This window comes from Hemicordylus capensis, chromosome 1 (assembly GCF_027244095.1).
Source record: "Hemicordylus capensis ecotype Gifberg chromosome 1, rHemCap1.1.pri, whole genome shotgun sequence".
Lineage (NCBI taxonomy): Eukaryota > Metazoa > Chordata > Lepidosauria > Squamata > Cordylidae > Hemicordylus > Hemicordylus capensis.
The window spans coordinates 143,030,406-143,174,584 of NC_069657.1; the positions used below are offsets into that span (position 1 = coordinate 143,030,406).

The window sequence follows — 144,179 nt, forward strand, 5'->3', positions numbered from 1 at the left end:
CACTCTCTCTCTCTCTCTCTCTCACTCACACACACACACACTCTCTCTCTCTCTCTCGTACTCAGAGCAAGTTTCTCCCGATGCAGCTAGAGGGGTGGTCAGAAAGGAACTGAAGGCAACGACACTCCAACCGCCCTTCCCAACGGGCACACAGGAGTGTGGGGCAAACAGAGCAAGAGCATCACACTGAGATTCAGAGTCCTATCAGGCTGGCTACTGTGCAGGCGCAGACCCAGTTGTGTGAATACAGCCGGGACCATGTCAAGGATCTACTGATGCTGGATGCCCACACAAGAGGAAGTATGCCAACCAACCAGCCATGAGAAAATAGAGCATGTTGTTCTCTACCTACCGAAACCTTTCCTGAGCATGCAATGACATCTCTGTCTAATTAGTCAAAGTGCAGTACCAAGCATTCCAGTTTGCTTGTGGCATGATCAAGTGAGTCTGTTGTGGCATAAGCAACAACAGCACCCTAGGAGAATCAATTGTCCCAAGAAGGGTTATTAAAATTTTTATACATACACACACAGAATATTACTTATAATAAAGTGTCAGCTCCTGAGTGGTTTATCCTATACAGTATAATTGTGTTAGGATTAATGAAAATGTTTTTTAAAACCAATAAAAATGTGTATATATTTTATTGTTTTTATATTTCAAATATATCAAAATATATTTGATATTTCAAATATCAGTACATGTAAAAGTGTATTCATTTTTCTTTATATTGAATGTGGAGGGAGGGCAAAGTCATACATCGCCTAGGGTGCCAATGTCTGCTTCATCTATGGGAGGTTATTTCTAAATATGGTGACTCCCTACTTTACGCGCAGCAGCGATATAGGAAGATGCTGAAAGGCATCATCTCATACTACGTGAGAGATGGCAATGGTAAACCTCTCCTGTATTCTACCAAAGACATCTACAGGGCTCTGTGGTTGCCAGGAGTTGACACTGATTTGACGACACACTTTACTACTTTATGGAGAAGCACTCTTAGAAGTGTTTAGTAACACATCTCAGTTCACAGCACCAATGAAAAGCAACTGTGTCTGGGTCTGCATTACACTGGCACAGAATACAGAGGTGCATTACCTTTCAAAAGCCACCGTCACCCCATGCACATGTTACTCCACACCCCGTGGAGAAGACACAACTTTCAGTGCATGCACAAAAATGCTTGAAAACACTAAACTATTAGTTAAGGTAATCCATCAACTTAAAGATAAAAATGTGCATTCTGATTTTAGTGGCCTTCTGGTCAATATTTGTAGACAAAATACCAAGGATGAAAACAAAAACCTCCAAAAAGGAGACTAAGTTTGACTGTTGTATTAAATACTCCAGCTCTTTTAGGTGCCTCGGGGCAAAAACATGTTGCACTGCAGCTACATATAATATTCATTGGTAGCTGTGCCTCTGCTACTAAAACCTCTCAAGAGACAACAAGCTAACTGAAACTTAGCCCTTGCCCCATCTGGGAGTGTCCCCCAAAACTTCTCTTCAAGCTACTCCCTCCCCCCACTCTGGAGCTGCAGATCCACACTGAAGGTTCCAGTACCACCAAATATGCAACAGGTAAGTAATCAAGACCAAGGATTTCTGTGTGGCGGCCCTGTATCTTTGGAACTCCCTGCACAGGGAAGCTCATCATGGACTCACTGCTGTCATTTTTAAGAATGACAAATACTGTCCTGTTCATTACAATGTCTACCCTGGCTGATATGATCTGGTAGTGAAAACCTAATATAAGTCTATAGCCAATGTTGATACATATGATTATATGCCATCAATTGTTGCTATCTAAACATGTCCTTGGAATTTCAAGAAAGATTTTATGCCACATCATGCCTCTCTGATTGCTAAAGAAAGCACAGCAGAGCTCCCATGTTATTCCAACAAGGCTTCTTTTAGAGTTTTCAGTGGTCTTGTTGTGTTCTTGCAAAAGGACCTACATGCTTGACCATTAGAACAGATGATACCTCTTGTGATCATCATCTTACATGATTGGCACTTGGCCCTGGACAGGGAGACAGAACAGCAGAAAGTTGTAGCTGGGAAGGAGGAAAAAAAGGAGATGCTCACCCCATCATTGATTTGCAGAATTTTTACATATCACACACAACTGAAGGGATCTTTAATTCACAAATACCTCCCAGAAACAGGCCGTGGATTCCACTCCCACACAGCTACTCTACTACCCTCACATTTAGGAAGTTGTATTCCCACCTTCCTGTTTCCCAGGATTACACTGAAATTGCATGTCATCATCCTGAATGACCTAGCCTGGATAAGACAATCAAAGGTTTTTAAACACCTAGCTGAGCAGAGAAGGTAATCGCATCTTCCACAAAGTTTTTATAGACAAATTTATGGAGGACAGGTCTATCAATGGCTACTAGTCTGGTGACTATAGGCCACCTCCAGCCTCAGAGGCATGACACAAGTTACAGGGGAGCAACAGCAGGAGAGCATGGCTTCTCCTCTTGCTTCTCCCAGAGGTATCTGGTGGGCAACTATGTGAAACAGGATGCTGGAACAGATAGGGCTTGGGCCTGATCCAGCAGGGCTGTTCTTATGTTCTCTTGTTTTCACGTGTGTAGAGAGAAGGTTCAAAGACAGCTGAGATACAAGTATTTTAAACAGAACATTATTCTCTGGTTGCTTACCGATTAGCTACATTCTAATAGCATGACAAATGTAAGGCTGATTGCCAAACTGTAATCCTACAGAATTGTCTCCAGAACTTTTTAGAAAGTTATGTCATTGGTGGATATGGATTGCTAACTAAATGGTTCTTCAGTTTGTTAGTAAAGGGGATTCACCCATGGACTTTTGTTTCTATTCAGACCACATCCTTTGAATATACAGACTGAATCAGAAGCAATGAACTCCTTCCCTTAATTCTCTAGTCCAGAGTTTCTCAACCACCGGTCCGGGGACCGCTGCCGGTCCCCGAAGGGTTGAGCGCCGGTCCCTGACTGGGAGTCAAACCCCCCCCCCCCAACAACTGCAATCAAGGCACTCACTTCCTCAATTTTGCACATGTTACGGAAGAGGAAGAGTATCACCTTCTTGTCCCTTGCCTCCACGTGCTGCTGTGATCTTCCTACAGCTATTTTATTCCCTATCTTTACAGCTTCAAACTGTATGCGGTGTGGAAGGTATGCCACCTGAAGGGCTGCCACTTGAAGGGCTGCTGGTTCTTGCATGCTCATTGTTTGCAGCCAAAGGTTGATTGATTGAAACCCAGCTGCCTATTGTGGTCGAGGCGCCTTGAGAGGGAACGCTGTTTCCCTCTTGCATCGGTGGGGTGTTGTGGTCCCTCTGCCCCCTGTAACCCCCTGGTCTGCACCGCCGGTGGAGGACGGCGGTCCCCTTTATGACCTCGCCGGGTGCGGGGGACAATCTCTGGCTGGGATCATGCCGCGGTGAGGGCTAAGCAGAGGAGGGAGGGAGGAGGGCCGCCTTGGCTCACCTCGCAGGTATGTGCGGGCAGCATGTGGGACCACGTGAGCTGCGTGGCCCCAAAGGCAGGCTGGTGTGATTGGCTCCCGCAGGGGAGTTGGGAGGGGGGCACAGAAGTGCACATTGTGAGAGAGGATGGGGAACACTTGCTACACTCTGGTGCGCAAGCACAGTGGCGGCAGCTCTTGGACCCAGGCGACCTTCCGAGTGCAGTCCGGTGCACCATTGCCTCACCCACCCTGAACAGTGCCTCGTCTCCCCAGTGAGGAAAATGAGGCATCTACCACTACAACGCCCCACACCCTCCGCCATCTCAGAATCACCCCCTTTCTTTTAATGCCAGGTCTCCACCGCTCTTCTTCACATTTTCTTTCACCATTAAAAAAACCCCATTCCCAGCACCTGCCATGTAACGAATTTAACGAGTTTTGGAGGAGCTGCACGGGTTTCATTAGGTCCACCTCACAAAGTGCACATCTAAGAGCAGGAGCCAGATCAAGTCAGGTGATCATGACCAAGCAGCATTGACACAAATGAGAGATGACTAAATTAATTTCAGTGGGTGGTCGTGACTAACGTTGTCTGGATCCTGCCCTGCGACTACACAACTCCTGCTAAAACTCCACCTCCATCATGAGAGGGTTAAACTGTAGATTTCCGGCTCTACTGAGCTTGCCCTGCTCTCCTCTCCTCACCTCCTTTTTGCTTTGCTTGACATCCAGCCTGATGAAGCATTTTGGGGGATTCAAAAGCTTGCTTGTGCGTTGTTTTCATTGCCCCCATGTAGCTTTTGAATTTTTCTAATGGCCCAACATCCCCTCTCCATTGAGTAATCACAAGCACCTCCACCCCCACCCCACACATACTGAAGACATACTGGAGACAAATTTGTTCACCCAGGCTTTTAGATTCAGGGGTTCTCAACCTTGGGTATCCAGACGTTGGTGGACTTCTACTCCCATAATCCCCAGCCATAATGGCCAAATGCCATTGTGGTTGGGGGTTATGGGAGTTTAACTGAGGGACCCAAGGTTGAGAACCCCTAATATTCCATGTTTGCAAAAGATTCCAAATTTAATTATTTTAATGCTTATATTATTTTAATTGTAAACTGCCCAGAGATGCAAGTTTTGGGCAGTATAGAAGTCTGATAGATAGATAGATAGATAGATTTGAAACCCCTTTACTAACTGCCGGTCCGGGAAACTGCGCATGAAGAATGTAGCGGTCCTTGAAACTCTGCACGAAGAATTTAGCGGTCCTTGACTCCAAAAAGGTTGAGAAACACTGCTCTAGTCTATGGTTTCTCCAGCAACATGGAATCAAAAGGTTGCTGTCACCCAAGCCATCTGAGAATCACTACTATAAGTTAGCTTTCCAGTCCATGAAAGCTCAAATGTATTGTAAATTAAGGCTTGCTGTCTTAGTCAGTTACTAACATACCACTTGACTCTGTTACAACAGACCAATATGGCTACTTGTTTGGTTATCTTTCCAGTGTAATAATGCAACCTCCCTGGAGCTGTATGTGCGTGTGTGCAGCAGCCATTTGCTGGTGTAGTGTAGTGCTGAGTCTCCGCTGGAATCAGAACTTTCCTGATTCAAATATTGTCTCTGTTATGAACTCACTAGAATCTGGTCTTGGACAAGCTCCTCCTCAGCCTCTGCTCCCCAGCTGCAATAAGAGGTAAAGAGTGCCATCAAGTTGATTTAGACTCCTGGCACCCACAGAGCCCTGTGGTTTTCTTTTGGTAGAATACAGGAGTGGTTTACCATTGCCTCTTCCACCGCAGTCTGAGATTATGCCTTTCAGCATCTTCCTGCCTGATATAGTACCAGTGGGGATTCGAACCAGTAACCTTCTGCTGTTAGTCAAGCATTTCCCTGCTGCACCACTTAAGGTGACCCAGCTGCAATATGGGGAGAATAATTCTTATCTTACAGAGTTGTTGTAGAGATAGCATGCGGAGCACTTTGACACTCAAACACACTATACAAATGCCAAGTATTATCGTTAATGGGTAGGAGCAACCAAATGCATCTTCCCTATCCAATTGATGTACTCCCTCCTAGTAGAGTAGCTGTAAGGCCCAACCACATAGTTACTTCACTCATATAAACTCTCCAGAAGCAGGGGATGGCACTACTATGGGTGCATCAGGAGGGGGTCTGTGCTCTTCTATACTCCACTGTAGGTATGCAGTAATGAGCTTCCTTTGCACTTGTGCATTCTCCACTGTTAGCATACAACCGGACAAGACTGATTTATTCTCTTTATTATGTCTTACTCAGCTTTTAAAAAAATACAAGATAGAAAACAGAGCATCCCTTTTTATTATTTTATTTACTTTTTGTATACACAACTCTTTATCAACATGGATTTATCACTGCCCCTCCCCCTTGTACCCTACCCCAAATCTCCACCATCACTTTGTGGAAAATTTTGTATGCAACAAGGCTTTTAAGCAATCAAAGACTTGTCAACTCAAGCATCCCTTCACTTAAACACTAAAAAATAGGGGTGTGCCACAATGCAACACAGCTCTGTTGCCACCCAGTGGCTACTACTTCAGGTAGTTCTGCTAAGTATTGCAAATCCTCACCCCATCTGGTAGGATTCACAATGCTAGTGCAGTTTGCCCCAGCTCTTCACTATCACCTTGGAAAGCTTCTCCGAGGATTTAACAATTCTCCCCTTTTTTTCTCCCCACTGAAAAGGCTTCAGCATTGTGCCATTGATTAGGAACTGTTTAAAGTGACAAACCATTTATCATGCATTAAATATGCTAGTCTCTGCAAAACTCCTGAGCTTCATGTTCTCATCAATTCTATTCTATCACTGGTCAGATAAAATGCTGAAAAGAGAATCCCTACTCATCTGACTAGGAAGTAAGTCAATGTCAGTTCCTGAAGGGGAGATGCATACCACCCCAAAACATTAACAGGAAGGGAATCCAATGCTTACAAAGCCAAAATGAGTGTACAGATAGGACAAGATTATGAGATTGCATCTGGAGTGGGTCAATGTCAAAATTAGTTACTGTAAACTATCCCATATTAAAAAGGGAAGGAGATTAAGTAGCCTCAGCTCCCAGCACCATGCTTCCTTCCCATGGGAAAAAAGCTTCCTAGAAGAAAACACAAATAGTTTATTGCAACGACTATAATAATTGATTGAAGCAAAACTGCATGCCTACAATGGGAGCAACATGAAGGGGAAGCATCAGGAACGTTCTATGTCAGGAACAAATAGTTCAGTTCATAAATCCAGGGTAGAAGTTGCAACAGTTTTATCTGCCTGAGAGTGCAAGGGGCTGTTGTCATTAAACACAAGACAAGGTTACTTTAACAAAAACAAAAAACTCACACACATGCACACACAAAAATGCCCCCCTCAAAAAAAGATCAACAGAGCTGTCTAGGAAAGGCAGCCAAGAGACCAGTAGGTAACCCAACAATGGGAACAGACTTCAGGTAGTTTGCCTACTACCTACAACATATGTTTCCTGAAAACTCACAAGCCTCTACAATGCTGGGCCGTGGGGGAGGGGGGGGTGAGTGAGTGAGGGAGATCCATATTATGAATGGTTTTTCATGGTAGAGCAGTAGAATACAGCCAAGATAGAGAGCAGTCTCCTCAGTAGTGCATAGAACCAGCCTTCAACTGCAAACACCTTTCTAGCCACCAATCATAAACTGTGACCCATGTCAGGCCTGCACACCATGCAGCATTTAGGCTGCAGGCAGAATACCAGCCATGTATTGCAGCCTGCCAGATTGCTGACCAGGTTGCAGAAAAGGGAGGATAGGGGTGGGTGAAAATTACTAGTAGGCTGCAAAAGGTTGCCTCATTTTAGTGCTTTGTGTAATACCCTATTGATGCTTAGCTTCCAACTAAGTAAAGGAGCTGCATCTAGACTTCTCGCTAGATAAGCAGTGTTGTAAAAAGGAGTGGCTAGGAATGAGAGCTGATAATGCTAGCTAGCATTACAGTAGGATTCACAACTTTGTGAAGCAGAGCCCTAGACTACAAGACTTTTGTTTTGTCCTTCAGTATAAGCACCTTACTAACACAAGTTGGCAACATGAAATAGTTTAATTATAATCATGCTAAAGAGAATTCCTTAACTCAGTCCTTGGTCATGTGAAACCCTAGGCCACTAAAAAGCAAACTAAATCACAAGGATAGTGTGCCACCTCAAGCTCTCAGACAGCAGCCAAGAGTTCCCACAAATAATATCCTAAGTAAATCTTTAGGAGATCATCATTGCTCTTCTGAATTCCGTACAAAACATCTACACATCTTGTGCTCTGGTGATATCCAAGCCACTTAGGTTCACAGAAGTGAAAAAATGTGCAGCTAAGTGAGAGAAGATTGAATGCATGGCTGAGGAGAGCTGGAGTTGTTGCCACCACCCAGTGTCAGTTTACCTCTAAGTAGGTTTTAAAGACTGGCTCAAAGGGCTAAGAGGCAGAGTGTGTCAGAGGACTGTCAAGCTATTTAGCAGTTGTTAAACCTCCGCAGGATTGGGCTTGCCTGCTCTTAATGGCATTAGCCCATCAAGGCCAGAGGGAACGGCAAAGCTAACAATGCAATGAAGTGAGCAGAAGGTTAGGAAGTTGGGGAAGGAATTAATGACTGCAGCAGGTCAAAGCTTTGAAGCAACCATCACTTCTGCATCAGACTTCTCTCTCCAAACAAGAAAAAAATGCTGAAGAAAACAGGCTTCCTCAGTATTCACTAGGATCTATACTGCTAGCAGTAGCAGTGAGGGACAGTTCCTAAACACAGTTTGCCAAAGAAGCTGCTTGTGTTTTATACCCCTTACAAAATATTTCAGTTCTGAAAGAAAAGTCTTCCCTAGACAGCAACTAAAACAGACCTTTACAAAAAAAAAAAATCAAATAAATAAGGAATTTGTTATCCCAACTTAAACACAAGGACACGTTCAAAGTGCATTTTTTTAAACCAGCCTAGCACCCATTCTCACTGCCCCTGCCACACAGGACTTTTGCAGCCAGAGCAATTATACAAAAGGATGGCACCCCTCATTTATTTTTTTAAAAAAGGGGGGGTGCAACAAGAGTGCCAATAACCTCTCTTTCCTTAAGAGAGGCAGAAGGGAAAGATGAGAGAGAGGGAATACATGGTGTCTTCCAGCTCATCCTGCTGAGGGGTCCTAAAGTGCCAAGCTATACTCCCAAGCCCTAGAAGGAAAAATAAGAGCCTACAAGGGTCAGAATTCAATAATGCATAGAACAGGATGATGCGACTGAAGGAGTAAAAGAGGGTTCTGAGAATGAGATACTGGTCCAGAGCACAAACACCTTCAAGCTTGCAATGTGGTCAAGAAGCAAGAAGTTTGCTTACTTTGGGGAGGCAGGGAGAGGGATAGGCTCTGGCTGCTTCCCATCACTGCATCGCAGGAATTCCTTTGCTTTGTCAGTCTGTGTAAAGGCAACATTCCTCTCCAAGAAGGGACTGTGAAAGAATTTGCAGTGATCCACTCTGGGAAGGGGGTGAGATGGGGCAGAGGGGGAGCAGGCCCTTTAGTTATCTGACTAGTAATTTTAATTTGTTTAGCTTTTCTATGTTGAATAAGGTTTCCCCCCCTCTCGTTTATTCTTTTAAATACAAGTTTGAGTTGCCTCAACACCTATGTGCTCTTTTTCTGCTAAGGTCCTGTAGAATCAGAATCTTCAATTAGAACTTCAGTGGTGGCTCCAAGGATCTCCGTGTTCATGACCAGCCCTTCTGTACTCTCGCCAGTATCACTGCCAACAAAGATCTTTCCATCTGCCATCAGATTGACCCGGTCACCCCCACTACAATATGCCTTCGGCATCCCATCAGGGTTCAGCAGTAGACACTCTCCAGGAGCAGTGTTTCCAAGGGGATCAGGAAGAAGAGGAAGGCCCTGGCCATCAGTGGGTGGGACAATGGATTCTGGATTGGTGCCCAGGATGTCAGTGCTGGTGATGAGGGCACCTGCATTGGCTGCCAATGCTTCAGCAATAAGCACCTCTGGGTGACTCTTGGCCTTATGTGCTACAATGCTGTCCTTTTTCTCAAACTTTTTTCCACAGATATTGCATGAGAACTGGTAAAAGGTATCTGCATCATGTTTTTTCATGTGCCAGTTCAATGAGGCCTTCTGCCGGCAGGTGAACCCACAGATCTCACATCTAGAGGAAATATGGGGCAGGGTGGAAACAGAAGGATAGTATAGTTATTTATTTATCATGTTTCTATACCACCTGATATGTGTATCTCTAGGCAGTTATCAGGATAACATTTGTGATTTACAGATGAAATTGACCAGAATATAAAGATGACACAGCTGGCCTGATCCCACACAACAAGCAGCAGTAAGACAATTACACTACTCACTGTAATGGCTTCTCGCCTGTGTGGATCATTCGGTGAACTGCCAGATTGTGGGAACTCTTGAAAGCACGCGCACAGTATTCGCAGATATAATCCCTTTGATCTGTAAGGCAGCACACAATATTTCAGATAAAGACTTGTTCCTAAATCATATCCATATTTATTGCTCTGGAAACTTCCTTGTGACCCCATTCTCAACACCCTTAAGTTTTGAAATATTCTTCTTTGAAGATTGAGGTAGTTTTCAGCAGTAGCTGGGGAATATTTCTCAGCCACATATACAAATGGACAGAAAAGTAGGTGAAGTGCCAACACTCCCATTCAAGCTATCCCCACAAAATTTATACATTTCGAATCCCCACCCCCACCGCCCATCCTGAAGGTGTGGTAGGGTAATCACACATATTACCTATTTTAAATTGATTAGTAGGCCACAACCCTCCATATCATTATGCAAGCAGACATGAAACAAGTATATATTGAAACATATTCCTTTAGAAGTCTTGCCCTAGGTGACACTGCCTATTGAAGACAAAGTTCGAGTTATACCAAACACAAGGCAAAGAAAAATAATAGGGGCCATTGAACAAGAGAGGTAGAGGGAAATCAAGAACCTGAGGTTTTACATCCTTGGTATAAATATAAACAAAACATTGATAATGCATTAGAAATTATATACTACCAATGTCTGAAGAAAATAGGGATGACCAGCAACTTTAGCAGAGATTAAATTATAGGTTTGGATCTACTATTTCAGTAGTATTCATGTCAGTTGCAAAGCTCAGATTGTTGCATAATGGTGTCCCTTTATACTGTGAAGATCAGAAACAATCAATGTTTCTTATCCTGGGCTATGAAAAAGACACACACTATAGCAGAATGTCTTATGAATTTATGCTCTCTTCCATATACAATTAATTAAAACAACTCTTCCAAAAATCTCTAGCACAGATGGTAAAAAAGCAAAATTTAACTGTTTGCTGCAGGAAATGTTTGAGATTTGGCAAATGTCAGCATTCAGATGTGAACACCAAAATTCTAGACCAATTTTGTGGATGTTTCTGTATCCCGACATACACAAAACGTGATTGCAGATGCCAATATTCACATAAGAATGCCAACATCTTCCAGATTTTAGACATTCACTGTAATATATGAAAGTAGCTGAAACACACACTACTAAGTATGAAGATCCACATTTTGTTCATTAAACATTGGGATGTATGGACAGGCAGTCTAGAACATTTTTGAGGGCTGCAGATCAGTTTGCAAAACTGTTTAGCTTGCAGGTATAACTCCGAATCTCTACTGAGAGCCAGCGTAGTGTAGTGGTTAGAGTGCTGGACGAGGACCGGGGAGACCCGAGTTCAAATCCCCATTCAGCCATGAAACTAGCTGGGTGACTGGGCCAGTCACTTCTCTCTCAGCCTAACCTACTTCACAGGGTTGTTGTGAAAGAGAAACTCAAGTATGCAGTACACTGCTCTGGGCTCCTTGGAGGAAGAGCGGGATATAAATGTAATAATAATAATAATAATACTGAAGAATTTATCATGAGAAAGATGTAGAAAAGTCCAAATGACCCTCGTAGAAAGAGGCTACCTGGCTGGAAACAGCAGAATATAAGGAACTGGTCTTAAAGGTAAAGTAACAGGTAAAGTTACATGAGTTTACTATGCCAGTTTGTGCTGTTGTCCTGTGAAGACTATAATCTTACCAAAAATGACTGCTACCTGCATAATGTTCCAGAATGCCAACAAAAAAGCCTAAATAACCAAGGAGTAGAAAAGCAGTTGAAAAACAGTAGGAGTAGATAAACTTCAAAACCTTGTGAGATTGCTCCTCCTTCTAAGTAGGAATTTTTTAAAGTTAAACTCCAAAGCTATATTGTGTTCTAAATATTTGGCATTGAAAACTGCAGCCCATACCATATTTCAAATTGCACTTTCCTTTGATGGAAACCTTATAAATCCACTCTTTGCTTTCAACAAAACGCCAAGATGCTATACAAGGGGTGATCCTGATAACAAATCCCTAGTCCTATCATCCTAAATCATCTTGGAGGAGATCTGAACGAGCATTTAAAGGAAAATAGCGTCACTCAAATCAACCCAATTTCATACACAACTCTTCATAGATGTTTTATTGCCCTAAAGAACTGAAATTGCTACAATATACAGAAGTGTCCATCCACTGTGCTCTTTCATACCTGGATTAAAGAAAGACTTGTATCCAAGAAGAACGTATGCATTTTTCTCCTATATCCTTTACTAAGTGGGGCTTTTGGAACTTAATCTATATTACCTGTATGGTGTTTGGCATGCCGCAAAAGCTGCTTCTGGAGCCGGAAGAGTCGCCCACAAGAAGGATGGGGACATACATATTTCTTTTTCAGCAAATGCTGATACTTGATATGATGCTGAAAACAAGACAAATTAAAAGGTTTATAGATAAAATATTGATAAAACAGATGTACTGATAACATCAAACCTAGAGCTTTGCACATTAGTCAATCTTATGTTTCCAAGGATATTATTTATACACTGCTTTTCAACAAAATGTTCTTAAAATGGTTTACATAAAACAGAAGGTCTAAGAAAACCCTGCTAACTTGGCAAAGAGGCACCTTTTACCGTGGTGATTCTCTTTATTTAGCAGGGGGAGAGTAACTGGCCCTGTCCACCCCCAGCACAGTACTTCCAGTGACTGTTGCTGGTGTTTATCTTATGTTTCTTTTAGATTGTGAGCCCTTTGGGGACAGGGATCCATCTGATTTATTTATTATTTCTCTATGTAAACCGCCCTGAGCCATTTTTGGAAGGGTGGTATAGAAATTGAATTATTATTATTATTATTATTATTATTATTAAAATGGTTCCTTGTCCCTGAAGAGCCCACAACTCACACATTCTCACACAACACCAGTAACAGCCATTGGAAACTGGTATGCTGGGCAATATGGAGTATCGTTAAGTACTGCATGCTACCCAGCATAGCATCTTTCCAATAGTCATCACTGGAGATAGTGAAGCTATTCACATGAGCAGAAAACAGGGTGAGCTTCTTAAAGCAGACAGAATCCTATTTTTATCTCATAGCAAACAGATGAGTACATGCTGCAGACTCGGCAGGGAGTGTGAGCAACAGACGACTAACTTTTTAAGTTTCACCAGCCACAGGTAGCAATGTTGGTCCTCCAGCCCCGCCGCTGGCAACAGCAGCTCCATGAGTGGACAGGGCAAACATGTGACCCAAGGAGACCACTCAGAGGGCTCCAAGCTGCAGTCCCGCTTTGTTGCTCCCTGATTGGTAGCCTCAGTTAACCCTTTCCTGGCAACTGCAGCACTGTCAAAGGCACTGAACTCCGTCCCCATGCCCATAACTCCCTGCTCAAAACAAGGCAGGAGAAAGAAAAGAGCAGCTGCAGCAAAGGAAAAGCCAATATGAACACACACAAACCTCAACACACACCCCAGATCCAGGAGGGACACAGCAGATGCCCCCTGGAGCAGCTGCCAGATGCCTGCACAACTAGCCCAGGCACTAAGCTGGTGGCAAGGGCGATGAGATGTGTCTCCTACCACCCCTGTCCAGTTGCTCCCCTGATCACAGTGGATGTAGACAAGCAGGCAATGGGCAGTGTGCACCTGCCCTCCTTGCCACATGTGCCACCACCCGCTTCACTCTTGCTGTGGCAGCCCCCATAGCTCCATCCCACCATACAACAGCATGGCTTGGGAAGGCAGAAGGAGGAACCTGCCCCGCCCCCTCACTGCCGCCGTAGTCAAGTGGCGACTCTGCTTCCACATCAATCTGCCACTGCCAATCTCTGGCAGCCTCCCAAATAACAGGGAAGTCAATCTGCAACCCCTTTTGGTCCTCTGCGCATGCACAGAGGCCACTCACATTACCAGGCGAGTGGGTGTAGGAGCTGCTCTGCCCGCCACTGAGCCTCCTGCGGCCATCACAAGCCCCCCGTTGCTGCTGCCATTGCCACCATGAGGCTGAAACACTTTGCAAGTATCCCAGGCACCGTGTGCGCACCGCTTTCCCCACCACCACCAGGGCAGTGGTGGGCAGACCAGGAGCGGCTGCTGGGCTGACCCTCCGCCTCCATGACTCTTGCATGGACAGTCTGTCAGTCCAGCGGTCACTCCTGTTCCACTCCCCCGCCACCACGGGAGCCTGCTCCAGCCTCCCCCTCCTCGCCGCACACATGGTGGCTAGAATACTTGCAAAGACCAGCAGTTTGGCTTCGCGGCAGGTGGATGATGCTGAACATCTGTCCACCCACCCCGTCCACTGGCCATATGCTACGGCCTTGCATGTTTGAGGGCCCCACACGCTCCCCGTATGGAGCGCATTTCTGCATCTCCTCGCAGAGTGCGAAGGGCTCCCTCTCGCGCAGCTGCGAGGTGTGGGGGCAGGAGCATGCCCAGGAAGGAGAGCCCCATCCTCCAGTGGGGTGCCGCAGTGGCCGGTTCTGTTGCCACCGCCATGGCCCAGCTTGGAAGCGAGCACAACAGCGGGCTGAACCTCTGGGAGTCTCTGGAGGTGGATGTGCAGCGGGCCCGTTGCGCTTCCGAGAAGGGGCTCCCCTGCCTGCAGGAAGGTCGGCCGGCCATCCCACCCGCTCCCTGCCTGTTGGAGACGTTGTCGGACCCACCCGGAGCAGCCGCCGTCTGCTTGGGAAGGAGGAGCGCGCTGGCAAGGAATACTCTTTGCTGTGTGCACTGGCCTTGCTACCTCTGGCAGGGGATCACTGGCGGGGCCCTGCTAATGGAAGCCGTTCTCCCCATGGCAGCTTCTCTCTCCTTTGATGCTGCCATCCTGCTGCAGGCGTCTTCTTACCATATAGTGGACAAGCGTGCACTCCCCCCGCCCCCCCCCGCCACTGACACCAGGAAGGGGAGAGCAGCAGCCGCATCACTTGTGCAGTTTCCACCTGGAAAGGGCAAGGGTGCTGTTGCCCTTGCCTTGGCAGTTGACTGGGGAGACCTGAGTTCAAATCCCCATTCAGCCATGAGACTTGCTGGGTGACTCTGGGTCAGTCACTTCACTCTCAGCGTGACCTACTTCACAGGGTTGTTGTGAGGAGGAACTTGAGTATGTATTACACTGCTCTGGGCTCCTTGGAGGAAGAGAGGGATATCTATCTATCTATATTATTAATTCTCCAAGACAGGCCATGTGTAGGGACATGGTAGAAAGGAGGCGATTGGTTGGCAGAGGGGGAGAGAGCTCCAGAGCAGCAGGGAGTTTTGCGGGGTGGCTGGAAAGCAGTTTGACAGTTGGCTCAGGGGCGCCGTGAAGCTGCAGGGAGCTTGGAGGCTGGGGGCGGATTTGGGAGCTGGACAGTTGGCTCTGGGGCCGCGGGCGGCAGGCAGAGCTGTGCTGTGAGGCGGCAGGGAGCTCGGAGGCTGTCAAGCGAGCGGGCGACAGTCGCTGGCAGTGGCAGGGGGCAAGGACTGCGAGACAGAGATAGAAAGACGGAGGGCAGTGAGAGCGAGCGAGAGAGTTGCAGGGGTGGGATGCCACAGGTTCAGTGCAAGACTGCACAGATGCTCTGTGCAGGGTCAGCCAAGCTGGATAGACCAATGGTCTGACTCAGTGGAAGGCAGCTTCCTATGTTCATATTTTCCCTTGGGCTCATTTGCAAGGTACCTGCCACTTTAAGGAAGCTCAGTGCCGTTTGCTGGACAGGCTTTCCCCAAGCAAACTTCTGCTTGCTTTGCAGCCCACTCTGGTATGCAGGCCCTATGGTAGCTCCGAATATGCAGCCTTCCACAGCGTTCTATAGCTTCACACGAGTACTGGGAGAGGTTACCAGGTTCAGCAACCTCTCCTGCTTGCTGAACCTGGTTTTAGAGGAGGGGCTGGGAACTGGGTGACCCTTTTTTGACAGAGTCCTGTTTGAGAGCTTGCCGAGGTCTCACACAGGAGTGCTAACCCCGCCTTCAGACCTCAAGCCCTGTTTTTGCTGGTCGTGAGAATAGCTTCAGTATCTGGTTAAAGCAGCATTCATTATGCAGGTCTGACTGACAGATTACTAGGACTTTGAGAAGAAGCAAAGACATAAGGATCCTCCTGAAGTTTCTCAGTATTTATGCTTTCCCTCAGATTGTTAGCTTTACTGAAGGAATGAACTGTTTCCTTCAAACAAAGCTAAAAAACACCCCCCCAAAACAAAAAAACCCATACTACACACATCCCAAAATCTCTTGGCATTCTTCTGAGTAGCAAAGCCCTTTGGTTTCTTCAAAGGGGCTAACTACACATTATGACTATCACATGCAAGTATTCTAAAACTACCTCTTTAAAAAATGCTGTTTTGAGAAAAGGAAGTTTAGTGCAGTGAAATGGCAGAAGAAGAGGGCGATTTAACCCATTCCCCATGCCAAATGATTCTCTACTAGGAGAGAGTGCAATTTAGAACAAGGAATGGATTAAATCATCCTCTCCTTCCCCTGCTCTGTCTCTGCTCTAAATTCCCCGCTCTCAGTGTAGCTTTGTTTTCACAATGGGGCACTGTTACATGCATTAGCCCCAAATGTCTAGTTAGCCCCACAGCAGGAAGTGGGTGTCAGGTGTTGTTATTGTTTACATTTATATCCTGCTCTTCCTGCAAGGAGCCCAGAGCAGTGTACTACATACTTACGTTTCTCCTCAAAACAATCCTGTGAAGTAGATTAGGCTGAGAGAGAAGTGACTGGCCCAGAGTCACCCAGCAAGTCTCATGGCTGAATGGGGATTTGAACTCAGGTCTCCCCGGTCCTAGTCCAGCACTCTAACCACTAGACTACATTGGCTCTCATAAAAATTACACTTTCAAAGTCATACTCTGCTACAGTAGGCATAATACAGCAGTAACTTTTGTAGTTCTTGTTTTAGGTTTTGTGCAAACCACCTTAAGATTGTTTTAATGAAAGGCAGCATAGAAATTTAACAATCAATCAAATGTCAAGTGCTCCGTGAGAGAGATCAAGGGGAGGGAATGAAATAAATACAAAGAAACCTATACTATAAACAGTAGCAGTGTATTACCCCAATCGATATAAACTGACAACAGTTACTCTCACCTGCAGATAACGAGGATGTGCAAGAACCGTGCCACATCCTTCCATCTCACAGCGTACATATTGTATTGGGGGCTTCTTCCTAAGAAAAAGCATCGGAGAGGAACAGGTAGAGGAGATAGGAGACAACTGACTAATGTTAATGTTAACTAATGCAGCATAGTGGGGTTTTTTAATGAACACATTGACAAGAATTACTTTTCTGCATAAAAGAAGATTACTTTGTTTGTTGTTTTCTATTACCAGTATTTTTAAAATAAGCTTCAAATGGGTGATCTAGAGTCTACACTGACTAAAATCTATCACAGAAGGAGCTTTATAATGTTTGTACTGTTTTCTTAGACAACATAACTTCACTCTCTTTAGGGTAGGATTTTAATGTGGTTTGTGATGCAGTTATTTCATCTGTTGGCCACTCTCAGAAGCAACTATTTGGAACACAAAGTATCTGGAAATTAAAACTGTATACATGATACTGTGTCATCCCTTTTAAAGGGATGGTTTACAGTTGAGACTGCAATGTTTTGTTTAGGTTTCTGACCTTTGCCCAACATAGCATGGTTGCTTTAAACATGGAGGACACTGTACAGCTTTCTAAAAGTTCTATGATTATTTGAACTGGCTACTAAGGAGTATGTAATGTAGGAACACAGACACACAGCTGTATGACCTTGGTTCCCTTTGTCTCTTGTCTTCTCCCTCCCCACCTTTTTACTTCATTTGTTGATTGAAATTACTACCAGAGTGTGTGTAATTAAAGTTGTGAACAATATAAGCAGGTGATCCACAGAAGATGGAGGAACACTGAGGCTGGCGTTTGACACTGAAATGTACGTTTGTTTTCACTATGTTTTTAACATTTTAAACAACGTTTTAACAAGGTATTGTCATCTGCTTTTACATAATAAATTTCAAGTCTTAAAAGAGTACTTGGGAGTCTCCTTAAATATGTGTATTGCATCACCAGCTTATCAGTTTTGCTGGCAGTAAATAGAAAGAGCACCACCTCCTTCCGTTTTTTATATGTGAAGCTAAAAGCACTGGGTCTATCTAAACAATATTTTTGGAGAACCAATTTTTAGTTAACTAGAATTATCCTAAATCACAACATCAAGTAAGATGCAGAAAACAAAAAGCAACTTGCCTCCTTTTGGGAAGTCGTGGGCTCTTGTCATCTTTTCTCCTCCTTCCCCTCCTAGAACACCACCAAGATAAAATGAAAAACTGAAGACAAAAGAAGAAACAGGAAAGCACAACTCCACATGGCATGCTATCTAATGGAAAATAAGCATTTACATGTCAAAGTCTCAGCGAAGGTATGAGTCATTTCTGTACATTGTGATCTAAGTCAGTAAGTGCATCTCCACTAATCAGACCTGCACAGAACTGGTTTCAACATAAGTCAGAATTCAACAAAGCAAATGTGCAGCTCTCAGACTTTAGAGGCCAGCTAGTAGATTGAGCTTTCCTCTTCTGGTGGGAATTTATTTTCTGGTGGGAAAGGAGAGCTGGTCTTGTGGTAGCAAGCATGACTTGTCCCCTTAGCTAAGCAGGGTCTGCCCTGGTTGCATATGGAAGGGAGACTAGAAGTGTGAGCACTGCAAGATACTCCCCTCAGGGGATGAAGCCGCTCTGGGAAGAACAGAAGGTCTCAAGTTCCCTCCCTGGCTTCTCCAAGATAGGGCTGAGAGAGATTCCTGCCTGCAACCTTGGAGAAGCCACTGCCAGTCTGTGAAGACAAAACTGAACTAGATGGACCTATGGTCTGACTCAGTATATGGCAGCTCCCTATGTACTATTCATTAAATGTCTCCAAGGATCCAGAAATTTTGGCTTCATTAATAAGCAAGCAATTATTTGTGGTCACCACTGACCCCTTCCCGAAGTCTTAGGGCAAGTGCACAGAACTCAAGAATAAAAAAGGCATTTCCCCTTGTACTGGGCTCTTGCAGAAGACATGAGCAATGCCTTGCTGCTGCCACCGACTGTACAAACCCCCTGAAAAGATTTTCCATGGAAAGAGGAATAGTTTTTCGCCTTTCCTACAAAAATTGTAGCAAGCAGAAGAAGCCACCCTTTCTTTCCTGCCCCAAGTTCTCCATGAAGGGAAAAAAAGGGGGTGGGGTTCTCCCACAAGCTGGTCTTGTATCGGAAACATAGGGGTGCTTGAATGAGGCAACTAAACTAATGGAACCCTGGATGTCCTTATAAGACGACTAAAGCAGCCAAATGTTCAAAACAGTGGTGTGAGTGGATGTTATGGAGCAGTTAAAGGGTATTGTTACTATAGAGGGTAGTCAGGTCCAGTGATAAAACATTTTAGCAGTGTATGTTAAATATGATCCAGCACATCTACTCAGATGAAGAGAGCAGCCAAATCCAGGACCTCTCCTTCCCCTGAACCCGATCCATCAAAAGGTGATCAGTGCTGTCAAAGCTGACAGTGCTGACCATTTCCTGAGTGCTAAGTGTGCAGTTCCCAATGCATTGTTGGGGACTATATGTACAGCCATGAATACTAAATGAGGTGATCTAGTGCTAATCTACTACAGAGCAACCCTTTTGCCCAGGTGAATTATGATCAAGCAGGGGATGCAGATAGACACCTGCCTCTGCACATGTGTTTCCCTCACTGGATCAAGGCAATAGTTTTCCAAAGGGGATCTCCTTGATGGTGTTATGGCAAGAAATGCATTAGGGTTTTGCCAAGTTAACTCAAGACATAGCAGACTGAATATAGTTTAGCTGTTGGCTGCTATATAACTAGAAGTTACAATCTTCTGTTCAAGACTGGCTGTGACAATACATCTCTTGTTCTCTTTAATTCTACTTGCTATGTAACTCTGAAACCTAAAGTTTCTAAACCTGAAAGAACAATGGGATTCAAATTGTATAATTCTTAACTCAAACATTTCAAAACAAAAACAGATTTCAAATGTAGTTAATTATTTTGGTAATGCAAAGACAGACAGACACCACTCTTGCTTTCTTAACTGATTATAACTTAGAGGGGAAATGATACAGGAGCACTATGTTTTCATATGGCTTCAAAATTTAGAATTTGCATTTTGTTTTGTTTCTGTACATGTACCCACACACACACAGCACAGAACATAGTATTCCAGTAATTTCTGCTTTGTACATTTCTAGGTACCTTCATCTAGGTAACCCAAGACTGGACTGTGGGTAGGGCCACGGGCAATCTCAAGCATGGCCACGGGCAATCTCTGTTGAAAACGCAAAAGCCAAAAGGGAAGAGTGGTCTGCTAAAAAGTTGATGTATAGTATAGTTTATTACCAATCTAGTAGCAGAAGTAGTAGGTGCAATGCTATGTATAAAGTCATCAAATTACTTTCATTACTTCATAATTTGTCAACATTGCAGTTACAGTTCAGATATTTACTTAGGTTTGCAAATCTACAGAAACACCTAATTGCCAACTTCACAGCAATAGTATGTGGGACTAAAAATTCCCCTTGACTTTCAGATTTAGCCTATAGCACCATCATGGCCTTTAGTTTCACCTGGAGTCTTGACCACACCAAGTGTAACATGAATATACACTAAGGCAGAGAATCTTACTCACTTTCTGGGTGGCTCTTCATCTTCCCGAAACTCGCTTTCTTCTTTTACTTCCACTTCCACTTTAATCTCTTTCTGTTTCTCTTTTTCTTCTTTTCCCTTTCCTGATTTTTTCCTTTGCTTCGGAACTTCCCTGCATATAGGTACATTTACAAACTTAGGACAATCTTTTCTTTCTAGATGAGCTCTGTAGTTTAATTGAATCTGGACTATTCTTCAACATGATCCTTAAAATATTTCAGCTTTTCATGTTTTCCATCCCTGTAATCAGTGCACATACACGCCTTATATCCCCTTTCCGCCAGTTCAATTGTCACAGTAATGGAAACTTAATACAGGGGAAAACTGGTTTGAGTTCTTATAGATGTCCTCTTTGCTCTCAACAGATCAGATTGAGAGCACACAATTTTTTACTGTTTGAAAAAACAAAATTTAGTACCTGTCTAAGTGGGGTTTATAAGTTTCATCTCTTGGATCATCTTTGAAAGGAACCTCTTCTTCACTGATGAGCATTTCCTCTTCATCGCTGTTGATGGGGTGGGGTGGGGGGAGCAAAGTGGTAATGGAATGGTTTATTTTGTCTGGGAATATATTACATGTACAAAAGGAGGACAGTATAAACATCATTCATTTCTTCTGCATATTATGCTGAATATGGTACGGTGGCTGATATCCCAATGAAGCACCAGTGCAACGAGAGAAACACCAGTGCTTCTGAAGAGTTCCACTGCCCCAGTGCTAGTGTATGGGAGAATTTCAACCACCTCCCCTTCCCTGGAAGCCCTGTTACCCGAAAGTATGTCCCAGAGAGCTGCATAACTCTCAGGGACATGTTTTCAGGTGATACCACTTCCTGGGGAAGAAAAGGTAATTGAAATTTGCCTCCACTGCTGAACTAGCAGTAGAGCCGAATTAGTTGAACTTATCAGAAGCACCAGTGCTTTTCCTATTGCACTGGCTCTTTGTTAGTCAAGATCACAGCTAGTGTAGATGCTGAACAAAGGGCAGTATGCAGAAAAGACTCACTACGAAGGACAGAACCACCTCTTTTAGAACATATGACAGAGGGCATGGAGCAGTTGTTCAACTAATCCAATTATAGGAATGGCCATAATGAACATTGCTGCAATTTAAGTGGAACTAACATGATCTAAAGACTTATCTATTTTCCTAGAATAACTAGATGACATATTTCCTATGTTTGTTATCAATCTATAAACATTTCAGAGAATAATAAACTGAAGCCTCAGAAAAGAAAGCAAACATGTGAAAGGTCTCCTCTCTAGCTTGTCGCCCTACCAGATCAAGAAGTGGATACATTTTCCTTTATATGGTCAAGACAGACAACAGCAGTAGGATTTAAAGCCCCAGTGCCTCAAATCACTATGACTAGTTCATTATTCATTTCATTTCATTTTTAATGTAATTTATATACTGCCCTTCCAAAAATGGCTCAGGGCAGTTTACAAAAACAAACAAACAACAATTAAAATCCAAATGAAATCAATTAAACAATTAAATCATTTAAACATTAAAATCATTAAGACCAACATTAAAATTTAAAGCCATAGATCTAATTAAAAGCCTGGGTGAATAAATGTGTCTTCAGTGCCTTTTAAAAAGTTGCCAGAGATGGGGAGGCTCTTATTTCAACAGGGAGCGCATTCCAAAGTCTAGGGGCAGCAACGGAGAAGGCCCATTCCAGAATAATCGCCAAACGAGTTGGCGGCAGCTGCAGGTGAACCTCTCTGGATTATCTTAACAGGTGGAGGGCTCATGGTGAAGATGACATTCTCTTAAATACCTAGGGCCTAAGCTGTTTAGAGCTTTATAGGTAATGACCAGCACTTTGTATTTTGCCCGGAAACATACTGGCAACCAGTGTAGCTCTTTCAACACAGGAGTAATATGGTCTCTCCTAGATAACTCAGAGACCAACCTGGCTGCCACATTCTGGACTAACTGCAGTTTCCGGACTACGTACAAAGGCAGCCCCACATTCAGCGCACTGTAGTAATCCAGCCTAGAGGTTACCAGCATATGTACCACAGTTTTGAGGTGGTTCATCTCAAGAAATGGATGCAGCTGGCATATCAGCTGAAGCTGGCCACTGCCTCAACCTGGGACACTAGGGAGAGGTTCAGATCCAGAAGGACCCCCAGACTGTGTACCTGTTGCCACTGCTAGTGCCATCATCAAACCCAAGGAGAAAGAGACATCCTGGATACCCCACCATGAGACAGATTGCAGCAACAAAAATATTAGTTTTGGCCCATGGGAATAAGATTTGTCAGGTGCAGAACACAGATTTTGAACACTTATGTTGCTAACATGAGGAAAGACCCATCACCTTTGTGAGTAGAAGAAAACTTGCACAAGATAACATATCCACTTCATCCTCCCCATAACATCACTCTGCCCACCCCGACTCCTATCTTTAAATAGAATGTTGAATCTAGAATTCTCCTAGATCAAAAGAATTCCTAAACTGGAATAATGCTTAAATGTCTCACGTGGACCCTGTATATTAAGATTTAGCCTCTAATTCATCCAACGCGACTAATCAACTAATAGTGGGCATTTGTTACATCTATATTCTTTCCATTCGCCAAGTCTTTCAGAATGACATTTAAGACTCAAAGACACCCACTTTCAACCAGGATTTTCTCTATCATACCAGTCCTCCAACCACTATATATTAGGTAGGGAAATACACTCCAATCAAAGCTCCTTACCTAATTCCAGATGGAGACGGATGGTCTTCTGTGACCTCTAAAAAAAACAAAGACAAAGATATTTTCAGATCAGCATAAGTTCTCGTGATGATCAGTCTGCATCTTAGTATTCAGAGTTATCTCTTTCATGGTAACCCAATAAAATGGGATGTGTGCCACTCTAATACACATTTGCATTTCAACTATTAAACTGTACTTGCACCAGATCACTGTTGCACACAGCTATCTGAGATCATCCTATTTTCAGTAAGAGAACTTTAGAATATAATGCTGAAGATACACAATTTGCAATTTGAAACTCTCCCTTCTACTACACAGTAATTTTATGCAGACTCACTAATAGTCCCAATGGTTTCACTTTTTAGTGATTTAAAGAAGCACATACCAAATTCTAGCTGGTCTGTGTTTGGTTCTGACTTGCAGATGAGCTGGAGGGACCCAGTCTTGGACCTAGAGCTCCGTGAATTCTCTGTGTCGCACTGGCGAACAACAGCAGCTGCCCTGTTGCTGCGCCAGCCCCGACTGGGCCTGGCTGTGCTAACTGGGGTTCCAGCAGCAATAATATTGGATACTTCTTCCTCTTCAGTCTCTTCTTTGGGATCTGTGATATAAGCATATGTAACATAATACATGGATCAAAGAGGAAAATGGAGAATTTGCATATCAGACTAGGTCCCAATGGGTTCCCATCCCCACACCAGTTATTTCTGCAGGGCTGCTGCTAATCTCTCTCTCACAGTAGTTCAATGTTTTTCCACCTGAAAGTTAAACCTGGAGCTTTAAGCCTTGATGAGACATCCATTTGAGTCACTCAGGGTAGTTGCTCCTTTTCTTATCCAGGCAAACAATTAGAAGGAGAATTTGCAAATTCTCCTTCTACTTGTTTGTCTGGATAAGAACAGAAATTTCTTATCAGAAATGGAAAAACACTGAACTACTGTGAGAGAGATTAACAAGAGTCCTGTAGAAATAGCTGGTGTGGGGATAGGAACCCACTGGGACCCAGTCAGACAGAAATAAAATGGAATATAAACTTGTATGCAGAAGGTGTTTGACTAAGGCCTAGGTTAAGGCCTTCCTGAAGTAACTCCAATATTACAAGGATAGAAGTAGACATAGGCAGGAGTGCCTTAGTTTGACTCCAGCAGGCAAAACTATTCCCCTGAAAGACCCTGATGGCAGAGTCCTTCCTAACTCCTTAATGGCATAACCTAGCTCCCATCCCGGCAGTCCTGCCTTTTCAGCTCCAAGCAGAGAGTAGGAGGAGATCTCGCTTGGGACACTAATGCCCATTACTGCAGGAGCAAATTTGTGAGAGCATCTGGAAGCAGTGAGGATAACGCAAGCTCACTGTGAGTGTATCTTGATCAGTACTCTCATTAATAGGAGGGGAAGTGGGGAGAATGAATAAAAGAGGTTCTTTAACATAGCACTGATGGCATGCAAGAAGTCTTAAGTGAATGGCTGCTCAGCTGGAGACTTGTTCAAGTTGGTTCTGTTTCCCCAGGGTTAAGGTCCATTGACTCAGAATGTATGCATGTACGTTGTCCTCTCTATTTTCATGAGTCTCTGCTTGGCCTGAGCTAGCAAGCACAGAAAAGACAAGAAAGCTCTCTTGTGAAACCTCCCAGAACTCCAGCAAATACCTAAGATGAAGCGTCTCCTGCACTCAAAGATCCAAAACAGTGAGGTCTCAACTCAACCAAAGTATTGTAGACACACACCCCAATCTGGGTCAGTAGTGTAATTGGAGGCCAACATAAATTGGAATTCTTAATACTTCGCCCTCTTGGTACATTACTAGTCCTGCAGCATTTACTCCAGCTCCAGTAAGTACCAACTTGGTAGCTAGTGAATCAGTTAATATTTGGCGTTAAAAGAGACCTCTTGGTGGCCACTATGACAGCCACGGCCCTGCCCAGGAATTGTAGGGTATCCATTAGGCCATCAGTGAGGACAGAAGACTTGTTATATGGCTCACCAATGGTCTTTGCAGCAGACTCAGAAAGTTTTTCTCTGAAGGCACTTCAAAAGAAACTCTCAAGACAAGAGAAAGGATGGTGCCATCTTGGAGACCATGGTGTTACATACATTGTTCTCCTTAATGAAATACAAACTCTTCTGTCAGTCTGATCCCTAGGTAAGGTGTGTCAGGGGACAGCAAGAAGAGATGGTTTTCCTGACGAGTAATGCCATTGCTTCATCAACACTGGGGGTCATAAATAAACTGCACTCCATGCTGAAGAAGTAAATCTTGTTAAGCAACTTGGGATAGGCTGGCTGAAGGGATATGGCCAGGGCCCAACCAGACAGAAGTGAGAATGCCTCAGAACACTGGAAACAGGGAAATACTGCTCTGGAGCCTTGGAGGGCAAGGTAGGCGTGTGCACATGCGCGCACACACTAGGAGGGTCCTGGGAAGTGTTATAATTTTTTTCATCTGTGTGCAGAATGAATTTTGTTCTGGGCAGCAGTATCAAGGCAGTGTGTGCACACATGCATTCAGAATGGGGCTTCGTGATTCAACCTGAGCGGGATCCAAAATTAACTGAGCAGACATCAAAAAACATGTGAGTATGCACACATGTGCACGCCTTAGAGGGAACACTGGTCCTGGGTTAGTTTGGGAGCTGGAGCACCTCGAGTAACCTGGAAGATGTAGTTCAGGAACACTGATGTTGGAAAATATATTATGGAGCTTTCCCATCTACTTCCTTAGAAGTGCAGAGTTCCTCTGTTGTTTGTGCTTCCCACAATGATGAGAATCAGACCTAGCCTGACCTGATGGTCTCTTAGATTACTCTGGACAATCTAGGGAGAATTGCAGCATGCTTGTCTGCCAGAAATTCAGGAACATGAGAAAGGCTAGGGGAGGGCATCTTGATCTGTGATGGGAATGAAGGTTGCAGCTTAGTCTTTTCAGTGGGGAGTGTTGCAAGCTGAACTTAAGAGCACCAGATCTTAAGTGTGGCTAGGTGTCACAGAGGGGATAGGGCCCTTTAAACTAGGTCTTGTTCTCATTACCATGAATATTGGAAGTGTTTCTCTCTATGATCAGTCTGGTGAAAAGACAAGAGAACTGCCAAGAACGAGAGCAAAGAGACCACTGCGCAACTACCTGCAATGAGAACAATAAAGACCCAAACAGGAGCCAAGTAGAGCCCCTGCTTCCATGAAGATGTGGGCTTGATACCAGCTTGCTTTCTCACCACAAGAAGGTCTTTCTAAAGAATGCTCACACACCCCACACCTAGCACCAAGAGGAAGGAAACCCAGAACTCCATCAGGGCTAATTGCAGTCAAGGGTGACAGACAGCAGGAAGCACAGCAGCAATGGACAGGGGATGGAAGGGAGCATGTGGGCCTCCATAGAAGAATACCTTAAACCTGATTTCAGCCCTAGACATTATGCCCAAAGCACAATTCATCCTCCTAGATCTTCTCAGACAGATGGGGGAGGGAGATCTCCTGCACCTCAGGGAGGGCTGCAAGGCCAAGGGAATAAGGCACAACTCACTCTCCTTGGTGGGCTTCTTGCTCACACCTTGATTTATGGGCAGGAGGAGAGGGAGTCAAATTGTAGCTATGAAGCTAGATCAGTGTCCTCAACAAAAGCAGGCTGACCAGCCTGCTGCTATTCACTCCTTCTTGCCTGGTCAGACAGACGAAACCAGTCAGAATCATTTTTTCTGCTCAGGACATGAACCTGTATCCTTCTGAAGACGTAGGCAGGAGAAAGACTGGCTTCAGAGAGGAAGTGTGAGGAGTCTCCTATTCCAGTCTCCAGCCAAGTCTTTCTTCAGAGAATGCTGCCTCCTAATGGATGTCAAGCAGGGGGACCACAGGAGGCTGACAAGTAGAGAAAGCTTCTTCTGCTCTTACAATCATACAGCTGACCTGGAATCAGAGGTCAGACAATCTCCTTTCCCCTGGAAAAACCATATCATTCATCCATTGGGCTCACACAGGTCAGTCCTATGCTATTCAAACAAGAAGCTAAGAGCTGCTGTACTAGAGAAAGGTGCCCACAGAACAGGATAATTTGCAAAATGAGCTCTTAATTAGAAATATTTAAGTGGCTTTCTGGATTCATTTTGATTTTAAAAAATAAAATAAATTTGTTAAATAAAACAACAGCTTCTGCTTAATAACTCTTTCTGTTCCAGTCACCTTTTTTTATTTAGCAAATTTATTGACCTCCTGACTTCCTTAGACTCGAGACGGTTTACATAAGTTAAAACAACAATGAAGACCGGGGAGGGGCGGGGGGACACACACAGTAAAAACTAAAAGCCTGGCAAAATAAATAAGTTTTCAAAAGCTTTTTAAAGGACAGAAGAGAGGGGGCATTACAGATCTCAGGAGGCAAGGTGTTCCATTTTAGAGACTGCTTTGCACCTGTTCTGGCACGAGTTATGCTTCTGAACACAGATGACCAAAATTGGACATGGTGTACAGAAATAATCTCAACAGTTGTACAAGACTCCTAATATCCCCCTATTTCTTCCACAAATACCTAACCTAATAATCCAATCTCTGAATAGCCTCCATCTTCCTATCTCCCATAACCTAAACCATGAGTCTGAATGTGAAATTAAAGGAAATCAATAAATATTAACATGCAGTAGATTTGCAGTGTGATTTAGCTAATATATAGCAGTTCTTATCTCACTACTAAACAACTTTAGCAATTACTAAAGACAAAAAGCCTCACACACAAAGCTTCTATTTATATATTTTTTCCTTATAAAAGAAATTCATTCATCTCTTCCCCACCCCACCAAAAATATTTGGCACCCCAGGAGAATTCCAATTTTGCTCCATTGCTATATTAACTTACTACAATGTATGAACACAAATATACTCTGGTAATAATTTCTGAATAAGTATGACCTGCAACTCTTATATCCAAGTTCAAAAAAACCCAAACAAAATACCATTGTTTGCAAGCTTGCTGATGAATATGACCTGCAAATTTTATATCCCATTTAAAAACAAAATAATCTTGTTTGCAAGCTTGCTGAAAAGCAAAAAAACAGAGGGAACAGAATCTGCAGCCCATGTTAAACAGTACAACACAGAATTACCAAGCTCTCTGAGTTTAGTTTGGAAAACCACTTAATAAAAGGAAGTACTATACTATTTCATTACTACCCAGTCCCCTCATGGTTTAGCCCCCTCAACTGCTGGTATTCAATTGTTTGGCAGAGGAGTTTTTGTTTTGTCAAGCAGTTGATATTAGGTGATTATTTTCCTTGCACGTAATTGTTTATGTTGTTCGCAGTTTTAATGTAATTTGAATTGGTCTTATTTTGTAGGCTGGTTGGGGAAACTTAAACAGTCAAAGTACGAGGTATAAATTAATAAATAGGTTTGGCTATCCTGAAAACAGATCTCCCATATCCTTAATAACCAGAGATGAGTTTTCCAGAAAAAAATTGAATCAAACTTTCCCCATGCCAATTGCGTCTTTTGCAAAAAATTTGCATTAATTTTTCCTACTGCCACCCCTCCCCAAAAAATACTATACAGATTTTCCTGATGCCCTGAACAGACTGTGATAGTTACCTATTTATTCAGTAAAACACACCTTCACTTATTAATTTCCCCTCACTGTATCTCAGTTTCTCAAGTAGCCCAATTTGAAACTTTAAAAGTAGAAGATTTTCCACAGAAAAAATTAAGTATTGGAAATATTTCAATCCCACGTCTCTGTTAAGAACATGATATAGAGGCAATAAGCAAGAAAAAATGTATACTGGGAAAAGAGTATTTTAAAATGTAAACAGAATATTGCAAGGGGGGGGGGGGGAGAAGATATGCCAAGCTGACTAAATTCTTTACATCAGTTTTCACTGATGATTCTGAAAAAGGTATCTGCACCTGATGTATGTCAAATAAAGGTGACAAGTATATGAAGCTTAAACACAACAACAACAACAACAACAACAACAACAACAACAACAACAACAACAACAACAGGCAAATAAAGTAATGTCAACAGAACCAGATGGCACACACCTCTATCCCATGAAACTGGCAGTTGGAGACAAACATAAGGAGATGCTTTACACAATGCCAAATTAACTCATGGAATTTGTTGTTACAGGATGTATTAATTTAGATGACTGGAGGAGTGGGAGAAAGAAGGTTCCTAGAAGGTACACTAATCAGCTGCTACTACCCATCACAGTTAAAAGCAAGATCAGCAGTACATTTTTGACTCCCCAGTGTTAGGGACAAACCAGAGCTATCACCACCATGTATTGGCAGTTACTGTTTTCAGCAGCAACTCTAATCCACAAGCTGGACTTAGACATTTAGCCTGGTCTAACAAAGCAATTCTTATGTTTTATAAGAAATCTTACCTTTTACTGTAGCTTTATCTAGATACCTGAAATAAAAATAAAACACATTGTGAATTTCTGTTGGGGGGGGGGACGACATCCAGAGGATACGTGTTTCAGCAAAACAACTTTTTTTCTTTATCATAATCTCACTATAAGACAAGCATATATATCAGACCACAAGTGTTGATGCTACAGGTTCAGGAAAAATTAAGCATCTTCATCTTCAAAAGAACAATTAATATGGCTACACACATTAATAAAATCATCCAGGTGTCAGTGGAGCCCTTTCAGTTCTTACACATACCCCACTCCCCACACAACCCCTGCTAACTGAGCAAAGAGGAACATTTTTAAAGTAGTGATTTTCTTTATTGAGCAGGGAAAGAGAGCAACTGGCCCTATCCAACCACAACACAGCATCCCTTCAGTGGCTGTTTGCTGGTATCTGCCTTATGTTTCTTTTTAGATTGTGAGCCCTTTGGGGACAGGGATCCATTTTACGCATTATTTCTTCTATGTAATCTGCTTTGAGAACTTTTGTTGAAAAGCGGCATATAAATATTCGTGATAGCAGTTCATAATAGAAACTGAGCCCGTATCAGTCAGGGTCTTGAGACTTCAATTCTCATGATCTCATTTTTTAAAACCTAGGCTTCAACTGGCAATAAATTATAACACGCTAAATTGCTTGTGTCCCATATACTTGCAAATGTACACAGCTCCCAGATCTAACTCACCCACAATTTTAAATATAATCCTCTCTAATAAAACGTTTGGTGTCCGTCCGTGGACGGGCACCAAGCGTGTGTTCGTGCCTCCCTGCCCTGTTCTGGGCCTGCGCGAAGCGCAGGAGCAGAACAGAGCAAGGGAGACACGCTCGCCGGTACCCGGCGGACATCCTGGGCGGCCAGAAGCGGCTGCTCAGAAGAAGCTGGGAAGAGGCGGCGAGGGAAACGGCGGGGCCAGAAGCGGCCGCCGCGAAGATAGGAAAGAGGCGGAGGGGAAAGAGGCGGCGGGGGAAGCCGGCCGAGGTGGTGGCGGAGCCGCCGCCGAGGCCTGGCGTCGCCGCTAAAGCCGGCCAGGGGGAAAACTTTGGGGCCCGACTTCCCCACACTAGAGCCCGACATCCCCGCACCCCCCCCCATGAACAAGGGCCAACATGGCCCAGGAAAATGCCACCGCGGCCGCGGCCGCCAACCGCCCTCCCAGTAGCCCGATCCCGCCTTCCCCGCTCCCCCACACATGAACAAGGGCCAACATGGCCCAGGAAAATGCCTCTGCGGCCGCCGCCGCCAACCGCCCACCCAGCTGCCCGAGACCTCCTTACCCAAAGAAGAACCAACCCCGACGACCGAGGAAAAAGGAGCTCACAAAAAGAGCTCCTCTCTCGGCAAAGACACTGCCCAGACTGCCGCTGGGCGTCCTTTACGCCCAATGCAACAGTCCGGGAAGAGGCTTGCCCGAGAAATGAGCTCTGCTTGCGAGCTCCTTTCTCCGTCGCGTTCAAAACAGTGAGTAAAGTTGCCAGGTTGGGGGTGGGGAGCGCAAGACTCTTCTGGGCAGGGGAGAGGGGGAAGGGCAAGTGGGGGAGGGCAAGAGGGAGGGTTGGAGGGGGGAGGGCAAGAAGGAATGGGGCAGGGAGGAGGGCAAGAACGAGTGGGGCAGGGGGGAAGAGGGAGGGCCAAGAGGGAGTGGGTCAGGGTGGAGGGGGAGGGCAAGAGGGAGTGGGGCAGGAGGAGGGGAAAGGGCAAGAGGGAGTTAGGCAGGGGGAGGGGGAAGGGAAGGGCAAGAGGGAGTAGGGTGGCAGGAGGGACTGGGGCAGGAGGCTGACAGGAAGGGGAGGGTGTGAGCGGGGTGGGAGGGGGAGGAAGAGAGGCCAGAGTGTGGGGCAGGAGGGAGGGTGGGGCAGGAGAGACAAACAAACACACACACACACACACACACACAAAGATGAAGAACACATAAAGGGGGGTAAAAAGGCTAGCGCCCGTTGTTATAACGGGCTTAAAAATACTAGTGATTCATATCTTATGAGAAAAATTGGTCCTGAATCTCATTTGCTCTAGTGGCAGCCCTGCCTACATGTGAGCACTGCAAGATATTCCCCTTAGGACAGGGTTAGTCAACCTTGGCTTTCCAGCTGTTGATGAACTACAGCTCCCAGTATCCTCTGACACAATTTATTGTGGCTGGGAATGCTGGGAGATGCAGTTCAGCAATAGCTGGAGAGCTAAAGTTGACTACCGCTGGCTCAGGGGGTGAGGCCATAGCTTAGTGGAAGAGCAGCTGCATGCTTCCAAGCAGAAGGTCCCAGGTTCACTCCCTGGCATCTCCAGGAGGAACTAGAAGAGACTCCTGACTGAAACCTTGGAGGGCCACTGCTAGTAAATAATGACAATACTAAGCTAGATGGACCAGTGGTCTGACTCAGTATAAGGCAGTGCCCTATGTTAAACTGTTTAGGAGCCTGGAATCCTAAAGTAATAATCTGATTAGTGCAAGACTCACTGAATGCTGTGGGACTGCCAACCAAATAAGCATGCACAAAGCTTCCAATGTGCTTCAAATTGATAACTGCCTCACCTGCTCTCAATACATCACAGCAAAGCTATTTTTGAAGTTGGGTAATGTCCAGCAGTTACATAATTTTCCTGAGCAGTATTCATATCAATTTAATGCAACAGCATACAAAACAGGGTTTCATTTAAAACAGGGTTTCATTTAAAAATACAAGAATGCATAATATAACGTGACAATTGGCCAAGGAACAAGACCACACTTATAAAGACAGGAATATTCAGTTTGACAGAACTCCATAGAAACAGTTTGTCTGTGAACACCAGGAGTTCGGGGACAAATATCAGAGCAAGACTGTTGCTTTTCAGGCTCCTGCGGGAACAAGAACAGTGGGCTGGACGGGGCCTTAGTGAGATTCGTGTGGGCAATTGTCATGCGGCCATCTATCACCCTGCTGGCAGCAGCATCATCTCAGCGCGGCGTGGCCTGCGTGACACGGGAAGGAAGGAAGGGAGGGAGAGAGGACATCCCACCCCGCTCCCGCCTCAACCCTTCAGCGCGCGCAATAGGGTGGTGGATACTCACGAGCCGCGCGGGGTCGCCTTCCTGCAGGCAGCGCCAGGCGGAGTGGCAGTTGGCGGTTGTGCAGTCTCAGCTCCGGGTGCGGGCGGCAGCTCTCCACCTTCCTGGCTCTGTCGCGCTCCGGGGCTGCTGCGGCGACGGCGGGGATACTCGGCCTTCCTTCGGCGAGAGGCTGCAGCGGCGGCGGCGGCTGCAGCTGCAGCAGCCGCGGCCCGGCCCCGCTCCCGGCCCCCCCGGAGAACGCGGCTGCCGCCAGACTCCTCCCCTTGCTCGGCGGCGGCTGTGGGAGGGGGCGGGGGACGCCGGCGGCCGCTGGGAGGCGGAGTCCGCGCCTCTTCCCTCTCTGGCTGTGGCGGCTGCTGCGGCGGCTCTTCCTCCTGGGTCCCCGGCTGCTCGGACGCCCCCGGCATCAGAGCAGCTGGCGGAGGGAACCCCAGCGGCGACTCCCCCTCCTGGCCCTGACAGCCCTCGCCGCTCACACCGCCTCTGTACGGCAGACCCCCCTCCCGCCGCGCGTGGGACCGAGGCCAATCAGCAAGAGGTTCGGAGTTCAAGCTGAACGCAAGGCCCCTTACGCCTGCCAATCAGGAGAGACGATGCAAGACACACACCCCCACCCCTCTCCAAGGCTGACCAATCAGAACAGCAAGCCGGGCTGGCACTCTATGGACCAATCAACGGGCTAGTCTTGTCGGGAGCGCGCGCGCGCTGTCTTGATTCCTGGCCGTGGCGCGCGCTTCGTAGAATTGAGAGCCGTTTAACAGTTATGTCTCTCGCGCCAAGTTTAGATTCCCTTCTTTACCCTGCTGAAGGCACACCGTTGTACAGATCCTGCGTGCGTGCTCTGCCTCGAGCTGCGAAACAATTAGTACTGCTCACAGACAGTATTTCTGAGTAGCCATTAGTCCTATCAACGTCGCCTCCCCCACTCGCCCCGCAGTTTGGACCAGTCTGATATCCCTAAGCTTCTGTTTGAAGGAGTAAAACGAAATGTTAGCCGGTACCTTCCGAAAACGTGTTTTCTGGTTTTCACATCGTTCGCAGGTTTCAAAGCTCCATGCTTGGGGAGATTTAAAAAACAAAACAAAAACACTGTAGCTTCTCCTTTAAGAAAAAAAAAGCACCGTCGTGTGGCGGGTGAAAGTCGGTGACAAAATGGCGTCCGATAAGGGGAGGCGGGACTTATGGAGAACGCACGCATTTCCGCTCTCGCAGTCAGAAACGCGCATGTGTGAATAGGCGCAGCATTATGGGAGTTGTAGTTTCCATTATGTTCACGATGGAAGGTACAAGCACGGGTAATGCAGTTGTAATGGGTTCCTGGCAGACACACGTCAGGGCTCTGGTTACAACAGATAAAACCCTGTGCGGGGTTGTGGGTAAGAGTTGTGGAAATACGGAGCAAAATAATGTAAAAATCCAAATTCACTGGGCAGGATTTGAAGCTCGCTTTCGTTTTTTAAAGAGAAACTATTGATGACTTGCATCCCCTCGCCCCCCTTTTCTGTCAGGGCTTCTATACTCTTCAATGCCCCTGGTGAGAAGTAAAAAGAGATGGACATGCAGTGATCTAGGTAAAAGCACAGAGATGGATGTAACTCTCATTATTCCTTTTGCTTCAGTATCTTAAAAGTGTTTTAATAGTGCCCTCTTCCACCCCAGAAAATAAGCTCCATAAGGTTAAAAGGTATTGGCAGAGCAGGAACGCAAGGGTTTCTTGCGTTAAAAAGCTGTTTAGCAGGTAGAAATCTAACAGGCACAGCTCCATTGTGGTTTTATTGATGTGAAAGGCTCTACCTGTTGAATGCATTTCTGTGAAAGCCTGCTAATGGCACAGAAGTCCCCCCCCCCCGAAGAATACACCTCTATTTTAGCCGTTAGTTATTACTGCTCAATTACAACCCCTTTTTTTTCTGTTTCTCTGGCAAATTATATACTCTGAGTAGGGAGTGAAATACTGCTTTAGAATTCTGCCTATTTAGATAACATTACTTAGACTGAGAAGAGGCAGAAAGACTGAGTTTCCAAAACACCGATTCTTTGTAACTCTTATTTATAAGCAAAAGCAGGCTACAATCCTAAACAAAGCTATTAGTGAATAAACTCCATTGAACACAGTAGGATTTACTTCTGAGTAAACACATATAGGATTATGTCTATAAACTGAATGACTCTCAACACCCATTTAGAGCCTTCCTTTTCACATTCACAAGCAGCCCAACTACCTTTAGAGTGGAGGGCATAGCTCTTGCACTTCCAGCCAAAGAGGGCAATGGGGCGGCAGGGAGGTACACTGCCGCCCCGAGGTTTTTACGAAAAATGACACTGGAAGGGGGTAAGTGGAGGAGGGGTAAGTGCACCCTCCCCCCGCCCTTAAAGCACCAACCCCCGGGGCCTTCAAACTTTGAACAGGCCCCGTATTTGAACCTGTTCAGAGGCCCGTAAAAGGGCCTCCGAACAGGTTCGTGTACGTCTGTAGCAAGAATGCATTTCTCCCGATTAGATGTCACTGATGGATGTGCCAGTGCGCTCTTGGCACATCCTTTACTTGCTTAAGAGGGATGCTAATCTAAATTACTTCTCTACATGCACTTCAGCAGGTGGCCTCAAGTATTGTTTCATGGCTGTACACATTGCTGCACAACTTATAGCCTTTTCTTTGTTTGCAACGTCAAGCTTGCTTCCAACTTGCTTCCCAAGATAAACATATGCTATCAGTGAGTTGGGTGTTTCTGCATCACAGCACCATCATAATTTCAGGCTGTATACTTCTTTGTATACAGTCAGGTATACCGTTCTTTGTATACAGAACTGTACTTTTTCGGCTTGCTTGGCATGTGTTGCCAGAAGGGACAGCATCTCAGAAACCTAACAGCCACTCATCAACTGCTGGTCAGACCCAGGGATGTAGCTGTGCTGCAGCTTCCACACAGACAAGGTCCAGATTCCTCTAATAGTTGCTAGCTTGGCAGTCACTCTTCTTTCCTGTCGTATGGCTTTGTCACTGAACCTTACACAGAGGCGTATCTAGGGAAAATAGCGCCTAGGGCAAGCACTGAAATTGCGCCCCCTGTCCAAATATCTGACACCCATCTTTCAGATAACTTTACCACAATATCAGCTGAAAAATACAAGTCAACTCGTTAATCTTTTAAAATTTCAAAAACTATTTAGCAGGGGATGTAGCCAGACCCAAAAATGCTGGAAAACTACAAATTTCAGTATGCTGGGGCTCATGAAATACCCAAATACTATGTGGAGGTGTACTTAGAAAATTAAACAGAAGTTCCTGTCTAACTCTCTACTATGCATTGTAGCATCACTCATAAGTTTTAAAAATAAATGGAGAATTTGACTTTTCCCAGATACTCTGAAAATAATTAAAGGATGTGCAGAGTAAATTGTGTCACTGCTTGGAATATATTCTAGTATTTCAGAAAGACAGTTAAAATGAGAGAAAGAGAGCAAGAAACTCCCAGTGGGCCTTAATACTAAGGATTTCACACTGATTCAAAGACAAACTCACCATTAATAGCCATATTATTAAGACATCACATTTAACTCACTTATCACAAGTTGTTGTTGTTGTTGTTTCCCTTCTTTTTCCTGTATTTATGCTGGCCTTGGGCCGAAATAAACCAATACATACATACACACTTATCACAAGAAGCAAAGTAAGAACAAATGAATACAATCCTAGATCATAAGCTTCAGCTCAGTATTCACAAGCCCTGATTCTCTGTACATAGTGCCAAACTGAATATGTGTACAGTGACTTATATTAAATTTTAAAAATATTTTTTACCTGTAGCCCCTTCGGGGCGCTCCTATATTCCGTGGGTGGGTGGGAGTCTGCAAAGGTTACCCCTTCCTCCGCAAGCCTCTAGGGCCTCACAGGGACCATTTGAGTATGTGCAGTGGCCATTTTTAAAAATAATTGTGGTGTTTTTTTTTAAATTGCCACTGAAAACAAAATGGCCACTGCACATGCTAAAATGGCCTCTGCAAGGCCTGAAATGGCCTATGGTCTCACAGAGGCCATTTGAGCATGCACGGTGGGCATTTTGTATTTGGTGGCCATTTTTTATTTTATTTTTTAAATTTAAGAAATTGCGCCCCCCTTCAAGTGGTGCCCGGGGCACGTGCCCTGCCTGCCCTACCCCTAGTTACGCCCCTGACCTTACATGACTTGTAATAGCCTCCAGTCATCTCAGCTGCATCATGGGACAGAAGGAGGAAGGCCCTAGATGTACTGCCCCCAGTCCCTGCTGCACTGCCTGATTGGCATGAAACATATCAGCCAGGATTAGCAGGCTAAGATACACTTTCTATTCTGTTAGGTCAAGGTACTTCCATCAGAACATAGGAAGCTGCTGCCTACTGAGTCTGACTGTAGGTCCATCTAGAGCAGCATTGTCTACTCTGACTGGCAGTGGCTCTCCAGGACTTCAAGCAGTATTTGGGTTCCTCTCTCAAGGTTCACGGCCATCCCCACCACCACCACCTCCCATTGCAGGAGAAGGAATTGCTGCACTCATTGCCTTCTCTTGGTTTAATATAGTTGTCTATCTCTTTTATGGTGCAGCTCTGCCACCCTGTGGCCAGTTTAAACAATGCAAGCTATTCTATCCACTCTAAACCAAAAGTGGGTTATTATTACAATTGCACAACTCGTCACAATAGAGGGCTGCTTTGAGAAGAGAATGGAAGGAAATAGATCAAGCCCCTCACACTCCACTTTCAAACATGGCTGCTGACAAGTGAGGTTGCCAATTGTTAATGCAGCTTTGTCATAAAAGCCCAGCTGGATAAAGAGAGATATACATATCAGGCAGTATAAAAATATGATTGGTTGGTAGATAGATAGATAGATAGATAGATAGATAGATAGATAGATAGATGTCAGTCATGTCCAGCATTCTGTCACCCACAGTGGCCAACCAGATGCTTTTGGAAAAGCTACAAGCAGGGCATGAAGGCAAGAAACCCCTCTCACTTTGCAGCAACTTTGCTTTTTCTCTGAACATGGAGGTTCCCTATAGCCATTATGACTAAGAGCCATCAACAGACCACACCAGTGTTCCCTCTAATCCTTTTCATCTCTGTGCGGAATGAGTTTTGTTCCAAGTGGCAGTATCGAGGCACTGTGTGTGCACATGCATTCAGAGTGGGGCCTTCCTGATTCAACCTGAGCAGGATCTAAAATTAACTGAGCGGACATTTTAAAACTTGTGAATGCACGGACATATGCACACACCTTAGAGGGAATACTGGACCACACAGGTTGATATAAAGCAGGGCTGCACAACTTCGGCCTTCCAGCTATTGCTGGATTACAACTCTCAGCCACAGTGACCAATTGTCAAGGATGATGGGAGTTGTAGTCCAACATCTACAGGAAGGCGGAAGTTGTGCAGCCCTTATTTAAAGGCATTGTGATCCTGGCCATGTCCTTTTCATTCCTTTCCCTAATAATACCTAGTGTCGTGTTGCTTCTTTCACTGACACTGCACACCAAGGTGATGCTTTCTTTCAGTATCTACCACTCAACTCACTGTTCATCCATAGTTTCATATTGCTTACAAACAAGTAAATTATTGGGCTCTCGCTGTGGTAGAACATCTGCTTTGCATGCAGACGGTCCTGGGTTCAATCACTGGCATCTTCAGGTAGGGCTGGGAAAGACTCTCGCCTGAAACCTTGGAGAGCTGCTGCTGGTCAGTGTAGACAATATTGAGCTAGATGGACCAAGGGTCTGACTCCGGATAAGGCAGCTTCTTACAGATCCGATACAGATTATTTTTATTATTATTATTATTATTATTATTATTATTATTATTATTATTATTATCATTATTATTATTATTATTATTTCAATTTCTATACCGCCCTTCCAAAAAATGGCTCAGGGCAGTTTACAAAGAGAAATAAAACAAATAAGATGGCTCCCTGTCCCCAAAGGGCTCACGTTCTAAAAAGAAACATAAGATCCACGGGAAGTCCAAATATAGGTTTCCCAGATCACCATTTTCCACCTGCTTGTTGACTATCTCAAAGAACTCCAACAGGTTGGTGAGGCAGGACCTGACTTTGCAAAACCCATGCTGGATTTTTCTTAGCAAGGCTTGTTCTTCTACATGTTTAACAATTATAATTTTAATTACACTCAGAGGTAATTTTGGAGCCTGGACCTAAAGGCCTTTGGAGGCCCCCCTCCGCAAATTAAGCATCATTTTTTAACATGTAGGGCACAAACCACACTACCCAGGTCAGACTAAAGAAGATTTGGGGGTCCCCAGGGGGTGTGGAGGCCCTGGACCTTAGCCCCGAAGTCCAGGGGTAAGAGCAGCTCTTATCACACTCTCCATCAATTTACTTAGAATAGACCTTAGGCTCCCCTGTAATTTTCTCACTATCTCCACAGATCATTTTTTTGAAAATGGCATTATATTGGATGCTTTTAAAATCTTCCAGTAAGGTGGCTGATTTTAGTGACAAGTTGCATATGTTTTCTAGAAGATCAGCAACTGCGTTGATCATGGTGAAGGAGGCAATATGGCTATTCTAGCAACAAGTTGCTCAGATTGGAAATTCAAACTTAGGGTAGTTGTTCTTCCAGACAGAGCAAAGAAGCTGGACCAGAAGTGGAGACTGTGGATCCAAACCAGTAACCCTCTGACCAAGAGGGCCCCTGTTACTTCTTAGCTCATCTGGTTCTTCAGGGCTGACTAGCAATAGTCTCTTTTTGTTTTTGCTGCCACCATCAGGGGTGCTGTAGTAGAGCAGCAGGTCAGCCATTTCCTCCACCTGCAAGCTGTTCTGGTGATGCAGAAGATAAGGTGCCATGATTCTCCTGCCAGATCCCCCCAGACTGAGCCTAGGGGGTGATTGATGCCTTGAAGGTCATTGGCAACACTCCACAAGCACTGGAGTCTCCAGCTGCTGACCTGTAGATTATACAGGATGCTTCTAGATCAGGGCTGCTCAACTTTGGCCCTCCAGGAGGTTTTCCACACATGGCTTTATGCCTCAAGGTCTCTGAAGAGCGAATCTGCTTCACAGCAGATTCACAAGATGTTTACTTCGGGGGATTAAAATGACAGTCCACATAGCTGTCGGCTTCTCCCTTCACTCCCTGGCGGAGCTTTTTCCAGTGCATTCGCACCTCCCTGGTCCGGGTTTTCCTTCCAACCAATCAGAAATTACAGCACAGAGGAGGAGGGGAGAGAGCTTTTAAAAAATAGTTGGACAGCTAAGAGCTCAAGACCAGCATAATGAGTTGCAAGACAGCTGGATCCAACAGCAAGATGCTCAACCCTTGCCTTTGCGAGTGACTGCCTTCATCACATAATGTTTACCCTGCCCACCCCTGCCCCTAATGGACTCTATTTGTCCCATTTTTTTTGACACATAAAAACATTTTTTAAAAAAACTTTTAAAGCCACCGCTGAGCAGGACAAGTGGCGAGAGCAGCTCTCCCGCCTCCCAAATGATGAAGGGGAGCTGCTCTTGCCACTTGTCCTGCTCAGCGGCGGCTTTAAAAGTAAAAACCAAAACCCGCCCCTAGGTGGCCACCCCCCCCCCCAGAACTTGCAGTTGCAAATCACTTCGAGCAGACCATGCCCCAAACAGTTGTCAAACTCCTCTTCACTGAGTTTTGAAGAACGCGGATTTACTGGCATGACCAACACAAACATAACAAAGAAAACTGCGGGGAATAACAGAATCCCTGGGTTATTTTTCAAAAATCTCTGAAACTAGAGGATTTTTAAAAACCGAACATACTTCAGGCTGAGCCAGAATTCGCAGCCTCCATTTGGGGCAAATCAAACTCCTGTCTGTCCTGGTCCCTGATAGCCCACAGGGATGGTGGGGTAAATCCAGCCAATATGTGGACTGGCATACTCCAATCAGGAGTGGATTCGCAATAAAAGCCCTGTGTGAAAAGCTTCCTGCAGATGTTGGCCTACAGCTCCCATAATCCCTGGCTATTGGCCACTGTGGTTGGGGATTATGGGAGTTGTAGGCCAAAAACAGCTGGGGGGGTGCTGAGCAGGCCTGTTCTAGATCAAGAGTCTTTGCACATTCAATCTCACTTTGTTTCTTGTGGTCCCAGTACTAATCCTCCAGCATTTCCTGAATGGATTCAAGTATGTGCCCAGCGTTTCACCCTCATGTATGCAAGCTGAGGGTTTTGATCCCCCCGCAAACAGGGCTGCACCCCTTCAGTCTGCCTGCAGATGTTGGACTACAACTCCCATCACACCTGACTATTGGCCACTGTGGCTTGGAATGATGAGAGTTGTAGTCCAGCACCACCTGGACGGCCAAAGTTGTGCAGCCCTGCACTAAAGCAACATTTTCACAAAATTACCCCCATGCCCCACCTCCTGTTTGCACCCATGCACTGCAAGAAGTCTGATACAGTGTGCCTAAAGGGAGGCAGGTCTGTTATTTAGAGTTGGGATTGCGAAGTAGCCAGATTCTGAAGAATTGTGTTTAACTTCTGCGAAAAGACCTTGGCAATGCCAACAGGGAGAGAATGCATGAGCGTGATGGCACCAATTCAGCATGATTAAAAAAAAACAAAAAAACAAACCACAACCCTTTATTACTGAGGTTGGAGGGGACCATATGTGGGAGCATATTTCTGTCCAATTTCTCTGTCCCACATACTTGAATCCTTATTACCCCATACTTAAAAAACATCATGCTCCTTCTCTTCAGCTCCAGCCTCATACTGTCTCTTGGAATACTACCAGAAACTAATTAAAAGAGTCAGGAGCATTCATACTGTGGCGCACTCAGTACAAGCTGGATGTGTTTCTGAATTAAAAACTATGGGGAATGGTTGTGATTTAGATTCTCTGCCCACATATTACTGCTCCATGGCCCTCACCAAATATACCTTGTTCCTGAAGCCTAAGATCTTTTAAGAAATTGAGTACTCTCATCATAAAGACAGAGGGAGAGGAATTAAGAATGCTAGCATATATCTGATGTCTTCTGATTTTCAGCACCTATCAAGTGGTAACCTCAGTGATTTTCTTCTTCCCAGCAGTGGGTCATCATCCCAACCTGAAAAGATTCAAAGAGTGTTTTGCCAGTAAAATTCCACAGTTTGATAATAGGTGCTCCATATACAATCACGTACACAGTTGATGAGCACATACCTGATAAGACAAGGCTGCTGTCTCTTCCTGTTCAACAATTTGAGCACATTTTTGAGCTTCTCAGAATGTGACTTGCTGGAGGAAAGAGCCCTTCAGCCTTGAAGAGAGGAAGTTCAGGTCGAGAGAGGAACTGAAAAAGTCTGTCTAAACCCCTTTCCCACTCACTCACCATCTTGCTCATTTCCTCTTCGGCTTCTTCACCCAACAAACCCAATCCCTAAACCGGGGGAGAGAAGACCCTTTGCAAATAGGCAATGGATGATTTAGGTAAGCAACTTTCTTACTCTAACAAGGCCTGAACATATGGAAGCGATGGTTTTTTTATCTCCGTGCAGGCAACACAGGACACTTCATTCTGGTGAGTTGTTGGAGAGAGCACAGAACGTGTTGAGGAGATGAAGAAACCCAGCAAGCATCTATTGCTGGGCTCACAAAAGATTTCCTGACAGCATCTCTGTGCCTTTAACAACTGCAGAACAGGCACCAAATGCAGCTTTCCCCACAACAGGAAAACGCTGCAAGTGTCCAAATTCTGCCTGCCATGCAACTATTAAAAGCAGGCAGACATTATTTGGGTGAAACTGGGTAACTTTATTTGGGTCACTCATGGTCAGGATAGATGAATTCAAGCTAGAACAGATTCAAAGAGCAACTCGAATAATTGGAGGAGTGAAAGAAGTTACCTCTTGAGCAGAAATGGAAGAAACCTTCCCTCAGTTGCGGGGTGGGGGGACCATAGAAATGCTTAGCAAATAAGACAGGTGATATAGCAGAGGGTGGAAGGCTATTTAAGGGAGGCTAAAAGTGCAAAAAATAATGGACTGGAAAACAAAAGAAGGGGGTTAATTATTAGAGGCGTAGTTAATTTTCTAGATGTAGCCAGACCAATGTTAGATGGCTATGTTGCCTCTGTTATGATTCCACCAGGGCTGCCGATGCAGGAGGTGGGGGAGAACAAAGTGGCGGGGAGAACAGATCCTCCTGCACTGGGCACAGAGGCAGCAAAGGGCCTAGCAGGTGAGATGACGCCCACCTGCCTGTGCCTGCTGTCGCTGCTGCAAGGAGGCCACTGACATGCTGACCTTGAGCATTTCCATGTAGACACTCTTGCCCAGCTCTCTACTGGCTTCAGCACATTTCCTTTGCATGGGACTTTTACACACAGCAGGCTTTACTGTGAGTTTCCTGGGAGGCTTTACTGCGAACTCAAAGTGGTCTCAAAAAAACAATGCAAATAATGATTATTTTTTCACCCCGTTCCTAAATCAGACTACACTAAGTGGAAAAACCCAAATTGCGTGTGAAATGCTCCCTACTCGCAGGGACTTCAGGGGAAATCTGGCCGAGATGTGAACACACCCCCTCCATTCTGGACTCCAAAAACTTTGAGAAACACTGATCTAGGTTAGGCTGGGAGGCATGTATGCTACTCCATCCCACCAACTATCCCTGAACTGTTTTATTTTAAATAATTGTTAGATGTTTATACTGCCTTTCATTAAACAATCTCAAGGAAGTTTTACAAAACATTCACAACAATATAAAACAGTTACAGAATAAAAACATTAAATTGGAATATAAAAATTCAAATCTAATTAAAAGTGTTTTTTTTACAAAAAACAAAAAACCACCATATTTGGGGATAGTGGTCAGCTATGTGGAGTATTTGTTAAGCTGGGTGGGGGGAGCAGACAGACAGCACTAATCCTGCCCAGAGAATCTCCTCAATCTCTGTCTCGATATCGTCTCTATTAATATGTATTAATGCTATTAATATGTAGATGTTTAAACACATGGGGGCCAAAGCTGAACCTTGTGGAACCCTGGTAGCTAATTCTTGCAGAGAACAATAGTCTCCCAGCACCACCTTCTGGAACCTGCCCCTCAGGAAGGACCAGAGCCACCAACTGGTGTCCCTGGTGCTCTACCCAGAAAGGTGGTCCAGAAGAATGCCATTTTCAGTGATACAGAAAGAAAGCTGCTGAGAGGTTCAAGAGAAATAACAGAGTTGAAACTGACAAGCCAGAATACAGGGCTGGTATCACTGATGAAACAGTGTAGGTTCGGGGGTTAGGGTTTGTAGGCAGCACGGATATAGAAGCCTTCAGAAATGGAAATGAAGTTATTCTCTAACTCACAAAAGGTCATCAGGTTGCCACCTAACCCGAGTTCTACAGATCAAACCAGATCAAACAGATCTCTTGGCCAGAAGCCTGGAGAATTGATTGCATATAGAACTGGAGAGTATAATGTCAGCAAACCATTTTTCCATGCAGAACAGAACGGCCACAAATAGTCATGAAGTTAGTTGTGGTTAGCTGAACAAGCAAGCCTTGAACTGCTTCTAGGAAACTGACTGGCAGAAGGAAATGGCTTGATTGCATGTCATCACTGTATCACTGGCAGTTCACACATACCTCCTTTTTGTGGTATTGTTTGGGATCGACATGCCATTTGTTTTTTTTCTAGCTATGTTGGAGCCCCATGGTAGGGGAGATGAGAGGTAACAACCTGTCTTTTCCACAGATGGAGACTTTCTTTGTGGTTCTCACCTCTCTGATTATGGTCAGCTTATTTTGTGAAGGCTCAAGCCATAAGATTTCATAACTGCATCTTTAAAAGTGAAAACTGTGGCATACACCTGCTTGCAAAGGCGCCCAGAAAAGCAACAGGAACAAGTAGAAATTATGAAGGATGCAATTGATGCTTGTATGCAAATCCACCCCGCCCACCCACCCCTGCGACCTGGGTTCCCTGTAACACCGATTCCCAGATGTTGTTGATTACAACTCCTACAATACCTAGCCAAAGGCCATTGTAGCTGGGGATGCTGGGAATTGTAGTCAACAACATCTGGGAATCCCTGTTACAAGGAACCTGGGTGGGAGGGGGGGCAGACAAGCATTAATTGCATCTTGTGGGGGGGGGAGTTAATGTGAGATAGACCCTGGACAGTGCCAGTCTTAGGGTAAATAGCAATTTGAGTAAGGAGTACCCACCCCAATGGTTCATATATCAGGGTTGCCCCCCTTCTATCCCTCCCCAGCTCACCACAGATAGTACACTAAACAAACTGCAAGCCACCAAGGGTGATTGCTCAGCTCACCCACCCCAAGGCTAGCCCTGATTCTGGGCAGCAAATGTACGGACAAATGCCAGAGAAGAAGGTGACTTGCATGGCCCAAGGATGGCTGCGAGGCAATTGCATAGACACCTTGTAGTAAAGGAAGATGTAAAGTAGAGAGTACATACTGACATTCCCCTTCTGCCTTACCTCATCCCTTCAGCTCAGGGCAAGAGGCAATTATTTTAAAATTAGAAATATTATTTAAAGTTTGGACAAAAGCATGCCACTAAAATATCCCTGTGGAGTAGATAGAGCAGTCGGCCTGTAGCCTTCAAGACAGCATTAGCTCAAAACCCAAATAACTAGCGCCTCTGGCTCTGAGGACTGCATGGAAGAGATCTCGGAATAGACCTGGGGCATTGCCCAGAGGCACCCCCCTGCCCGGAGCTCCTAGACAAATTGGCTGACATCCAGGCTAACGGCGCCCTAGTGCAAGGATGTTGGGCTAACTGGTTCAGCCAAGCCAAGGGCTTGCAGTCCAGCCTAGGCTTGCACCAGTGCCACAGGGTGAGCCTGCACAAACTGTTGCTCCCCTCCGGCTGTGAATCTCATCCTCAATCCACACACATGTTGCAGGGAAGGATGCAAAGCTCTCAGTGATCTGAGCTGCAGAAGTGGAGTGGAGCACTTACACTAGAAGACCAAGAGCGCCAAGGGGCTGAGCAACTCTGAGCATCGTCCGCTCAACGACATGACCTTCTCGTGTCGCGGGGGTGCATGTTTGTCCACTGCACTTGTGCAGCATTAGCCTGGAGGTCAGCCACTGCTTGGTATTTTCTAGGAAAGGGCTGTAACTAAATGGCAGCTGGGAGTGATAAGAGTTGCAATTCAACCACAACTCTGGAGAGCCAGGTTTGCTCAGCCCTGCTCTGGGATGTGGAGGGTTAAATGGCGGCGGGTGCCTATCATCCAGTCAAAGCACAACATCTTCCCTCATGGCTTCCAGTGGGCTAGAGCAGGGCTTCCCAGCCTCACGTCTGCAGGTACTGTTGGGCAACAACCCTCATCATCTCCAGCCACAAGGGCCAAAGGCCATTGCTGGGCTCTGTAGTCTGGCAACATCTGGGGACCCAAGGCTGGGAAACTCTGGGCTAGAGTTTGCTCTCTTCTTCCATTGAAGTCAATTAGGTTTTAAAATGTTTGACTGGATGGCACCCTTTATGTAGGATGTGTCATATCCATGCTCACACTTGGGATCTTGATAATAGAGATCCTATATTTGTGTAGCCTCCTTTATCTCACAGTCTTGGCACACTCTCTAAAAAAGCCAGTTTGGGATTTCCAGTTCTTAGTCATACTTGTCTTACAGAGCAGTGTGCCCTCCTGCCCTTTATGAGGTATACCCACTCTGGGATACCCAGTATAATCAAGGAATAGGTAAAGCAATTCACCCCTTTTTTGCCCCCCTCCTTCAGGGGGAGGGGCATGGAGGGCTTTCCCTCACCCCTGTGCTTGGAGCAGCCTGCAATGCCAAGGGCCTTTCCCGCCACTTTGGCTTACTCCAACATGGATGATCAGAAGGACCAGCAATTTATTTGATAAAGGCAATGGAACCCTGTTGCCAAAGTACTCACAATCAGATGGGATGTCTCAAAGAGCAGGGTAGAAACAAAATTGGGGTGGGACAAAGGGAACAATAGGATTCAAAACATAATGGTCTTCTTCAGATGCTTTGCTGGCAGAACTGGAACAAACTTCAGCAAGTTTGGATGTGAGTGACCCAGAACCCAAAAAGGTTTCCTTTCTTCTGGACCGTGACAGCAAGGGGAAACCAGAGGCGGCAGCGGCAGCGGCAGCAGAGTCCAGAGCCATCCAGAACAAGAAACCAATTCCTCAAGCCAAAACGGTATTTTCCTTCGGCTGTCTATTTCTTTAGCATATTGAAGGTTATGGGAGGCAGAGGGTCCTCAAGATGAATTATGTGCAAATTTGTTCTGGTCCTTGGTCATCCAAGGCTACTGATGCAGGATAATTTCCAGTATTGGAAAGCAGCACCCAATAGCTGACATCCAGATTAATGCAGTACTGGTACTATGGAGAAAGGGGTGGTTTCATCATTCTTCTCTTGACTTTGAAGCCCACTGTTGCTGCCAAAAACATGTCCCTGCGGGTTGTGCAGCCCTCAGGGACATATTTTGAGCAGGCACAGTAGGCTTCTGTAATGAACGGCCTGCCCTCCCTCTAAAGAGATAACAGGAAGTTAAACCTTGTCTAGACTGACAAGGACTAGGGCAGCCCACTAGGGTGGACTCCAGGGCAGCCAATCAGTACACAAGGTGGGTGGGACCTTGAAAGTGGTTGCTGGAAATTCTGGGGACAAGAAGGGAGGTCTTTGTTGGAGAGAAGTGCAGCCATGCAGAAAGGCTTAGTGAGGGGCAATGGACTTTTGCTCCCTCATGGTTGAAGGCAGCATGGAGGTTTCTCTCATGGAATAACTCTGTAGATTCTTGAAAGAAAGGCTTGCATGAAGCTTGATTCTCATCAGGAATTGGGTGAGTTCAAGGAAAAGGGAATTCAGCATAGGGAACAGTTTGTTTAGTCAGACTGTGTGTTAGGAACTTACATTTCTTTGTATGTGTGTGCTTTTGCATATTCCTGATACTGTTCTATTATTGTTTGCCTGCAACGTAATTGAAATAAGTAACACTAGCCTATGCTCAACACACCTAGGGCATTGCAATAGCTTCTGTAAACATTTAAGCATGCATAAAGACAACCTATTTTTGTAACTTCCTAAGTATTTTTAACTGTTTCTAAAAGCTGAGACAGCCTCAGATGGAACCAGTCTGTAACAATTGAAAAAACTCTGTAATCATTTAAGCGTTCTTAAATGCAACCTATTATTGAAGCTTGAGACAACCTATTTTTGTAGCCTTTTGAATAAAAGTTTTCTTTTTCTGTTTTTCTGGTTTGTTTGTTTTTTACTTTTTACAACCCTCTCAGAGTGAGTTTTTAACTCAGTAGAAGAAGGGGGATTTCTCCAGTGCAAACACATCCTCAGGAGCAGAGCAGCTATAGGTTTTCCTCATCCTGTGTAAGCATACACATGCAAGGTTTTTTGGTATTTGTCCAATATCCAGTTACAGAGGGACCTTGGATTACAGCACCCAATCCACTGGTCTGGTTCTCTGTAAGTTTTAGGGTGCTTGGTGGCATTTTGAATCTATTGGTAATACAGAATAGTTTGATAGTTTTGTGAAACTATAATACATATAGTTTTATGAGCCCACTCAGGCAGCTCACCAGGGATGATTCAGCATTTTCCCCGATCATGTGAGCTGCTCTGAGACAAAAGCTTTAATCTGCTACAGCTTCAGAGCAAAGGGGAGATCTGATGAGAATTGCCCCATCCCCACCCAAGCACCAGCACAGCATTAGCAATGCAAGTCCTGAATTAGTCTAGATGTCATCCACTGTCTGCCCAAAACCATGCTGCTTTCCTATACTGGTTATTATCCTGAATCAATTAATTAAGTTTCTAACTGAGATGCACCATCAGAAATGGTGAGCTGCTCCTGCTTCTCTTGCTGCATTAGTCTGGATGCCAGCTAATGTTCTTACCTATCAGTCCATCCATTTAGATAAGAACATTGGCTGACATGATAAGGAAAATCAAAGTAGTCCCATTGAAATTAAAAGGACCAGTTAGGTATTGCCTAAATTGTCCTTTTAATTCCAACTGGATTACCTTGAGCAATTTTCCTCATCGTGTCAGCCATTGTCTCCCCCAAAAGACTTGCATGAATAGGACACTTTTCTATGAAACCCTCTCAAAGCAGCATACAAGTAAAAGTCTGAAATGGTCAAACCAGTAAAACAAAAAAAAAAAATTAAAAGTAAAACAACAAACATTAACAACTCTATGTGCATTCTCAGGTGCAACCACCACACGGCACACAGCACCATGAAGATGATGATCCTGCAGATATTTACAGGTAAATGCTACAGAAGGAACACAAAGTAGAGCTTTTGTCACACTGCCCCTGTGTTTTCTGAATGAAGTCTTCTGCAGACCTCAAGCAAATATGTATGACTTGTTATCTGTTGCTGTTTTATATTGATGGATGGATGGACGGATGGATTCATTTAGTATTAAGGCAAGGGCTATTAGACATGGTCACTGATTCCCACATTTAAAATACAAGCATATTGCAATTCTCAAGTAATATTATTCCATCTTAGAATGTGCAAGATTTATGTCATAGAGCATGCCAGCAGGAAGTGCCTAGAACACAAAACAGAAAAGCATGACTTTAAAAAAACCCCATACTGTTTCCAGTCACGAGGGGACCGAGATATTTCAACCCTTCGTTCTTCTGATGTGGTGTTTTGTTTTTATTCTGCAGCTGCAAGGTTCATTGCCTCTCCGACTAAAGGTAGTTTATTGTTGCCAAGTCAGTGGACTATTTCTCAGATGTAAACAAGCATATTTTCAGATTCTAATTCTGTTTTGTCGTGTCCAGTTCAGGAGCAACCATATATTGCCTTGGGCAATAAGTCAGTTTTGCTGAAAATATTTAGATGATACTATTATTTATAATAGTTTTGCTGTTGAAGTAAGTCTGAATATGAAAGACATAGAAGGATGAAACATATTAAGAAAAGCTTCTACAAACGTAACCCATATAAAGCTTGCTTCAGTAGCAGGTAGGCCAAGCTCACAACTGCAGCTGATATAATGACCCAAAGGAGGGGTAAAACACAGAATTGGGTCAGCGTGTTTAAGTCAACCGATGACCATCTTTGAAATCAATCATTGGTTCAAGAAGAGGACCAAACCAAAGTTAGCCCTTGTCACCTGTCAGTACTGTAAAGTGACTGAAGCTTTCACATTCCTCAGCCAGGGAATTTCTAAGAATCTGTGTAGTCTTTGTCCATCAGGGAGGCAGGACAGAGGCCAAGTAGCCACTTTGAGGAGTGACTCCTCAAGCTATCTGTCCATCCAATGAAACCAAACACACAGGGCTAGCTTAGTGTGACAAACTGAAACGAGGAGGCTGTTCTCACAACCAGCTTAACCCTGCTTAGGGCAGCGGATCCCTGGTGGATCCCTCCGCTTCCCGCCTACCTAACCCTTTTAACTAACCCAACTGTTAGCCGAGGCTAAAATTGCACTCGTACTCTTACCTCAGCTACCAGAGATATCGTGTGTCTCCTCAGGCTGAGTTCAGCCCGAGGAGCTACAGAGACATAGAGCAGCCGTCTGACAGGGGAATCCCCAATGCAACCCACGTGCCATATGTTGCATTGTGGGATGCCCGGAGGCCAGAACAACAAGTTCCGGCCCCAGATCCCTCTGCCCTGCTCCGTGCAACTCCAAGCTGGGCTGCCCGTGTGGGAGGTGCGCAGAGGATGACCTACTTGGTTGTCTGCAGGGACGACCACTCGTTCCTCCCCACTCTCTCTTGAGCCCTTTCTCACCGATCTTGAGAAAGGGCTCACAATCCCGTAATCTTATCTCTGATATTCTAAAATGACAACCTCTTTCTTGTTCTCTGGGTGTAACCTCTACATTTCTATCAAACTAATAACCATATCTCTTATCTTAAATCTCTTCTTGTTCTAGTTAATAAATTACTTTTTATCATTAGAACTGTCACCATCATCTTTCCTATTCATTTATAACTTTCAGATTTCCCAGTACTAATCTTTTATTTTTTTAAATAAGACATTAAATAGCCTGTCACTCACTGTGATCTTGTGATGGGTGTGCTTCAAAGTCTCAGAAAACTTTGTTAAATTCTAACCTGATTCTGATAGTCTGATTATAACATGCTGGAAATCTGGGCTAATTAGATGTTTGGAACATCCAGTTGAACCTAGAGAGGGGAAAGGCCTGTTGGACGACAAATACACCCCCATAGGTGGGTGGGGATGATCAACAATTCCAGCAAGTGGTATAGGTCCACTTGCAAGAACTCTTTTGTGTGTGTGTGTGTGTGTGGCAAGAATACTTTTTAAAAACTTTGATTTGTCTTCAGTTAAGGTCTATTGATTTTGAATATTGATTTTATCTTATTTATCCATACTGCAGACTGAAATGTCCCAAATCATGGCTCTTTTGCAACTCTAATAGGGACAAATTGATTCCTTTAAGTATAGTATGGGCTTTTTCTATTCTTTTTCAGAACAGGGAACTATGTTGGCATTTTAAACAGCTGGAATACTCTCAAAATAATGTTGCACAGTCTTAAGCCTGATTTTACGTATACCTTGGGCTAGACATTACTCATTCTCTGTTTCCAAGAACCCTTGTGATTCAACCTTTTGCCTTATAGCTACAAGCAGAGTATAAATAATTAAAATAAGCAAAAACAAAAAAATATATATATAATTCTGAATTCCAAGTAGGCATAACCTGTTCTTGGAAAGAACAACCTAGCTTAATTGTCATCCATAAAGCGAGTCGTATGCTAGTACGGAGCCTGGTGAAGGTCTTAAATTGCCTTTAGAAGAATGAATGCCGCCAAGGAAGAGGTGTCAGATCAGATTTGTTACAATTTGATCTTCTTCCTATTGTCAGAACACCTCTTTGGTTCCTGTCAGAACAATCCCTTTATAAGGGCCAAATTAATACAGGAACCAAAATTGTATGTTTGACCTGAATGTGCACTTTGAGCCTAAGGGAAACTTCTGACGCTGCATGTGACAATTTGTCACACTCGCACTAAGCTAATTGTACATGAAGAAGAGGCATCCTGTTGCATGAGATTTGTGCAACATCCCACTGTGTGGGCTGTGACGCTCACACTGAGCTTCTGTTCCAGGGCGTGGTGGAGGCTTGCAAAGTTGTCGTGTAGCTTCTTGTGTGGTGCAGTTCCATTGACTCAGAGGAAACTGCCTTCTGCTGTGTCAGACTGTTGGTTCATCCAGTTCAGAAATGTCTGCACTGATTGGCAGCAGCTCTCCATGGTTTCAGAAAGAGTTTCTTCACCCTTCCTGGGGGGGGGGTGAGTGAATTTGGGGCTTTCTGCATGGAAAGCATGTACTCTGAGCTCCACCCCTCCCCAATCCATGCACCTGAGACCAAGTGAAGATATAGGGACTTGCTTGCTTGCTTGCTTGCTTGCAGCACAGTCTGAGGTAAGTTCCTGAGGCCAATCAGGGTCAGTGAGTAGTGGAGATTGGGCTTTGTGACATGCAGAAGGGGTTAAGGATGGGAGCTGGGAACATAGTTCTTGCTAGGTTTCAAGATTTCCTTTCCCTTCCCCATTCATAAATGTGGCTTTGTCTCCTCCTCTGCAGCAAGGTGCCACCTCCACAGCCACTGATCTCAGCTCCTTCTACCTCAGCTGCTCAACAGCTGGATGACCTCTTGGCTTCTTTGGGAACAATGCAGACCAAGGTGAATCATGGATACACTGGCCCCAAGGACTTCTGTGTTGAAGGAACAGTAAAAACGTCGTGCAGACTGAAAGGCTGGACTGTAGCAAAATGCAAGAGAAAGCACAATATGACATGACTGCATCGATATTACATCATGGGTTTGATATTGCAAATTAGTGGAGAAATGCCATACTCCTACCCAGGGAGCTTACATCATACATAAAAGTAGCATGGTCAGGAGAAAAAAGAAGGGAGAGGGTAGAATTTACTAAAGGTAAAAAGAACTGGCAAAGATTGTGAGGGGACAGGAGAAGATGAAGGATGCCTAGGCCTGCCTGTCCAGGGGAGTGTCTTAGCAGGCAAGTGCAGTGGGGAAGCACGCAGCTGCTTCCTGTTGGGTCTGGCCACCGGGAGATATGACTGTCAGCAGACAGAAGCTGTTTTGGTCTTTCCTTTGCCTGTGGGACAGAACTCCCCTCCCCCCCAAAAAACTTCTTTGTTCTTTCTTTGCCCTCGTAAATATTTTTCTCAAGTACTGTGACTGTGGAACAGGCAGGGATATGGAGGGTGGGAGCTAGAGAGCATTAGAGGCACTAGGGATTACAGGCCTGGTGTGTGTGTGTGTGTGTGTGTGAGAGAGAGAGAGAGAGAGAGAGAGAGAGAGAGAGAGAGAGGTTCATGTGTAACTCCCTGGGGAGTTCTTTTCCCCAAGGGCCACTGGATGTAGGGCAAGGAATAGTAAATGGGCAAACACGGAACAGGTCTCTGCATAGTGGTTCAGGAAACCTCAAGAAAAGTTTTGCAGAAGCAGTTTTTGAGGGGTTGGGAATTCTCTCTGGTAAGAGATACCCTTCTATTACAGCAGAGTGCACAGAGGCAAAACACAGTGGAGTCTGCCCAGGCATGTGTGTTTGCTGAGAGCAAAAGAAACTTGGAGCCAGTTCATAGTTTCAAATCAATATAAGGAGTCTTTATTGGAGAACTCCATTCTAGATAGGAAAGTGGAGAGATAGAGTCTCTAATCTAGCTAGCTAGCTGGATGCAGAGAAATGCTGTCTGCATCCCTGCACACATGGTGCAGGGAGAGAGGTGAGTGTGTGTGTGTGTGTGTTAGGGAGAAGGGAGGGAGGGAGGAAGGAAGGAAGTCCCTGAAAGTAGAAATCTACATATCAAAGGGATAGTATCAGAACAGTAGAGGGGAGGAATGACCAATGTCCTGACCCCTCTAGCCCTCTGACTCACTAGTCTGTCCCCCTCTGTCATTGAGGCATGAGACAGCGCAGAGTCCTTCACTTCCAACATGAGGGAGGGATTAAAGAGAGAGAGAGAGAGAGAGAGAAGGCCTGACAGATTCCAAAAATGTTTCTTAGAAATATAGGGAATGCCATGAAGAATGACCTGAAGTAAAAATTGGGGGAGGAGTGTACTGAAACATGCAAGTGCTTACAAAGAGCCCAAGGAGCAGCTCCGAAATGGAAAATGAGAGAAAACAAGGGGTAGCGGGATAAAGGATCTTTTTAAACATCACCTGGATCCTGAAAATAAGGTGCATTTTATGCACCTTGTGTTTCAGGAGGGAAAAGGATAAGATATAGTCTCAGGCCTGGTGCTTCTTCCTTTCTGGTATATAGAAACAGCTATGTTTCTAATGGACAGGGGGAGAAGAGGAGAGGAAAGAGAGATTGTGGCAGGTACAGAATGCTGAAAGTTCTCATGCTCAAGTCATTTGCTTTTCTGCAGGTCTCAGATGGGGCGAAAAGTACAGGATTGCCGCCATCAGAGGAATATATTACCATTGGCACTCTGGACAGCATGCTGGAGGGCCTGACTCAGGAGATGCAAGATCTTGGTGTTGCTACTGTGTCGAAGGGTGACTGTGCTTTCTGCCACAAACCCATTGCTGGAAAGGTGAGAAGTGTGGACCATGAAAACAGCTTTTTAGTGGTTCTTGGTCCCACAGGGGTTGCAGTGAACAACTGCCGGTTAGTCACAGGTCAAAACAAATTCCTGCTTTGGGGAGTATTTAGTTTGGCCCCCGGGAGGAAGTCAGGGTTATCTCTTCATGCAAACTGTCCCTATGATATCTGTCACAGACTGCTGAGGGGTTTTGACCTCTCTGTTCAGCGGTGTCTGAACTAAATGGGAGGGAGCCCTCATTAGAAACACGGCCCTTTGAGGACATCTGGTTTCTGTTGCAGACCTTCTACTGGAAAGAAAAGTGTGTCTCTGAACTGAGCTTTCTGTAAAGCCCTTGGGTTTTCTGGTTTCTAGGTAGTTACAGCACTGGGAAAGACGTGGCATCCAGAACATTTCACCTGTGCTCACTGTGGAAAGGAAGTGGGTTCCTCCCCCTTCTTTGAGCGGGACAGCAAGGCCTACTGCCAGGAAGACTACCATCAGCTCTTCACCCCCCGTTGTGCTTACTGTACTGCACCCATCCATGAGGTACGTATTATTGGCCTTGTCTTCTGGCTATCAACTTCCTTTGGAGAAAGTTCCAACAGAGAGCAGGGACAAACCAGGACATAGGTCCACTCTCTGCTCCATTCTGCCTTACCACCTGTCTTTGCACTTTTAATATCACTGTTACAATCCAATAACCTTTTCTTCTTCTTTTTTCAGAAAATTCTAACTGCTATGGACCAGACCTGGCACCCAGAGCATTTCTTTTGTGCTCATTGTGGGAAGGTCTTCGGCAATGATGGTGCGTCCTTTACCTCCCTGAATCCCTGGCCCTTGCCTTGCCTTTGTACGTGCTTGCATGTGCCATACATAACTCTATGAACTTGTCCTGGAACTTGCCATTTCACCCTTTACCTGCCATTTTAGACCATGGCTCTCCTTCCAGCTCTACAAAATCTGCTGGATGGAAATAGTTGTTTCATTAGGTGGTGATTCAGCAGGTGAGTGGAGAGATTAATCCAAGGCCAGCTCTGACATAATGTTATCCCCAGGGCTTTTAATCTCGTGTGTGTGTGTGTGTGTTCATATGCTGTACTAAATATGAGCTGAGGGCATAGCTATATATGGAGACATTTGTAAAACCTGATGCATTCCTATGCTCTTGGCTCAACAGAGTAATAGAGACAACTGTCTGGGGTACAATCTAGTATTTCTAGGTCCCACTGATATCAATGAGGAAGTTGTTCGACTGTCCCATTGAAACCAATGAGGAATGCTTAACTTGGGCTGGCTCATGCCCCTGGTTTTTACATGGACACCAAAGCCTGATCTTAGCCCAGGGGCATAGCTGAAAGCAGGAGCAACACAATCACCTATCCAGGAGCACTAAGCAAACATGCTGAGGTGGCCATAGAGGTGGGGATGGCAGCATCACAACTACTTTGTCAAGATTTGAGGCTGAAAAACATGAATGATTTTTACTTTGCTCACACTGACCTATTATAAGGCACACTGTCAGGCTTATGAGGTGGTGATCCATTTGGTGAGGCGTCCAACACACGATTCTTTCTAACCTCTGCTATATGAGAGACCATTTGATCACTGCTGGCGAAAGCATTGGGAATCTCCCCTGCCAAGCTTACCCATTTGTTCTTGGAGTTACTCTAGTAGCTGTGAAGACCCCTTTCTACTCTCCTTTTCTATGGAGAGGAGAGCTGGTCTTGTAGCAAGGATGACTTGTCCACCCTGGTTGCATCTGAATGGGAGACTTGATGTGTGAGCACTGCAAGATATTCCCCTCAGGGGATGAAGTCGCTCTGGGAAGAGCAGAAGGTTCCAAGTTCCCTCCCTGGCTTCTCCAAGATAGGCCTGAGAGAGATTCCTGCCTGCAACCTTGGAGAAGCCGCTGCCAGTCTGTGAAGACAATACTAGATAGACCAATGATCTGACTCAGTATATGGCAGCTTCCTATGTTCCTATGTACCTGTGGACTTTAGCATCAGTTATTCTTGAAGGCCATCCCGCTCTTTGTCTCCTGGAAATAGGTGTGTGTGTGTGTGTGTGTGTGTGAGAGAGAGAGAGAGAGAGAGAGAGAGAGAGAGAGAGAGAGAGAGGTGTGTATGTGTTTCAGTCTTTGCTAGTGGATGGCATGTCACAGGGACTTATTATTTCCCCTTTTTGCGGATAACTGTTAGAAGAGCATAAACATGCTCATGCCCACCATGGGACTTTGATCCCAGACCGGCACTAATGTGCTCCCAAGAGCCCAGCTCCAGTAATTGGCCCCCCAGTGAATCACGGAGCACTTAGTGGTGAGTTCCTGTCCCCAAACTGCTCATTATAACTAGTGCAGAAAATGTTGTGAGTGAGTTGAGTCCACATCCTCCCTGGTCTCCAAATGAGCTGGCTTCTTATGCCAACTCATGGCAACCGCTCTTTGTCATCAGGGACAATTCCTCATGAGAACTGCTTCCCCCTTTGATTGCTTCATCATGCCAGAAGAAGCAACTTTCAGAGACTTGCACACATTAGCAATAGTTTCATAATCCTTGGTGTGGTGGCTCAGGTTCCAGTGCAGAAAACTGCTTTGTGCAATCATGGGTTGTCCCTCAAGAAAAGTTCTGTCACTGGAGTTCAGCAAAGCTGTGTTGTGACCAACTCATGAATGTTCTAGATTATTCTCTGAATCAATATGAATGAGCCTAGCGACTTAACCAGTGTGAGCAATTTGATCTGCCACAGCAATTACATTTGCTTGGGCGGGGTGTGTGTTTGTGTGTGTGTGTGTGTGTGTGTGTGTGTGTGTGTGTGTGTAAATCTGACTGACTACAACTGGAGTTGTAATAATGAACCTACTTAAGTCCAGAAAAAAATAGATTTGAGCCCAAGTGGACTACTGTTCCAAAGACAAACCAAAAGCCAGGCAGATCACCTTGAGGGATCTTGATCACAGAACTACAAACCATCTTTCTCCTCTTTTATTCTATGCTGATTTTATCTCCTTCCATTTCTCTTTGTCTTTAGAGGTTTGGGACAGGGGAAGCAGGGAGGCTTGGGGAGCAGGGATAATTAACTGCTAAGGAGAGGTAACATAAGCAAAGATAAACAACAGGTGGAAAAAGGCAGGCCATGGTTAACAACATAAGAACAGCCCTGCTGGATCAGGCCCAAGGTCCATCCAGTCCAGCATCTTGTTTCACACAGTGCCCCACTAGATGCCTCTGAGAAGCCCACAGGCAAGAGGTGAGGGCATGCAACTGGTATTTAGCAGCTTGCCTCTGAAGCTGGAAGTGGCCTATAGCCATTGGTAGGACCAACGAACAGTTCTAAGTTCTAAGTTAAACTAAGTGAGCCTACTTTCTGCTTCTTTTAACAGGATGGCTCCTACTTAGGACCCCCTCCCAGAGTACCATGAGCTGTGAATTTGGTTTGTTTCCGACTATAAACACAAGTAATAAAAGGGATGTTGCCTATATTTTGAGTGACCACCATCTTGAAAGAAGATGGTGCATCAGCAGAAAGAAAGAAAGAAAGAAAGAAAGAAAGAAAGAAAGAAAGAAAGAAAGAAAGAAAGAAAGAAAGAAAAGCTCTGTCTCTCTGGTGGGAATGAGGTAGTGGAGTTCTAAGGTGGCAGAGTAGAATGGTGTACTTCTTACTTCAGGTGGAGGGATCATATATTTGAATGCTCCTGTATAGCGGAGGGAGGAGGAACCCTGCAAGAGGAAACTTAGCACCACTGGGAACAAGCTGGGCATGAAGCTTTCTCCCTGCTTAGCTTTTCTTTTCTTTTCTTGCGAGGAGTCTTCTTTTATATGGCAAAGCATTCAGAATGGCATCCCTCACCAGCAGTCTCAAGTAGTGCAATTCACTCTACCACCCCAAGATTCTATTATCTCTTCTGCAGCATGTGTAGCCCAGGGCAGACTTTTACTGTAGGAGATAACATGAAGAATTGCTTTAGATATCTTGATGAAACAGGTTCACATGCCCCTAAAGAATCATTTGACTCAAACCCTGGTGGACCTTAATCAACTGTGATCAGTGTTGAGGTGTGTGATTATTTAGCAAAGCGCAAAAAGAAGCTACCCAGTTACAGAGTAGAGTGCTGAGTTTAGTTGTTGCAATTATTGAAAGAACACGCATGGAGATTGTTGTATAGTCTAAACTAAATAGGTTTATTGGTGAAGTACATTTGAGATAGGAAAGACCTAGTCCTATCTATCAGCTACATAATGGATAGGTAGGGAGAGAGAAGAGCCACCTAATAGTGCAGCGGTAAAGTAACTTGCCTAGGGAGCAAGAGGTTGCTGGTTTGAATCCCCGCTGGTGTGTTTCCCAGACTATGGGAAACACCTCTATTGGGCAGCAGCGATATAGGAAGATGCTAAAGGCTTCATCTCATACTGCGCAGGAGATGGCAATGGTAAACCCCTCCTGTGTGCTACAAAAGAAAGCCACATGGCTTTGTGGTTGCCAGGAGTCGACACCGACTCAACAGCACAACTTTACTTTAGGGAGAGAGAAAGATGTTTCCATCTTCTCTCTAGGAGGAAAGGAAGAGGACTGACTCACTACAGGAAGTACCTGAGGAGTCAAGGCAGGGGTCATAGAGTAGAGGCAAATCAGGGACAGGTAAGGAGACCTTCACTAACTATGTCTACTCCCAATGCCCCTAGTGGTCATTAGGATAGTTGATGCAAAAATTCGATGCACTGGAACTCCATTTCCAACCATTAGTGTCCCTTTTGAGGCTTCCTCTGTGCTTTGCTTCTGTGCTGATGTCTTCCTTTTCTTTGACCTAATTAGTGCAACTTGCTTCACACACTGAGAAATGAGGCTCACAACAGACTCTCCAGGAAACAGAGATGCACAACTTCTGACCCATAGGCTGTGTGCAGCTCACCAACCATTTCTTGTGGCTTGCCAGATGTTTGCCAGACCCAATTTTGCCAGTCCTAAGCAGGTAGCTATAAGAGGAAGTCTATCAAAGCCCTGCTAGGTTCTGATAGGTGGCTGGTGCACCTGTTTGGCTTGGTGGGTCACAAGTTTTACAGGCTTGCTAAAGAAAAACACAGAAGCAATTTTGCACTTCTCATGGAAACTCTCTTCTTATGGCTCTCTTCTTATGGCACACCTTCATTTATTGCCACTAGAGACTTATTAATTGGTGTCTCACATAGGACTGCTGTGTGTGCAAAGGGCATGTAACAGGTATGCATTAATAGCTATCATAGAAGATTTGGGTGCAATAGATGTTGCTTTGGTGCCAAGCGTTTTTGCAGGTGCCACATTGAATTCGTTTGAGATGTCACGGTACAATAAGAATACCTTCCCTTCATCTTCTCTAAGTAGAGAGAGCTATTATATCTTTAATTTCACATGCTGCACTATGGGTGAAAAAATCCATAGTTACCTTCTCAAACTTGTCTCCACAGGTTTCCATGAGAAGAATGGGAAGCCATACTGTCGGAAGGATTTCCTGGCCATTTTTTCTCCCAAGTGCAGAAGCTGTGACCGGCCTGTGATGGACCAGTATCTGTCAGCACTGAATGCTGTCTGGCACCCTGAGTGCTTTGTGTGTGGAGTAAGTATACAGAATAGGCCATGGCTGTTTGAGACCATGATGGATAGCTGGACTGAAAATGTACACAGTCCATCCAATCTTATTGAAGAAGTTGGTGATGGGGACAGGAATTATGCAGCCACAAAAGTGCCTGCATTAAGGGGGAGCTGCATCTTAAGGAATCTATTTGAGGTGGGCTATAATCTGGCCAAATTTCAGCAATGTTTGATGAAACGTTGTAAAGTTATAGTAGTCTATTATTTTTCCTTTGTACCGCAGCCTACTTGCTGTTTACAGCTCAATTTTTCCTGAGCCAAATCTCCTTTTGTCCATTTAGACAATGTCATAAATTCCAGAATTATAGAACTGAAATAGGACTTTCCTGCATACATTTAGGTTACTTAAATCTCTTTGACTTCAACAGGATTTAAGTGACCTAGCTGTGGGCAGAATTGCAGTCTTTGTGGCATGAAATCCCTCAAACTGAAAACTGTTGAAGTGATATTTAATAAAATGTTAATTGCAAAGTTCAGCTTAAAAATGAATTGTGAAAATCTTAATTTCAAAATTCAAATATTAGTTTTGACACTTTAGCTTTGATAAAACGGTTAGATACTCTGCAACCCACACTGAATTGGCAGCTGTCTAAAAGCTAATCAGATATTATCTAAAGCATGGATGCTGTGCTTCACACACTAGATAATGTTTGGTTAGGGCTACAGTTTCACATCAAAAAAGACAATATAAGATTTCCATTTTAAAATCCAAAATTCAGGTGTGTGTGTTTGTTTTTTTAATATAAGTTTCCACTTACAAAAATAATTCATCTCCAAACTGAGAACTTGTTACTGGAATTTTAAAATACAATTCAAATTTGAAATGTCCAAATTTGAATTCAATGAATATTTGATCAAACAAATCAAAATCTTGAATGTTCAGGACTTATTTCAAATAGCAGCTGGCTGGTTGTGGTCTTGAAAACTGTCCTGGCCTAGTGCAGGACAATGAATTGCTTGTCCATATGTCAGCCTCAGGAATGTTTTGGTGCCCTGACACAGTCTTCCTCTGCTTTCAGGACTGTATGTGCAGCTTTGCCAATGGCTCCTTCTTCGAATTGGACGGCCGTCCATATTGTGAGCTTCACTTCCACTATCGTCAGGGGACTGTGTGCCATGGTTGTGGGAAGCCCATTGTTGGGCGCTGTGTCAGTGCTATGGGACACAAGTTCCATCCAGAGCACTTTGTCTGTGCCTTTTGCCTTACCCAACTGCACAACGGCATCTTTCAAGAGCAAAATGACAAGGCCTTTTGTCACTCTTGTTTTAGCAAGCTTTTTGTTTGACTGGCAAATGTGAGGAAATTTCAAGGCTTCCCAAGAACTATACTCGAAGGACAATAAGGGAAAGACAGATGTCCTGAAAGGGATTACAGCTTCAATCCTATGCACCTTTATTAGGGAGAAGGTTCCACTGGAAATACTTACTGCCAAGTAAATGAGCATAGGATTAGATGGTAAGAACTGCAGGGACCAAAAATATTGCTTAGTCTCCACTACCATAAATTCAGTAGCCTGCTTCAGAAAACCCAGAGAGGTGGTAACGACTAATACCAGGGAGGGCGAGTTGCGAGGAAGGCAGGGTGCAACTTACCTTCCCCCAGACAATCAATCATGCCCTTAACCCGGCTGCTGGGATCGTGCCAGGACACAGAGACAGGCGCCTAGAGAACCCATCTATCAGGGGAATCGCCCAACAAGCACGGTGCCTTGTGAGATATTCAGAGGCTGGGAAAATGAGTCTGGGCTTCTGTTTATCCACACGGCTGGGAGCAGCACAGATAATCCAGCAGTGCAGACTGTGTTGGGTGTGTGGCTTGTGCACTGAAGGCACAACTATCTATCATCTGGGGGAAGGTAGGTTGCACCCTGCCCTCCCCCCCACACCCGCCCTCTCCATCCCGGTATTGGTCATGAGAACGACCTCTAGATTTCACTGTACTTCACTAAATTTCAAATAACTCTGCCAGCTTATACCAGCTGAGCAGAGGCATGTCTAGGGAAAATAGCGCCTAGGGCAAGCACTGAAATTGCGCCCCCTGGCCAAACATCTGACACCCATCTTTCAGATAACTTTACCATAATATCAGCTCAAAAATACAAGTCAAGCTTGTTAACCTTTTAATATTTCAAAAACTATTCAGTAGCAGACGTAGCCAGACCAAAAAATGCTGGAAAACTACAAATTTCAGTATGCTGGGGCTCATGAAATACCCAAATACTATGTGGAGGTGTACTTGGAAAACTAAACAGAAGTGCCTGTCTAATTCTCTACTATGCATTGTAGCATCACTATTACATAAGTTTTAAAAATAAATGGAGAATTTGACTTTTCCCAGATACTCTGAAAATAATTAAAGGATATGCAGAGTAAACTGTGTCACTGCTTGGAATATATTCTAGTATTTCATAAAGACAGTTAAAATGAGAGAAAGAGAGCAAGAAACTCCCAGTGGGGCTTAATACTAAGGACTTCACACTGATTCAAAGACAAACTTACTATTAATAGCCACATTATTAAGACATCACATTGAACTCACTTATCACAAGAAGCAAAATAAGAGCAAATGAATACAATCCTAGCTCATAAGCTTCAGCTCAGTATTCACAAGCCCTGATTCTCTGCACATAGTGCCAATCTGAATATGTGTACAGTGACGTATATTATATTAAATTTTTAAAAAACAATTTTTTACCTGTAGCCCCTCGGGGGGCTTCCTAAAGGCCATGAGGGGGTCTGCAAAGGTTCCCCCTCCCCCCACTGGCCTTAAGGGCCTCACAGGGACCATTTGAGCATGTGCGGTGGCCATTTAATTTTTTTTTAATGGCCGCTGAAAACAAAATGGCTGCCACACATGCTCAAATGGCCTCTGCGAGGCCTGGCATGGCCATTTGAGCATGCATGATGGCCATTTTGTTTTTGGTGGCCATTTTTAAATTTTTTTAATTTAAAAAAATGTCACCCCCCTTCAAGTGGCGCCCGGGGCACTTGCCCTACCTGCCCCACCCTAGACATGCCCCTGCAGCTGAGGATCTAATCCAATATCTTACCTAAGACAATCAAAGTATCTGGTTCCATCATATATCCCATATGTATAGCTTCTAAGGTCAACTGAATAATACCTAGAGGTATAAGCTACCCAGGTTTTCCTCCTACCACACAACTGAAAACTGGGAGCATACACAGCTCCCAAACCTGGATAGAACACAGTTTTTGATTGTGTGAATGACCTCCTAATCTCAGAGTCAGCATCATTGGGCAGCTGTCCAGGGCCCTCAGAAGGGCCCACTGCTGATTCCTGAGACCACCTCTGCACACACAGCTTTTGTATGATGGTAGCAGAGATTCTGTCAGGGTCCATCCATGCAGAGAGGGGGCCCATGGAGAGTATTTTGCCAAACCATGGAGGACTCCTTGGAGCCTGCCCTGCCTAACCTTCATTGAAATCTAGATTCTGGGATCACTTCCAGCTGGTGAAATAAAAACATGATTTTTCAATTAATAATGAAAAATATTCATTTCCTGGAAAATGTTGCACTTTTTTGGCAACAAAATTATATATTTTTCAAATTTTATTTTTATTTGTAAACAGGAAATTTTAACGGTATAAACACACTGAATTCTAGTTGCCAAGTATTTTATATTCCTGCAAGAAATAAAAGGGTGTCGCTTCGAAAGAAGCCCATTTAGTTAAAAGTAAGTTTTTCCCATGAACAACTTATCCATATCTGCTTATTCTAGAGCTTTTAATAACTGTTTTTTCACTACCGGAAGAAAACCCTTCCCACCTCCCAATAACAAACAAGCCAGAGTGATTAATGAGGTCCATTATTAACAACAGATTGCAGATTTCGGAGGCATCCTCCATCCAAAAGTTGAATATTATTGTCAGAGCACCATGTTTCCACTTTATTCCCATCATCTGATATAATGACATATCTGGGCTACGCTACTAGTACGTTCAGGCATAACCACCAAACTTGATATAAACCTGCATCATCGATATTGCATTCCCAGCATTCGAAAGTGTCAACCTTGCATATCTAATGTAACCTCTGTGGGATCATATGCCAACAGAACCTTGCACTTCACAAGTTTGCTTCTCTGAATGCTAGGAGCATCAAGGAAAGACCAACTCAGCCATCTCTACTTTGTGAATCTGCTGAATCTCACCCATGCAAGCTGCTTCTTGACAATTGATGTGAATAGCTTTTGTTCCTTAAATCTAACCCTCGTTGTTCACTTGCATGCTGTGTTAAGTCCCTAGATCTACAGCATGTTGTTCATAGCTGAGTGAGCAGCATGCACTGGGAAATAAATTCTACCTTTTTAAATTGGTCATGCAATTGTTCCTTTGTGTTGAGGAGTGGTTTGCTACATTTGTGCTCTGATGTGTATCATTAGATCTACTGATGTTGCTTCTGGCCAACATCTGACCCTCTGCATGATTTTAGAGGCTCCCACTCAGGACTGGCTTGACAGCACAGAAATAATCAGAGCACAGAAAAGGCTGCCTTGCACACAAACCAGCAATCAAGGGAGGAAGCAACATAACCACATAATACTATAATGGGAAGGAGCTGGTCTTGTGGTAGCAAGCATGAATTGCCCCCTTTGCTAAGTGGGGTCCACCCGAGTTTGCATTTGAATGGGAAACTACATATGTGAGCAGTGTAAGATATTCTCCTTAGGGGGATAGGGCTGCTCTGGGAAGAATACCTGCATGCTTGCATGCAGAAGGTTCCAAATTCCCTCCCTGACACCTCCAGATAGGGCTGAGAGAGACCTTTGCCTGCCACCTTGGAGAAACTGCTGCCAGTCTGTGTAGGCAATACTGAGCTAGATGGACCAATGGCCTGACTCAATATAAAGCAGATTCCTGTGTTGCAGATATAACCATGCAGTACTGTAACTGCAGAAAAAATAATAAGGTAAACATCAGCAGCCAGGTAATGATCTGAAATATATCACAACATAGAAAACATGCTGGGCACGCTGGAATATATATCTCCTAAAAAATAGGACCACGGAACACCAAAGAAACGGTGCTTCACTTTACTATTTGACTCTTTAAATTGGAAATTGTCAACAGTTTGTTCTGACAGTCAAATGCTGTTCTCTCAGCCCACCCCCAGACGACTGTTCCAATGTTGCTGGGGGCATGGACCGCACTCCCAGACAATACGCGCTGCATGCTTGCAGCGCAGAGTCCCGGAGGCTGGGACAATGTGTCCTGGCCTCCAAAGATCCCACAATGCACTGTGCAAAACATGTGATTCATTAGAGGATCCCCCCAGGTCCAGGAAATGGGTGCTCTAGACCCCCAGCTCTGTGTCCGTTGGGGACAAACATAGCCCCAGCGAAACACACCATCCAGTTTGAAAGCAGGGCTAGGTGGTGCTGTCCCACCAGGATCAGGCCCAATCCCAGAAACCTCACCCAGGCCATGAACAGCCCCATGGTCTCATCCAGCCCAGTTCCTGGCCGGGAAGGAAGCCTAGGGGTTGGCCTGGCTCTTGGGAGACTGGAGGAGTCTCCTACCTCCCTGGCTGGCTTCTGCTGCTTGTGCTGAAGTAGAACAGTGAGTGATTTAGACTTCTTTAAACAACAGAGGCCTTTTAAAATAGTTAATTCAAGTTATAGGACCATAATATCCCGGAGGTCCCCAATTTACAAATAGGTTGTGGTCCAAAAGTGTGTTTGTAAGGTGTCATGTTCATAACTCGGAACACATATAGTTCGCAAGAGGGACAACTTCTTTGTATGTGTGGACTGGCTTTTATAAGTTGGGGACTTCCGTAATGTAATACATTATGGAGCTTTGTTTGTAAGTACAAGTTTTTGTAAGTCAGCTGTTTGTAAGTTGGCTGTTTGTAACTTGGGAAGTGCCTGTGCTATGACTGTATCTGACACTTTGCTGCAAAGTTCCAGTCTGCTGGATAGGGTTGCGAAAGGGGGAGCAGGAAATATTGGTGGGGGGCACCCACTACCCCAAGTCAGCCCTGCAGGGGGTGTAGTTCTGAATATCTACCTCAAGTGCAGAAGCAGCTGGTCCCAGAACTAGAAAATAGGGTTGCCATATTCTGGCTTTCCAAATCCGGGTGCCTAATTTGCATATTATGTAAACTGGCTTGAAAATAATTTTTGAGCAGAATAGTGACTGCACATTTTGCTCCATAACTCTGCTTCTACAAGGGCTAGAGCTTAGCTTTTTTTAAAAAAGAAAGAAAGAAATCTGAAATCTGGGCAAATCTGGGTGGGCTAAGCAATCTGGGTGAGATGCTTAAAATCTGAGTGAAACCAGGAATTTCAGGGGGCATGGCAGCTCTGCTAGATAACAACTTACCTGGACTCAACTACAAGGAGTTTTCTCATTCTTGGAGAGGAGATACATTTTCTTAGTATGTGTACTTTGCCCCTCAATGGCCATGCCTCTGCCCTCTCTTTTCAGGACAATTTTTGAAAGATAAGAGCCAGCACTGCTGCTAGGGTGGGGGAACTACTGAAATTGGTGGCTACTCTTATGGGTTATGAGCACTATTGCACACAAGTAGGTGACTTAGCACAGTACTGTGGGAAGGATTCTGCTTGTGGTTTGAGATGAGTCATCCAGCTAGGCTTCCTCTGAAAAATGCAATCTGTGAGTCAATCTGAACTCTTTGAGAGTGAGGAAGAGCCTTTCTATTGCCTTTCTGTCAGCCAAGTGAGCTGGGTTGGGGTTTTTTTTTGGGGGGGGGGGGTATGTTTAGGACTAAGAAGCAAAAATCTAAAACCATCAATATAAAAGGCCCTAGATGGGAAGATTTTATCCCTGTCAGCATGCACGAACTGAGTTTAGGACATTAGTCTCTGACCTGTGTACAAATACAGTGCAACAGTCCCTCTCAGAGAAGAGGCCCTCTGCCTTCCTCTGATCTGAGCCTGTTGCAATGGCATGTGCACACACCTCTCCCTTTTCATTTCAGAAGCAGACAAGGAAAGTGGAAACCAGTCACAGATATCTGATAACCACAGCAGTTTAGAGGTTAAGCAACAGGGATGACTGACCCTGAAAACATCTTCAGTCCATTCGACTTTTTAAAAAATATGGACCCCCCCACACACACACGTGCCACCAGTCACATTGCTGGGGGGTGGGGTAGGACTAAGCCCTGCAGTGAGCCACACACACACACCCCAATGGCACTGCCCTCCCATGCATCTCCTAGAGCCCAACTTATGTGAATGGGGAGGAGCACTGGGTGCAGCAGTGGTGGGTAGGTTGTGGAGAGGTAGAGGGGATGGGCCAGCAGGTATCTTCTCCCTCCCACCCTTTCCCTTGGTGAATGAGAGAGGTGGCTGGGATACAGAGTAGCAGCTTCTCCTCCTCCTCACCCTCAGAGGGTAGGAGAAGGGGGAGTCGCTGATGCAATTTACTGTCAATCATTGAGGGTTTGCTTCCTCTCCCTCAGCAAATGGGACTTCCTCCCAGAGTCCCCAGTGTTATCTCAGGAGCCCTCTTCTGACATTATCAGCATTATGGGCACTCACATCCGCAAAGGCAGGGAGGAAGTCCCACCCTGCCACTATCTCTCACCCCCACCCACTCGACTAATACATTTACTGCGCACACAAAGACTATTTTGAGGGAATGGACAGCTGCATATCAGCACTGATTCTGCTGAAATAACCTGGACTGGCACCTCAACAGATGCCATCAGGCATTGACATGAAAAGGCACATTCAAGGATCAGGTGGTGGCTTTTGCTCATCCATCCAGGATTTAACAGACTAGCATGATAGAAAATGTCTGCCAGAACTGCTAACTAGTGTGGTTCTTTGCCACCCCCATCCTTTCTTAAACAATGATGTAGATCTTTATTTTTTGGCATTTTTTAGTTATACAAAGCAGGACACATGTGAGTAAGTGATTTTTCCGGCAAGCAAGAGAAATGTGAACAGATGTCAAAGAGATGTGGGTAGCTGTTGATAGAAGTTGTGGTGTACAAGTATAGATGTAGGAATCAATAATCCAGCAGTATTTGAGGGAATCGAAAGAAGAATAGCTGGGGAAACGTACATTTTATAAGACGCCTATTTTAGATGGGACATCCCAAATAGTGTGTCAGTGATGATACTGATTTGTGAAACAGCCTGAAGTCCACTTCAAGATCTTGATTTGTTCTTGATATCTGACTACCTTGCTGAACTATCACATGCTTCTTACAGTGAGATTGATGGTAAGGGACAGTGCAAGGATAATATAAGTTTTGGTTGGAAATTTGGCAAGTTATCAAAATATTGTTGGGGCATTGCATGATGAAGATTGCCAGTGCGCTTCCAGAGAATGTCATAGTATCCTGCTGCAAGGTGAGCCAGATATTTTGTCAATGCAGAAATCTGGGAGGGACACAGACCTTGAACAGCTCCAAGGAAAGGAGTTAAGACCTTGGATAGCTCCAAACAGGACCAGAAGAGAACTGGTTTAGCAACATGTTGCTCCAGTTGATGCCTGAAGCTGACCGTCAGTTTTTATAGCTGCTGCCCATGTAAAGTGGATTGGTCTCTCCACTTCTCTCAGCAAGGTTCTATTGTTTAAATGAGTTTTGCTCATTTAACAGTGCTTTTCTAAAAGCACTGGCTTTGACAGCACTGGGGGACCTCTACTTGGACTGACAGGTCCTTGAAGGACCTTTCCAAATCAAAAGAAGGTGGCAGGGGTGTATCTTAGGGTTGTGGTGGGGTACTAGTTCTGGTTCCCTTGGTTCTCCTGCTGTGGGGCAGGGTCATATGTGTGGGATCACCTAGGATTAGGGTCACAGGGTCTTCCCACCCTGTCTCATCTCCTGAACTACCATTTGTTCCTCAGATGGGAAGGCCATGATCTGGGTTCATAATATAAAAGCAGTAGTAGACCTTATAACTATTAGGTCTAGTAACACGTTGTTTTAGTAAGAACTAATCTGCCTACTTTCATTTCACTATACCTACAACTGGACTTAATTTGGTCCAAATCGGTTAGGCAGTTCACAAGTTAGCCCACTTGCACCTCAAACATCCATGTATCCACCATCTTGAACTGGGATAGATGACCTCATCACAGACTATGCCATTGAGGTGTCCCTATGTGTCCCTACAGCAGTAGCAAATTTGGTTCAAATCAGTTAGGCAGTTCACAAGTTAGCCCACTTGTACCTCAAACATCTTGAATTGGGGTAGATGACATCATCACAAACTACACTGATGAGTTTTCCCTATATGTCCCTACAGTTGTACCAGATTTGGTTCATATTGGTTCAGGCATTAAGAAGTTGATAGCGAGGGACGCATACACAGACGGACACGGACACACACACAACTTCTTTTCAAATCAGAGCCATTTGGGGGGTGTACTTTCCTGCACTTTCATTTTCAGTTTTTAGTAAGAAAAATGTGAAATCTAGAGTTGGTGGCTGACATCCACTCAATAGTCCTACTCAGGAATTATTCCAAATGACTAGTTAATTTCAATAGGATTACTCAGAAGTAATTTAGTCTGGATGTCAAGCTGGTAATTCCAGCATGTATGTATGTGTGACAATTGTATCAGTATCCAGCCACTGAGAATGGAATAAAATGATCTGGAATGAAACTGTAGGCCTGGATGCACCTTTACTGTATGGGTTTGGGACAAAGTGTTAGTATCTATCCTATCCCCCAATGCCTCAGGTGGAATGGTGATCCACCCCACCTCCTCACAGTGGTCAGAGTGTGTATACACCACTTCCCCCTCTCACCACTCCCCCCGCCCGCCAACAGTTGACTCCTCATCACCTCCTCCCTCTCCATCTGTGTTAGAACCTGCAAGAGTCAGTTTGGGACCTCCCAATCGGACCATTTCAGGCTTTGAAAGGAGCACAGGGTGAGGAGCAGAGGCTGCCAGTAGCCTCCTTTCATAACTCCCCCACCCGTTGGAGCCTGCCATGGTCAAATCAAGAGCTCCAGATATGACCTTTGAAGGCTTGGAGAAAAAAGGGCCGCAAGGAGGCTTGATGCTTCTTTTCCTGGTCCTCAGCAAGTTCTTAGGAGGCACACTGCTTGTTTGTTTTGTTTTTGTAAAGATAAGGCAGGAAGACTTTCAGCAGGGGGGTAATACTGCCTGCAAAGGAACAGGAGAAAGGGCCCAGAGGGAGGGCAAGAAAGCTTTACAGGACTGATGGACTCCATCTACCAATCAGGGGGCCTCAGTAGGCCTGCACTGCCAGCAGAAGGACAGTGCTTTTTTGCTTGAGAGCAGCTGGACTGAAGAATTTTTTTTCCTGCAGCCTGCAACACCAACTTGGAGAAAAAAGGGCCGCAAGGAGGCTTGATGCTTCTTTTCCTGGTCCTCAGCAAGTTCTTAGGAGGCACACTGCTAAAGAAGGAAGCGAGAGAATTATGGTTTGCCTTCATGGCTGGGATAGTACTAATTGCAAAATTCCTGTGTCCTGGGCCCTGCTTTAGACGGAGAAATGGTAGGGTGGGGGCAGAGAAGCTGGTTCCCCAAGGGTGGAAAATAAGGGGATTCTGCTGCCCTGGGCCCTCCAAGAAATGTTCCCGTCTCCATTTTATTCTTAGCAACGTGTGTCTGTCAAGACACTTCCAGCTGCTCCAACTTTCCCTTCCTTCACCCTTTGAAAAGGCAAGGCAGGACCAGAATGAGAAGGGTGAGGGCAATTGTGTGCTACTCTATTGGTATGTGCACACTACGACCAGGTCATGTTTTGGGGGCGGCAGGCCAGGTGAAGCGACCCCAGGTGGCAGGTCAGCAGAGAATATGGCTAATGGTCAATCTCTCACCTCCATCAATCCACTGCCTCAGTCTGCCAGCTCACTGGGCCTCATTAGCAGGCAGACCATGCTGCCTCTTAATTTCAAGGAAGAGGTGACTCATCCAAACCTTTCCAACATACAGATGAAATATTACTTTTAAAATTGTATTTTATACACATGTTGAGGAGAGGTTTAAGACAAAGCACCCTGCTGCATAATTAAGCAACAGTGTACCAAATGGGTGAAGATGTGCATGCCTATGTGCCTCCCTGATGCATTTGAGAAGGTCAGTGGATACTTTGTCTGAACTGACCACTGGAGCTCTTTTTTTCTTGATTACAATAGCAACTGCAAGGGTTACAGTCAGGATGAGAATCACAGCATGCAGGGAGGAGGCATATAACTTTTCCCTTTTGCATTGAAATCCTGACAAAATACAGTTGCTATAAACCTGAGGAAGGAAGTTTCCATTCACACCACTGAAATGATAAAGCACAGATTAGACACTTGAATGCCACAATCGATGTTTTAATAGTACGATAGCACTATTTCATACTTTGTGTCACTGGAGTACTATACAAAATGTAAAAATGATACATCCAAGGGATGTATAGTTTAAATTAAGTGGAGGAAACAAAAAGAGGGGAGAAGCCTGAGGTGGACAAACACTGTTTTAGGGCCTCATTCAGATGTAATGGATAACCACAGTTAAACGTGGCTGAGGTTGTATTATGCCTGAATGCGCAGAACAGCAGTTATGGGACAAAAGCAACCCCGCCAAACTCCAATTTGAGCCTTCGGTTATTTCCAAGGTTCGCTACTGACAACGGTGGTTTTGCCACGGAAGTGTTCTATCTAACTGCTGGTGCAGCTATAACCACGGTTTTGTGCCAATTTTCAAAATGAAATCAAAGAGGCGGTAGCACAGACCTGCCCGAAGACACGGCTGCTCCATGATTTCGGCACTTCTCGCTGGCAGACTCTCGGAAAACTAGTCCCGCGCCTCCTGTCAGCTATGCAGCTATGGAGCTGCCAGGCAACAAGGATGCCGCCACATCCTATTGCAGGCTTGTTATCCTCTCAAGAGGAGCATCCCCTCTTCCCACTCTGTCCCTTGCTCCTCCCCTTCCCCTGGCAAGCGGTAGAGAAAGGGGACAGGATGACAGGATGGGCACTCAGTGCTTTGCTCCCCGAGAAGGGAGCAGCAGTGATGTATGTTCACAAGCACAAACACTCCAAGTGGCAACACAAGCAGAGCACCCCATCACAGCGCCAGGGAGCAAATGCCAGGGGGGAGAAGGAGCACCTGCGTTTGGTGACCCAAGCAGGGAAGCTGGAACAGACAAGTGCTATTTCCCCCCCACAGATGGGTTGGGGAAGGGGGCCAAGGTGGGGTTATTTGCCACCTAATCCAACCCACCTTCCCCAGCTGGGGTTATTTGCTCCCTAATCTTGCTCATGAGAAGAGCCATCCATGCGGACTAATTGCAAATGCACGAGATGGCTTTTTAGCTGTACTAGGTGATACTCTCAATGTATGCTGCAAAGTACCCTGTTATCCCACAGACTGCTCTCTCATGAGAGTGGCAGACTATGGGGAGCGAGGATACTCTCTGCAGGAAAGCCACATGGACGGGTACTTGGGTGAGTGCTGTCTTGGTCTTGGCAATGCCACCAAGCTGCTGTCAAGCCCTGCCCGCACACACATGTGGGGATGTGCACCCCTGCTCACGCCCCTCCCTGGGGTGACACCACCGTCCCAGGGAGGAGAGCTGGTCTTGTGGTAGCAAGCATGACTTGTCCCCTTTGCTAAGCAGGGTCAGCCCTGGTTGCATATGAATGGGAGACTAGAAGTGTGAGCACTGTCAGATATTCCCCTCAGGGGATGGAGCTGTTATGGGAAGAGCATCTAGGTTCCAAGTTCCCTCCCTGGCAGCATCTCCAAGATAGGGCTGAGAGAGACTCCTGTCTGCAACCTTGGAGAAGCTGCTGCCAGTTTGTGTAGACAATACTGAGCTAGATGGACCAATGGTCTGACTCAGTATATGGCAGCTTCCTATGTTCCTATGTCCTGGGACAGCTTGAAGCCAGGGCTCCCCTCTCCCACCAATCCCCATGCCAGGAGATCTGTATACAGCGCCACGCTGGGCCAGACCTTACTCATGATCAAGGCTTACTAATTATCATGAACAGGGTCAGTATTGGGTAAACTGAGATCCTTTTTCAAGGATATGGCCACCCAACCCGGGGCACTCTGGTTAGGCATGATAGGGAAAGGACCATCATGAGAGGAAGGGAGAGAACTGAGACGGACCATTGGAGGGGAGGGGAGAGAATTGCCTGGACAAATCTGAAATGATGCCAGATGGCAAAACGTCCCCTTCTCCCACTGACACCTCCCTCACAAGAGTGTCAGGCCATGGGGGCTCAAAATAGAGCCAGGTTGCTGTGTGCAGGCAAGCCGCAGGGAGGGGTACTCTGGAGACCACTTTCCTTTTCTTGGGGACCACAGAAAAGCTGCTGCAAAACCCTGCCCCCTGCCAGCCATGTGCACCATTGCCATCACTCCAGAACGGCTGCCCTGCTGTCCCAGGGCGACCAGAGGCTCACCTCTCCCGTGATTCCCCATGCCTGCAGATCTGCATATGGCACAACAATGCACCTAGACCCAGGATCATGACTGGGTGTAAAGGTCTGTCCCAGTGTCTTCCCTTCCCCACTGTGCACATGTCCAGGCAATAACACATGGAGCATCTGGATGCCCTTTGGGTGTATGAAGGTCTGCACAGAGGAAGAGAGTGGGGAGGTTTTTTGGGGGGGGGGGGGTTATGTTCTATTTTTTACCAAGAAAGGATGGGGAAGTAGGGCCCAGCCATTTCCCTTTGGAGGCTGGGTGTTTACAACCTTGGGCTAGCGGGATCAAGGATTGATCCAGTTTGTGGAACAATTCTTCCTCTGCAATAAGGACAGGTACCACCAATAAGGACAGGTACCAGGTACTGCAGTAAGGACAGGTACCACCATAAGGACAGGTACTGCAATAAGGACAGGTACTACTATGCAGACTGCACCCACTCATTAGATTGTCAAGCCGTGGGTGCTCTAAGTAGAGCTGTGCTGTGTTACTGTGTATTGGGAAGCAGTGGGCAGGGGTATCCCCGAAACTGCTTTCCTGATCCCAGAGACAGTGGCCAAGCTGCCATGGAAACAATCCCCCTGCCTGGCCATCCATACCTGTGCACAGGTGCACCCTCACTGATAGCCCTTGCTGTCAACCCCGCTGCCCAAGGGTTGGGGGAGAAGAGGAAAGTACCCTATCCCATGATTCTCTGCACCTGCTCATCTGCATACAGCGCAAAGACAGAGTGGACCCAGGATTTTTTAGTTTGTGTAAATGTACGTCCCATTGGCCCACTCCACATATGTGCAAGAGGCCAGCCTATGGCACATGGGGTGTCACAAACTCCTCTGAGGTACGTGCAAGGTTTCAGAGAGATTCGGGGAGAAGAAGGTAGTGGAGAACATGTTCTATTATTTACCATAGAGAGTTGGGGGGCACTAAAGCGGGACCCCCTTGGGTTCATTGGTGGGCAAGTGGGCTGGCTATTCTCATGAGCTCACAGTTCATGGGTTGGTAATTACCCTCCTGCAGGCAGAGCACTGCACAGCCATATTCCCAGTAGACTGACCCTCTCATGAGAGGGCTAGCCCGCTTGGTAGCAAGCTGCCAGAAACCCAGTGGGTTTCAGATGGAACTGCATGGAACTGCTTTGTCGGGGTCACCCTTCGTGACATCTTCCTGGGTTATGGTGGGACAGAACCACACACACACACCCCACGCAGCATCCTTTGCACTCCTCCATTCAAACAAGATAGTTTAGAACAGGCATCCCCAAACTGCGGCCCTCCAGATGTTGCTGAACTACAACTCCCAGCATACCCAGCCACAATAAATTGTGGCTAGGGATGCTGGGAGTTGTAGTTCAGCAACATCTGGAGGGCCGCAGTTTGGGGATGCCTGGTTTAGAACATCTTCCCTTATCACCTCAAACTGACCCAGTTCTTCAGCCTCTAAACCTGAAAAGTTCAGTTCTAGAGAGGGTATATGGTCAGTATCTTCTGCCATGAAGACAGATGCAAAGAACTCATTCAGCTTCTCTGAAATCTCCTTATCCTACTTAATATTCCCTTTCACAGCCTCATAATCTAAGGGTCCAACCATCTCCCTGGCAGGTTTTCTGCTTCCTATATTTTAAAAAAAGTTTTTGATTTTCCCCTTGACACTTCTAGTAGCTATATGCTCCTCAAGCTCTCTTATTGCATCCCTTATTGTCTCCTTGCATTTCTTTTTCCAGAGTTTATGTTCCTTCCTGATCTCTTCATTTGGGTAGGACTTCCATTTTCTGAAGGAAGTCTTCTTCCCTTTTTATAGCTTCCCTGACTCTACTTGTTGTTAGCCATGCTGGCATCCTCCTGAACTTGATATTACCTTTCCTCCTTCTTGGTATACATTCTAACTGAGCTTCTAGTATTGTAGTTTTAATAATAAGTTCACTTATATCTCGCCTCAGGCACTAGAAAACCCTGAGCCACCCCTGTGTACCACACATACCATAGAATGTACACAGTGAAACAGCCATGAATAGCAACAATATGTTTTAACTCATGGCTTCTTTTTTACAGCGACAGATGTGATGTACCTGGCACTTACAAACTGGATACACCAATCCACTGCCTCCGAATTCATCTTCTAGGCATTCTCCATTGTTCCTGAGATACAGCACCTCCTCTTCACATTCTTCCTCCTGCTCTATCTCTCAATCATCTTTGGTAATGTCTCCATCATCTGGGTGGCCTGCACAGATCATTCCCTCCGTACCCCCATGTACTTCTTCCTGGGCAACCTCTCTGGTCTGGAGATCTGTTAACTACAGTGGTTGTGCCCCAGATGCTGGCCAGTGTGTTAGATGCCCACAGAACAATCCCATTTGCAAACGGTGGCATTCAGATGTTCCTCTTTGTGGCACTGGGCAGCACTGATTGCTTCCTTTTGGCTGTCATGGCATATGATCGTTACGTAGCCATCTGCCACCCACTTCACTACCCCCTCATAATCACGTGGAAAGTATGCACATGGCTGGTTATTGGCTCATTAATCTTTGGTCTTATGCTGTCACTAGAGTTGATTGTGCAGTGCTGAGCTGACTGTCACCAGCCACAAATCAACCATTTCCTCTGCGATGTGCCTCCTGTCTTGCGGCTGGCATGTGCTGACACACATCTCCACCAGACCGTGCTATTCAGTGTTGGTGTCATGGTCCTGACCATTCCTTTCCTTCTGATATGCATCTCTTACGTGTACATTGTGGCTGCCATCCTGCGGATCAGCTCCACATCTGGGCGGCAACAGGCCTTCTCCACCTGTTCCTCCCACCTGACAGTGGTGTTTATACAGTATGGTTGCTGCAGCCTTGTCTGCCTGCGTCCCAAGTCAGATTCTTCAGAGGATGAGGACCAGCAACTTGCTCTCATATATGCTTTTGTCGCTCTGCTGCTGAACCCTCTTATCTATAGCTTGAGGAACAAGGATGCCAAGCAGGCTCTAAAGAAAGCCATTTGGAGGAATACTGAACCTCAGGCGCATTGAAAGGATTGCTAGATGGCAATTAATTCTACCATGAACACAATTTTCTCCAAGAGATTTCCCATGGGATCCAGGTGACGGCAAGTGATGTTATGTTATTTCTTAGCGCCATCTGCTGACAGTTTAGTGACAACCCATGAAAATCCCACTGAAAACCATCCCTAGTTTTGAAAATGAACTGGTTTCAGTGTTTTTTTTTCATGGATTGTCAGCAAATGTGCAGCAGATGGCACCAAGAAATAGCACAAAATCCCTTGACATCATTTAGATGCCATGGAAAATCTCTCACTGACATTTGTGTTCATGTTAGAATAAATTTTAGGTGCATGGATTAGAGAAAATCTTAACTGCTTGAAAATACACTAAATTCTGCATCTTGACACTAATTGTTCAAGCAGCCAACAAGCACTCAAACTACTCTTAAAACAGGGGTGCTTTCTAGACTGTGCAGGAGGAAGTGGTGTAAAATCCCACGGCTAACCCTAACATTTGGAAGCTGACATTGGATTTTACACCACTTCCTCCCAGGAGAGAGTGAGAGAAGAGGAGGGTGACTGATGGTTTTCCCCTCTCCTCTGCCTTGCACAGTGAATTTGTGCGCTGGTGCCAGCTTCCAGAAGGTTCAGGAGGAGTTTGCCACAGGCGTGTTCTCCAACCAAGCCTTGCACATGGTAGCTGCTAACACGGCCACCAGGGTGGCGAGCAGTACCTTTTGACACTCATAATGGGTGGCAGGTTGAAATCAGTGGCTGTCCTTAATTGGTGGTTGCTCTTCCTCTGCCCCATCCCACAATTTGCACATGAGCACCCGGCTCTTGCAACAACAACAAAATGTGAAAAAAATAGTCTGCCTTTGTGCAAGTCACACTTCTACAGCAGCACTCCTATGCACTTACTTGGAAGGAAGCCCATTGAACTAAATCATTTGCTTCTGAGTAAACCCAGCAAGCCTGCAAACTGTTCTCAGAACTTACAAAATCAATTACTATTTTGTAATGCACATGCAATGCTTTAAATCTGAAACTTCAAGATAAGATCCGAATACAGGCTGTGGTTGTGCAAATGACACCTTGCTGTTCCTGTATGCAAGACGGTGTCAAAACCAAGACTGTATGAACGCACACCAAGCCTATATATAGCAAAGCAATTTTAAGTTGCCATCTGGAAAGCACCAGGGAGCCTTCTTAAATTTCACATCACGAATGAAAGGAATGGTTTCTAGTATTTATGAAATCCTAGAGACTGAATCTACTGAGAATGCAGATGGCAAGACTGATGTGGGAAGAAGACCTAGAAGTGGAATTATCTTCAGAAGCAATATGGAAGGGGGGGGGGAAATCCTAGAATCGTGTCATCTAAGATCAAGCTCAGTCACAGCTGATCTTTGACTCCCCTCAATTCTGCAAGATGTTAATAACACTGTAAATCAGGAACATAGGTATAACTGAACAAGGGGTGGGGGTAGAAATGTCCCTGGGCCCCTGAAAGAGAGGGAACGCACCAACTGAGAGCTTGCTCTTCCCTTTCCGCCACCTGCCTTTTCAAAGAAGATGAGGAGGTAGGGCAACAGGGACACATCTTCACCTTTCATCCCAGGTCCCACTCCAACGTATGTATGCTTGCTACATACGTTGCTGCCATAATTGCTGATTGCTGGAGAGATCTGGTGAAAGTGTGTCATGGCGGGGGCGGGCGGCTCTTGTTAGTGTTTATTTCATGCTTTTTCCTCTTACTTTCACCTTACACAACTGCCACCATTTTAAAGGTCACTGTATAAAAAGGATCTCAGAAGCTGCATACATATTGGTCTCCTGATAATGCATTGTTGTAGGTGTGCGGGGGAGGGGAGAGATACAGACAGAGTCACTCTCCATTTCTTTAAAGATGAATAAAAATTAAGTTTATTAATAACAATTCTGGTTATTTGGATCTCTACTTATAAAGTAGGGTTACCTGCTTTCTTAGTTGCAGGACTATAGTTACAGGATCCTTATATACACTCCACGCCAAAAATGTCCCTGGGTGGCATTGTTTTATAGAACAGCATTTCAAGATCTGGATTCAGTCTTCATATGTGAGAACCATGGTGAACCTATCAGATGCTTCTTATTGTGAGGTGATGGTATGGAATCATGCAGAGATAGTGTATCAGGAGACTGGGCAAGATTTCGAAATACTGTTGGGGCATAGCAGGATGAATGGTGGCCAAAGAGATTCCAGGGGATGTCATAGCAGGAAGCTGTTCAAGTATTAGGTCTAATACAAAGTGTTAATTTTGTTGTGTTGCATTATAGTTATAGAATATCTTGGCTGGGCTTGTGAAGACTCTGTGTTGCCTACTTTGTGAAAGGAGACCAATTGAGACGGGAGGTTTGTTGTGCAGTTCCCATTAGTTCCGGGGCTGTGGGAGTTGAATGTTTTTAAAGATCTTTACAGCTGTAGAAGTCTAAAGTAGGGAATGATGTTCTCTTAAAGCAGCACATATCTGGCTACTCTGTTGGGAATAATTCATACCTCTTGGAAATAAGCTATATACTACGTTGACTGGCTGGAAGAAAAGACAGTGGCAGGGAATAGATGGCTGATGTAGCTTCCATTCCACTGCTGTTTTGAAGAGAGGAAAAAGAAGAAACCAGACCCTCTTCCCAGATTCCAGTGAGCAAAACAGACCTATCCTAGAATCACTTGCTACTTTGGACAGAAAGCTGTGACAGCAATGAGTGGAGGAGGAGGCCAACCCTTCCTTCAAGTGCTGCTGGATTTACTCTCAGTTCCACTCAGTTCCACTTACTCTCAGTTCCACTCAGTCACTGGGATTTGACTCACTCCTACCTTTTTGGAACCAGAATTTCAACCAGAGGACATCACGTGCAGGAGCAGCACATCCCCACATTGATTGCAACAACTGAATCTGAAAAACCTTTAAAAGGTACGTTCCCTATGCTGAACGTTACAGTCCTGGCCGGCTCTAGGGCATTGATTCCATGTTTAGTCCCAATGAATAAGCATTTTCACATTTATCCATTCAACATATACCACCCAAAAGCCACGTCCCCAGGCAGTTCACAATAAAACAACACAAATCAAAACAAAATTAAAATATTAAGACAACCCCAAATTCAAAACAATGCTAAAGCATGCCCTAGCCTCTTATTATCCTTTGCAGGAGACTCCTGGAAGCCCTGATACAAAAACAGCATAACAGCATGTCAGCATGCAATGGATGGGAAAGATGCTGGGGATAAACAACAAGGGATGGCCATCACTTTTGTGACCTGCTTGTGAGCTTCCTGGGGCATCTGGCCAATAGCTTTTGGCCACAGAATGCTGGACTAGAGTCCTGATCAATGATGGCAGATACAGCTTGGATTCCAAAGCACTGTTAAATCTCAAGTGTGCAGGCCTTACATGACTCTTGGAAGCAGAATGCTGAGCTAAGTAGACTTTGTCCTAAGCTAGGAAAGCAAGTCTTAGGGTCTGTGGAGATATGAGGCGTAAATAATTGTTGAGCCTTTCTTTCACTAATTATGTCTGATGCCCAGTCATTGTTGATGAAGATGGTAAAACAGGGGAGGCCTTAGGATACAAAAGAGCATTTTGGTTCATCCAGGTTTTACATTTGCACTACAAATGTGGTTGAAATATCAGCTACTTAAAAGTCTCATTATGTAAAAGCATCCTTATGTTCTTGTAGGGGAGAGAGAGCCTTCCTGTTAATTGAATCCATTTGTCTCTATTTACATCGTCTTTGGGGGGAAATTGCTATTATATTGTTATCCCACACTTTCTCCAACAAAGTTAGGAGGCATACATGCTTTCCTCACCAAAAAATCCTGTGAGGTAGGTTGGGCAGAGACATACAGGTCGGCTCAAGGGCACTCAGTACACTTTGTGGATTAACAGGAATTTGAACCTTATCTCCGCAGTCTTCCCATGAATCAGGGAGATGGGTCTTTACATGAATGGATCTTGTTGTGTGTGGGAGCTGGGGCAGATGAGTCTGGCTTTTGGAAAAATTAACATTTGCCTCTTTTTTCAAAGGAGATATTGACTAACATGATGCACAGTGGTAGAGAGTTGATGTGCAGTTACTGCAGAATCATAAGGCAGCCCCAACACAGCTGGGAATAAGGGTTGTGAAATCAGTGCTACCACCATTTCTTCCATTCATGGAAATGGGAGAAACTGCAGTAGCACTGATTGTGCATCTGTTCATTCCCAGTAGTGTTGGGTCTGCCTCACGAGTAGAAGCGTGGCTCTGTGCAAATCATGTGACCCACCTGCTCCAGCCCTGGAGAGGGAGAACAAATGTATTTTGATGAAAACGGAAGGACTGATTCTTGAATGGGGACAGGGAAATGTAATAAGGAAGGGGAAAGCCACGCTAACTTAACATGGCAAAGCTCCTGGCTTTTTAAAAGGTTCCTTGAGTGCTTATGTTGAAAAACTCTCTCTCTCTCTCTCTCTCTCTCTCTCTCTCTCTCTCTCTCTCTCTCTTTAAATGAAATTCTAAGATTAACAACTATCCAAAATTGTCCGGACACAGTAAAGATTAAAGTTGTTCTTTTGTTGTAAGGGATCCACATCATGGGTACCTCTGCTGGTGACCTGACCCACTCCACTGGTAGTGCTGGTGAGGAAATCGGCTGTTGCCACCAATGTCACTTGGGGGACTAGAACTTATTAGAAAAGTGCCTCAGCCTCTCTGTGCAAGCCTAGAACATGAGAGGTACCATCCTGAATGTGTTACTAATATCTGGACTGAATTTGTTACTGATTTACCCTGGTGTTCGCACACATGCACATACATGCATGCGTGCGCGCACACGCACACACGGCTTTTTTGTTTTGTTTTAGCAAAACAGACTTGTGTGATAACATGAAACATCCTGGAAGGAAACAGCAAGCTTGCTTAGAAAATAAAGGGGGATTTCAGTAGCTTGCCATCGGTATACACTAAATGCATTATTGGGCTGGCTCAGTCTATACATTTGCTGGCCCTATCAAATGCATGGGAAGAGAAGACAATCTCCCCTCCTTCTGGCACACCATCTCACCATTGCTTAATGATGAGGGGGTGGCAGTTTCTTCTGAACCATCCACCAAAACACTATTTATTTTATTTTATTTTATTTATTTATTACATTTATAAACTGCCCCATCTAGAGGCTCTGGGCAGTGTACAACAACTTTTTAAAAGGCCATAAAACCCACACTTCAAACACAATGCTAAAAACAATATAAAAACCATTCAAAAACGATTAAAACCATTTAAAACCAATTAAAATGCTTTTAAAAAACAACAACACTTCTTTAGAAATACTTCTTTAGAAATAGTAGTTTATCTGTACATTGAAAAGTGGTTTGAACAAACATCCACCCAACGTGAGTGGCATCCAGGTGATGCACTGGAGCAGAGGCGATGTATGCACTCATGATTGCCTCCCATATGTTTGAGAAGACTAGTCGACATGTTGTCTGAACTGGGACTTTTAGTCATCCCCGGCCCCATTAAAAGTAGAAATTACTTTTAGTAGAAAAGTTGAAAAGTAGAAAAGTAGCAGCTATGGGGGCCCCAAATGTCATGTGTGGAGGGTACATTTAACCTTTTCCCTTTGTTCTCAGACAGAAACAGTCCCCCACAAAGCTGCTATGAACCCAAGGAAAAAAACTTCCCAAGGGCCCATTGGGAGATAAAACACTGGATAGGTGCTTGGATGCCACTACAGTACTATTCATACTATTTCACCCGTGTCACTGGTGTGTTCTATGAAGGTAAAGTGTGCCGTTAAGTCAATTTCAACTCCTGGCACCCACAGAGCCCTGTGCTTTTCTTTGGTAGAATACAGGAGGGGTTTACCATTTCCATCTCCCGTGCAGTATGGCATGACGCCTTTCAGCATCTTCCTATATCGCTGCTGCCCACTATAATACCAGCGAGGATTTGAGCCGGCAACCTTCTGTTTATTTGTCAAGCATTTCCCTGTGGCACTAATAGGTGGCTTTGTTCAGAATGTAGACATGATATTGGACATTTTAAAAACTGGGGACACTGTACTCGCATACACTTAAAAGCACACACTGAATCCTGGGTTGGCGTACTCGGAACCCCACCCTACTGTGGGAAGGAACCCCCTGCTGTCCACGGTTACAACAGTCTGATAATGGCAAGAACCTGACCAGGGGTACAGCTTTTGTCCCTGCAGACAAAAGCTGCAACTGTGGACAGTGGATGGTGGGGCTTCTGAACATGACAGCATGGGGTTGAGGATTCAGAGCATGCTCTCAGGGATGCTGTATCTCCTCCGCTTTTTAACAAATCTGGCCCATATAGTTTATAGTCTAAACTAAAGGGGTTTATAGTTGAAATCAGATGTATAGAAATGGACAAATAAGACTGTAGATGTCTCAGTTCTGAGTACCATACATACTATATCATGTACACACTGTAACAGCCATGACCAACAACCTGTTTTAATGCATGGCTCCTTTTTTAATAGTGACAGATGCAATGTACCTGGCACTTGCAAACCAAACCAACCGATCCACTGCCTCTGAATTCATCTTCCGGGCATTCTCCATTGTTCCTGAGATACAGCACCTCCTCTTCACATTCTTCCTCCTGCTCTATCTCTCAATCATCTTTGGTAATGTCTCCATCATCTGGGTGGCCTGCACAGACCATTCCCTCCATACCCCCATGTACTTCTTCCTGGGCAACCTCTCTGGTCTGGAGATCTGTTACACTACAGTGGTTGTGCCTCAGATGCTGGCCAGTGCGTTAGATGCCCACAGAACAATCCCATTTGCAAACTGTGGCATTCAGATGTTCTTCTTTGTGGCACTGGGCAGCACTGATTGCTTCCTTTTGGCTGTCATGGCATATGATCGTTATGTAGCCATCTGTCACCCACTTCGCTACCCCCTCATAATGACATGGAAGGTATGCACATGGCTGGTTATTGGCTCATTAATCCTCGCCCTTGTGCTGTCACTAGAGCTGACTGTGCTGATCTTCACTTTGCCTTTCTGTGGTCACCAGCCACAAATCAACCATTTCCTCTGCGATGTGCCTCCTGTCTTGCGGCTGGCATGTGCTGACACACATCTCCACCAGACCGTGCTATTCAGTGTTGGTGTCATGGTCCTGACCATTCCTTTCCTTCTGATATGCATCTCTTACGTGTACATTGTGGCTGCCATCCTGAGGATCAGCTCAACATCTGGGCGGCAACAGGCCTTCTCCACCTGTTCCTCTCACCTGACAGTGGTGTTCATACAGTATGGTTGCTGCAGCCTTGTCTACCTGCGTCCCAAGTCGGATTCTTCAGAGGATGAGGACCGGCAACTTGCTCTCATATACACTTTTGTCACTCCACTGCTGAACCCTCTTATCTATAGCTTGAGGAACAAGGATGTCAAGCAGGCTCTGAAGAAAGCCATTTGGGGAACTGCTGAACCTAAGGCATGTTAGGGCCTGATTCCCACATTCATTTATGGCAGGGTAGAGTTTTTGCAGGTAACTGTAACTAGGGATGTGCACGAACCTGTCTGGGGGCCTTTTTACGGGCCTCCAATCAGGTGTAAACACAGGGTCGGTTCAAAGTTTGAAGGCCCTGGGGGTTGGCTCTTTAAGAGTGGGGGGAGGGTGCACTTACTTCCGAACTGCTCAGCCACAGTTCTGTGCACATCCCTAACTGTAACTGCCTCCCAGAATGCCTTTATAATATCATATCTGAAATTCCTTGACAAAACCCAGCTTTTCTAGGAAGCCTTTCCCCCAGTCTAGACTAAGTGCATAACCTTTTTCTGGGAAATATTTTACAGATTAGGAAGAACTGGGTATTGTTGTGGACACCCTGAGTCCAACATTAAACCCAGAGTTACCAGTCCAGAATTATGTGGAATCCAGGCCTGTGTCTGATTCCATTTTATTAAGAAATCAATTAATGCCTGAACTCAGATAAACTGACCAGTACCTGACACCCAGGTCTCATGACCTGCCTTTGGGACAGATGGTAATTGCTTTGTGAAGGTAGGGGCAATCCACCATTGTTTCTCAATGTTTGTGAAATGGGTAATCAAGAGACTCAATGGCCAGGCTTTCCTGTCTCACTCATATCTAAATGCTATCACTGTGGAATGCCTTTACAAATGCATGACATTAAGATTTACACACACTAGCAATTTGTATATGTTGGTGCCCATCTCATTCATGTTGGATCAGAACCCATAGTCTAGAGGGCCAGGCTGAGTTCTGTATCTTTGCCACTACCACTGAACTCCTTACAATCGGAGTTCAAATGGAGTAAAATGATTAAAACTCCTAAAATTTGCCTGGAACTTGCTGTCAGGTAATGTCTCTGGGGGAAGCTAGTAGCTGAGCTCGCATTTCCTCTTACAGAAAATTTACAATAGCTATTGGTCATAGCTTTGCTTTCCAGTGAATTGTCTTGAATTGCCAGGGGATAATCCTGTCTTTCTCTGAGGAGATATTTGCTATGTAGAATTAGAAGCATTGTTTATACCCTATTGCTGTCTTTAGAATTCCACCCTAGGTAGATGCACACAAAAGAAAATGATTTAACTGCTCTCTCACACCTATAGCCTTGATTTTTCCTTCCTAACACCATTTAACACTCTCGGGGACCAGGCACCAGAATATCTGGGGGCAAGAGAAGATGCCCATTTTCAAGCTCAGATATGCGGATTTGCTTTGGGAATGTCAATAGAACAATACTCTGCCCAACAACAGTTAACAGGAGATGGGAGCCAGATCCTGTTTACCCTGGACTGACCTAATATCCTGAACTGATCAATAATTAGAAGACAGGCTCTAGAAGGTAACAGCAATTGACACCTTTTGTGATCCAGGAAGGATGATGATATTTTGAACAGACTCTACGGAGATCAAATAAGGAAACTATAAGAACTGAGCTCACCGGACAGATTGCAGCAAGCTTTGCCTAACCAGCAGATCTTTGCTCAAGACAGCGATCTCAGCGTTCGCTGTTCAAGCCGCGGGGCTAGAGCAGGAATTCTTTCCATGGGTAGGGACCGTCTGTAACTTCTGCTACGCAGTGAGAAGTTAATACTACCCAGCCATGGTGCTCTCTCTCTCTCTCTCTCTCTCTCTCTCTCTCTCTCTCTCTCTCTGTGTGTGCCTTGCTCTGAGCAATCTACCACCAGCCTGCCTGACTGCTTGAAGCCTGCATCGCTTCCAAGCCCCAACAACGAACAAGTCCTTTGAAGCCTTCTTCGTGAACCTGGTGAGATGCCTATTCAACGAACAACTCAGCCTGCTCCTCATTCCCTCCTCCCTACTAATCACTGCCATCCCTTTCCTAAGCCCTCCCTTCTTCTCTCTGTTTCTCTCTAAATGTTTTATTAGGATTTGTTAGACAGCTGTAATTATTGATTGCACACACATGTGATAGCAAGGCACATTGTACTACACCTTAAACTGGAAACTTGTTTAATTTGGTTGACCTGTTTGAATTTTATCCCGATGAGCAACTTTTATACTCAATAAAGCCAATTGAATTGTTTGAAAGTGTTTTGGCCTTCTTTCTGCTTTCGTTCCAAGACTATACATGGTAACTGTATAAAGAACTGGTCACTTTGTGACACTGGTAAACAAGCCTAATTTCATATGCTAGCTCTGGAGCATATCTAGTGTACAAATCAGGCTTGGCTCACAACAGTATGAAAACTAGCTTCTCCACTCTCAGCCCTTCCTTTCAGTTTTAGAAATCTTACCATTTTAATCACAATTTTAGATTGTGATTCCCTTGGAGTGGGGAGAGAGAAAGAAAGTTCCCAGCATCTTGTCACACTCTGCTCATGTTCTGTCACACCTTAGCTCCACTTCTATCACACCTTATCTAAGGCAGGGTAAGCAACCTTGGCTTTCCAGTTGTTGCTGAACTATAATCCCCATAATCCTCAACCACAATTTATTCTAACTAGGGATAATGGGAGTTGTAGTTCAACAGCAGTTGGCGAGCCAAGGTTACCTGTCCCTGCCTTAGCCACACCCTCTACCACAAATGGGGCACAAACTAAGCATTATGTTAAACCAGTGGCATAGCAAGGGTAGAGAGGGCACATGTTCACATGGGCAGACGCTTCCCCCCCCCCAGTGGCAATGCATCCCACCAGGTGGCAGAGTGGCCCAGTCTCTGCTCACCATCAGGGTCACCAGCCTTGCTGCCTGCCACAACTCCTGAAGCCCTTGCCTCCACTTGCCAGCTGGCTCTCAGGCCACTAAGAAATGTAACATTTCTGTTCATCTAGGGGCGGGGACTTTCCGCTTCTGAGCAGCTCAAGAGCTGACTGGGAATAGAGGGCACACATGTGCCCCTAATGCAGACACAGGGCACATGCACACCCTTGATTCCCAGCTGGCTCTGGGGACGCTCAGACATAGGCAAGTAAGAGGACCCTCAGACCGCTCATGTTCTTCAGATGTCCCTAAACACTGATAGCTCTGCCCCTGTGTTAAACCCTTCTTTCAAAGGTGGACTTAACCTGGAAGTGGTCCTTTTAGCTGTAAACATTAGCGATGGAGGCCCCTGATCTGGGCCGATGATGTGTTGAATGACAAATTGCTACTTTGAGGGCAAATGGCCTCTTCAGGGGGAATTTTTAGCATGAGAATGGTACATGGGGAAACTCCCACCTCACTGCACATCACACTCCCAGCCCAGATGGGGGAGAGGAAAATTTATCCTGCCCTACAGTCGTTTCCCCCAGTAGATGCCTTATACTTTCTTCAGAATCAGAGAATAGCTGCCATTCATTCCTATAAGGAAAAGTAAAGCACTGAACTTTGGGGGGCCACTTTACAGCTGGGGTCAAGCCTACCCACCCTGACATTGACAGTACACAAGAAAGGCTAGGTGCAGACGGCAACTTCAGGAACTAGGAAATGATATTGCAGAGAGGTCATTGCCCTCATTCATCTTTCTGTCTTGCCATCATCTCTGGTCAAACCACTTTTGGCAGGATACATAGGAAGCTGGCATATACTGAGTCAGACCATTTGTCTATCTAGCTCAGTCTTGTCTGCACAGACCAGTAGTTAGTGTTTATTTCATGCGTTTCCCTATTACTTTCACTTTACACCACTGCCACCATTTTAAAGGTCACTGTATAAAAAGGATCTCAGAAGCTGCATACATATTGGTCTCCTGATAATGCAGTATTGTAGGTGTGCGGGGGAGGGGAGGGGTACAGACAGAGTCACTCTCCATTTCTTTAAAGCTGAATGAAAATAAAGTTTATTCATAACAATTCTGGTTATTTGGATCTCTATTTATAACATAGGGTTACTTGCTTGCTTAGTTGCAGGACTATAGTTACAGTATCTTTATATACACTCCACTCCAAAAAACAAACAAACAAAAAAACCAGCCAAAACTACTTTCATGAGTTTTGGCTTTATAACTTTTTCCTTTCCAAGCTCATATAACTGATCCATTTTACTTATTTTTTACTAAGAGTCCGACTTGGTTCTCTCAACATTCAACCATCTCACTAGGCTGTCTAACAGACCTCTTATCTCTGTGACCCTCTAGATCCAACCAGTGGCACACCCAGGTCATTTGGGAGCCCGGACCTGAAGGGTTTCAGAGGCCCCCTGTCATGATGGTGCGGGGTGAGGCGAAATTCCTCTCTCTTTTGCACACTCCACGTGGAGGACGCAGAGAGGTGAGAGGCCGTCACTTGGGAGAAGGGAGCGGAGCTGGACGGAGCGTGCGGCCTCCCATCCCAGAGGGTAACGGGGGAACTCTGCCCTCCTTGCTGCCCCACCCCCGCTGCAACCGCCACCCCTCCCCCGGGGTAAACATCTCCTTAAGGAGGAACTCTCCCTTCCTCACCACCACCCCGCCTCTCCACAGCTAGTGCTGCCAATGCACAGCAGCGGCTTTGGGAGGTGGTAAAGGTGCGCTGGAGCCGCCTGGTGGGGCAGGTGCAGGGCCAGCAGCAGGGCACACAGAGTGGCTGCAGGAGCCCCCCACCCAACCTAGGAGGCCACAGGCCAGAGCCCCAAGGTCCAGGGGTAAGAGCAGAGGTGCTCTTTCCCCTGGATTTGGGGGCTAAAGTCCAGGGCCTCCACAGCCCCTGGGGCTCCTAAATCCTCTTTAGTCTATCCTGGGTGGTGTGGTCACCTGGTGGAGCATGATGATGCTTATTTTGCAGGGGGTCCTGCAAAGGTCCAGGCTCCAAAATTACCTAGGTGAACCTCTGGATAAGAGCACCTCTGGTTCCAACTGTCTCTCTAACTGAATTCCAACAGTTAGGAACATAGGAAACTGCCATAGTCAGACCATTGGTCCATCTAGCTCAGCATTGTCTTCACAGACTGGCAGCGGCTTCTCCAAGGTTGCAGGCAGGAATCTCTCTCAGCCCTATCTTGGAGAAGCCAGGGAGGGAACTTGAAACCTTCTGCTCTTCCCAGAGCGGCTTCATCCCCTGAGGGGAATATCTTGCAGTGCTCACACATCAAGTCTCCCATTCATATGCAACCAGGGCAGACCCTGCTTAGCTATGGGGACAAGTCATGCTTGCTGCCACAAGACCAGCTCTCCTCTCCTAACTGCCTTTCGCCACTGAGGCGTTTCCTAGCCACGGCTTCAGGGTTTGTCTCTGCCAGGCACCTTCGTATGGAATTTAACCCCATTCCTATCCAGATTTCTCTCAACAGTTTACTCTAAAACCCCATTTCATCAAAAGGCATACATTTTTATCACATGTGGTAGAGCTGTGATGTTTTAAACATCTTTTGTGGAAATGTTTATATCAAAATTTCAGTAATTACGAAGCAGGAGATAACACCAAATCTTGTGATGGCAGTACAACTATCTTTATTTTTTTAAATATATTTAAAACATGTGTACACCACCAGAAACCTGTGCTTCCAGATGGTTTACACAATCCATTGTATCTGAGGACCTTCACAAGACTTATTTCACAATAACCTTATTATTTGTTTATTAGTTGCAGCACACTTAAGGATAGTTAAGGATCGGGGCAGGGGGAATCAGATAGTTGTCATTGGGGTTTTTTATATGAGAGAATCTGGCATATTGTTTTATTTAAAATAAAAGATGAATGAAACTAGATCATCATAAAGTTACATAGCTTCAAATGTTTGTATTGCAGTATTAGTTTAACTTCATTTCATACAGCAACAGTACTGGTTCATTATAGCAACCACAATCCTTTCACAACACATTTTGGAAGGATCTTCTCTGATCAATGTTTAATTGAAATTATTTGGATTCTGGATTTTGGCCTTTTCATATGCACTTCTTAAAATACTTCTCCCTAGGTTCAGCCTCAGTGGACACAGAGACGGAAGCTTAGAGCACCCATGTCCTGCGGGAATCCCCCAATGCATTGTCAGGATGTGCACGGAACCACGGCGGGGAGGCTCAAAGGTGGCGGGGGTCTATCTTTCAGATGGGGGGAGGGTGCACATACCCCTCCTGCTGTGTTCCCCCCGCCGGCATCCATGTGTTTCAAAGCCCATCGGGGCAGCAGCATACCTTCCTGCCACCTTGTTGCACTCATCTTCCAGATATGACTGGAAATCACTGATTTCCACGCCGGCACATCAGCAACTTCCGGTCATATCCAGAAGATGGGGGCAATGGGGTGGCAGGGAGGTATGCTGCTGCCCCGATGGGCTTCGAAACACACGGACGCCGGTGGGGGGAAAGTGGTGAGAGGGGTGCATGCACCCTCCCCCGCTCTTAAAGATAGATCCTCGCCACCTTTGAAGTGGTTCAGAGGCCCATAAAGAGCCTCCGCACTGGTTCTGTGCACATCCCTAATGCATTGTGCATGTCACGTGGTGCATTGTGGGATATCCAGAGGCTAGGACGTGTTGTCTTGACCTCTGGAGTTCTGGTTCATGCTCCCAGCAGCAGACCAGCACTTGTCTGGGGAGAAGGTGAGTTCCACCAGCCTTCCCACCCACCCGCCACCCAATCCACCCGGTACAACCTCAAAGAGAAACATCCAGATTGTTAGTCATAACTAAGCACCATTTAAATCAATGGAACAATAAGCTATATGCCAATATACAACAGGATATAACTTAGTCATGCTTAAGTTATATCCCATTAATTTCAATGAGCCTTAGCCATGTCTAACTTAGTCCAGATGCTGCGTAGCAACTTCATAAGATGTCCCTGCTTGCATTAGCATTTTGAAGCTATTTAGAAGCAGGCTGGTTCTCACAATCCTAATTAGAGCAGGAGGCGTGCCCAGCAAGGGTAGGAGAGCCAGGCGCACTCCCAATCAGTGGTCATGAAAACCCAAACAACAAGGTAGAAGGAGGGGAGAGTTATCAAGTGGAAGACAGGAGCGGGGTTGGATGGGCATACCCTACCCAGATTATCTCTCCAGCATTTTACCGAGGGTGGACAAAAAGCTGTCGTACCCCACTTTTGCCTTGCTCACGATCACTCTCCCTTCTTCTACCTTGTTATTTGGGTTTACATGACTGTCTATCAGGAGTGCACCCAGCATTCCTACCCTGCTGGATGCTCCCCCTACCCAGATGAAGATTGTGTGAACGAGCCTAGTATGTATGGGTTTGACATTTCTGACAGCATTGGAACAAGCCCAGTATCTGCAGCAGCAGCAACAACAAAATAATAAAAGAATCCTTATCAAAAATGGGACATTCTCTGTTGCTGAAAGGATCATAGAAAGTGTAATTTATGACCAAACTGTCAATACTATCCTATCTGTATGCCTGAAACTTTATTGATTCCATTCTCTTTGGCTGTTGGTCGAAGAGCAGGGTGTGAGCTATTTATTGGGGAAGTTGGGTAAGCAAGTTGGGGATGCAAGGCAGTGGGTGCTAGGTGTTGAAGAGATGTGGGTAGATATTGATGGGAGTTGTGGTGCACAACTATAGGAGCCAAACCCAGCAGTATTTGGTAGGGCTTGGAGCAGGGGTGTAGCTATAATTGAGTGTGTGGGTTCAAAGAACCTGGGCCTCCCTGCTCCTGAGGGTTCTCAGCTCCACCTCTCCCTATTTTCTTCAGTAACATTGGCAGGTCAGCAGGCCATTCCAGGGGAAGTGTAGTCAGAAATTTAATAGTTGTCTCCCCTTCCAGCTGTCCTGCCAGCTCTTTGACCTCAGGGAGCACTGCCAACAACCCACATAGCCTTACCTTGCTCCTCTGCAATGCCAGGTCGATCCAAAATAAGCTTGAACTCATCTACGATTTGATTATGGATGAAGGGGCCGACCTAGTATGTATTATTGAGACTTGGTTGGGGGAGGCTAGTGGTCCAATCTGGTCCTAGCTTCTCCCTCCAGGATATTCTGTAGAGGAACAGGTGAGGGGAGGTGGTGTGGCTGTGGTCTATAAGGATAACATCTCCCTTACCAGGACCCCTGTTAGGGTATCAAACCATATTGAATGTGTGTACTTAAGTTTGGGGACCAGGGATAAATTGGGACTTCTGTTGGTGTACCGATCACCCTTCTGCCCGATGGAATCCCTTAGCTCACGGACTTGGTAGCGGAACTCACATTGGAGTCACACAGACTTTTGGTACTGGGGGACTTCAACGTTCATTTCAGGACCAATTTGTCCGTGGCAGCTCAGGAGTTCATAGCGGCCATGACAACTATGTGCCTATCCCAAGTGGTCTCTGGACTGATGCATATTGCAGGTCACACGCTTGATTTGGTCTTTTACTCTGATCAGGGTAGTGTTCCATGGGTGGGGACTCCTGTGAATTCCCCATTGTCACGGATGGACCACTATCTGGTTAAGGTTGGACTTACAATCATTTTCCATCTCTTCAAGGGCGAGGGCAGTGGCGTAACTAGAGAAAACGGCGCCCAGGGCAAGCACTGAAATTGCCCCCCCGCCACACCCACACCCCCACCACCCCAACATACATCTGACTGACACACATGTTTCAGAAAACTTTTATTTTAAAAATTAAAAAAATTAAAAAAATTACCAATATCATACATGTGGTCAAGCTCCTATCTACCACTTCAGATTTATTTTTTAAAACTATCCAAATTGTGGGGCTATCATTAATTTGTTTGGATAGCTCAGGTTAAAGTGCTGGAAAATGACACATTTCAGTATGCTGGGGCTCATGAAATCCCCAAATATTATGCGGAGTTGTACTTGGAAAAACTAAAAGAAGTGCCTGTCTAATTCTCTACTATGCATTGTAGCATCACCATTACATAAGTTTTAAAAATCAATGGAGAATTTGACTTTTCCCAGATACTCTGAAAATAATTAAATGATATGCAGAGTAAACTATGTCACTGCTTGGAATATATTCTAGTATTTCAGAAAGACAGTAAAAATGAGAGAAAGAGCAAGAAACTCCCAGTGGGCCTTAATACTAAGGATTTCACACTGATTCAAAGACAAATTCACCATTAATAGCCATATTAGCAAGACATCACATTGAACTCACTTATCATAAGAAGCAAAGTAAGAGCAAATGGATACAATCTTAGCTCATAAACTTCAGCTCAGTATTCACAAGCCCTGATTCTCTGTACATAGTGCCAATCTGAATATGTGTACAGTGACATATTATATTAATTTAAAAAAAAAATTACCTGTGGCCCCTTCAGGGGACATCTTAAAGGCTGTGGGAGGTCTGCAAAGTTTCCCCCTCCTCCCACTGGCCTCTAGGGCCTCACAGGCACCATTCGAGCATGTGCGGTGGTCATTTTTTAAAATATATTTTTTTAAATGGCCGCTGAAAACAAAATGGCCACTGTGCATGCTCAAATGGCCTCTGTGAGGCGTGGCATGCCCTAGGGCCTCACAGAGGCCATTTGAGCATGCCCAGTGGCCATTTTGTTTTTGGTGGCCATTTTTAAAAATTATTTAATTTTAAGAAATTGTGCCCCCCTTCAAGTGGCGCCCGGGGCACGTGCCCCCCTGCCCCCCCATAGATACGCCCCTGGGCGAGGGGCCTATTAGAATGGTCTGCCTGAAGAGGTTATTGGATCTGGTAGGATTCCAAGAAGCCTTGGAGGGATTCAATGTTGGCTTTGCCGGTGATCCTGTTGATGTCCTGGTTGAGAATAGGAACAACTTGCTCACCAGGACAGTAGACATTATTGCTCCTAAGCGTCCCCTCTGACCTGCTTCAAAATTGGCCCCTTGGTATACGGAAGAACTACGGGGGCTGAAGAGGCAAGGTAGGTGACTGGAGTGCAAGTGGAGAAAGACTTGACTTGAATCCGACAGATTATGACATAGAGCACATTTAAAGATCTATGCTCAGGCAATACGTGCGGCAAAGAAGTGGTTCTTTTCTGCCCGTATTGCCTCTGCAGGTTCACGTCCAGCAGAGTTGTTCAGGGTTGTGAGAGGACTAGTATCTGCCCCTCCTCCCTTGAACCAGAATTTAGAGTCATCAATTACCCGCTGAGATGTGTTTGAAGAATTTTTCATAGGTAAAATCTCTCGGATTTGGGCCAACTTAGATGGAGACTCCACAATTAATTTGATGTCTGAACTGGAGGTGTCCAACAATTCCTCTTATGCAATTCGACTGGATCGGTTTCAGTTTGTGACTCCTGAGGATGTGGGCAAGCTGCTTGGAGCGATGAGGCCTACCACCTGTTCTCTTGACCCTTGTCCAACATGGCTTGCTCTATCGAGCAGGGAGGCTGTTGTAGGCGGCCTGGTAGAAATCATAAATGCCTCTCTGAGGGAGGGAAGGATGCCTCCTTGTCTTAAGGAGGCAATTATTAGACCTATTTTAAAGGAACTTGCATTAGATCCCTCAGAGTTGAGCAATTATAGGCCTGTTTCCAACCTCCCATGGATAGGCAAGGTAATCGAGAGGGTGGTGGCCTCTCAGTTCCAGGCGGTCTTGGAGGAAACTGATTATCTAGACCCATTTCAAACTGGTTTCTGGGTGGGCTATGGGGTGGAGACTGCCTTGGTCGGCCTGATGGATGATCTCCAATTGGGAATTGACAGAGAAAGTGTGACTCTGTTGGTCCTTTTGGACCTCTCGGTGGCTTTCAGTACTATCGACCATAGTATCCTTCTGGAATGTCTGAGGGGGTTGGGGGTGGGAGACACTGTTCTAAAGTGGTTCCGCTCCCAGATCTCGGACAGATTCTAGATGGTGTTGATTGGAGATTGTTGCTCTTCAAAATGTGAGCTTAAGTATGGTGTCCCTCAAGGCTCCGTACTTTCTCCAGTGCTTTTTAACATCTACATGAAACCGCTGGGAGAGATCATCAGGGGATTTGGAGCTGGGTGTTACCAGTATGCTGATGACACCCAGATCTACTTCTCCATGTCAACTTCTTCAGGAGCTGGCATATCCTCCCTAAATGCCTGCCTGGAAGCAGTAATGGGCTGGATGAGGGAGAATAAACTGAAGCTGAATCCATATAAGACGGAGGTACTTATTGTGCGGGATCAGAACTCCAAAGATGATTTTGATCTACCTAGATGGCGTCACACTTCCCCAAAAGGAACAGGTTCGCAGTTTGGGAGTATTTCTGGATTCACACCACTCCCTGTTTTCTCAGGTTGAGGCGGTGACCAGGCGTGCTTTCTATCAGCTCTGGCTGATACACCTGCTGTGCCCGTTTCTCGAGATCAATGACCTCAAATAGTGGTACATTTGTTGGTAACCTCCTGACTTGACTTCTGTAATGTGCTCTATGTGGGGCTGCCTTTGTACGTAGTCTGGAAACTTCATTTGGTTCAGAATGCGGCAGCCAGGTTGGTCTCTGGGTCATCTCAGAGAGACCACATTACTCCTTTGCTGATGGAGCTACACTGGCTGCCAATAGGTTCCCGGGCAAAATACAAAGTGCTAGTTATAACTTATAAAGCCCTAAACAGCTTAGGCCCTTGGTATTTAAGAGAGTGTCTTCTCTGCTATGAGCCCCACCACCCATTGAGGTCATTTGAGGAGGTCCGTCTCCAGTTACCACCAACTCGTCTGGTGGCTACACATAGAAGGGCCTTCTTGGTTGCTGCCCCGAGATTGTGGAATGCGCTCCCTACTAGGATACGATCCGCCCCTGTCTGGCAATTTTTTTAAAAAATCTGAAAATCCATCTTTTCACCCAAGCTTTCTCAGCTATTTAAAAGTTGTTGATTTTAATTTTGTAGTTGATTTTAAATTAAATTGTTTTAACTTTTTATATGTGTTTTAATTGTTTTATGTTAACCACACAAAGATGAAAGTTTGGGCGGTATATAAATTTGATTGATGAATGAATGAATAAATAAATAAATAATCTCTCTCACTCTGACGGGCAGCTAGGTAGAGGGGCAAACATAGGCCCCCTCTCCCCTAGCTATGCCCCTGATCCTAGAGTATAGCTGAGGGAACTGTGCATTCTATAAGGCTGCTAGATGTCTATTTCAGATGGGTTTCCACTAGGGATGGCACTGGTTTGTGGAACAGCATTTCAAAATCCTGATTCAGTCTTCATATACAAGAACCATGGTGAACCTATCAGATGCTTCTTATTGTGAGATGACAGAATCATGCAAAGATAGTGTATCAGGAGACTAGGCAAGATTTCAAAATACTGTTGGGGCATAGCAGGATGGCAGGTGGCCAAAGAGATTCCAGGGAATATCAGAGCAGGAAGCTGTCCAAGTATTAGGTCTAATACAAAGTGTTAATTTTGTTGTGTTGCATTATTGTTATAAATATCTTGCCTGGGCTTGTGAAGACTTTGTGTGGCCTACTTTGTGAAAGGAGAGGAGACCAATTGCACAGTACTTCCAGTGACTGTTGCTGGTATCTATCTTATGTTTCTGTTTAGATTTTGAGCCCTCTGGGGATAGGGATCCCTCTTATTTATTTATTATTTCTCTGTGTAAACTGCCCTGAGCCATTTTTGGAAGGGCGGTAGAGAAATCAAATAAATAAATAGTAAATAAATAAATTGAGACAGGAGGTTTGTTGTGCAGTTCCCATCGGTTCCGGGGCTTTGGGAATTGAATGTTTTTAAAGATCTTTACAGCTGTAGAAGTCTAAAGTAGGGAATGATGTTCTCTTAAAGCAGCACATATCTGGCTACTCTGTTGGGAATAATTCATACCTCTTGGAAATAAGCTATATACTACGTTGACTGGCTGGAAGAAAAGACAGTGGCAGGGAATAGATGGCTGATGTAGCTTCCATTCCACTGCTGTTTTGAAGAGAGGAAAAAGAAGAAACCGGACCCTCTTCCCAGATTCCAGTGAGCAAAACAGACCTATCCTAGAATCACTTGCTACTTTGGACAGAAAGCTGTGACAGCAATGAGTGGAGGAAGAGGCCAACCCTTCCTTCAAGTGCTGCTGGATTTACTCTCAGTTCCACTCAGTTCCACTTACTCTCAGTTCCACTCAGTCACTGGGATTTGACTCACTCCTTCCTTTTTGGAACCAGAATTTCAACCAGAGGACATCACGTGCAGGAGCAGCACATCCCCACATTGATTGCAACTCTGAATCTGAAGAACCTTTAAAAGGTACGTTCCCTTTGCTGAACGTTACAGTCCTGGCCGGCTCTAGGGCATTGATTCCATGTTTAGTCCCAATGAATAAGGATCCTCACATTTATCCATTCAACATATACCACCCAAAAGCCATGTCCCCAGGCGGTTCACAATAAAACAACACAAATCAGAACAAAATTAAAATATCAAAACAACCCCAAATTCAAAACAATGTTAAAGCATGCCCTAGCCTCTTATTATCCTTTGCAGGAGACTCCTGCAAGCCCTGTTACAAAAATAGCATAATAGCATGTCAGCATGCAATGTATGGGAAAGATGTTGGAGATAAACAACAAGGGATGGCCATCACTTTTGTGACCTGATTGTGAGCTTCCTGGGGCATCTGGCCAATGGTTTTTGGCCACAGAATGCTGGACTAGAGTCCTGATCAATGATGGCAGATACAGCTTGGATTCCAAAGCACTGTTAAATCTCAAGTGTGCAGGCCTTACATGACTCTTGGAAGCAGAATGCTGAGCTAAGTAGACTTTGTCCTAAGCTAGGAAAGCAAGTCTTAGGGTCTGTGGAAATATGAGGCGTAAATAATTGCTGAGCCTTTCTTTCACTAATTATGTCTGATGCCCAGTCATTGTTGATGAAGATGTTAAAACAGGGGAGGCCTTAGGATACAAAAGAGCATTTTGGTTCATCCAGGTTTTACATTTGCACTACAAATGTGGTTGAAATATCAGCTACTTAAAAGTCTCATTATGTAAAAGCATCCTTATGTTCTTGTAGGGGAGAGAGAGCCTTCCTGTTAATTGAATCCATTTGTCTCTATTTACATCAACTTTGGGGGGGAAATTGCTATTATATTGTTATCCCACACTTTCTCCAACAAAGTTAGGAGGCATACATGCTTTCCTCACCAAAAATCCTGTGAGGTAGGTTGGGCAGAGACATACAGGTCGGCTCAAGGGCACTCAGTACACTTTGCAGATTAGCAGGAATTTGAACCTTATCTCTGCAGTCTTCTCATGAATCAGGGAGACGGGTCTTTACATGAATGGATCTTGTTGTGTGTGGGGGGGGGGGAATGAGTCTGGCTTTTGGAAAAATTAACATTTGCCTCTTTTTTCAAAGGAGATATTGACTAACATGATGCACAGTGGTAGAGAGTTGATGTGCAATTACTGCAGAATCATAAGGCAGCCCCAACACAGCTGGGAATAAGGGTTGTGAAATCTAGGGATGTGCGTTTCATTTCGGATACAAAATGTTTTGTGCACAAAACAGGCTGTTTTGGCTGTTTTGTATCCAAAACAAAACACCCAATGCTCAAAACAGAAAATTGTGTAGCCAAAACAAAACGTCCCTCTTTTGGATACAAAATGTTTTGTTGTTTCGGCTGTTTTGGAACTCCATTTTGCAATCGCAAAAAGTCTTTCTCCTTCAGTCTCCATTTTGAGTTTTGACATCTGTTTGAATTTCCAGCCCTTCCAGCCCACAGATTGGCTGCAAAAACATGGGCTGATCTGCTGGCAATTGCCTCCTTATTCCTTTTAAGCAAATTTAAGGGTAAATTTTACCCTCATTGTCTAGTGGGGCAGTGTGCATTTACCCTCATTGGCCAGTGGAGCAGTGTGAGTTTCATTGTTGTTGTTTCACACTGTTGTGTATAGATCAATTGCATTTTGAGTGGGAGGGATGTGGATGTGCATGACCTTTGGAAATCTGCCTGATTCTTTCCAAAGCTCTGCTGTTGTTAATGTGTGATGTTGATGTTATTTGGGGTGGATTTGGGGCAGAAAGGGTGCTTTGGGGGAAGAAGAGTGGTTCGGGTGGTAGTGCCCCAATGGCTGCCTGCTGCCAACCAGATTCCAAAGGAATTGGGAAAAGGGCTGGTTTTTAAAGAATTTCTGAAGTTGAAATGTCTTTGGGGCAGATTTGGGGCAGAAAGGGCGCCTGAGGGGCAAAACAGTGGGTTGGGTGGAAGTGCCCCAAGGGGTGCCTGCCACTTGCCCTATTCCAAAGGAATAGGGCAAAGGGCTGATTTCTTAGGAATTGTTGAAGTTTACGCTTCTTTAAGGTCCCCCCCCCCAGGGAATAAAGGAGGTTTCAGAAGATGCATAACTCCACCTTGGGGGCACTGGGGTAGCCAGGAGCAAGTGGTGGTATAGTGCACACAGGGTGCCAACCACCCCCTTGGGTTGCTGACCCATGGGGTGCTGGGTTCTGTTGTTTCTGAGATGTTCTGAGTATAGGTTCTCTGGTAGCATATGAGATTTTCAATGACAAACCATGAATCCACTCTCACATGCAACCAGAGAATCTGAATCTACACTCAAACATCTCAGAAACAACAGAACCCAGTACCCCATGGGTTAGCAACCCATGGGGGTGATTGGCACCCTATGTCCTCTACACCACCACTTGCTCTGGGCCACCCTGGTGCCCCCCAAGTGCAGTTATGGGGCAGGAATTGTGGAGGTCCATCATTCCCTGTGGGGAAGAACTGTAAACTCCATTACATCTTTAAAAATCAGCCCTCCGCCCAATTCCTTTGAAATAATTCTGGCAGCTTCCTTGCCCCAACTGGGCACTACCACCCACCCTACTCTGCTCTGGGCCACCCCTTTCCCCCCAACATGAAGCTATACTTTTGCTGAAACCTCCATTCTTCCCTATGGGAAAAATCCTATGCTTCAAAAATTCACCAAAAATCAGCCCTTTGCCCAATTCCTCTGAAATTTGGGTGGTAGTTTCCACGCATTGGGAACTACTACCCCCACCCACTAGTTTTTCCCCGGGGTCATTTTTCAAAATCCAAAACGTTTTGGATTCGGATTTTGCAATTTCGAACAAAGAACAAAATTGGGGTGTTTTGGATTGGCTGATTTCGAACAAAGAACAAAATGGGGGTGTTTCGGATTCGGGCCAAAAACAAAACAGGGGAAAAAACAAAACGCACAACCCTAGTGAAATCAGTGCTACCACCATTTCTTCCATTCATGGAAATGGGAGAAACTGCAGTTTATGCTGGCCTTGGGCCGAAATAAACAAATAAACAACAAACAAACAAGCAGTAGCACTGATTGTGCATCTGTTCATTCCCAGTAGTGTTGGGTGTGCCTCACGAGTAGAAGCGTGGCTCTGTGCAAATCATGTGAGCCCCCTGCTCCAGCCCTGGAGAGGGAGAACAAATGTATTTTGATGAAAACTGAAGGACAGATGTTTGAATGGGGACAGGGAAATGTAATAAGGAAGGGGAAAGCCACGCTAACTTAACATGGCAAAGCTCTTGGCTTTTTAAAAGGTTCCTTGAGTGCTTATGTTGAAAAACGCTCTCTCTCGCTCTCGCTCTCTCTCTCTCTCTCTCTCTCTCTCTCTCTCTCTCTCTCTCTCTCTCTTAAATGAAATTCTAAGTTTAACAACTATCCAGAATTGTCCGGACACAGTAAAGATTAAAGTTGTTCTTTTGTTGTAAGGGATCCACATCATGGGTACCTCTGATGGTGACCTGACCCACTCCACTGGTAGTGCTGGTGAGGAAATCAGCTTTTGCCACCAATGTCACTTGGGGGACTAGAACTTATTAGAAAAGTGCATCAGCCTCTCTGTACAAGCCTAGAACATGAGAGGTACCATCCTGAATGTGTTACTAATATCTGGACTGAATTTGTTACTGATTTACCCTGGTGTTCGCACACATGCACATACATGCATGCGTGCGCGCACACGCACACACGGCTTTTTTGTTTTGTTTTAGCAAAACAGACTTGTGTGATAACATGAAACATCCTGGAAGGAAACAGCAAGCTTGCTTATAAAATAAAGGGCGATTTCAGTAGCTTGCCATCGGTATTACACTAAATGCATTATTAGGCTGGCTCAGTCTATACATTTGCTGGCCCTATCAAATGCATGGAAGGAGAAGACAATCTCCCCTCCATCTGGCACACCATGTCACCATTGCTTAATGATGAGGGGGTGCAGAGGTGTATCTAGGGAAAATAGCGCCTAGGGCAAACACTGAAATTGTGCCCCCTGTCCAAGCATCTGACACCCATCTTTGAGATAACTTTACCATAATATCAGCTGAAAAATACAAGTCTAGCTCGTTAATCTTTTAATATTTCAAAAACTATTTAGCAGTGGACTTAGCCAGACCAAAAAATGCTGGAAAACTACAAATTTCAGTTTGTGGGGGCTCATGAAATACCCAAATACAATGTGGAGATGTACTTGGAAAACTAAACAGAAGTGCCTGTCTAATTCTCTACTATGCATTGTAGCATCACCATTACATAAGTTTTAAAAATCAATGGAGAATTTGACTTTTCCCAGATACTCTGTAAATAGTTAAAGGATATGCAGAGTAAACTGTGTCACTGCTTGGAATATATTCTAGTCTTTCAGAAAGACAGTTAAAATGAGAGAAAGAGAGCAAGAAACTCCCAGTGGGCCTTAATATTAAGGATTTCACACTGATTCAAAGACAAATTCACCATTAATAGCCATATTAGCAAGACATCACATTGAACTCACTTATCACAAGAAGCAAAGTAAGAGCAAATGAATACAATCCTAGCTCATAAGCTTCAGCTCAGTATTCACAAGCCCTGATTCTCTGTACATAGTGCCCATCTGAATATGTGTACAGTGACTTATATATTATTATTTTTTTACCTGTAGCCGCTTTGGGAGGCTTCCTAAAGGCTGGGGGGTTTGCAAAGGTTCCTCCTCCTCCCACTGGCCTCTAGGGCCTCGCAGGGACCATTTGAGCATGTGCAGTGGCCATTTTTAAAAATCTTTTTTTTTAAATGGCCACTGAAAACAAAATGGCCACCGCACATGCTCAAATGGCCTCTGCAAGGCCTGGCATGACCTAGGGCCTCACAGAGGCCATTTGAGCATGCACGGTGGCCATTTTGGTTTTGGCAGCCATTTTTTTAAAAGAAATTATTTTTACAAAATGGCACCCCCCTTCAAGTGGTGCCCAGGGCACATGCCCTGCCTGCCCTACCCCATAGATATGCCCCTGAGGGGGAGGCAGTTTCTTCTGAACCATCCACCAAAACACAATTATTTTAATTTTAATTTTAATTTTAATTTTATTTATTTATTTATTTATTTATTACATTTATAAACTGCCCCATCTAGAGGCTCTGGGCGGTGTACAACAACTTTTTAAAAGGCCATAAAACCCAACTTCAAACACAATGCTAAAAACAATATAAAAACCATTCAAAAATGATTAAAACCATTTAAAACCAATTAAAATGCTTAAAAAAACAAAACACTTCTTTAGAAATACTTCTTTAGAAATAGTAGTTTATCTGTACATTGAAAGGGGTTTGAACAAACATCCACCCGACGTGAGTGGCATCCAGGTGATGCACTGGAGCAGAGGCGATGTATGCACTCATGATTGCCTCCCATATTTTGAGAAGACTAGTTGACATGTTGTCTGAATTGGGACTTTTAGTCATCCCCGGCCCCATTTAAAGTAGAAATTAAAGTAGCAGCTATGGGGGCCCCAAATGTCATGTGTGGAGGGTACATTTAACCTTTTCCCTTTGTTCTCAGTCAGAAACAGCCCCCCACAAAGCTGCTATAAACCCAAGGAAAAAAACTTCCCAAGGGCCCATTGGGAGATAAAACACTGGATAGGTGCTTGGATGCCACTACAGTACTATTCATACTATTTCACCCGTGTCCCTGGTGTGTACTGTGAAGGTAAAGTGTGCCGTTAAGTCAATTTCAACTCCTGGCGCCCACAGAGCCCTGTGCTTTTCTTTGGTAGAATACAGGAGGGGTTTACCATTTCCATCTCCCGTGCAGTATGGCATGACGCCTTTCAGCATCTTCCTATATCGCTGCTGCCCACTATAGTACCAGCGAGGATTTGAGCCGGCAACCTTCTGTTTATTTGTCAAGCATTTCCCTGCTGCACTAATAGGTGGCTTTGTTCAGAATGTAGACATGATATTGGACATTTTAAAAACTGGGGACACTGTACTCGCATACAGTGTCCTTAAAAGCACACACTGAATCCTGGGTTGGCGTACTCGGAACCCCACCCTACTGTGGGAAGGAACCCCCTGCTGTCCACGGTTACAACAGTCTGATAATGGCAAGAACCTGACCAGGGGTACAGCTTTTGTCCCTGCAGACAAAAGCTGCAACTGTGGACAGTGGATGGTGGGGCTTCTGAACATGAAAGCATGGGGTTGAGGATTCAGAGCATGCTCTCAGGGATGCTGTATCTCCTCCGCTTTTTAACAAATCTGGCCCATATAGTTTATAGTCTAAACTAAAGGGGTTTATAGTTGAAATCAGATGTATAGAAACGAATAAGACTGTAGATGTCTCAGTTCTGAGTACCATACATACTATATCATGTACACACTGTAACAGCCATGAATAACAACCTGTTTTAATGCATGGTTCCTTTTTTAATAGTGACAGATGCAATGTACCTGGCACTTGCAAACCAAACCAACCGATCCACTGCCTCTGAATTCATCTTCCGGGCATTCTCCATTGTTCCTGAGATACAGCACCTCCTCTTCACATTCTTCCTCCTGCTCTATCTCTCAATCATCTTTGGTAATGTCTCCATCATCTGGGTGGCCTGCACAGACCATTCCCTCCGTACCCCCATGTACTTCTTCCTGGGCAACCTCTCTGGTCTGGAGATCTGTTACACTACAGTGGTTGTGCCTCAGATGCTGGCCAGTGTGTTAGATGCCCACAGAACAATCCCATTTGCTAACTGTGGCATTCAGATGTTCTTCTTTCTGGCATTAGGTGGCACGGATTGCTTCCTTTTGGCTGTCATGGCATATGATCGTTATGTAGCCATCTGTCACCCACTTCGCTACCCCCTCATAATGACATGGAAGGTATGCACATGGCTGGTTATTGGCTCATTAATCGTTGGTCTTGTGCTGTCACTAGAGCTGACTGTGCTGATCTTCACTTTGCCTTTCTGTGGTCACCAGCCACAAATCAACCATTTCCTCTGCGATGTGCCTCCTGTCTTGCGGCTGGCATGTGCTGACACACATCTCCACCAGACCGTGCTATTCAGTGTTGGTGTTATGGTCCTGACCATTCCTTTCCTTCTGATATGCATCTCTTACGTGTACATTGTGGCTGCCATCCTGAGGATCAGCTCAACATCTGGGCGGCAACAGGCCTTCTCCACCTGTTCCTCTCACCTGACAGTGGTGTTCATACAGTATGGTTGCTGCAGCCTTGTCTACCTGCGTCCCAAGTCGGATTCTTCAGAGGATGAGGACCGGCAACTTGCTCTCATATACACTTTTGTCACTCCACTGCTGAACCCTCTTATCTATAGCTTGAGGAACAAGGATGTCAAGCAGGCTCTGAAGAAAGCCATTTGGGGAACTGCTGAACCCAAGGCATGTTAAGGCCTGATTCCCACATTCATTTATGGCAGGCTAGAGTTCTTGCAGGAAACTGTAACTGCCTCTCAGAATGGCTTTTTGATGTTATCTCTGAAATTCTTCCACAAGACCCAGCTTTTCTAGGAAGCCTTTTCCCCAGTCTAGACTAAGTGCATAACCCTTTTCAGGGAAATATTTTACAGATTTGGAAGAACTGGATATGAAAACTAGATTTTCCACTCTCAGCCCTTCTTTTCAATTTTAGCAATCTTACCATTTTAATCACAGTTTTAGATTGTGACTCCCTTGGGGTGGGGAGATAGAGAGAAAGTTCCCAGCATTTTGTCACACTCTGCTCATGTTCTGTCACACCTTAGCCCCACTTCTATCACACCTTATCTAAGGCAGGGTAAGCAACCTTGGCTTTCCAGCTGTTGTTGAACTACAATCCTCATCATCCTCAGCCACAACGTATTCTGACTAGGGATGAGGGGAGTTGTAGTTCAACAGCAGTTGGAAAGCCAAGGTAACCTGTCCCTGGAAGTGGTCCTTTTAGCTGTAAAAATTAGCGATGGAGGCCCCTGATCTAGGCCGAGGATGTGTTGAATAACAAATTGCTACTTTGAGTACAAATGGCCTCTTCAGGGGGGATTTTTAGCATGAGAATGGTACATGGGGAAACTCCCACCTCACTACACATCACACTGCCAGCCCCGATGAGGGAGAGGAAAATTTATCCTGCCCTACAGTCGTGTCCCCCAGTAGATGCCTTATACTTTCTTCAGAATCAGAGAATAGCTGCCATTCATTTCTATAGGGAAAAGTAAAGCACTGAACTTTGGGGGGCCACTTTACAGCTGGGGTCAAGCCTACCCACCCTGACACTGGCAGTACACAAGAAAGGCTAGGTGCAGACGACAACTTCAGGAACTAGGAAATGATATTGCAGAGAGGTCATTGCCCTCATTCATCTTTCTGTCTTGCCATCATCTCTGGTCAAACCACCTTTGGCAGGATACATAGGAAGCTGGCATATACTGAGTCAGACCATTTGTCTATCTAGCTCAGTATTGTCTGTACAGACTGGCAGTGACTTCTCCAAGGTTTCAGGAAGGAATCTCTCTCATCCCTATCTTGGAGAAGCCAGGGAGGGAACTTGAAACCTTCTGCTAAGGTCCCCTGCTAAGGTCCCCTAAGGGGGATATCTTACAGTGCTCACACTTCAAGTCTCCCATTCAAATGCAACCCGGGTGGACCTTGTTTAGCTAAGGGGACAAGTCCAGCTCTCCGCTCTAGATTGAAAGGTTCTCACTTTTCAATCAGCACCTAATGTGATGGTTGTGGAGGAGTGTGGGTTGTTTCTACCAAGCTCCCAATGTGCTCCTTCAAACATTCTTCTAAGAAAAAAAACCCCAAATTAGCCTGCCTTACCTGATAATCCACTCCTACCATCTATCATCCCTGAGACAGAACCCCTAGTCTAAACCCAACAAAACTCTTGTTCCATCCCAGTTCAGCTCACAGAGCTGGGGATCAATATTTGCCATACAGACTCCTTTACCCTGCCTACCAAACACAAGCTTATCATTCCTCACAAGACTCCACTGAGTAGAGACTTACCTGAGGAACCCCCTGTTGTTCTCTGCTAGTCATTGTTGCTGATGAGAATTGGCACTGCCTCCTGGGACTTTGGAAGCTTCTCTTCCTCAGTTTCTCCTGCCTCATGTCTCTTCAAGTGATATCAGCTCCTTTAGCTGCAACTCCTTAAGCCCTCCTGCCTTCTCTGCTGCATTGTTCTGATCTTCTCCTCCAGTGCTAGCTCTTCTCCAGGGATGCAGTTGCAAATTCATAAGTGCAGGTGCTTTCCCCCATGGACAGCCCCCATGGCCATGTCCACCCCAACAGCCCAAGAAGCACCAGCACTTCATCCCTGTGCACACACACACCCTCTATTACACCTTTGATCTTCTCTAGAACCATCAGCTATTTTGTTTGTTTGCTTTCTTTTGTTTGTTTAGAGATTTAATATACCACCCAATCCACAGACTCAGGATGATGAATAAACAAGAACAGAATCTGAGATTTGGGTGGTGGTGGGAATAAATAAATCAAAAAATAAATTAAAAATTAAAGGTGTGGGAAGATATTTTGAAATGTGCATGAGCAGCTAAAAAGATTAGTTTGAATAGTATCAAGCTAGCAAAGTTAGATGGTGCTTTTCGTATCTGGTACGTTCTGTCCCTTGCCTTGAAGGTGCTTGACTATGTCTGTGTGGGTGAGAGAAGTCACACTTGAGAGCATCTGGGACCTTGTGAGGTAAAAGGGGATGTATTGGCTTGTATGCAATGTGCAAGTGTGGAATGTACTGTTATCTCAATGTGGACAAGCTGATTAGAACAGTGCATCCTACCACCTGTTCTTTTGACCCTTGCCTGACATGGCTTATACTATCTGGCAGGGAGGTTGTTGTAAAAGGGCTGGTAGAGATTATAAATGTGTCTCTGAGGGAAGGTAGGATGCCTCCTTGTCTTAAGGAGCCAATTATTAGACCGCTTCTGAAGAAGCCTACCTTGGATCCCTCAGAATTGAGCAACTACAGACCTGTCTCCAACCTTCCGTGAATTGGCAATGTAATTGAGAGGGTGGTGGCCTCCCAGCTCCAGACAGTCTTGGAGGAAGCTGATTATCTTGATGCATTACAAACTGGCTTTCAGGCTGGCTATGGGGTGGAGACTGCCTTGGTCGGCCTGATGGATGATCTCCAATTGGGAATGGACAGAGGAAGTGTGACTTTGTTGGTCCTTTTGGACCTCTCGGCGGCTTTTGCTACTATCGACCATAGTATCCTTCTGGAGTGTCTGAGGGTGTTGGGAGTTGGAGGCACTGCTTTGCGGTGGTTCCGCTCCTACCTCTCAGACAGATTCCAGATGGTGTCCCTTGGAGACTGCTGTTCTTCAAAACCTGAACTTTTGTATGGTATGCCTCAAGGCTCCATATTGTCGCCGATGTTGTTTAACATCTACATGAAACCGCTGGGAGATGTCATCAAGAGATTTGATGCAGCGTGCTATCAGTATGCTGATGACACCAGGGGCATAGCAAGGTTGGAGTGGGCCCAGAGAAAAGATTTTAAAATGCCCCCCACTCACTGAAGCTCTGCTCATGAAGTAAAGAAATCTTAAATAGCAATAGCAATAGCACTTACATTTATATACCGCTTTATAGCCAGAGCTCTCTAAGCGGTTTACAATGATTTAGCATATTGCCCCCAACATTCTGGGTACTCATTTTACCAACCTCGGAAGGATGGAAGGCTGAGTCAACCTTGAACCCCTGGTCAGGATCAAACTTGTAACCTTCTGGTTACAGGGCGGCAGTTTTACCACTGCGCCACCAGGGGCTCATGAGGCTGAATAGTGGTAACAAAAAGCATAGTACAATTTATACACACACACACGTATATGTATATGTATATGTATATGTATACGTAGGTATGTATGCGCGAGTCTCTCTCTCTCTCTCGCTCTCTCTCTCTCTCTCTCTCTCTATATATATATATCCTATGTGCCACAATAGAACATCATCCTAAATTATTTTTTTTAAGGTTTTGTGAATTGTGGATGATGCAAGTCATGTAATGGTACCAGAGAAAGACATGCTGTTTTGGTAGCTCCAGGTCTTAACACTCACATCAATTTCAGAGGATGAATATAACTGAACGAAGCCCAGGCGGGTGCACAGCTGGGGGAGTCAGTCATGTGACTTGCCTCTGGGGGCCCCCCCAAGGCAGTGGGCCCCCAGACAACTGTCTCCCCTTGCCCTATTATAGTTACGCCCCTGGATGACACACAAATCTATTTCTCCATGTCAGCATCATCGGGAGAGGGGATGGTATAACCTCCCTAAATGCCTGCCTGGAGGCAGTAATGGGCTGGATGAGGGATAACAAACTTAGACTGAATCCAGATAAGATGGAGGTACTCATTGTGCGGGGTCGGAACTCGAGAGACTATTTTGATCTGCCGGTTCTGGGTGGGGTCACACTTCCCCAGAAGGAACAGGTACACAGTCTAGGGGTGCTTCCGCATCCAAGCTTCTCCCTGGTCTCCTAGGTTGAGGTGGTGGCCAGAAGTGCCTTCTACCAGCTTTGACTGATACACCAGCTGCATCTGTTTCTTAAGATGAATGACCTCAAAACAGTGGTACATCCGCTGGTAACCTCCAGATTGGATTACTGCAATGCGCTCTGTGTGGGGCTGCCCTTGTATATAGTCTGGAAACTACAGTTGGTCCAGAATGTGGCAGACAGGTTGATCTCTGGGTCATCTTGGCGAGACTATATAACTCCTTTATTGAAGGAGTTACACTGGCTGCCGATATGTTTCCAGGCAAAATACAAAGTGCTGGTTATAACCTATAAAGCCCTAAACAGCTTGGGCCCTGGGTATTTAAGAGAACATCTTCTTGGTCATGAACCCCCACTGCCCACTAAGATCAGCTGGAGAGGTCTGTCTACATTTGCCACCGGCTCGTCTGGTGGCCACTCAGGGACGGGCCTTCTCCGCTGCTGCCCTGAGGCTTTGGAATGCTCTCCCTAGTGAAATAAAAACCTCTCCATTTCTGACAGCTTTTTAAAAGTCTTTGAAGATGCATCTGTTCATCCAAGCTTTTAATTAATGTTGTTTTAATGTTTTTAATGCTGTTTAAAAAATTTTAAATTGTTGTAATGTTTTAAACTTTTTGTTTTTGTTTTAACTAATATTTTACTTTCTGTTTTTATTTTGTTGTAAAGCGCCCAGAGATGTAAGTTTTGGGCAGTATAAAAAAGTCATATAAATAAATAAATAAATAAGTAAGTAAGTAAGTAAGTAAATAAATAAATAAATAAATAAATGAGACATAGAAACTGATAGAGTGTGCGGCCACACCCAGTGAGCTTTGATTGCTAGAAACTTTAATAAAACTCTGTTTGAAAGTGTGATACTGGTGCCTGGTGGAAATTACCTAACCAAGAAAATGAATACAGGGAGAATCCCTGACTTCTAACAAAGCGCAAACAACTGGCGGGAAAGAAATGTCTTCAATAAGGTTTTGAAGGCTGAAAGGGAGGCCGCAGACCAAATCGGGGATGGGGGGGGAGGAGAATGTTCCAGATCCAGGGGGCAGCAACAGAGAAAGCCTTTCCACATGCCCTAGTACTGTGGTGAACACACTGGTGGGATTGGGACCAGCACTGAAAGCCCGAAAAGCTAAGCTTAGGCCTGAATCTGGAATTGCTGTTTTGCAAGAAACTGGAATGTGAACTTTGGTTCTGCTGAGCCAAAGTAACTGAATGAAATGGTTTATTCTCTAGTCAAGGCCCCTCCCTGCCCTTGAAGCTTGTTTGTGCATTGTGCTATGCTAATGGGAAATCATGGGAACTAACTTGAAATTTGCTAAGAGTAATCACATTTAGAAATCTTAGGAAACCGCACATAGATATCAGCTACCTACATAATTTAGGGGTACATTATATTCACACAGTTAGTTGCTGACCCTCTTTGCATGCTATCTCTTAACCCATTTCTCGGGACTGAAAGGCACGAACCCTGCACTGAAATGACTACAAGCCTGTCAATCTGGACAGAAATAGGGATGCTTTGAGAACAGCTCCATCTGAGTCTGTAAACAAGTGCTGGATACGCACCCCAAGAATGGTAGACTCCTTGACCAAATATGGGAAGAGAGTTCGGGAGGGGGAACCAGAGTGTTTATATCAGACTGGAGACACAGAGAGAAATGATATGACTGTTTCCGATATGAAATATGGATAATAGGCTGGGAGGAAGGCATAAAAAGGGAGACACCCCCATATAGCAATAGCAATAGCACTTACATTTATATACCGCTTTATAGCCGGAGCTCTCTAAGCAGTTTGCAATGATTTTAGCATATTGCCCCCAACATTCTGGGTACTCATTTTACCGACCTCGGAAGGATGGAAGGCTGAGTCAACCTTGAGCCCCTGGTCAGGATCAAACTTGTAACCTTCTAGTTACAGGGCGGCAGTTTTACCACTGCGCCACCAGGGGCTCATTCATATGAGGCAAGGGAAGGCATGCTCTCACTCCGTGAGAGGGGTAACATGTGACCCCCTATCCTTTGAAGGCTCTCGGGCCTAGCAATTTGCTGGAATTGCTCCGGTCTCTTAAGATCAGAGGGATCTCCATTCCTGCATACTCACCCACTCTGCCAAGACACCTGGAGAGGTGACTGCTTCCCTCCGTACTCAAAATCCTCATCCCTGAGTCCTACAGCTGACGCAGACCTACAAGACCCGGTAATTATACCGGCAGATGTGCTTTCAGTCCAGCCTCTCTAATCTAACATCCCTGCCCAATTCCCCTCCCTCCCTGTCCTATGGATCTCTTTCCATCCCTTTTCTCCTTCCCAGAAAAGTCTCTGTCTCTTCTTCAGTCTTTCAGCTCCCCCCCCATCCCTCCCCCTTCCTCTGTCACAGCTCACTCACACCGTCAGGCCTAAGGCCAGAATGGGCATTTCCTCTCTCCTCTGTTCTTTCCTTCTCGCTCATCTCCCTTCCCTCGCCGCTTCCTTCCCATGCTTGGACTTTTTTCTTCTCGTTCGCCCTCTGCTTAAAACCGAAACTGCGAATATTGTGCCTTAGCTAAGCGCAGCTGAGAGATAACACACACACATACACAGGGCTTGTTGCTAGTGAGAGAGAAAATGCTTTCTGCTGCTAATCATGTCTAGTGAGAGAAGATGATTTTAGCTGTTAATAAAACCACTATACTATGCTGGAGAAGAAAACCAATTGATTGATTTGCTTGCATGCTTAATTGCTTAGTTGGAACCATTACCCTTAATAAAGATTATAAAACGACAATTGCTTGTAGCATCTCTCCTCCTCCTCACTCCTGATTGCTCCATGACCTCAGAACCGAACTAGGTTGGGAGTGGCTGTGTGCTCGCTCGCTCTCTTTTGAAGGGAGGGCATGGCAGCCTGCTCGCAACAGTACTATGGACCTCTCTGAGACCAGGGACCAAAAGAAGAGCAACCTGAGAAGATCTCACAGGACAGGACAGGACTGGCTGGGCCAGGAGAGGTGGTCCTGCAGGTAAGCAGGTGCTAAGCCCTGAAGGAAGCTATGTTCTCTGCCCAAAAGGTGGCCCGTTTTTTTTAACCTCTAGGCCAGGCTTCCCCAACCTGCAGCCCTCCAGATGTTGCTGAACTACAAGTCCCAGAATACTCAGCCACAATAAATTGTGGCTAGGGATGCTGGGAGTTGTAGTTCAGCAACATCTGGAGGGCTGCAGGTTGGGGAAGCCTGATCTAGGCCACAGCTTTTCTAAGCTGTGTGGAGAAGTTGTCAACTCAGGCCCCATTTTTATTGAACTATACCTCAGGTTTCTGATTGGGCCTTTTAGGATACTTTTTGATCAATGATCATTTGGCCATTACTGTCCAATCACCTTTGGGGATTTAAGTCCTTCATTTTCATCTCTTGAGGGAATTTCTTACTTCAGCTGCATTCCTTCCTACCAGAAGTTTACCTCAGACCGAGTGACAAGTCCATATAAATATACCCACCCCACTGACTTGGCCTACCCTGATAATCAAATCCTGTCTCTCCTCGGACTTTCTGAGGTGAACTCTCACAGCTGTAAGCAATAAATTGATAAATGTTGATTAGAACTAGATTCTCCACACCTAGATAAAGGCCAAACCAGTCCCCCAAAGCACAACCAACACTAGGCCAGTTTGGATTATACTTCTTAACCAGCTTCCATGTCCCATGTGATTAAAACATGAGTGTGTCACGAGCATGCATATTCTACCACTATTCCTTAATCACATGGAGGCATGTCCCATCCTAATGTTGGAAGTTCTCTGTGGTGAGATAATCCCTTTCTCATTATAGCAGAGTGCACAGAGGCACAACACAGTGGAATTTAATTAGGCATGCGTGTATGCTGAGAGTAAAGTAACTTGGAGCCAATTCATAGTTTCAAATCAATATATAAGGCATTTATTAAGGAACTCCATTCTAGATAGGAAAGTGAGGAGTTAGGATCTCTAATCTATCTATCTAGCTGGATGCATCTTCTCTGCACACATGTTGCAGGGAGAGGAGCTTGCCATGTTGCAAGGTAGAAGGGCAGGTAGGGAAGAGAAGGAGGAAGGAAGTTAATCCCTAAGAGTACCAATCTACATTTCAAAGGGATAGTGTCAGAGCAGTGGAGAAGGGGTGACAAATGTCTTGACCCTCTAGCCTCTGACTCACTAGTCTGTCCTCCACTGTCTGAGACAAGAGACAGCGCAAAGTCCTTTAACTTCCAACACCTAACTGCCCCTCCATATGCACTCCAGATACTACTTTAAGATTGGACATTGTAGAAAACTGGATGCTAGTCTTTGCCAGACATAATGGACCTTTGGTCTTATCCAGCAAAGCTCTTCTAATGTTCTTATATTCTCATCCTACACTTGAGGTATCTTACAACCATAGTTAAAATCACAGCATTCATTATTAATAGAAACAAACCTCTCAAATTGCAAACAAGCAAAACATCAGGAACAGCAGTAATGGAGTACACCGCTCAGCTGATCTCAGTTGCCAAATGCCTTTCTGTATGTCTTGCACCAGCTTCGCAGGGCTCTCAGGGAGATGCTTTAGGAAACCTCTTCTCAGAGGCCATTCTACAGTCTCAGGGCTATCACTGAAAAAAGCCTGCTCTTTGCGGAGGTTCATCATGCAGGAACAGAACACAGAGTAGAGTGCATGATGTAGATTTTAATTGCTGGTGGGGAAGCACTCTGGCCCAACAGTCTCCTCTCCCCTCCCCCACACTTCATTTCCTACTCCAGCCTCCATTTTCAGATACCGTGAGTGCAGGATAGGGAGGGGGAGCAGCTCATTGCACACTGTCGCAAAGCAAAAAGGAGAAAGAGAAGGGAAGCAAAGGCAAGGGTGGTCCTAAGGAGAGAGGGCAGCTGCTGAGGCAGAAAGCGAAGTGGTGAGGGAATGGCAGCCAACACCCCTCATCTCCTGACAATCCACTGCCTGAGGCAACTCTTTCAGAGGATCTTATGATAGGGCCAGCCCTGTGTATCTCCAGTCACAATCTCCAGTCCATAAGCAGTCCCAGGGTATGAACCTATTCTAATGACCACAGGTAAATTGTAGCTGGTGGTGATGGGAGTTGTAGTTCAGCAACATCTGGAGTACCACAGATTGGGCAACCCTGCCTTAAGCTCATAGAGGAATAAACTGCCTTTAAATTTATGCTGTTTTGCGAGGATTAACCATGTGTCATTCATCACAACATAAAAAGAGCAACTTCCCAAATCTTCAGTTTATTACCTTTGCCATTTCATATGGGTTCACAACTGAGTAATAATGTTTAAGAGGTTTCACAACCTATATTACCATTGGTCTACCTAGCTCAGTATTGACAGGTAGTTGGTCTCCAGGGTTTTAGACAGGATCTTTCCTAGTCCTATCTGAGATGGAAAGGATTGAACCTGAGACCTCCTGCATAAAAAAAACAGGCCCTCTGTTACTAGGTATGGCCCCTCCCTGTATCTCATACCACAAAATGGAAACTTTACAAAGCCTACAAACTGTTGTGCATGGAGGTCATCATTAACAATCTCTGGTGATACTCATAGTGGCAGGCTCCACCATTAATGAAAGCAGCTCCCTGGGCTAAAAAGAGAACCACCTGGATATTCCCTGGAGGTAAGTGGGCTAGATCCCATGGGTCAGAAATCAAACAGATTAAACAAGTTTGCTCAAGGGATTTCATGGAAAGTACAACTTGAAAGATATAATTGCTCATCCATAGATCCACAGGCAGGAGGATTCATCTGCTCTGTTCTAAAGCAGATAAATATCCCCTCTGTGCAATGAGGGAGTGGGGCCCTGGCTATTCTAGTCTATCCATATATCTGCTTTCATGGAGGACCATCCACCAGTCTCTCTCCTGATATTATCTACTACAGCACAGCAACCTTCTCATCTTAGTAGTTCAAGTCAAAACCAGAAACAAGCATAACAACACCAGAACCTCCAGTTTGTCATCCTGGGGTAAGTTGCAAGTTTTGTGGTAACTATTTAAGTGTTCTCCTGCCATTTTAATGTGTCCCATGGAAGAAGTACAATATCCTACCCACGGAATTGGAATGCTAAAACAAATGACAGAGAATGGCTATTGAAATGCATTGGTTCCTTCTGAAGAGCCATAGGAAGGCACTGACTTTCTGAATGACCATTGGAATGATTAAGTCTGATTATTTGCTTGTACCTTGGTTTTGGTTTCTAGAGGACATACACAAATGGTCAAGCCAAAAATAGCCTCAGAATAAAAAGCATATCATTAGGAACTAATACATTACAGTGATCCTTCTCTGTCATATATTTTAGTATGTCCCCCTCAGAATATAAAAAGGTTTGTCATTCCAAATGACCACTGAAATGCAATAGGATGGATTAGATGCTGCATTGGATGGGTTGCTCCCCTCAGAAGGGTGGGGAAAGCTACTCTTCCTTAAGAGCAACTGGCTAGCATCTATGAATTTTCACATTCAAATCTAATGGTACTAGATCCCCTTTCCTAAACCCTAAGAAAAGGCTACTTATGCTAGATGTTCCTTATTTTGGCGGGACATCTTGTCTTTTGAGGGAGCATCTCTGCTTCAGAATCCAGTTATTGTTTATGATGTAAGGTAAACAGGTAAAGTGTACTGTGCCATCAAGTCAATTTCGACTCCTGGCGCCCACAGAGTCCTGTGGTTTTCTTTGGTAGAATACAGGAGGGGTTTACCATTGCCTCCTCCCATGCAGTATGAGATGATGTCTTTCAGCATCTTCCTATATCGCTGCAATAGATGTCCCTTATTTCCACAATGGTGCTGATCCCACCCTCCAAGCATTTTAGGAGTTCCCCACCTCATTTTATTGAACTCCCCCACCAAACCTAATAATCCATATCTTCACTCTTCAAAACATGTTTTATCCCCGCCAGCCAAAAAATTTCTTTCCTTCCCCTCCCAAAAATGTTTAAGTGAGGAGTTGCTCCTCAAGCTTTCCCTCTGTCTGCATCCAAGTCATCCAAGCACTACATAAGCATTTGCACCTTTTTACAACTTCTCACACTGCCAGTCCAATCTGAACTATAATCTTCATCCAGCAGTGACACAGTTTACTCAGCATATCCTTTAATTATTTTCAGAGTATCTGGGAAACGTCAAATTCTCCATCTATTTTTAAAACTTATGTAATTTATTTTATTTTATTTTATTTTATTTTAACATTTTATATCCTGCTCTTCCTCCAAGAAGCCCAGAGCGATGTACTACATACTTAGGTTTCTCCTCACAACAACCCTGTGAAGTAGGTTAGGCTGAGAGAGAAGTGACTGGCCCAGAATCACCCAGCAAGTCTCATGGCTGAATGGGGATTTGAACTCGGGTCTCCACGGTCCAAGTCCAGCACTCTAGCCACTACACCACGCTGGCTGATGTAGTGATAGTGATGCTACGATAGTGGTGCTACAATGATAGTGATGCAACAATGCATAGTAGAGAATTAGACAGACACATCTGTTTTGCTTTCCAAGTACACCTCCACATAATATTTGTGTATTTCATGAGCCCTAGCATACTGAAATTTGTAGTTTTCCAGCATTTTTTGGTCTGGCTATGTCCACTGCTAAATAGTTATTGAAATATAAAAAGATTAACGAGCTTGACTTGTATTTTTCAGCTGATATTATGGTAAAGTTATCTGAAAGATGGGTGTCAGATGTTTAGAAAGGGGGCGCAATTTCAGTGCTTGCCCTAGGCACTATTTCCCCTAGATACGCCTCTGTTTAGAAGAGAAGATTTTAGAGGAACAGCAGGAAGTTTGCCTATCTCTTTCTTGTCCCTTGATTCTGCACCCCAGATTGTGTTAATCAAGTAAACTACTTTTTATCTCACAGGTTTCCCTGTAGCAGTGTGTGTGCAACCAGTGTTCAACTTCAAAGGCTAGGACAGGAAGACATTTGTGAGTTGATGCGTGGTGGGCTTCATCCAACTTTTGCAATGCCTCTTCCCAGCCACATTTCTTATAATCAGTGTTCCCATACATGTTTCCTTGACAAGGAAAGGAAAGTAGCCAGGGGTGCAAAAGAAAAATAGTGAACAGGCTAAGAATAGTGAATGGCTAAGCACCATTCTTGCCACTTGGCACTTCTTAGCTGCTTTGCATTATTTCTTTTATTCATTTATTGATTTTCTATCTTGCCTTTCTGGTGAAACTGAAAGGGAAGTAAGTACATGGGGTTCCCAGGTGGTCATCCATCCAATCACTGCTCAGACTTGCTTATCTTCAGCAAGGGGTCATATGATGTGCCCTCGGATTACTCTTCGCACCTTACTTTGCCGAACAGCAAACAGAGGTCTGAGAATCCTGTGTTTGTCAGTGAGCATCTACTTCCACCTTTAATGGGATAACTGAGGGATAGGATTGCTCCCTTACTGACAAACAGGTCCTAGTAATTATGGATTTATAATTAAGAATGATTTCACATACCACACATTTACACAGTCACCACTTGATAACCCAAATTTGTGAAACTGCTAAGTCAAAAGTCAATTTGCCAGCTTATTTCTATGTGTCTTTACCTAGTCACCATAAGATCTCAACTCACCACCTTCTTGGGAATTTTTGAAGTATGAGCTGAGTCAGAAGGTCATGAGTTCAAATGTTAGCACATGTGAGAGACCCGTCAGAGCATTCACTTTTGGTTACCGCACCCAAATGCCACCTTGTGATGCAACCAAGGCAATCGCAACACAATCACCAATTACCATATAACCAACTCATACAGAAAAACTGAATTGTCCCTCAGTTATTGCCACATGGTGAATTCCCAAGATGTATTGCCTCTGAGCATCTTAGACAAACATCTAAAATATGAGAGGTGGACAGGTACTGTAAGTGTAAAGCAGCAAAGATTATAGGAGATTTTCCTTATAGTGACAGATGTTGCTACAATATCAACCAAAATGTCACCTTGCGAGATTTCACCACAGAAAAGACTGTGGGGATGTCAGTTGGCATGTGCTGAATTCCCACACGCTGTTGCCTCTTAATGTCTTAACCATAAGGGGAATTAAGCGGTGAGCTGATAAGAGCCAAAGATCTTGGGAGAGACTCATTGAGACTATTTCCACGATCAACGGAAAGCTGGCTAAGGGATCACAGGCAAGCCTGGTGCTCCCAAGGCAGCTAGCCCACCTAGAACACCCTCCCCTTAAATGAGGTTAATGGAGCAAGCGCTCCGTTAACCTCATTTCGTTGCTCGTGTGTCACCATGGCACGCGGCGACACACGAGTAGACTCCCGGGTTCGGAGGTCTCTCCAGGATGCCCTGTGCACTTGCACGGGGCATCCTGGAACTTCCCAGGGCCACACAGCTCCCAATCCCTGCAGCCCCCGCTGGCTCTGTGATGGAGCCGGCAGCCACGTGGGTGGCTGATCCAGCCACTCAGCTACAAGCAGTTGCTTATCTGTGAGGAGAGCGGGCTAAACCTGCTCTCCCCACAGAACCCCATCAGGCGCTTCACACGTGTCATGTGAAGCACCTCATTGTGTAGTAACTGAAGTTAGGAACATAGGAAGTTGCCATATACTGAGTCAGACCATTGGTCTATCTAGCTCAGTATTGTCTTCACAGACTGGCAGTGGCTTCTCCCAGGTTGCAGGCAAGAATCTCTCTCAGCCTTATCTTGGAGAAGCCAGGGAGGGAACCTGAAACCTTCTGCTCTTCCCAGAGCGGCTTCATCCCCTGAGGGGAATATCTTGCAGTGCTCACACTTCTAGTCTCCCATTCATATGCAACCAGGGTGGGCCCTGCTTAGCCAAGGTGACATGTCATTCTTGCTACCACAAGACCAGCTCTCCTCTCTTGTTAGTGGTTTCAACATATGAACTCCTACCATCTTATCAGAACATGCTGCTTGGGTTTCTAATGTTTTTGATCTTGCTTCCACAGCCCAAATATCTGCTGCCTTTCTGTCCTATGGAATGAGAGAGACTGAACAGATAAGAAAGACCACCACCAACAAAAACCCACCCCACCCCACCCCACCCCACCCTGTATCCATGCATGGCAACTGCACGAGTCATATAACAAACCTTATCTATGGCTTTTGTATAGATAAGATTATCATTGTGCTGGAGCAGTTTCTGTGGGTGGAATACAGCTGTGACTATATATGGAAAATTCATCTGTAGAGATGTCTCTCCAACTTTATTTTATTTTATTAGGCTTTTAGCACCAGTCTGCCTTTGGGCACTCTGTCTCCATTTGTGACTCCCGTTGGTCTGATGCTTCATAGAAAGAGGGGAAAGTAAACATCACAATCTGAGCCCAATAAAATACCTTTCCAACTTCTCCCCAGAACGTCAGTATCTATCTATCTATCTATCTATCTAGTGTGTGTGTGTGTGTGTGTGTGTGTGTGTGTGTGTGTTTGTGTGTTGTAAGTAAAGTAAAATTGTGCTGTCGAGTTGGTGTCTACTCCTGGCGACCACAGAACCATGTGGTTTCCTTTGGTAGAATACAGGAGGGGTTTACCATTGCCATCTCCCGCACAGTGTGAGATTATGCCTTAGGTGTTCCCCATAGTCTAAGAAACATACCAGTAGGGATTGAAACTGGCAACCTCTTGCTCCCTAGGCAAGTTACTTCCCCGCTGCACCATTAGATGGCTGTATGTGGGGTACATAGACCAAAACACAGTATAAAACAAAATAAAAACAATTAAAACACTGTCACAGAATTAAAACAGTTAAAACAATTTCTCAGAGTAAAAGAGTTAAAACAAAATTCACAAGGTTAAAACAATTAAACAGTTTAACATTAATTTCAGTCAAAAGCCAGAGAAAACAGGTGCATCTTAAGGGTCTTTTAAAAAGCAATCAGAGATGGAGAAGCTCTTATTTTGATAGGGAGTGCATTCCAAAGCCCTGGGGCAGCCACAGAGAATGCTTGGTCCCAAGCTGGCAACCCTAACAGACCTCCCCAGATCTTAATAGGCGGCAGGGTTCCTGACAAAGAAGGCGCTCTCTTAAGTATCCTGGACACAAGCCGTTCAGGGATTTATAGAAAATAACCAGCACTTTGTATTTTGCTCAGAAAGTAACATATTGTCAGCCAGTGTAATTCTTTTAAAATCAGTCTTTTATGGTCCCTTTGAGTTGTAGCAGAGACCAGTCTGGCTGCCATATTCTGTACCAATTGTAGCTTCTGGACTCTATACAAAGGCATCGCTATGTAGAGTGCATTAAAGTAGTCAAGCCTGGAGATTACCAGCATATTTGCTACTGTTTTAAGGTCATTTACCTCCAGAAATGGACGTAGATGATGTATCAGCCAAAGATTATAAAATGCACTCCTGGCCACTGCCAACCTGAGAAACCAGAGAGTTTTGGATCCAGGAGCACCCCCAAGCTACGTACTTTTTCTTTTTGAGAGAGTGTAACGCCATCCAGAACAGGCAGATTTGAACCATCTCTTGGGTCCTGACCCCCCACAATCAGTACAGCCATCTTATTTGGATTCATCCTCAGTTTATTATCCCTCATCCAGCCCATTAATATGCATCTTGTTGTTTATTAGTGATATTCTGTGGACAAACTGGTTTATGAACTGGTTTGATGCATTCTAGCTCTGAGGCCAAGGAATTTAGAATTACAAACTTAGACTCTTCAGTCCATTTCCAAACCATAACCCAATGCCTCTCACCAACACTTTCACACTTAGCTTGCCTTGGTCCTCCTGCCACCTTAATGCATGGAAAGAAGCCCCTTTCTTCCCATTTTTATCAGTTTATAACGCCTTTCCTCTGTCACAGGCCCTTTAAAGTCAGAGATAAAAAATTAAATAATGATGATGATGATGATAATAATAATAATAATTATTATTATTATTATTCAATTTCTATACCGCCCTTCCAAAAATGGCTCAGGGTGGTTTACACAGAGAAATAACAAACAAATAAATAAGATGGAACCCTGTCCCCAAAGGGCTCACATTCTAAAAAGAAACATAAGATAGACCCCAGCTACAGTCACTGGAAGTACTGAAAAAAGAGCATTAGATTTAATTAATTAAAAAGCAAATGTCCACTCTCACAGATAATTTCGTGTGTGTGATGTTGAATAAAATCATGTTTTGGTCCAGTGAGTTATTTTATTTCCTGTTCCTCAAGGGAAGAAGTAGACTCACATGCAATTTTCCTATTCCACCATTATTCCACCATGCTGTAATAGTGCCCCAGTGCACCTTAAAGTTGTGAATGATTCAACCCAGCGTTTCTGATCAAACTGTGAATCATTTCTAAGATAAATATCTATGAGGCTCTCCACCACAAGGTGACTGGAAAAGTCACTAACTGAAAAATCAGTGTGTTTGTACCCATCCTTACTGAGATTCTGAAAATGCAGATTAGATACCAGGTCTTCAAAATAATAAATTACATCTTTCAAAAATAACATGGTTGTAGAAATAATGAGATGAAACAAGAAATTTGGGATTTTGGTTACTGGGTTTCTGTATTAAAAATACAGAATTGCAGTCATGTATCCAAGATTTTCTCCAAACGTTGAGGCTAGAAATATATTATTAAAGCATAAAAAGTGGACCTCCTATTGATCCTCAACATCTCAGATTTCTAAACACTCTTAAAATCAAAGGTCTTTTTATCAAATGACAGAAATGTGCAAATCTAGAATATGATGTCCATCATTTTAGACTGGTATACCTTTCTTTCTCTGTGTGACAGACAGAAACACACAGACACACAGAGAGAGAGACTCTTATTTTTCACTCCTTTGCAGGGTGGGAGCTAGTAGGCTGGATGCTTCAGGGGAACTGTAGTGCAATGCTGGACCTCATGTTTTTGGCTTTTCCTACTCACCCAGTGCATCAAGTCTTACTCTTCCTGGGCATCAGCATGGTCTATGCCACCATAACAACAGGTAACTTGCTCATAATTGTAGCTATCTGGGGGGACCCCCACCTCCACACTCCCATGTACTTCTTCCTAGGAACCCTTTCTCTTGTTGAGCTCTGCTATACAGCAGTTGTAGTCCCACAGATTCTGCTGACCAGCTTGCAGGAGAAGAAGTCCATCACCTTTCAGAGCTGCAGTGCCCAGATGTTCTTTTTTATTGGACTGGGTAGTGCCGACTGCTTCTTGCTGGCTATCATGGCTTATGACCGCTTTGTGGCCATTTGCAAACCCTTGCGCTATACCCTCATCATGACCCAAGAGCTGTGCATACAGCTAGTGGCTGCCTCTTTGCTGGTTGGTTTCTTGATTTCATTGATGCTGGTGTGTTTGGTTTTCCACCTCCCCTTCTGTGATGTACATGGAATTGAACACTTCTTTTGTGATGTACCACCTGTGCTGCAGCTCGCCAGTTACAAGACAAAGCTTGATGAGGTCGGGGTGTTTCTAACTGGGATAATGGCCATTGCTGTGCCCTTTGTATTGATCTGCACCTCTTACCTCTTCATCGCTGTTGCAGTGCTGCAGATCCATTCAGCAGATGGCCGTCAAAAGGCTATCTCTACCTGTTCCTCTCACTTAGCTGTGGTGGCCCTGCAATATGGTTGCTGCAGTTTCATGTACTTGCGTCCAAGCTCCAGCTTTTCTCCAAAGCAAGACCAGATGCTGTCAATGGTGTACACTCTGGGGACACCGCTACTCAACCCCATTATTTACACTCTAAGGAACAGAGAAGTGAAAACCGCCCTGAGGAAAGTCATCAGCCATCGAATCTTCCAAAGATTCCAAATTGAATCTGAAGACCACTGATTGTCATCCTTTCTTGATGACTGGAGGTCTGAAACATACCTGCCTTCTCTCAAGGGGGCATTTCTAGGCCGTAGAGGGGGACAGGGGGACTTGCAACTGGACAATTGCTTCTGGACGGCCTTGGGTAACACAGAGGAATACTTTTGTGCATAAAATTACTGGCAGACATCCTGACAAATGGTGCGCTTTTACAAAGGACAAAATTGTGCTCACACAAGAAGGTTATGGACAGTGTTCCCTGTAACAGGGATTCCCAGATAAGGTTGACTACAACTCCCAGCATCCTCAGGTGCAATGGACACAACTTCAGTTATGATGCTCGCTACATGATGTTGTGTGCTCCATGATGTTGCACAGCTGATGCTGGAAAACCTTCTCCAAGACATATACAAGGTTGTGAGACAAGAAGGCTCTCCACAAGAGCAGCATGGAGAACCATGAGGGGGTTTGTGGGGAGAACAGACTTCCCACTCTCCCTGCACACAAGCAGTCAGCTTGCCCTGGGTGGCCACCCACACGATTACTGGCTCCATCACGGAGCCAGTTGGGGCAGTGGGGATCGGGGGGCTTCCTGGCCCACGGAAGTCCCAGAATGCCCTGCGCAAGTGCGTGTGGCATTCTGGGCAGCCCCCCGATGCTGGGAGACTTGTTGTAGCCTCCGGATGGGGGTTTCCTCATGAGTCGCTGTGGCATGGAGCCGTACTACAGCGACACCTGATCCAATAAATGGGGTTAGCGGAGCACTTGCTCTGTTAACCTCATTTAAGGGGACGGGCATTTAGGGAGGCTTGCTGCTGGGAGCCCCATGGCTCCCATTGCAGCACACGACCAGGCGAAACTAGGCTAGGCTCCCTTAGCCCAGTTTTGCCTGGTTGTGAGAATAGCCTCAAAGTTGTGTAACAAGTGTTGTAACAAGTGTTGTGCATCAGTTGTTGTGCAATGCTCTGCTGGAACAGTCTGGAGCAAGAACCTTGAGGAAGCATCTTGATTAGTCATGGCGCAACTTGTCTACATCTTCTACTAGCTCAAGGACTAGTCTCAAACAGATATTCAGATAGCCAGACTGGTCTCTGGGGTAACCCAGAGAGACCATATTATGCCTGTCTTAAAACAGCTGCACTGGCTGCCGATATGTTTCCGGGCGAAATACAAAGTGCTGGTTATTACCTTGAAAGCTCTGAACGGCTTGGGTCCGGGTTACCTTAGAGAGTGCCTTCTTCAGTATGATCCTCATCACTCGTTGAGGTCATCTGGAGAGGTCCGTCTCCAGTTACCACCGGTATGTCTGGTGGTGACTCAGAACCGGGCCTTTTCTGTAGCTGCTCCCGGTCTATGGAATGCACTCCCGGCAGATATCCACAGTTTAGGCTCGCTGTCGGCCTTTAAGAGAGCTCTAAAAACCTATTTATTTGCTGGCTTTCCAAGGCTTGTAAAGTGTTGTTGTTTTTAAAAGTCTTTTAATTGGTTTTAAATAGTTTTAATCATTTTTGAATTGTTTTAATATTGTTTTTAGCATTGTGTTTGAATTGTGGGTTTTATGTCTTTTTAAAAAGTTGTACACTGCCCAGAGCCTCTGGATGGGACAATTTATAAATGTAATAAATAGACAAATAAATAAATAGACAAATAAATAAATAATATTCCTTTCTTTGAGCAACATCCTTGCGTTATGTACTTGAGTTAGCACAAGAATATTACGCTAGCACAACACTAGTCTGGAAAGCTCCCGAAGCAGCAGAGCTGACCTGTGCAACAAGTGCAATGCCCCCCTGGAAGCGCAAAATTAACCAGAATGTCAGCCTTTATATTTCAATCAAAATTTCAAAAATATTACAATTTCTGTTAATCAACAACATTATGCACTAAAAAAAGAAATTTGTGTCAGCAACCTTGTTTAAAGTTTAAAACCTCATCTCCACTCATTTTATAATTTAATTAAAGGAGAGAAAACAACATAAAAGAGTATTTCTCATCCTGGAAATTGTTGTTCCATTATTGGACAAGTAGGGTCCATAGCTCTACAGATTAGGGATGTGCAAGCCAGCTTGCTTCAAGCCAGTCTGGTTCAGGTGGTCCAAGATAGAATTGGACCAACCCCGCAAAGTGGGGAGCTGGTCTGCGTTTGAACCAGACCAACTCCCAGTTTGAAGAACCAGCTAGGTAGGCTGGCTCGAGGGGTATACCTGTAAAAAGGAATCTGGCAAGGAGTCCCCTTTGCAATTAAAGGGGGATTCCCTAGAGTAAAGGCAAGGGGCAAGAGAACAGGTAGTTTTGTACCTTTAAAAACCAGGCACTGGGGGTTGCGGGGATGGCGGAAACATCGGAGGCAGGAGTGGGGGCTCCTCCAACTCCCCTGCTGGCCTCCCAAATGACAGCCTGAACATACACGGAGGCCATTTTTGTGACCTCTGCACATGCACAGAGGCCATTTGCATCACCACACAATTTGTGTGGTAATGCAAAAGCCCTGTACATATGTGCAGAGGTCACAGAAATGGCCTCCATATGTGCACAGAGGCCCAAACTGGACTTCAGCTAGCCTGGGCTATCATATGGAGGCTGGCAGAGGGGTTGGAAGAGCCTCCGTTGCTGCCTCTGATGTCTCCGCCACCCCGGCATCTGATTTTTAAAGGCAAAAACTATCTTTTCACTCCCCACCCTCACCTTTTCTCTAGGGTATCCCCCTTTACCTGTAAAGGGGAATCCTCCCCTTTAGTATCCCCACCATCCTCGAGCCAGCCTGCAAGCCGGTTCAGCCCAGTTCAATGGCTGGACTGGATCTGGTTTGGCCGAGCCTGGACCTGAGCCCAGACCGGGCCGGGTCAGTTCAAATCCATTCTGGATTTGAACCAAACCTGTCTCATGGTTGGCTTGCACATCCCTACTGCAAATCTGTCTGTATCAAAACAGAGGAATATTTTAACATGGAACTTATAGGTTATGAGGGAAATGTTGGGTTACCAGTCCCATCTTGTTCTCTTAAGGTAAATATCAGTGATTAGTCAGTGAACACCTCCAGTTCCCTCCTGCAAAGATTCCTTCACCAACTCAAATCCTTTAAATCTTATATGTTCAAACTACTACTTAGATTTGACTATGCTCTAATTCCTCAATCTTTGCTCCGAATGCAGGACCGTCTAGCAAACCTGGAAATATTTCCCAGGAGGCTTATTGGGGAGCCTCCAAATACTCCCGATGACCCCGTCAAACTATATCTGGGGGCCATGAGGAAATGTATGATTACACGAGCAAATCAGACTACTGGTAATCTACAGAAGAGAACATTCTCATGCAGTTCCCCCACAGTTACAAAAGTTCATCAAACTCAGACTAGGCGTACAGACTCTATATTGAACACTATTGCTGTACCCAGTTCAACCTTGTTAGGTTAAAGTGAGCCCAATGATCCTTTGTTACTGTTTCGGAAGTGGGTGAACTATCCGATGGATTGCAACCTCCATATTTTTTGGAGGAGTGTGATATAGTTGAAATACATGGGAATTTATCTTTGGCGATGCAGACAGATACCCAGTCTAGTCTGGTTCCCAATTTGCAAGAACTGAAGTCTCTGGATTCCGATATCCTGCAACCTATGGAAGCATTGAATGATTCTATCCCTAAGAACTCTTTGCTAGTTCTTAATTCTACCAGCCCAATGGGGTTGTCGGACGAAGTAGATAAGAATGAACTAATAGCGGGATCACTCCTGAAGGATGGTTTATGGTCTAATATTTCCAAGTTAAAATCTCTTGAGGCTATTTTAACAGAAAATAGGAATCAAAGGAAGAAGATTCCTCCAGAGGAAAGCGCAAGCAATATTATCTCATCTATTTATTTACAGGAGAATGATAAGTCTAATCCCTCCACTCAAAGGATCAACCGAGTAGCTTGGCTACTGCTGACCTACATCATATGAGACAGACTATAATCACAAATTTTATTTTCCCTTTGGAAAAGGCTGCAGGAAGTTCTGTAAATGTATCCAATTCTCTTTCACAGCAATGACAGTCTCAGTTGGTCTTGGCCAAGTTGAAGTACCTGAACTTAACATCTGGGGATGCACCACTAGAAGGGAGTGTGGGAGGCTTTTCAGAGCTGGAAACCTCGGTGGCAAAGTCCATGATGGGAAATGGTGTGGGTCCCTCATTCTTGGAGTTTTCGACCAGACAGTTCTTCCCTGCCCGCTCAGAGACTTGAAATGCGAGCGGCGAACAATCAACTTGGAAAATTCTTGGCTGGAATATTGCCGGGTGGAATGGGATGATGCAAAGTTTATTACCTTCATCCAACAGTGGGAAATTCTAGTGTTTCAGGAGACGTGGACAAAAGATGAGATCAATAGCAGCGGCTATACCATCTACTCACTGAAAGCCCACTTGGATATCAATAGGGGAAGGCTGAAGGCTGGCTTAGTATGTTGTATATCACTAGCCTTGAATGTAGAATCCATCCGATTAGCTGACCATCCCCCCTATGCTATGGCAATTCTGATCAAAGCTAGGAGTGGAGACTTCTTATTGGTCAATGTTTATTTGGCTCCTGGTCAATCAATTAATTCCACTACTATGATTTGGGAACAGTTGGAGATATATATATATAACTGAAGCATTATTGAATTTTCCCCATGCTTCTGTAATTCTTATGGGGGATTTTAACTCCAGATGTGGTACCGATGATAAAACGTTGATGGCCTCACATTTTTGGAAATGGGGAGATTGCATAGATGGTGCCCCTCTCACTAACTGTTATTCTAAAGATAAATTTATCAACTCATCAGGAGCCCAATTGCTCTATTTAACAAAGATACATGAGTTGACCATTTTAAATGGTACTATACCCCCGGATATTCCTGGGGAATATATGTTTCTTTCCTTGTGGGGAAATAGTGTTGTGGACAATGTTATGGTTTCCAAATCTATCCTTCCCTATGTATCTTCCTTTGAAGTGAGTGAGCAAATTTCTAGTGATCATTTTCCTATGAACATCTATTTAGATCTTCCTCAGGAAAGAAGGGGTAATTTGTTCCCCTGTGCTTTTGAGGATAATTCTACCAATCTAAGCTGCAAAATAAAATGGTCAAAGGAGGTAGAAAACGAGATTTCCAGGTTCTATGATTCTCCCGAAGGTAGAGATTTATTTAACTCCATTGTGCAAGTACACCTGGGACCTCAAACAATTGTTTCTTATGGAAAATTAGAAACTGCTCTTATGCAAAAGTTTCTACACTGTAGTAAGCTACATTCTTCACAGGCTTATAGTAAAAGAGCAGCTAATAACTGGTTTGATCTGCATTGCAGGGCATTACGCAAACAACTGCTGAGTATCTATAGAAAATATAGATTGGGTACAGAACAAATAGTCCCACCAATTTATTATTCGATTAAAAAGGCATACAAAAGTAGTCTCAAATTTGCTAAACAAGCATTACAAAATGCCTGGCACAAGCTTGTTATGGCTACTACTAATAAAGATAGCCATACTTTTTGGAGATTGGTTTCCGCAACTGGCCGGGTTAATATGCCTTGTAGAATTCCGGCTAGATCACGGGAATCTCACTTTTTTGAGGTCTATAATGATGCCCAGCCTAGCCAGATCTTTGTTCCACCTCTGATTGGGGAGTTGCCCCATTGGCCTCCTGTTACTCCTGCAGAAACAACGGATTTAATAGGTCGTCTTAAAATTGGAAAAGCCCCTGGTCCTGATCTTCTTCTTCCTGAACTATTAAGAGCCAATATAGAATGGTGGGCTTTAGTTCTAGTTAATTTATTTACATCTATTAATAGTTCAGGAGTTGTACCAGAGCAATGGAAAACAGCAGTAGTTGTTCCCATATTCAAAAATAGTTCCCATTCAGATCCATCCAATTACCAACCCATTAGTTTGTTGTCAGTGATTAGCAAATTATATGCTCTGCATCTTTTGTATACGCTTGAGGCATGGATTTCAGAAAATCAAATTCTTGGGATTGAACGAGCGGGCTTTAGAGCAGGCCGCTCTACTCTCAATCACTGTATGATCCTGTACCATCTAGCAAAGAAATACTCTAGCGGCCTCAAATGCAAATTTTTTGTTGCCTTTATCAATTTAAAATCTGTGTCTGATTCTATCTCCAGATCCTTATTATGGTCCAAACTTGGAAAAACAACAATAGATAAGAGATTGCTATTTTTGTTGATGCAGCTTTATTCCAATTCCTCATTACGGGTTAGATATGCTACCAATGGGGCCCTAACTGATTTAATCCCCTCTACTCGAGGGGTCAGACAGGGCTGCGTCTTGGCCCTGACACTGTTTAACCTCTTTATTAATGAGCTGGCTCCATTTCTGGAGAGTGTGGATTCCCATGCTCCGAAGCTGGCCAACAAACGAGTGCCCATTTTACTCTATGCTGATGATGCAGCTGTGCTATCTCAGTCCAGATTAGGTCTGCAAAGACTGTTGCGCACTTTTGCCGGCTACTGCAATGATAACAAACTAACAGTTAATTATTAAAAAACAAAGGTCCTGGTTTTCTCTAAATCCAGGAAATTATATAAATGGGTAATAAATCAGAACCGCATTGATCAGGTTTACAACTATAAATATTTAGGCATATTATTTCAATATAATCTTAATTGGAATACCCATAGGCTGTCTTCAATTCATATAGCCCGCAATACTCTCAGTGCCTTTTTGTGATTTTATTACTCTAAAGGGGGTCAGTTTGTTCCCATGGCACTCCAGGTATTTCGCGCTAAGATTGTGGCTCAATTACTTTTTGGAGTCCCGTTATGGGTCCAAGGAGTAACAGCTGAACTGGAGAGAGTACAATCTATTTTTTTAAGAGCAATCTTTGCAGTGCCTAGGTGCATGTCTTACTCTGTTCTGTGCTTGGAATCTGGGTCTTTCTCCATAGCCTGTAAAGCCTGGGAACTTACTTTTGCTAGATGGAGTAAACTTTGTTCAGAGATACAGGAATTCTCTTTTTTCCAATATTTATGGGTGGATTCTTATCCTAACCCTTGGCTAACATATGTAAATAACAAAATTATGCAACTGGGCCTTTCTCCTTCAGAACTTCTCACTTGGGAATATAATAAGGTGAAGGAAATATTATTTCTCCGGTTGCATGATATTGAACGGCAGGAACTTATGTCTTCGGCCAATAGGACTTGCTCCCCTTTACATTTTGGGATTTTTCCACCTTGGGGAGATAAAGGTGCTAATTATTTAACAACGCTGCATTTTTCTAAATTTTGGGTTTCATTTGCTCGGGCCTGGTTAAATGTGTTGCCCTCTTCTCTTTTGGAACGGAGGTTTGCTAAAGATCATTCTGTTATGGGGTTTTTTGCCCCTGTGGCGCTGGCCTCCTGGAAACTGTCACCCATGTTTTGCTATATTGTTCTTTGTATTGGGATGCCAGAGAAGAACTAATTTCCCCGCTGTTACTCAAATTTCCTGGAAGGTGTGAGCTTTTTTATACATATTATTGTCTTGCAGATTTAAGCTCTGAGATTACAAAAATTGTAGCTAAATTTTTCTATATTGCCATTAGGTTAAGGTCCCAATTAAGCGCTTAATTGTGGGAGCTGTTTAATGTTTTTAAGTAATTTATTATGAGTGATTGTATTTCATTTTATTGTGTTTATTGTTTTGTTTATTGATTGTTGTATTGGACATATTTGTTACTTCTATTTTTGCTGGCCAATGGCTGTAATAAAACTGATGATGATGATGATGGCAATGCTGGGGAGGAGTCAGCTGTTGTGGTGCACATTGGCACCAATGATATTGGGAAATGCAGTCGGGAGGTCCTGGAAGCCAAATTTATGCTGTTAGGTAGCATACTGAAACCTAGGACTCCCAGGGTAGCATTCTCTGAGTTGCTACCTGTTCCACGCGCAGGGTCAGCGAGATAGGCAGAGCTGAGGTGTCTCAATTCGTGGATGAGCCAGTAGTGCCGGGAGGAGGAGTTTAGATTTGTGATGCACTGGGATACATTTTGGGGCAAGCAAAGCCTGTACAAAAGGGACAGGTTCTACTTGAACCAAGATGTAACCAGATTGCTGGTGCTTAAAATCAAAAAGGTTGCAGAGCAGCTTTTAAAATGATGCCTGGGGGGTTGCCAACAGGAACTGGGAGGTATCTAATTTGGCCAGCAAAATCCCCTAAGGTGCAGGAGTTTCAGATAAACCAGAAGAGGACAGAGTGGAGTCAGGAGTTGAGCAGAAGGAAACACATGACAGCTTGCCAAAAAGGTCAAAGGCTGGTAAGGGGGATAGTACACACCAACACCAGATGCGGGACTTGGCATATAGGTGTCTATATACCAATGCCAGAAGCTTCCAAGAGAAGATGGGTGAGGTTACTAATGAAAACATAGATATAGTGGGTGTAACGGTGAGAACCAGTGGGACATGGTTATTCCTGGATATAAACTCTACAGAATGGACAAGGAAAGGAGGATTGGGGAAGAGTAGCACTGTATATCAAAGAAGGGATGGATTCCAACAAGCTAGAAAATGTAGGTGGACCAGAGTCCTCCACAGAATCATTATGGGTAACTTAATGAGGACTGAAAGGAAATGTGTTACTATGGATGTGCTATCGCCCTCTGGATCACAACGCTGAGAGTGACCTCGAGTTGGAGAAGCAAATAAGAGAGGTGTCAGAGAGAGACAAGGCAGTAATAATGGGTGACTTCAACTACCCACACATAGACTGGGTAAATTTTCATTCAGGTAATGACAGAGAGGCCAAATTTCTAGCCATGCTAAATGACTGTGCCTTAGAACAGTTAGTCACTGAACCAACCAGAGGGATGGTAACCTTGGACTTAATCCTGCGTGGTGACCAGGACCTGGTGCAAGATGTCAGAGTTGCAGAACCATTGGGTAGCAGTGACCATAGTGTGATCCAATTCAGCATATATGTGAACGGAGGATTGTCAAGGAAGTCTAGCACAGATGCGTTAGACTTCAGAAGAAGAAACTTCTCAAAAATGAGGGGACTGGTAAAAAGGAAGTTGAAAGGGAAAGTCAGGCAGGTCAAATCACTCCAGAAAGCATGGAACTTATTTAAAACCACAATACTAGAAGCACAGTTGGAATGTATACCAAGAAGGAAGAAAGGTACCACCAAGTTCAGGAAGATGCCAGCATGGCTAACAAGTAGAGTCAGGGAAGCTATAAAAGGGAAGAAGGCTTTCTTCAGAAAACAGAAGTCCTGCCCAAATGAAGAGAACAGAAAGGAACATAAACTCTGGCAAAAGAAATACAAGGAGGCAATAAGGGATGCAAAGAGAGTCTGAGAAGCATATAGCTAGAAGTGTCAAGGGGAATAACAAAAACTTCTTTAAATATATCAGAAGTAGAAAACCTGCCAGGGAGGCGGTTGGACCCTTAAATGATGAGGGCGTGAAAGGGATTATTATGGAGAATAATGAGATTGCAGAGAAGCTGAGTGAGTTCTTTGCATCTGTTTGCATGGCGGAGGATACTGACCATATATCCTCTCCGGAATAGAGCTTTCCAGGTTTAGCAGCCAAAGCAGTGGGCCAATTTGAGGTGACAAGGGAAGATGTTCTCAACTGTCTACAAAATTGTTAAACATATAGAAGAAAAGGCCTTGCTGAAGGAGAACCAGCATGGCTTCTGCAAGGGCAAGTCTTGCCTCACTAACCTTTTGGAGTTCTTTGAGAGTGTCAGCAGACATGTGGATAAATTTAATCTGGTTGACATGGTATACTTTGACTTCAAAAATGCTTTTGGCAAAGTTCCCCACCCACGGCTCTTAAGTAAACTTAGCAGTCATGGCATAAGGGAATAGGTTCATGTGTGGATCGGTAACTGGTTGAAGGACAGGAAAGAGAGGGTAGGAATAAATGGACAGTTTTCACAATGGAGGGAAGTAGGAAGTGGGGTCCCCAGGGATCTATCCTGGGACCAGTGCTCTTTAACTCGTTCATAAATGATCTAGAAGTTGGGGTAAGCAGCAAAGTGGCCAAAATTGCAGATACAGTGGTCCCTCGACTTACAAACTACTCGACATAAGTATTTTTCAAGTTACAAACGGCAGTTTTAGATCCGGTTTTAGATGCGGTTTTTTCGACTTACAAATTTTTAGATGGGGTTTCCTCGACTTACAAATTTTTAGATGGGGTTTCCTCGACTTACGAATTTTACATGCGGTTTCCTTGACTTGCCTGCCTGTTTACTGCCTGTTTATTCTTGAAAAGAAATGTTCCTGTGCAGTTTGCAAGCCTTACTGGGGGTCTGGGTCTTTTTTCTAGACTCCGGAACGCATTAATCCATTCCCAATGCATTCCTATGGGAAACCGCTTTTCGACTTACGAATTTTTCGACTTACAAGTGTGCATTCGGAACGGATTAATTTCGTAAGTAGAGGGACCACTGTACTAAACTATCTAGGGTAGTGAAATCCACAACAGACTGCGAGGATCTCCAAAAGGACCTCTCCAAACTGGGGGAGTGGGCGACAAAATGGCAAATGCAGTTCAATGTAAGCAAGTGTAAAGTGACACATATTGGGGCAAAAACCCCAACTTCAAATATACGCGGATGGGATCTGAGATGTCGGTGACTGACCAGGAGAGGGATCTTGGGATCGTGGTGGACTGCTCATTGAAAGAGTCAACTCATTATGCGGCAGGTATGAAAAAGGCTAATTCCATGCTAGGAGTCATTAGAAAGGGAATTGAGGCTCTTTACCTTGGAAAAGAGGAACAAAGGGGAAAGATTATTGAGGTGTACAAAATTATGCATGGAGTGGAAAGAGTGGACAGAGAGAAATGTTTCTCCCTTTCTCACAACAATAGAACCAGAAATTTAGGAACAACAAGAAGAAGTACTTATCTATCGATCTATCAAATTTTTACACCATTCCAAACATTTGTCTCTTGGCAGTTAACAATAGCATAAAACAAGTTAAAAATATTTACAAAAACTTAAAACAATTTAACAATTTAAAAATAAACCACAGACTAAAACCTTTTTTTTTTTTTTAAGCTGAGAAAGCTTGGGCAAAAAGATGGGTTTTTGAGGTTTTTTTGAAAATTGCCAGAGATGGGGAGGATCATATCTCAGCAGGGAGCGCATTCCACAATCTTGGGGCAGCAACTGAGAAGACCCGTCTCTGTGTAGCCATCAAACGAGTTGGCGGTAACTGGAGACGGACCTCCTCAAATGACCTCAATGGGCAGGGGGTCTCGTAGTGAAGAAGACGCTCTCTTAAACACCCAGGGCCTAAGCCATTTAGGGCTTTGTAAGTTATAACTAGCACTTTGTATTTTGTCTGGAAACCTATTGGCAGCCAGTGTAGCTCCATCAGTAAAAGAGTAATGTGGTCTCTCCGAGATGACCCAGAGACCAACCTAGCTGCCACATTCTGAACCAACTGAAGTTTCCAGACTACATACACAGGCAGCCCCACATAGAACACATTACAAAGTCAAGTTTGGAGGTTACTAACAAATGTACCACCTTTGAGGTCATTGATCTCGAGAAACGGGCACAGCTGGCGTATCAGCCAGAGCTGATAAAAAGCATCCCTGGCCACCGCCTCAACCTGAGAAAGCAGGGAGTGGTGTGAATCCAGAAAAAAAGGAACTGCAAACCTGTTCCTTTTGGGGAAGTGTGACCCCATCTAGAACAGGTAGATCAAAATCATCTCTAGAGTTCTGACCCTGCATAATAAGTACCTCCATCTTATCTGGATTCAGCTTCAGTTTATTCTCCCTCATCCAGCCCATTACTGCTTCCAGGCAGGCATTTAGGGAGGATATGCCAGCTCCTGAAGAAGTTGAGAAGTAGATCTGGGTGTCATCAGCGTACTGGTAACACCCAGCTCCAAATCCCCTGATGATCTCTCCCAGGGGTTTCATGTAGATGTTAAAAAGCATTGGAGAAAGTACAGAGCCTTGAGGGACACCATATTTACGCTCCAATTTTGAAGAGCAACAATCTCCAATCGACACCATCTGGAATCTGTCTGAGAGGTAGGAGCAGAACCACTGTAAAACAGTGCCTCCCACCCCCAACACCCTCAGACGTTCCAGAAGGATATTATGGTCGATAGTATCGAAAATCGCCGAGAGATCCAAAAGGACCAACAGAGTCACACTTCCTCTGTCAATTCCCAATTGGAGATCATCCATCAGGCCAACCAAGTCATCCATCAGTACACACAGCACATAATTAAACTATGAAAATCTTTGCCATGGGATGTGGTGATGGCCAAGCTTGGATGGCTTTAAAAGGGGCTTAGTCAAATTCATGGAGGACAGGTCTATCAATGGCTACTAGTCTGGTGGCTGTAGGCCACCTCCAGCCTCAGAGTCACGATGCCTCTCAATATGAGTTGCAAGGAAGCAACAGCAGGAGAGACGGCATGCACATACCTCTTGCCTGTGGGCTCCCCAGAGGCATCTGGTAGGCCACTGTGTGAAACAGGATGCTGGACTAATAGCCCTTGGGCCTGATCTAGCAGGGCTGTACTTATGTTCTTAATGTACATACAGTAGCACACTTCCTAACTGTATCCTCCATTTGAGGGGGCCTGCACCCAAGTTCACTTTCAAAATTAACTCATTCACACAAATGACTACAGAGTGACATAAGAACAAGTCTGCTGGATCAGGCCCAAGGCCTATCTAGTCCAGCATCCTGTTTCACACAGTGGCCCACCAGATGTCTCTGAGAAGCCCACAGGCAAGAGGCAAGGGCATGCCCTCTCTCTTGCTGTTGCTCTGTACAGACATCTGTTTGCCATGTACAATGTAATGTCTGTAAAGGGGCTTGTGTATAACTGAGTTCCCTTCTGGTTTTGAAGTTTTTTAATTCTGTAAAAGGAAGCAGAATTCTTTCCACCAATGTCCATTATAATCAGAAAGCAGCTCACAGGGACATGAGGTCTTTCTTGCCCTGTGCTGAGAAAGTGGAACCGTTGCTGCACATGCTGTTCTATCAATTGTGATATTCAATATTCCATTAATGGGGGCTGCCAGCTGTCTGGAATCAGCTGTCCAGGAGACTCACATGGTGACTTGGCTCTCATTTCTGAGTCAACATGTTAAAGTCCAAACTGAAAACCAGTTTTTGCCAAGGAAGATCTAGTACATGATAGGGATGTGCAAGCCGGCTCAAGCTTGAACTGGTTCAGTCTGAGGGCTTGACCTCAAACCAAAACTGGCCCAGTTTGCCTCAAGGTTGAGCTGAACCCCCTCAGGCCAGTTCAGGCCTGGTTCGGGGGTGCCAGACACTTTAGAATTATTATTTTTAAAAGTTGGACTCACCTCCACCGCCAGGTTTGGCTGCCCCGGGGGATCCTGCTGTGGCTGTAGGGGGCTCTCCAGCAGCTTCCTCTCTCCCCCCCCCCCACTTTCTATGGGCAGATTTGGGCCATTTCAGCCCTCTGTCAGTGTCCGGGTCATTTGCATGGCCAAGTTCAGGGGTGCCAAATACGAACATCTTTGAGTCTGCTTCGGACTCAAACCGAACCGGGCAAACTGGTTTTATGCACATTCCTAGTACATGAGGAATGTAGAGATGAAAAGACTTTTTAAAAGTGTTGATAATGTGCATCAACAGAGGTCTCGCAGACACATTTCTTTCTCTGGAAATGTATTTATTTAGTTAGATCTCCAGACCACCATATTGTGCTCAGAGCAAGTAGCAATAGCTGAAAACAGATCGTTATGTACAAAACAGGCATATTCAAAAGCCTATTCAAAAGCCATGACAAAAGCTGCCAACTCTAAAAAAATAAAATAAAATAAAATAAATCTTCTCCCCTCTCAATATTTCCCCCCAATATTTTTCACAATATCAAACCATTAACATCCCCAGGATTGCTTTCAACTGGAAATTAGTACTGATTCCTGGAGACTACAGGCTGTTATGAAGAGGAGAATTCTAGAGGGCTAGCGTGGCAACACTTCCTTGCCCACCTAACTACCACCAATCACAGCTGCAAAAATGCCTTGCAGCATTTTCAAAAGAGGCTCTCCCTCTCTCTGGCTTTGACAGGTCTTCCACGAAGAGGGTTCCACAACTGTGAAGAATAGCAGACATCTGTGAGAAAGCGAACAAATGCAGAAGCCAAACATCTTGATGAATCAGGAATTACCACAGAGCCTGCGAATATATCTCATAGCCTACTAAGTAAAATTTAAGAAGAGGCCATTCTTTTTGTGTAGTCCCAATGAGCTTTGTGTCTTGAGGCTGATAATAAGAAGTTTCTAGAAGGGGTCTAAAGGTGTTTTTTTTAAGAGGGGACCGAACCTGTACAGCAAATATCAGGAAAGAGGATCTTGTTTTACGGGAACATGGGTTAGATTTAATGAGATACAGTAAATAGCAATCCATATTAATGTTCATCCTCATAGTAGAGTTGCCCATTCCTAGCCCGGGGGGATTTCTAGGTCCTTAACAGAACTGTGGAAACTCTGTGTCTATAAGATGCAATTTGCCCCTATCGTTTCCACATTTCACCCATTCTCCAAAAAGCAGGCTGTGGGGAGGGAGCTATCAGGAAACGAATCACAGTTCTCTCCTGTCATGCCTGGATTGACTTAGGACAGGCCATTAGGGTTTCCCACAATCAAATTTAGCACTAGTTAATACACCCAACTATCTCTGCCGTTACGACACTGCAGAGATGGAAGAGGACACATCTTCTGAATATCTCCCTGCTGTATTCCTAGCAAAGGGTCCCATCTGGCCAGGAATTAGATACTGTGGCCTACATGTTGCCCAGTGTTATGAGGGCGGTGCCAATCTGCTCAGGCTGCTGTGGCATCCAATGAAGTGCCAGGGGTCCTGTGCTTTTGTGCAAGAACACAAATACTTCTAGTAACATGCCCAGACTCTGGAAGCACTACTTAAATGGGAAACAGGTTGCCTGACTTTCAGCAGTGTGTTTCCATTCTACTAGCGTTTCCAGAATCTGGGCACACTACTTGAAGTATTGGCACTTTTATGCAAAAGTGCTAGATCCTAGTTGCTTTGTTAGGCGCCCACAGCAGCACAGACGAATTGGCACCACCCTCATAATGCTGCACAACATGTGGGCCTGTGCTTGTAACAGGCCTCTCAGATGGGCTCCCTTTTTACAATGGAGGATTTTAGGATGAGATTTCTTGGCGGAACTGGGATTTGAACCAAGATGTGCATTCCAAACCCTATGAATAAAATCAAGAAAAGAAATAAGCATGGAGGCTTTTAGCAGTGGTTTTGAGCTAGGTGGAAGCTTGACCTAAAAGGGCAGGGTTATTCTGCAAATTTGCCACAACCCCCCCCCCCCCACAAAACACCCATTTAATTGTTGGTGCCATGACTCTTTTGTCACTTTACAATCTGCTTTCTCTTGGAAATAACCCTATATAAGGCACCCTTCACTTCTGTATTCCTCAGGCTATAGATTAGGGGGTTGAGCACAGGGGTGACTATTGCATAAAAGACTGACACCACCTTGTTCAGGTTGATAGAGGAGGCAACCTTAGTACGGACATACATGAAAAAAAGGGTTCCATAGAAGATGGACACCACAGTCAGGTGGGCAGTACAGGTAGAAAAGGCACGGCGGCGCCCTACCAAGGAGTGAATTTGCAGCACTGTGGTGATAATGCGGACATATGACACTACAGTGACAAAGGAGGAAATCACAAGTACAACTAGCGAGACCAAGAAATCAACCATCTCCTTCAGGGAAACATCAGTGCATGAGAGAACAAGGAGTGGGGAGGCATCACAGAAGAAGTGGTCTATCACATTGGGGCCACAAAAAGTCAGTTGTGACATGAAATAGACAGGCAGTGCTGGAGTGAGAAACCCAGCTAACCACGAGCCCGCAGCCAACAACAGGCAAGTGTCCCGACCTACCATCGCTTGGTACCGCAGAGGCACACAGATTGCCACATAGCGGTCATAAGCCATGGCTGCTAGAAGGAAGCACTCAGTGCTGCCCAAGAAGGTGAAGAGATAAAGCTGAGTCAAGCAAGCAGAATAGGAGATAATCCTGCCGCCAGGGGACCCAAAGCCAGCCAGCATCTTGGGCACAGTGAGTGTGGTGTACCAGATGTCCAAGCATGAAAGGTGAATAAGGAAAAAGTACATGGGTGTGTGCAAGCGCTTTTCCATTGCCACAGCTAGGACCAGGATGCTATTCTCTGTCAGGGTCAGCAAGTAGATAGCCAGGAAGAAGCCAAAGAGAGGAAAGCGCCCCTCATGGGTGCCTGTGAAGCCCACCATGACAAACTCTGTTACAAGGGTCCAATTCTCAGGCGGAGGCCACATCTAGAGGACCAAGACAGACAGATTAGAACATAGTGCCAATGGACAGAAAAGGTCAGCTAGCCTCAAATAAGTTTCATTTGATGTTAAAATAAGGTATATATTTAAACAAATGAGCAACTGCTCCCCATTTTTTGAAATAATCTTTCCACAGAAGGTGCCTAAGGCAACTACTAGAACAGCCAGTGTCTAGCAGTTGTTAGCAGAACTGCTCTGGGGTGCTTGACTCTGGAGTGCTTGACCAACGCTCCAGCTATGCTTTGGCTTAGCATGGGGGATTCGCTTGGCTGGAAGAAGCAGTCCTGTTACAGTATCAATTTGAGCAAATTTTACATTTTGGAAATGAAGAGGAGGCAGAAATGTAATATAACAGATTTATTTAAGGGGCAAGGGGTACATGAAGACAAAGGTTAGTTAGGCAATGCAATCTTAACTGGTAGTCTTAACAAGAATCTCACTGAAGGTCTATTCATGTGTGAAAAACATGACTCTGGATGAGGGTTAAGCAAATGGTTAATATAATACAATCTATTGTCAGTATTTAACTGTGAGCACAATTAACCCCTAAAGTTATTGCAAACAAATTTTAAATATGAGGGGAAGGCTAGTGGGTAGATACCCTACCTAAAGTGAAAGTTTGTCCACACCTCGCTCTTACCTAAAGTAAGAGAAAGTTGTCCACACCTTTCCCCATGAATGATTTTTACTGTATGGATGCTTCTGGAGCCATTCTGCAAATGTTAGAGACTATGACACAGACTGTCACTCTGATCCAGAAAGAAAGATCCCGGTGTATAGTTGATGCAGGTGTACATTTTCAGCACAGGGCTCTCATCGAGAGGATAATTTTTTTTAAAAAAAAAATTTAATTTCTATTTGCCAACAGCAATAGATATGTAAATGAAAAGGTGGCTTCATATGCCTTCACAGCATAGCACCTATGCCAAAGGGGTTGCTTTTTTCTTTCTTTCTGTACACATGGTGGATTGTTTTAATGATCAGTTATTGTCAAAATCTGTATAATCTGTATAATTATTTTTGTCATTATCTGTGGTCTGAACAAGCCTATCTATGATGCATCAGTATTGTTCTTGGCTTTTATTTCATCTTAAATACTGTTGCTATGACTTATGGTCAGATTCAGTTACTTAGATTTGACACACGCCCCTGGTTTCATCCAGCCTCAAAAGTGCTATTTACCTTCTGTGGTTTTGTTATGCCCAAAGCCAATTGCCTGAAGCTAGCGCTCGCTCTCTCGCTCTCACTCACACACACTCACACTCACACACACGGACGGAGTAAAGTAAGATGAGTTAAGATTGATCCATTCAGTCCTGTGTTTTGTTTCATGTATATGCATTTCCATTTAACCAGATGACTGTTTGACTGCACTGCCAGTTGTAATGCATTTTGAATTTCCACAGTGCTCAGAACTTGTCCTCTTGTGTAGGTTTATATACATCTGATTTAAGTCACGTTAGATCAAGAGGGATTCATGCAATCCACTATCTTGGTTAGGATACTATAGTTCCTGGTATGGACAGTTCAGCCTAACTGAAGATTTAGGGTGAGACTGAAATGCAACAGCATAGAGCTGTGCTCATAAGGGCAGTGACTGACCTGTAAACATTCTACAGCAGCCAGAAGAAAATTAGGTCAGTTTGCCCCAAACACATATGAAGAGTGGGACATTATCTAGGCACAAAGGTTCCTCTACTCCAAAATAGTAAAGTAATGGTTAAGTCCTTGAAACACCCATTTTTAGATCCTACCCCCCTCATCACTGCTTAACACACACATCTCCTCACTTTTGGCTTTCTAACTCTCCTGAGCAATCCCTTGGTTTCTGACACATTGCAAAGACACTTGTTCCCTGTTGCTCTCTCTCCTATTTTGTGCCCTTTTGGCCCCCACTGTTTGCACATTTCCCCCCTCTGTGCCCTTCTAGAATTGTGTATCTGCCAACTGAGGATAACCATACCTTTGACAACGTGTGACCTCTTGTCCACAAAAGCTAATGTTAGCCTTTCAGGTGCCACAAAACTCTTCAAAATCACCACCACCCACACTTCCATGACACAATTTCTGCTTGCCTTACTGGGTTCTCCTTGTAGAATGAAGAGGAGTTGCTTGGAATGATCTCTCTTCCTTGGATCACATAATTACCTCCCAGTCTTAAATGCTGGATGAGTGTGGACCACTGAGAACACACACACAGAAGAACACCTCACCAGGTTGCACAAGGATCGCTATTACCCTGCCAGTAACTCCAGGGAATTCAGACTCTGACAGACAGCAAAAACTGTCTAATGAGTAGCTGGGGAACACCACATAGGTAAGGATCTATGTGCTCCTGATTTCTGGTAACTGTTCATCTTCAGATGATGCTTAAAATAACATTGCCCAAAATCACACAGAGAATACACACAGCTGTTATATCCAGTCATTGCACTCTGTTGTGCTCCTCATTGCTGTACAGAAGATTAAGGGGCTTTTACTCCATGGATTGGTTCACACTTGCATAGGAACATATGAAGCTGCCTTATACTGAGTCAGAGCGTTGGTCCATGTAGTCTAGTATTATCTGCTCGGAGACCCTGGAGAGCTGTTGCCCATCAGAGATCTCTCACAGCCCTGCTTCTGGCAAGCTTCTGAATGAGAGATGCTTGGGATTAGGGATGTGCAAATCGATTTGGGTACAAAACAATTTGTACTTGAATCTAGCTGATTTGGACCATTCGTAGACAGAATGAATCACCCCTGTGCTCAGCTGACCAGATTTGGGTACAAAACAAATCACCCAGATTCGGACCTGAAAAAAATTCAGAGATTTGGACCTCCATTTTGTGGCCACAGTGGGTTGGGTGGTAGTTCCCAATGGTTGGAAGCTACCACCCAAATTTTAAAGAAATTGGCCAAAGGGGTGGTTTTTAACAAATTTCTGAGGTTTGAACATCTTTAAGCTTTTCCCCATAGGGAGTGATGTGGATTTCAGCAGCCCCATAACTCCATGTGGGGAGCACCAAAGTGACCTAGAGCAGGTTGTGGTGAACATGGGTGCCAACCCCCCCGCCCACAACCACAAGCCCATGGGGTTTAGGGTTTTGTTGTTGTTGTCAATTTTTTTGAGGTGTTCTGAGTGTGGGGATAGTGGATTCTCTATTCATTCATCATTTTTCACCAAAGATGATGAATGAACAAAGATGTACATTCATCATCCTTGGTGCAAAATGATGAATGAACAAAGAATCCACTATCATTGTACATCGAAAAGATAGTCATTGTTAAGAAACTCTGACTTGATTTGGTGTGTTGACTTTTCACTGCAGCAATAATTTGCTCCATTAAATGACAACTTCAGGGACAACTCCTCAGTACAAATCAAGCAGCCATAATGCAATACTTCAGTTTTAGATGACACGTTAGTATATACCGTAGCTGTATTTCAGGAGAAGGTCTCAGAAATGTAGTTTTAATGCAAACTAAAAGCAAGCCTTTTACCACACATTTTAAAAAAGAGCCCACAGGGCTTACATACAGCTGTGTATGTAAAACGTACAAACAGCTTCCATACATGGCAATACAGAAAGAGTTACTGTGTCCGTCTCTGTGCATGAGACGCATGCTCTTCACTTGCTTGAGGACCTTCTCCAAGGCTATGTTCACATCTTTGCTCCTCAGGGTAGTGATGATAGGATGCAAGACTGGGGTGACAAAAGCACAGAACACAGATACTAAGCCAAGGGGCTTAATTTAACAGGTAGTTTGGCCTATGAGACAAAGAGCTGCCATTGCTCCTTCTCTCGTGGCCCTTTTTTCACTTTTTCCCCCCATGTCATAATTAACCTGAACACACACATACAGCCAGGTGAAAGGGTTAGTGTTTTGTTGATGTCGAGAGGATTGAGTGGCCTCTCTTATAGGAAGGGTGTTTTTTTTACAACATTTTGCTTTGGGAGAAGTTACAACTGTATGTTTCATTGTTTTACCATGGCCCAGCCTCCAAAGTATTAATCATCAGAAAGTGGGATACCCTTTGAGAAGGAACCAGGAAGGGATACCCCCACCCCCAGCTCTTTTCATCATTCATATCATTACATCTTCTGATCTTATTGCACTTTTTAATACAATTGCTATAAGATCGCCTAATGGTGCAGCGGGAAATGACTTGCTAGCAAGCATGAGGTTGCTATTTTGAATCCCCACTGGTACCTATATCGAACAGCAGTGATGAGAGCCAGCGTGGTATAGTGGTTAGAGTGCTGGACTAGGACCGGGGAGACCCAAGTTCAAATCCCCATTCAGCCATGAAACTAGCTGGGTGACACTGGGCCAGTCACTTCTCTCTCAGCCTAACCTACTTCACAGGGTTGTTGTGAGGAGAAACCTAAGTATGTAGTACACTGCTCTGAGCTCCTTGGAGGAAGAGCAGGATATAAAATGTAAATAATAATAATAATAATAATAATAATGATATAGGAATATGCCGAAAGGCATCATCTCATACTGTGCGGGAGGAGGCAATGGTAAACCCCTCTTGTATTCTACCAAGGACAACCACAGGGCTCCGTGGTTGCCAGGAGTAGACATCGACTCGATGATACACTTTACCTTTTACCTATAAGATCAGAACATTTTAATCAATTGGGGATCATCAAGATAAGTCAGCAATGTATGCTGATTATATTGTTATGACAGAACCAATTCTGTGAAAGCAGTCTGGCAGATTACTGAAAATTATGGTATTGTTGAAGATCACTAAATCCAAACTGTTTGGCTTGGACAAACAGTTGACTCTGAATAAGACAGCTTTAAGGGGGGGAAATGCACACCAGGAAACTCTGGAAGAACCTGGTGAACTATTTAGCAGTCTACCTATCTGGAAAAGTTGAGTATTAAAGCTACATTATACTTAAATTATTAGGAAAATTGATAGAGAAACTCAGAAGTTGAATAAGTTACACTTTTCATGGACAGCACAAATAGCTATTGTAAGAGTGTCATTCTGATATGTATTTGTCTGCTGTTAAGTACATTTGGTTCTCCTCCTACAGTCTGAAGTGGTCAACTCCATCAAAAACTGCAGCACTTGATTCTACTCAACATGCAGCAGCTGAGCTCTGTACCCTAGTGTTATGCCACCTTACCTTGATATTTAAATTAAACTGCAGCGCATCACCCAAACTGCTACCATTTAGTTTGAAAAGAATGATCATTTCATGGAAAGACATAGGAAACAGCCATATACTGAGTCAGACTATTGGTCTATCTAGCTCAGTATTGTCTTCACAGACTGGCAGCAGCTTCTCCAAGGTTGCAAGTAGGAATCTCTCTCAGCCCTATCTTGGAGAAGCCATGGAGGGAACTTGAAACCTTCTGCTCTTCCCAGAGCGGCTTCATCCCCTGAGGAGAATATCTTGCAATGCTCACACATCAAGTCTCCCATTCAGATGCAACCAGGGCAGACCCTGCTTAGCTATGGGGACAAGTCATGTTTGCTACCACAAGACCAGCTCTCCTCTTCACAAATTTCACGACTGTCACTGGCTCACATGCACAGGGCAATGTGTGTAGTTCTGAGGTGCCCACACCACTGGACGTAGTGTCACACCACTGTGCTTGCACAATTTTAAGTAGCAGCAGCACAGAGCTGTTCTGCACCACCACAGGGGGTGTAGTAGACTCATGCAGTGGCATGGGCGCTTCAGAACCACCCATATTGCACTGCATGGAATGTGAGCCAATGTTCTTAAGCAACTTTGATGGCTTCAGTGTGCAGATTTTTCACCTATGACTGCAGCAATGATTAGCTCCAGTAGTAAGACCATTTTGGAGATAATCAAGCAATACAA

At 44.7% G+C, this 144,179-nt stretch overlaps 6 protein-coding genes and 1 pseudogene across 6 annotated transcripts; 5 read left to right on the forward strand and 2 right to left on the reverse strand.

Annotated features, from left to right (window-relative positions):
* Nucleotides 1-5,732: 5,732 nt before the first annotated feature.
* ZFP91 (ZFP91 zinc finger protein, atypical E3 ubiquitin ligase) lies at nt 5,733-33,857 on the reverse strand. Its single transcript, XM_053285236.1, has 11 exons — nt 32,706-33,857; nt 29,622-29,647; nt 23,639-23,854; nt 23,254-23,290; nt 20,958-21,044; nt 20,523-20,651; nt 18,080-18,130; nt 16,939-17,017; nt 12,164-12,278; nt 9,863-9,962; nt 5,733-9,657 (listed from the first exon to the last, which is right to left on the reverse strand). The coding sequence occupies exons 1-11, from the start codon at nt 33,110-33,112 to the stop codon at nt 9,147-9,149; spliced, it is 1,758 nt and encodes a 585-aa protein (XP_053141211.1). The 5' UTR covers nt 33,113-33,857; the 3' UTR covers nt 5,733-9,146.
* Nucleotides 33,858-42,034: 8,177 nt separating this feature from the next.
* On the forward strand, nt 42,035-63,538 carry LPXN (leupaxin). Its single transcript, XM_053285237.1, has 9 exons — nt 42,035-42,142; nt 46,670-46,848; nt 48,879-48,937; nt 52,248-52,347; nt 54,069-54,236; nt 54,600-54,773; nt 54,951-55,032; nt 59,666-59,814; nt 60,869-63,538. The coding sequence occupies exons 1-9, from the start codon at nt 42,130-42,132 to the stop codon at nt 61,133-61,135; spliced, it is 1,191 nt and encodes a 396-aa protein (XP_053141212.1). The 5' UTR covers nt 42,035-42,129; the 3' UTR covers nt 61,136-63,538.
* A 4,609-nt stretch (nt 63,539-68,147) lies between these two features.
* Nucleotides 68,148-76,266, forward strand: LOC128325721 (olfactory receptor 10Q1-like; annotated as a pseudogene).
* A 6,508-nt stretch (nt 76,267-82,774) lies between these two features.
* On the forward strand, nt 82,775-83,737 carry LOC128325957 (olfactory receptor 10Q1-like). The gene has a single exon (XM_053251953.1). It carries the CDS (start codon nt 82,775-82,777, stop codon nt 83,735-83,737), a length of 963 nt encoding a protein of 320 aa, XP_053107928.1.
* A 19,487-nt stretch (nt 83,738-103,224) lies between these two features.
* LOC128326006 (olfactory receptor 10Q1-like) lies at nt 103,225-104,187 on the forward strand. Its single transcript, XM_053252058.1, has one exon. It carries the CDS (start codon nt 103,225-103,227, stop codon nt 104,185-104,187), a length of 963 nt encoding a protein of 320 aa, XP_053108033.1.
* Nucleotides 104,188-121,075: 16,888 nt separating this feature from the next.
* On the forward strand, nt 121,076-126,343 carry LOC128326059 (olfactory receptor 10W1-like). The gene is made up of 2 exons (XM_053252160.1): nt 121,076-122,004; nt 126,256-126,343. Exons 1-2 carry the CDS (start codon nt 121,076-121,078, stop codon nt 126,341-126,343), a joined length of 1,017 nt encoding a protein of 338 aa, XP_053108135.1.
* Nucleotides 126,344-137,379: 11,036 nt separating this feature from the next.
* On the reverse strand, nt 137,380-138,330 carry LOC128326103 (olfactory receptor 6Q1). Its single transcript, XM_053252296.1, has one exon. The coding sequence runs from the start codon at nt 138,328-138,330 to the stop codon at nt 137,380-137,382; it is 951 nt and encodes a 316-aa protein (XP_053108271.1).
* Nucleotides 138,331-144,179: the final 5,849 nt, after the last annotated feature.

Excerpts from the sequence above, each read along its gene's own strand:
- LPXN (XM_053285237.1), top strand. Across the intron at positions 46,849-48,878 it reads CAATTCCTCAAGCCAAAACG|GTGCAACCACCACACGGCAC; the intron begins GTATTTTCCTTC and ends GTGCATTCTCAG. Across the intron at positions 55,033-59,665 it reads GAAGGTCTTCGGCAATGATG|GTTTCCATGAGAAGAATGGG; the intron begins GTGCGTCCTTTA and ends TTGTCTCCACAG.
- LOC128325957 (XM_053251953.1), top strand. The coding sequence starts at position 82,775 with ATGTACCTGGCACTTGCAAACCAAACCAACCGATCCACTGCCTCTGAA.
- LOC128326059 (XM_053252160.1), top strand. The coding sequence starts at position 121,076 with ATGCTTCAGGGGAACTGTAGTGCAATGCTGGACCTCATGTTTTTGGCT. Across the intron at positions 122,005-126,255 it reads GTCATCAGCCATCGAATCTT|AACTTGGAAAATTCTTGGCT; the intron begins CCAAAGATTCCA and ends CGGCGAACAATC.
- LOC128326006 (XM_053252058.1), top strand. The coding sequence starts at position 103,225 with ATGTACCTGGCACTTGCAAACCAAACCAACCGATCCACTGCCTCTGAA.
- LOC128326103 (XM_053252296.1), bottom strand. The coding sequence starts at position 138,330 with ATGTGGCCTCCGCCTGAGAATTGGACCCTTGTAACAGAGTTTGTCATG.
- ZFP91 (XM_053285236.1), bottom strand. The coding sequence starts at position 33,112 with ATGCCGGGGGCGTCCGAGCAGCCGGGGACCCAGGAGGAAGAGCCGCCG. Across the intron at positions 23,291-23,638 it reads CACAGACCAGCTAGAATTTG|AGGTCACAGAAGACCATCCG; the intron begins GTATGTGCTTCT and ends TGTTTTTTTTAG. Across the intron at positions 12,279-16,938 it reads CACATCCTCGTTATCTGCAG|CATCATATCAAGTATCAGCA; the intron begins GTGAGAGTAACT and ends TCTTGTTTTCAG.